General features: G+C 38.3%; 3 protein-coding genes across 8 annotated transcripts in view; all 3 read left to right on the top strand.

The window, feature by feature from the left end:
• TTC39B (tetratricopeptide repeat domain 39B) overlaps positions 1 to 18,161 on the top strand; it is a 73,542-nt gene extending 55,381 nt beyond the window's left edge. For both annotated transcript variants that reach the window (XM_034410468.3, XM_034410469.3), the window contains 13 exons: positions 3,224 to 3,288; positions 4,714 to 4,819; positions 5,313 to 5,378; positions 7,196 to 7,304; positions 9,154 to 9,221; positions 9,304 to 9,363; positions 9,992 to 10,153; positions 10,789 to 10,880; positions 12,514 to 12,634; positions 13,522 to 13,633; positions 14,726 to 14,843; positions 15,763 to 15,879; positions 16,957 to 18,161. In XM_034410468.3, coding sequence (XP_034266359.2) covers positions 3,224 to 3,288; positions 4,714 to 4,819; positions 5,313 to 5,378; positions 7,196 to 7,304; positions 9,154 to 9,221; positions 9,304 to 9,363; positions 9,992 to 10,153; positions 10,789 to 10,880; positions 12,514 to 12,634; positions 13,522 to 13,633; positions 14,726 to 14,843; positions 15,763 to 15,879; positions 16,957 to 17,053 — 1,293 coding nt within the window. In that variant the 3' untranslated portion in view covers positions 17,054 to 18,161. The remainder of the gene's footprint in view (positions 1 to 3,223; positions 3,289 to 4,713; positions 4,820 to 5,312; positions 5,379 to 7,195; positions 7,305 to 9,153; positions 9,222 to 9,303; positions 9,364 to 9,991; positions 10,154 to 10,788; positions 10,881 to 12,513; positions 12,635 to 13,521; positions 13,634 to 14,725; positions 14,844 to 15,762; positions 15,880 to 16,956) is intronic.
• Positions 18,162 to 47,624: 29,463 nt separating this feature from the next.
• On the top strand, positions 47,625 to 136,404 carry FREM1 (FRAS1 related extracellular matrix 1). 4 transcript variants are annotated; one of them, XR_015732271.1, is made up of 38 exons: positions 47,725 to 48,044; positions 55,481 to 55,647; positions 55,845 to 56,306; positions 64,926 to 65,020; positions 65,315 to 65,616; positions 67,520 to 67,671; positions 68,935 to 69,258; positions 70,700 to 70,808; positions 71,967 to 72,098; positions 75,690 to 76,034; positions 77,889 to 78,031; positions 79,516 to 79,712; positions 81,181 to 81,271; positions 82,185 to 82,352; positions 85,513 to 85,721; positions 86,322 to 86,415; positions 88,416 to 88,668; positions 90,893 to 91,090; positions 94,492 to 94,677; positions 95,025 to 95,221; positions 96,054 to 96,279; positions 96,768 to 96,912; positions 101,093 to 101,234; positions 102,899 to 103,094; positions 103,799 to 104,063; positions 109,589 to 110,003; positions 110,393 to 110,594; positions 113,405 to 113,549; positions 117,133 to 117,262; positions 119,449 to 119,521; positions 122,377 to 122,526; positions 125,528 to 125,666; positions 127,048 to 127,095; positions 127,747 to 127,902; positions 128,296 to 128,424; positions 129,813 to 129,928; positions 132,230 to 132,315; positions 134,250 to 136,404. XR_015732271.1 is itself a non-coding variant. In XM_034410462.3 (38 exons), exons 3-38 carry the CDS (start codon positions 56,085 to 56,087, stop codon positions 134,447 to 134,449), a joined length of 6,471 nt encoding a protein of 2,156 aa, XP_034266353.2. In that variant the 5' UTR covers positions 47,725 to 48,044; positions 55,481 to 55,647; positions 55,845 to 56,084; the 3' UTR covers positions 134,450 to 136,404. The 4 variants fall into 4 exon arrangements, 2 of the variants coding, with proteins under 2 accessions (XP_034266354.2, XP_034266353.2); XR_004590029.3 differs by having other exon boundaries at positions 125,437 to 125,666; positions 127,747 to 127,964; XM_034410462.3 differs by having other exon boundaries at positions 125,437 to 125,666.
• A 2,630-nt stretch (positions 136,405 to 139,034) lies between these two features.
• On the top strand, positions 139,035 to 141,026 carry CER1 (cerberus 1, DAN family BMP antagonist). Of its 2 annotated transcripts, XM_034411259.3 has the most exons (3): positions 139,035 to 139,350; positions 139,447 to 139,602; positions 140,317 to 141,026. In XM_034411259.3, exons 1-3 carry the CDS (start codon positions 139,129 to 139,131, stop codon positions 140,599 to 140,601), a joined length of 663 nt encoding a protein of 220 aa, XP_034267150.2. In that variant the 5' UTR covers positions 139,035 to 139,128; the 3' UTR covers positions 140,602 to 141,026. The 2 variants fall into 2 exon arrangements, with proteins under 2 accessions (XP_034267150.2, XP_034267149.2); XM_034411258.3 differs by having other exon boundaries at positions 139,035 to 139,602; positions 140,317 to 140,729.
• Positions 141,027 to 144,179: the final 3,153 nt, after the last annotated feature.

The raw sequence follows: 144,179 nt of genomic DNA, 5'->3' as shown, positions 1-144,179 counted from the left end.
CCTCGTGGAGATGTGCCCATCAGGCTTCCGTGCATTTCATCAGCCGAGAGCTCAGGGCAGGGGCGGGGGGGTGGCGGTCATTTTAAAAGAAGGTCTTGATCCGAGGGAGACCACTGTACCTCAGATAGCCGGATGTGAGTCCCTTTTTGTGAAGTGGGGTCGTGGGGTGCAGATGGGTCTGTTGATCACGTACCTGGCTCCCTGCCACGTGGCAACGACCCTGCCCGAACTCCTCAATGTTATAGCCGAGGTGGCGGCTGATACCCCCAGACTTGTGGTCATGAGGGATTTCAACCTGCCATCCATCGGTGAGACATCTGAGGTAGCTCGGGAGTTCATGGCTTCCATGACGGCCATGGACCTGACCCAAGTAATTCACGGCCCTACTCATATGGGGGGACACACTCTGGACTTAGTTTTTATCTCTGGTCAGTGGTTGAGTGGCCTTGATATAGGGGATGTAGCTATTGAACCCTTGTCATGGTCTGACCACTCGCTCCTTCGACTTGACTTTCTGACCGCTGTACCCCGTCGCAGGGAGGCGGAACCGACCAGGTGGTTCCGCCCCAGGCGCCTGATGGACCCTGATAGGTTCCAGATGGAGCTTGGGCCATTTCCTGAGACTCTAGCTCATGACTCGGCTGACGACCTGGTGGCCGCCTGGGATAGGGCGGCTGCCGGGGCTTTGGACCGGGTCGTGCCTTTGCGGCCTCTGACCCGGCTCCGAACTCACTTAGCTCCTTGGTTTTCCGAGGAGCTGAGGGTGATGAAACGCCGGAAAAGACGCCTAGAGAGCGGTTGGAGGGCCAGTCGTTCCGAGTCTGACTTGACACTGGTAAGGTCTCATATTAAGACCTACCTAGTGGCGATAAAAGCGGCGAAATCTAGCTATTTTGCCGCTCTTATTGCGTCATCAGATAACCGCCCAGCCGCCCTGTTTAGGGTGACCCGCTCCCTCCTCCATCTGGGAGCGCGGGAGGACCCCTTGCAGGGCCGAGCTGAGGATTTTGTACAGTATCTGGATGATAAAATAACTCAGATTCGGGAAGACTTGGCCGCCGACTGGGTTAGTTCAGACGAGATGACTGAGGCAGGCCTTGAGAGTGTTATCTGGGAGGAGTTCGATCCTGTGGCTCCCGAGGACGTGGACAGGATCTTGGGGCGGCTGAACGCAACCACATGTTTATTGGACCCGTGTCCCTCCTGGTTGGTGCTGGCTTCCTGGGAGGTTACACGAGGCTGGCTCCAGGGGATTATTAATGCTTCTTTGAGCGAGGGTGTCCTGCCGGCCGCCTTGAAAGAGGCGGTGGTGAGGCCTCTCCTCAAGAAGCCATCCCTGGACCCGGCTGTTTTGGCTAACTATCGTCCAGTCTCCAACCTTCGCTTTATTGCGAAGGTTGTTGAGAGTGTGGTGGCGCGACAGCTTCCCCAGTACCTGGATGAAGCTGTCTATCTGGATCCGCTCCAGTCCAGCTTCAGACCTGGGTACAGCACGGATACGGCATTGGTCGCGTTGGTGGATGATCTCTGGAGAGCCCGGGATAGGGGTTCTTCCTCTATCCTGGTCCTATTAGACCTCTCAGCGGCTTTTGATACCATCGACCATGGTATCATGTTGCGCCGGCTGGAGGGACTGGGAGTGGGGGGCACCGTTTTGCGGTGGTTCTCCTCCTATCTCTCCGACCGGTCGCAATCCGTGTTGACAGGGGGGCAGCGGTCGACCCCAAGGCGCCTTGTTTGTGGGGTGCCGCAAGGGTCGGTCCTCTCGCCCCTCCTGTTCAACATTTATGTGAAGCCGCTGGGTGAGATCATCCGTGGTTTTGGGGTGGAGTTCCATCAGTACGCTGATGATACTCAGCTGTACATTTCCACCCCAGACCATCCCAATGATGCCTTGGAAGTGATGTCCCAGTGCCTGGAGGCCGTGCGGGTCTGGATGGGGAGAAACAGGCTTCGACTCAACCCTTCCAAGACCGAGTGGCTGTGGCTGCCGGCGTCCCGGTATAGCCAGCTGACGCCATCGCTGGTTATTGGGGGCGAATCATTGGCCCCCACGGAGAGGGCCCGCAACTTGGGTGTCCTCCTGGATGCGCGGCTGTCTTTAGAAGGGCATATGACAGCCGTGGCCAGGGGGGCTTTTTGTCAGGTTCGCCTGATACGCCAGTTGCGCCCCTTTCTGGACCGGGACTCCCTACGCACGGTCACTCAAGCACTCGTCACTTCTCGTCTGGACTATTGTAACGCTCTCTACATGGGGCTCCCCTTGGGGTACACCCGGAGGCTCCAACTGGTGCAGAATGCGGCTGCGCGGGGGATTATGGGAGCGACGGGGCGCTCCCATGTGACTCCTCCTGCGCGAGCTGCATTGGCTTCCGGTGGACTTCCGGGTGCGCTTCAAGGTGTTGGTGATCACCTTTAAAGCGCTCCATGGCTTAGGGCCAGGGTACTTACGGGACCGCCTTCTGCCACCAATAGCCTCCCACCGGCCGGTTCGCTCCCACAGAGAGGGCCTCCTCAGGGTGCCGTCGGCCAGACAATGCCGGCTGACGACCCCCAGGAGGAGAGCCTTCTCTGTGGTGGCACCTACCCTATGGAACAATCTACCCCCAGAGATACGAGTGATCTCCGACCTTTGGATTTTTCGTCGGGCCCTAAAAACTTATTTTTTCCAGTTAGCCGGTCTGTCTTGATTTTAGGGTTAGTTTTAAAATTTTAATATTGATTTTAAATTGACAAGTTTTAAATTATGGGCCAAATTTATAAATTATTTTAACTTTATTTTTTAACTGTGATGTTTTGTATAGATGTTTTTATCTTGGCTGTTCACCGCCCTGAGTCCGAAAGGAGAAGGGCGGTATAGAAATTTGAATAAAGTAAAGTAAAGTAAAGTAATAATGTTGTTACTGTAACTAATATTACAGTTCTTGTTATTTTTATTATCATTTACTTTTAGCACCATCTAGTGTTATCATATGTTACTTCAATTTGTTCCATAATGTTTTGTTTCTCAGTGATTTCTTTAATGAAGTCTCTTGGTTAAGAATAGCTTTCACATTCTTCTATATATATTTAGAAGTGTGTGTGTGTGTGAACATTTAATTTTTAAAGCTATTTTCAAAATATACATTTTATAGTGTTTATTCATTTTAAAAATCCATGAGTATGATGTATACAGCTGTACTATTTTATTCATTATTTAATTTAAAGTGTATTTTTCTTCCAGGATGAAAATATGATCAATTTCATCAAAGGTGGCTTGAAAATCAGAACAAGTTATCAAATATATAAGTACGCTCATATAGTATTTCACTTTGGCTGTGTATTATGTCTGTTCGTGTTTTATGTTTCAGTAAATTAATTCCCCATCGTAGGTTGAAATAGTGGGGGGAAATTTCCTGGATTAAATTTTTTTTTTACAATTCTATCATTTTGGCAGTGATCTCAGTCCTGCCTTTATTTACTCCCCTCTCCTTTAAAAATTATGCCAGATGGAAGATCGAAGACAAGAATAGAATATGACTATGAATTTACAAAGATAAAGCAGAACAAAACATAAATAATAATGATAAATCTATATATATATATTTGGATTGTTTTATATTTTCTGATACCAATGGTAATTGCTTGTGAATTACTTTCTATTGGCAAATCATTTCCATAACATTATTAAGAAAACTGCAGGGTTGCAGACACCAGGAATTAAGCTTGGCTCAGTGCCATCCTTACTGCTAGATATGCAAAAGGTTATGGTTACATCATATGCTAAGCAGGGCCACAAGATATCTAGGGTTACTTCCAATTGTGTGATTCTGCCATTTAAAATACACAGGTGATTATAGAAGACACAAAATATTGTGTTTCTATATAAAGAAATAGGATCTTTATATAAAAAAATAGTATAAAGAAATAGGGATAGACATGGGTGAAATTAAGCAGGCATGGTGTGGATATGAATGAATCTAAAAACGGTATCAGAAATTATAAACTCCTGATTGTAATGTTTTTCCATTTCATCAAATTAGCTAGGGATTGTAGCTAATATGAGATTATAGATCTATAATATGAGATTATAGATCTTTGACAGTATTTATATGTATTTCAGTTTAAAAAAACCCTGGGATCTGATTTTAAATGAGGTTGTCAGGAATTATATAGAAAATAAGTTTATACTTACAAAAAATACCCCTTGTGAGAGCTTGTAATAGTCTTTTCCCCTTTCTTTCCCCCTTATGCCTCCTTTTTCAGATTTGTAAATTTATAAAGATACTAAGTAAGCATTTAATACACTGATATTACAATGTAAGTAGGCAAATACTGGGTGTCATTGGTCAAATTACTCTGAAATCATAGATTTTGGAATTCTAGAATAGAAAATAATGGAAATTGCTTAAATAGATGTGAATTTTTATGATAATGTTGGTGTGGCAAGTATCTGTAAATTTAAATTTAGATAAAGATGTAGGACAGGCATGCATTCCTGGGCGGTTAGTAATGTGGCCCCACAAGATATAATTAATATTTAAAAAGGAAGTTTGTTATTTATATCTATTCATTATATTATATATTTCATATTCCTGTTCACTCATTGCAATCCAACCAAGCGACACCCATGATGTAGGGTATAGCATAGTAAACTAAATCTTTGAAATAATAATAGTTAATATTATCATTGCTATTATCTAAGTTAGCATGATTTGTTTTGTTGATCAAAAGGGAATGCCTTCAGGTTCTGCAGATGGCCCAAAGCAGCAAAGTCAGGAATGAAATATTCCACCAGTTTGAAGGCGGAGTACAACTAGGAATAGGAGCTTTCAATCTGGTATGAGCATTCCTTCCAATGTGTAATCGAACTTTTGATGCATGAACTATTTAAAACAAGTGCATTATATTGTACCTTTCAAAACATTATTGTGCTTTCATTACACCCTGTACAATTTTTAAAATAACTGTACATATGCATCTTATGATTTGTTGTTTTACTGTTTTATTTGAATACAGAACTGACTGAGGGATTTTTTATTTATTTAATTGTTTTAGATTTATATGGTTGTTCCTCTCACCATGGCTCTGGGCAGAAAACAAGTTTAAACAAAGTCTACAGTATAAAACCATTAAATTATACAATTCCCCACATACAATTAAAAAAAGAAATGCTAAGTGTAAAAAAACATAACATCAAGTCATTTGGCCTTTATTAATGTTATTTGAAGATTGTGCTGAACATTTTTAAAGCTATTATGCTATAACTTAAATATTTGTTTTTTCTGCTGTATTAAAAACAGATGGAATCTTTGTTTCTTTCCTTTTTGCAGATGCTGTCCCTTTTACCAGGAAGAATTCTTCGACTTCTTGAATTTATTGGGTTTTCAGGCAATAGGGTATTACATTTGTTATGAATTTTTAAAACAGTTTACGAGCTCTGCTTGTCAGGACAGGAATAAATAATTGATGCATCTGGATCATCTTCAGATTTCATTGACTATCTGATTATAGGGATATGAGATGTAGGTGACACAAAGTATTTAAATCTTTAGTTTTAAAATCTTCAATATTTTTATTACTATTGCTTTTAATAAAGCAGATTTTACAAATAATGGGATATAATTGCTGTCACCAACTGCTAACAAAATTGTTCTATTAACAGAACTTACCCTTTGACTGGTTTCTTTGTTTACTTTCTCTCCTTTCTTCAGTGAACAATGTATATATTTCCTCTCTGTCTCCTGTCTATAGCCTTGTCAGAATGGGACAATTTGCCACAAGCAAACTTGCCATTGGCAACTTGCCATGGCCAACTCACCACAGCCAATTTGCCGCAGAACAACTCACTGCAGGACAATTTAACAATTCAATTTAGTTATTCAATATAAAATAAAAACTTTTTAAATTTTTGTCATTTACATTTCATTCTGTCCCTCCTTTTGCATCCTTAAATGTTTCAATTCCACCATTCCTTTGATACTAGTGACAAGTTGGATGTAGTGAGTTCGCCATGGTGAGTTGGCTATGGCAAGTCGGCCATGGTAAATTGTCATAGACTTAGCCCTGTGCCTGAAAGTGGAGAGAAAACAATGGTGCACCCCACATTGACCCCACCTCTCTCCTGGGAATGAGGTGTGAAGGCTTGAGGGGGGCCTTTACGTGCATTCACTTGAACACAAAAATAGTTGCATTTTGATCCATGACCCTTTTTTATTTATGTTGTGGATCACATAGAGCAGGGCTGTCAAACTCCTGGTCCGTGGGCTGGATGCATCACGCGCTGGTCATGCCCATGCCCGGCTAAGCAAAGGGGAAAAAGGTCCTGATATGTTATGTAATGCCACCGTGACGATGCGAGTTTGACACCCCTGCTCTACATGATCGACAACCTAAATAAAACAGGGTCATGGATCAAATAATATTCAGTACATTGAATAATCCATAAGACATACATCACTTCACTTGCAAATGATACTGACATAGTTGGAATTCTACCTTGCTGTTCTGCCCCAACTACGGATCCCAAAGAACGCAGCACACACAAAGTCTGTACAAACCTTAGTTACTAAATTTGATCAGTCTTTTTCAGATAAAGGCTGTTAATTAACTTTCTTAACAGCCTACAAGAATCCAAAGAATAAATAATCGTAATCTTACTATGGTTGGCATAAAGCTCAGAAGCAATTTGCAGGAAACTGATAAGAGAACTAAGATCAGGACGCGAAGGAGAATGAATGAAGTTGTTCCCTGCAAATTGCCTCAGTCGTCGTCCTTCCTTAAATAGGCTAAGGGAGTGGCCAATTAGCCCCAAGCCGTACTCTTGAGGAGACCTCCTCCTGAGGAACCAGTCCTGCCTTTTGGCAGCTCTGCGCACCTGTGCATCGAGAAGAGGCTCCTCCTCTTCTTCCTCTTCACTTATGGGAGCTTCTGGAGGTTCTGAAGGCCCTGGCTGAATCCCCGCCTCTGGCACCACATCTTCTCCAGCCTCCTCATTGTCTGACTTGAGTGCCAGCTGCATAGGCTGCTGGCACAGCACCACACCAGCCTCCTCGCTGTCGGAATCAGCTACTAGCTGCACAGGCTGCTGACGGGCCACAACACTTGCTGCTGTGTTCATACAAGTTTCTTTTTTGTGTTTTCTTGAAATAACTAGCATTCATAAAAATGATAGACTATTGTGACTTATATTGTACAATTTTGTGGCTGTTGACAGGAACATGGTCTCCATCAGTTACGGGAAGGAGCTTCTGGTCCCAGTTTACGAGCAATACTGTGCACTTTTACCTTATTGCTATATCACACCTTTGTTTCATTAATCCTTGGTAAGAATTAAAAATGAATACATAGGTGAAAAATAATTTAGTATATCACAAATTCTAATATAATTCCTAGTATTTATTTGTTTTGTTTGTATTTTCAGCAACACTAGTGGCTAGGTTTACAGTATAGAATGAAATTAAGTTAATAAATTAGTTAACATTAGTGACGGTTGTGCTAACCCAATTAACTATAATCTTGATAAAAGAAAGAAGGGAACAAATTGTTTTACATAGGATGAAAAGTGCCTGCTCCCGTGTTTTTTGCTATTAACATTTGATAGAAGTCTGTCTGTAGCACATCTTTGGAGGGAAATAAGAATGACAAAGCAAAGAAATCATTTATTTATTTATTTATTTATAATTAAAATGTAGGATTCTTATAAACAATAGCGTGATGGGATTTTGGAATTAGGCATGTCAATTTGAATCATCTTGATGCCTTTCAATTCAAAGCATTTATGTTATTAGGAATTTAAATAACATTCAGAGAATGCAAATTAAATTAGCCCTGAACTACCTATGGTAATATTAAGAAATGAATATCTAATGTATCAAATGAATATCTAATTCTTATTTAACATTTGCTTCAGATGTTTGGAAAAATTAGATATAGTTTTTGGTTTCTGATCTTTTTTATTCACACACTTTTTGAAGATAAAGCAGTTCCATCAGCACACAGAATGGGAGATGAGATTTTTATAGAATTGGATACCTAAATAATGATTAAAACTCCATTACTACTGAAGTTATTTTGATAAAGAATAGGTTAAAAGCTACAACTTAATTTTAAAGGAGTTCAATCATTCTTTCATAAATTATCTAGCTCTCATCAGGGAAGAGACTGTATTTCTGTATTTAAAAGCCATCTTACATTAAAAAAAAACAGGTTCTTTTGAAATTATAGATCTGAATTAAAATTTCTTTGAAACATTGCATATAATTCTTATAAACTGAATATTATTTATTTTAGATTTAGTTAAATCTGGTCATTTATTAACTATATTAACAGTTTTTCTAATTGATCATCTTTCTACATAAATGTTGATTCTGGATAGAAAAACAATACTTTTGCTTTGAGAAAGTGAGAGTCATTTCCTTTTGGCTTTATTCCTACTTCATCTTTCGTTTTAACTATGGTCCTGATACTTCATTTCGTTAAAAAAGCAAGAGGAAAAAAACCCATATTTAAAAATGTTTTCTTTTTTAAAAAAACCACTAATGTTTGATAGTATCTTTTAGTGTTATGTTTCACTGTGAATGTCTTCCTCTACTACAAGTTGTCCTCAACTCACAACCACAATTGAGCCAACATTTTTGTTACTAAGTGAGACATTTGTTAAGTGAGTTTTGCCCCATTTTACGACCTTTTCTGACACCATTATTAAGTGAATCATTGCAGTTGTTATGTTAGTAACAGTTAGTTGGTTATGGTTGTTAAGTGGATCTGGCTTCCCCATTGTCTTTGCTTCTCAGAAAGTCACAAAAGCTGATCGCATGACCTCAGGACACTGTAACTGTCATAAATACATGCTAGTTGCCAAGCATCCAAAGTTTGATCATGTGACCATGGGGATGCTGCAACTGTCATAAGTATGAAAAATGGTCATAAGTCACTTTTTTCAGTGCTGAAGTAACTTTGAATGGTCACTAAAAGGTTATAAGTTGAGGACTACCTGTACTATGACAACTTTTATTACATTTCATTAACATAGATTTTCTTCTAATATTGTTTTCTAATAATACTATATATTAATTGTATTGTTTTCTAATAATACTATATATTAATTAGCTTGTATGAATCAATATATTATATTGTTATCAATACTGAGAGAGGATGTTGATATTTCTACAGGAACAGGGGAAGCCAATCTCCTTGAAGCAGAGGCTCTCCTTCAACCTTATCTTCAGAAGTTCCCAAAGGTTTTATGATTTCACATTGTTAAGTATTTTTAACTGTGGTTAACACTTCTACCTTACTAACAAAGTTGCAATCTTTTTCAAGGGTGCCCTCATTCTGTTTTACGATGCCAGAATCAACATATTGAAAGGAAATTTTGAAAAGGTAACAGCAGATTGCCCCCTTTTAAAATTAAAACTGAGGTTCTGTATTAGTTATAGGAAAATCTTGCTCACAAGCTTAAAAAAAATCAAAGCAGGGAAAAATGGAGGAGAAAAAGAAAACTTGAACACTGTTTGATAAAATGCTCATAATGATCAAGTTCAGTAATGACATTTGAGAATGGAAAGAGCCCTCCAAAAAACCCAAGAACCCCCCAAACAGCTGTTACTCCACCAAGTTAGGGAATATCAATAGCAATTGTAAGGTTTACTTTCATAAAAAGTAAGTCCTCATATTTTCAGTTTTTCATGTGAAATGGCAAACCCTCATAAAACTTTAACCTACGTAAGAATCAAATATATCGATTGTTTCCTTGCTAAATCTGATCATTGTTATGTAGCCGTCTTAAAACATTTAGACAGGCTTATTTAATTGGCAATTAATGTCCATTCCACATTCCACACATAACACCAAATTGCAGTTGTTTGCTTGAATATTCTAAATAATGAACTATAAAATTCATGATATTCTTTATATCTATCTTTTTATATAAAATAAAAATAAAAGGCTATAATTTGAATGAGAAGTTTTCTTTTATATGGTTTGACTTTTCTCTCCCTTTAAATTCCAGGCTGAGGTAACATTCCAGGATTGCGTTGCAGCTCAGCAAGAGTGGAAACAGATCCATCATCTCTGCTACTGGGAACTGATGTGGTGTTACTCCTTCCAGCAGAACTGGCTTCAAGCATATCGGTATGCAGATCTGCTTTGCAAAGAAAGCAGGTGGTCAAAGGTAAATGGGTAACCCAGTACTGTTGTGAAGTGGTGAGAACACTTCATGCTTACACAGTATGCAATCATAAAAGCCTCCCTGGGTTAAATACTCAAATGCCATTCAGCTCAACATTGATTTAAAGGAAATCGTTAATTGTAACTGATTTTTAGAACTGGGAAATTGGCAAAGTGAAAATTATAGTAACAACCACTGTGAAAAAAAATGCTTTGCTAGACCATTCTGTAACACATTCCACATTTATGATTTTTTTTCCAGTAAGATGGCCCCTTGCTTTTCCTATGACCTCATTCACATTGACAAAAAAGGCATCTTAAATATGGGCATTTCTAGTAAGTCACAATTATGTCAAAACAATTTATTACTTATGTCATCAGGCAAGTAACACAATTATGTACATGATGTCTGATGCAAGTAGATAATTAGAGACGCTAGTGGTGTCATGAATCTGTGTCATCTACTTTTGCTCACTACAGACACCTGTGCTTTGTGTAAGGCAAAACTTTGATGGTAATTTTAATGGAACAATAATTTGGCTTAATACCTCTGTGATCATAGTGTGTACAAGGAAACAACTGTGATCAGATATGTTGTAAGAAACTATATATTGAATATTTTTATTCTATTTTGCCTAGGCAATATATGTGTTCCAGAAAGCTGCCATTTTGTGTATGCTTCCTGAAGCTGATGTGAAAACAACAGGAGAAGATATTGTAGCTTTGTTTCGGTAATACTTTTCAAAAGAAAAGAATTTATTTAAAGCTTGATCTTTTAAGCTATATATCTTGAAAATTTCATGGTTTTTTGCCTACTATCATTGCCTTACTCATCTGAGAAAGATTGTTTTCATTTATAACCTTATGGTTTGTGGGGTGGTGGTGAATCCTTTCCTAGGGATTTGCTATAGAGTTTCTTCTGCCACTTGAATTTATATTCTGAAATGGATGATGGCATATAAAATAAATTCTAGACATAAGTATGTCCTACCCTTAGTTAAAAAAAATGTTTCAGCCATTCCTCTTCCAACCAGTACCTTATCTTGATTATCTAGGGATAATAGTTTTCACATCCGAAGTGAGAAATCTGCTGATCTGGCATGAGACATTTTTGGGGAATCCATATTGCACCTAAAACTGCACAAAAACTAAAATAAAGTTTTTGCTCCATTTTGCTAGAAAGTTCCTGACTTAACTTTTAAGATTTGGAAAATTAGCTTCATAGATTAAAATACTTGGACTTTTTTGCATCAATTTTTTGTCATTCCATTAATCAAATTCCATACTTTGGCCCTTACAAAGTACTGTCTGTCGTACTGTTGATACAGTTGCATGTGATTCAATACGATTTGCTGCATTTGAAAACATATAAACATGAGACATCTTAGGAACCTCTGTTCTTTCCTTGTATGTGGTTTATTAGTTGGAATGCTTTCATAACAATCTTGTTATTGTTTTCTTTTCCAAATATATGGAAAAAGGATCCTAAAAAAGGATTTAACATTTTTTACATTGTAACTTTGCAAATACATTTTTAGATTTACTACTGTGGAAGCATTTTGTCAAGCATGCTTGAAAAGCTTTCTGTCTACAAGACAATAAGCCAAATGTTGTTCACAAACCTTTATTACTAGGATCTACATGAATGATTTCAACTTACTGCTGGAAAGCCTTCACCTAACTATCAGATTAGATTGATCATTTTGATCCTTTTTCCTTTCCAGTGATAATTTCTTTTATTCTTGATCTCCTGTCTCTTTCATCGCTTTCTTGCAGATTTTTGAGATGAAGTTCCCTTTAGTATTTAGCACTCATTTTCATTTTCTGTACCTGTACCTGTACCTCACTATAGCTATATGTTCTATAGTGAGGTTTTCCTACCTAGAGATACCATGATTATGAAATTCTGCTAGGGTTGGGACTGATTCTTTAGATCAACTTGGCAAATTGAAGATGTATGGTCTTCAACTCCCAGAATTCTCTCAGAACATGTTGGGTGGGGAATTCTGGGAGTTGTCCACATGTCTTAAGTTACCAAGGATAAGAAACTCTGCTTTACATTTTTCTGTACCTTTTAAAGACTTATCTGTTTATCCAAAGTTTCATTTGATCTATGTTGATGTGTTTAATGTACTTTCATCATTTTAATTTGCTATAATTTTCTATGATACTCTTCCATTTTTATTTCTAAAAATACACAGCAAGTAATAAATATTATAAATTAAAACTAAAATACCTCTCTAGGCTTTATTATACAGTAGAACTTACTGTAGGTTTGGGGATTGCTGAAATAGAATCAGTAAAGCAAAAGTCAACAATATGAGCTTTTCATGTCTAAAGAAAGTACTGTTTTTCCTCTTATAGGCAAGTAGAAGGCCTAAAGCAAAGAATTGCAGGAAAATCTATCCCAACTGAAAAGTTTGCTGTGAGAAAAGCACGACGCTATGGGACCTCTCCTCCTGTGAAACTAATAGTGCCTGCTCTGGTATTTACAGCAGTTACTTCAATCATCTTTTGAGTGACAGAGTAAATATGTGTTTGTGTGTATGTATTCTTGTACATAACCAAGAAAAATTAGATTCCCAGTTGGCTTTATCATGGAAAGCCTAATTTATTTATTAGATAAAGCACAGAAGAAACCTATCTATTGACATTTCCTAAATATTGTAAGATAAACTTACAAATGTGTGATTTTATCCGGAACTTATATATCAATGTATTGTAGCTTGTCATGTGAGTTATAATATTTCCAACTCTTGACAGGCGAGATGCTGAACATAAATTATTAGCAAATTGTGCAGAATATATATTCTAATTAATAATGTAATATGTCTGCCAAGATCATTCTCTAAAACTTTGGAGATACATAGATACAGGATCTATCCAGTTTCAGTCTTTGTTATGAGCCAAGTTACATAATAAATATTAAAGGCATCTATAATTTATAGGCTGCTACAATTATAATCAATGTGATCCTCTTTATAAAATATTTTATTTAATATTTCATAAATATGGATTCATGCTGCAAGTAAGTTATATGAGTATTTGTATACTTACATTTTTTCCAGTTTCCAAACAGGAAGAGGTTCAAGAGGGCAAATACAAAAATTAAAATCTGGCATTTTTACTGAAAAAGTATTGATTTTTAATTTGCAATTTTTCATGAAGTGTATCATCTTAATATCTGCTTCCTTTATTTTAATAATTTTTTTAGCTAGATTCAGAGAATACATTTATTACATTTTATAGTTCTACTATTAAATTACACTGAAAGAAATGTTAATGCTAAATGCTAAACATCTAGCTTTATTCAGAAGTAAATAGATAACATTGTAAATAAGTACTTTTCATTCAATGATTACTTTTTCTTAGGAAATGATGTATGTCTGGAGTGGGTTTTCAGTTCTTGGAAAGAGAGCTGACTTCACTGAAAATATGCTAATAACTATTGAAAAAGAAGAAACACTTTTAAAAAATGAAACCCGTGAGTTTTACTTTGATTTATAAGATACAAATTACAAAACAAATGTAACTGAGTATTTTTAAATATTCAATGAAGAAAAGACACATTTGCAGGCCTCTGAATTTAATAAAAATATATTTTATTTATTGGATGCCATAATAAATACCTGTTCTTTTCATATACTCCCAATTCTGATGAATCCAGAGAAACTCACATTGATAAATCCCATCTTTACACTTTGCTTGTGCTTGATAATGTTAAGCAAGGGTCATATTTTTATACACACATACACTCACATGCACAAAAATTTTATTTAGAAATATTAATAAGCTCAGTTTTCCATATTCTAGGAAAAATCCTCTTGTTAACTATACTTTTCATTCTTTCAAAAGTTATATAGTCTTAAGTTGGTTGGCAGTAAATATGAAACAAGAGCAAGATTTTGTTGTGACAATAGATGTTGGTTGATCCTGGCTGGTGTGGATTTTAAAATTTTAAAATTTTAAAAATGCAGTAACTAAGGGTTAGAGAACTCTTGTTGTAAATAATAATAAAAAAGATCCTCTGAGTATAGCAGAAATATGGTTTTCAAAGCAAGACTGTTGATGCATTTTGCTTTAACCTTCTATTAGAGGTAGCAAATGCAATAAAAATATTATGCAGGGAGATCCTCTATCAACTAAACTATCACATATTTCAAGGCTATATAAATACTAAATAATATTTCAAATATTCATCTTTTTAAACATAGCAATTAATAGACCTATTTTCATGATTTCTCACATGTTTAATACTCTGTCTGTTTCTGGAGCTATCATTTTGACCAATAATTGAATATGAATTAAGGAAGGGAAGTGGGAGAATGGTAGAGGATATGCTTATTTTGGAACATTTCAGTATTAAGATATACTTTATAGATATTCTGCTTTATACTGGAATCGAATATTCCTAAACAAGATTTTTATTAATTTTGTTACTATATATAATACTTATTAAAAATTAGATTTAAAAATAAATATAAAAACTTTTAATTATGGTATTTGACAATTGGTTGTATTCACAACTTTCATTATAATAGCTGTAATTTTAAACTCACTTATGTTTAATTTTCAGATCACACTGAATATTACATGGATGATGTATGTTTGCTACAACTACTAAAAGGATTGTGTTTGAAGCATTTAGGAAGACTCTTGCAAGCAGAACTCTGTTTCAGCCAAGTTATTCAAAGGTAAATATTGGGAACAGAATTTTAAGATGCAATAATATTCAGCAACACAGAGAAAATTCATTTGAATATTTCAATTAAAGCCATTAGAACATAGCATTTAAGAGACATATTTGTGTCTTTCCCTAAGTTAGTGTCTGGCTTTATTCTCCCACATTTCTTTCCTTAGCTGACAAAAGTTTCTTTCTGTGAAAGAAAAGCCAAGGGATCTGTGACATTTTCTCTTGTATTTATAGTTGTATTGGAAAATAGGAAAAAGGGACAGGAACTGTTCAGGCACATATTTGGAATGCTCGCTTACCCTTCTGCCTCTTTTATATATTTAACTATAAATGGAATTTCATCCAGATGGACTTTCGTCCATCATTAGGTGCAAAGCTTCTTGGTGTCTTTAAGATGCTGAGGCTGCCATTGACACGCAGGGAAAAAAAACTTCAGCAGTGAGTCCATGATACTATCCCATATTCATCAGGTCAAGTCATCTAACCACTACCTGCCTGGATAATAATTATCACCTGTACCGGTGATTTATGGATAGTACACATGTGAGTTGCTTAGAGTTTATTTATGTATTTAGTTAGCCGATTAACATTTTTTATGCCACCCAACTACCAGTAACTTGTAGTTCCCCCCCAAAAAAATTTGCTTTCTTTTCTGACAAAATTCCTGTCCAACTGAGCAGTTGAAAGTTTTCCCTGCATAGATAAAACTTCACCAGCCAAATGGATCATGAAACTTCTGCAGGTGCAGATATCCTTCTTTTCAGCTGTCCATGTTGGTTGCCTTCTATTGGAATTTAAAACTATTCTACCAAAGTACATAAACATGGTTTAAGCCATAAGGTAATTTTAACAGGTAATTTTATAGATATATTCAAAGAGGAATTATTGCCCTTAAGAATGATATGTCTATTGCATTTTAGTGAGAAGCAATTAAAGTATGATACCTATTTAGCTCCATATTCAACGTATGAGTTGGGTCTTCTATATAAACAACAGGATGAAAGAGAAAAAGCTGTAAGATTTATAGAAGCTGCAAAGTAAGTAGTAATTATTTTATACAACTATAATCAATAAATATATAAAATATATTGATTTCAGCTTGCTTAAATACTTTAACATAGTTAAGATACATATATTCTGTTACTGCATCCAAAGAACAAGTTTGGTTCAAGATATCTTGCTGAGTGAAAAAAAAAACAGGAAACATTTATATACTTACTTCTTAACACAAGAGATCAAACTATATTTCCAAATGATTAAGCTACTTCCACATTAGAGAGGAAGGTTGCACAAATGCCAAAAGTATAAAAGTTGTTGCAGGAGCCAGATGGGGAAAAAAGCTGAAGAACACACACTCTGAATTGAAAATAGGAGAATTGAAAGGTTTCTTCTAGAAGATGTTGTAAACTAAAATGACCATCTGATTACTAGAAAAATTAAAACTTCTGTATTTGAGAATAAAAATTAAGGTGGGATTTCTGTATTTGAGCAGGAACTAATAGTGAACGTTGGATAATGAGAGTATCTGGATTAGGACAGGGCATAGTCTAGAACAGTGTTCCACAACCTTGCCAACTTTAAGATGGGTGGACTTCAAGTCTCAGCATTCTCCAGCCAGCAGCATGCTTAAAATTTAAAAGATATAGATAGTTCTTGATTTATAACAGTTCGTTTAGCTGTTCAAAGTTACAACAACACTGAAAAAATTGACTTATGACCACTTTTCACATTTATGACCATTGGAGTAACCCTATGGTCATGTGATTTACATTCGGATGCTTGACAACTGGTTCATATTTTGTGACAGTTGCAATGTCCCAGGGTCTTGTGATCCCTTTTGTGACTTTCTGACAAGCAAAGTCAAAAGGAAAGCCATGTTCACTGTTCACTGTGTAATTGAACAACTGCAGTGATTCACTTAACAAATGTAGCAAAAAAAATCATAAAATGGGGCAAAACTCACTTAACAAATTTCTCACTTAAATTTTGAGCTCAATTGTGGTCGTAAATCGAGGACTACCTGGAAAATATTTCTACACAAATGTCTCTCTTTGATTTTATTGGACTGGTTGGGGCATGGCAAATGACCAAGTAAACTGAATGTTCTTTTGTAGAAACAATTACAAGGAATATTCCATGGAATCCAGATTACATTTCAGAATCCATGCAGCACTTAGCAGTATGAAAGTGACTCCTGCTCCAACACCATGATGCCTTCTGAAGTTGATGTCTAACATGTCTGTACAAGTTAATGTTTGAAAGCCTACAAAAATCATGTAAATGATGTAACAAAAAATGTAGTTTATATTTTCTATCATTTGTGATAATTGAATGTCTGCCTCATCATTGTGAATGCTTCTTTTTTCTATGGTTCACTTCCATATTTCTGCTTAACATTTTAGAGGAAACCTATTTTATTTATAGAAAGATTAATGCGTGAAACAATAGGGGAATATTAAAAATTGCTGGTACAATAAAGAGTAATCCAAACAATTTATTTTTTTATGGAAATACTAATATTGTTTATGTATGAAACTGTACGATACATTTGGTAATAGTTTCAGCATTGCATAAAGGCTTGTATTTCTGCAATACCTTTATTATGTGATAGGATTTAAAAAATTGGCTGCTGGTAGCCCTAGATGCTGTATCTGGATTTGAAGCTTAGTTTTACATACCAAAGACCAAATTACCATACTGTAGCCAAAATAATGCTTCAAGTCATTTCATGAATGTTAGCTTGCATTCAGTGCAATATCCTGACCAAATCTCTAAAAATAGTTAGGAAAGGACTTTGAGCTTTCTTTGATAACCTAGGAGTGTTTTTAAAATATAGGAAGAAAATATTTCTCAGTGAAAAGGGTTATAGTAAAGCAAAAACCAAACAATAGAAATGTTTCAGTTTTTTGTTCCATTATATCTATTTAATTCAGCAACCTTACAAGGAATTCACTATAAAAATATGCAGCTAATGTTCTGAAGATTATGCCCCCTTATTAACACTGGAGGTCAGCAGGTTTCATTCTATTTTCTTCCATATATTGTAGCAAAATTCTCAAATTCCAATTTCATATTTCTTACGGAATTGGTATCCGTAATGTTTATTTAGCATATTATCTTGATCAGATTTTTAAAAATGTTTTAACTATGTAATTAAATATTTTTATTCTCCATCTTAATCTCTTATTAATGTATATGTGTTACTTTGCAGTAATTTATGTCAAAGAGCCTGCAGGCAAATGACCATGTTTGAGGGCTTATAAATGTTACCTGTCCAGGTTTAGTATTTTCCCATAGGAATAAAAATGTGACTAATCAAGAATGTCTATGTAATGACCGTAACTGTCTATGAAAGATATTTATTGGTTTCATACATACTACAGTAGTGGCCAAAATTGTGGAAACCTTTTGGGAAAAGTGTATTTTCTAAAACTAGCTAATAACACCACTTTTTTTTTGGAGTAGTACCATAAAATTATATATCAATGGAAAGATAATTTAGAATAGAATAGAATAGAACAGAACAGAACAGAACAGAACAGAACAGAACAGAACAGAATAACAGAGTTGGAAGGGACCTTGGAGGTCTTCTAGTCCAACCCCCTGCCCAGGCAGGAAACCCTACACCACTTTAGACAAATGGTTATCCAACATCTTCTTAAAAATTTCCAGTGTTGGGGCATTCACAGCTTCTGCAGGCAAGTTGTTCCACTTATTAATTGTTCTAACTGTCAGGAAATTTCTCCTTAGTTCTAAATTGCTTCTCTCCTTGATTAGTTTCCACCCATTGCTTCTTGTTCTACCCTCAGGTGCTTTGAAGAATAGTTTGACTCCCTCTTCTTTGTGGCAACCCCTGAGATATTGGAACACTGCTATCATATCTCCCCTAGTCCTTCTCTTCATTAAACTAAACATACCCAGTTCCTGCAACTGTTCTTCATATGTTTTAGCCTTTAATCCCCTAATCATCTTTGTTGCTCTTCTCTGCACTCCTTCTAGAGTCTCAACATCTTTTTTACATCGTAGCGACCAAAACTGAATGCAATATTCCAAGTGTGGCCTTACCAAGGTATTATAAAGTGGTATTAACACTTCACGTGATCTTGATTATATCCTTCTGTTTATGCAGCCCAGAACTGTGTTGGCTTTTTTGGCAGCTGCTGCACACTGCTTGCTCATATCTAAATGGTTGTCCACTAGGACTCCAAGATCCCTCTCACAGTTACCACTATTGAGCAAGGTACCACATATACGGTACCTGTGCATTTTGTTTTTCTTCCCTAAATGTAGAACCTTGCTTTTTTCACTGTTGAATTTCATTTTGTTAGATAGCACCCAATGTTCAAGTCTGTCAAGATCTTTCTGTATCTTGAGCCTATCTTCTGAAGTGTTGGCTAATCCTGTCAGCTTGGTGTCATCTGCAAATTTGATGAGTTCCCCATCTATCCCCTCGTCCAAGTCATTGATGAAGATGTTGAAGAGCACTGGGCCTAAAACAGAGCCCTGGGGTACTCCACTGCATACTTCCTTCCATGTAGATGCAGTTCCATTGAGGACTGTTCAGCCAGTTACGAATCCATTGGTGGTTATGCTGTCTAACCCACATTTTTCTACTTTATCTAGCAGTAGGTTATGGTATACTTTATAAAATGTTTTACTGAAGTCCAAGTAAATTATATCGACAGCATTCCTCTGGTCCACTGATTTTGTCACTTTGTCAAAGAATGCAATAAGATTATTCTGGCATGATCTATTTTTGACAAACCCATGTTGGCTTTTGGTTACTAATTTAATCAATTAATCAAGAATGTAATGCAATAAAAGAAGAAAAGTGAAACACATAGAAAAAATGAGATATACAAAAATTATCACATCAGTTAATACTTAGTTGGGTAATCTTTAGCATGAATTACGGTCTTACAACGTTTTTCCATGGAGTGAACCAAGTCTTTTAGTTCTGCAGCTATTATAATATGAAACCAAGATTGAATAATTGTTTCTATTAACTGGGTTTTATTTCTGGGTCGCTTCTGACTAACAAGTTTCTTTAGTTGGCTCCATAGATTTTCAATTGGGTTAAGATCTGGGCCATTCCCAGACCGTTCCGGCAGTGGAATATGATTATCTTGAAACTCCCAAAAAAGTGGTGTTAGCCATCAAACCTCAAAAATACAGTTTTCCCGAAACGTTTCCACAATTTTGGCCACTACTGTATAGCTGTTTGAGTTTAGTTTTATTTCTTGTCTTGGTCTTTCTGTATTTAAATTATTTTATCAGCTGCTAAACAAATTGAAAAGCTGGGCTTTTAGAGTTTTTTTAATTGTCAAAACTGATGGACATGCACAGAGTCCATGTTCATAAGCAGCTAGTATAGGAACACAAGGATAATTTCTTCTAGATTTTTTAACATGAGTTCTTATATGAATGGGTTTTTCCCCAATTGCAATTCCTCATTGCAATTGACATTTTGCTTTTTTTTTTTTAACTATACTTTATTCTGCAAGATCTTTTCCGCATCTATTCTTTTACTCAGTTTTAAACACCTTCCAGTTTGAAGAAAAGCACACTTTCTATATAATTTTCCTACATGCTTAAACTAGTTAAGAAAAGAACTAATGGTAAAACCAATTTATCTGAGCACATGTGGCTTTTATACTTTTAATCTGTGTGACACAATGCATGGTTAATACATTATTTCAACTGATTACAAATTTAAGTATTTAAAAAGAGATTTAATTATTTCTTGCCTAGGGACCTTTCATACGTAAAAAGTACGTATGAAACGATGAAAAGTATTCTTCATTTATCGTAATAAATTGCCACTCTTGTGTATGTTTCTTTGTCCAGAGTTTCCCATCCAGAACTCTGTGAGTGTCACTAGGTTACTTATTACATTCTGTTAGAAAAGAACATTGTAAAAATGTAATCATTTCTAGATTTTAAGAACTGAATGTTAAACATAGGGATACAGTTAGGCTTAAATCTGTTTTCCTCCAATTTATAGTTTTGCATTAAAATATTACAACTATTCTATGGTTATAATCTCTATATTAACACTAATTCTTTTAGTGTTAATGTTGCTTAGATATCCACATTCTGCATTGCACGTTTAGTAAGAGCTAATTGTTTCCACCTTTTGATAGAACCTTTAGGAAGACATTACATATTTTTATATAAGAAGTTACAAAAAGATTTTGTTTGTGTAAGTTATAGTGGCAGTGGTTCCCATTTGACTTGCACTATTATCGAAGCCAGGAAATAATATATTAAATAGATTTAGAAATTTTGCTAATTGCAGCAAAACAGTCCAGCTTCTATCAAATTAATAATTCATGCTCTGGAACTGATTTTAATATTCAACTACTGTGGATGTAATTGACTGCTATTTTTCTTGTCTTGTTTGCACTGTATTTTGTAAAGCTGTCTCAAATTAGTTTTAAAAATTGAATAAACTAAAATGTAAGCTACGTTTACTTGGAAACAAAGCTATTTTGGTTAAGCAGAGCTTAGTTTTAAGTAAGAACACATAGAATTTAATGTTGATTGCAGTATAGCACAAGAATTGCAGTGGTGTTATTGAGCAGAATTTGAAGAGAAATTATATCTAATCCTTCATGTGAGTTGTTAAAGTTTTGTTATCCTGCCTTTCCGTGATAGGCAACAAAATAAACATGTATTTAAATAATTCTACAGAGATAAGCGTTTCCATGACAAAATAGGTTGCACATTCAATTGCAAGAAAATTGCCAAAGTATTTTTAGGAATGTGATGGTATATTGAAATTATAAATAAATAAAAATTCTCAACAAGAGCTTTCACACATTGCTTTGCTTCTCTCTCCTGAATACCTGCATATGGAGCCCATAGAACATCTGATAACAAACAAGAACTGTTCAAACTGGTGTTTTTTTTCTCACAGTTTATAGCATTTTAACAATATTTAGTAAGCAGTAACATTGCTAAAACCTATGATGCACGTTAAGGCTGTCCTCCTTAATGACAGGATAAAACCTGAACCAAACAGAACTAATAGTCCTAGGCAGCCAAACTACTACAGGCAGATCTCAATTTACAACCACAATTGAGCCCAAAATTTCTGTTGCTGTGAGACAATGTTTAAGTGAATTTTGCCCCATTTTACAATTTTTCTTGCCACAGTTAAGTGAATCACTGTAGTTATTAAATTAATAAGACAGTTAAGTGAACTTGGCTGCCCATTGACTTTACTTGTCAAAAAGTTGCAAAAGGTGATCACATGACCACAGGATATTGCAACTGTCATAAATATGAGTCAGTTGACAAGCATCTGAATTTTGATCACATGTCAGTGTTGTAGCAATTGTAAGTCACTTTTTTCAGTGATGTTATAACTTTGAACAGTCAGTAAAACATTTTGTCTTCATAAAATGCTGCCCAAAGGAAACATTTGCTTAAGGATCATGTATTATACAAGCCATACAGCACTTCAGATTCCAAAGAAATGGTGCTTCAAAGCATTTTGGTATAAATCTTCTGTAGGTCAAAAATATTTCTGAATGATCATGTATTATATGATATACCATAAATGTCAGAAGCTCTCTCAATTGACATTTAGCATATAATTCTTGAGAGTTTTAAAATGCAACTTGCATTTCTAGTCTTTTCATTGTGGAAAAATTCTAAGGTCCCAGGTTTTCTCTGAACCTTAAATCTTAAGGTTGTTAAATGCAAAGCATACATGGAGTCCAGAGTTGGCTGTGCTGACTCCAATCTCTCTGTTTCTCACTGATGGTGAAAGATCTGACTTTGGCACCGATATCCATTGTATTTCATTCCAGCCATTAATACACCACATATAAGAATATACCTAAAGGAACATTTGTGTTGCAAACTAATCCATAAATTAATTTCTGCAGACTGTACTTATAGAGTTGTGATTTGTTCTTCTGTGGACATTTTACCTAATTTTTGATACCCAGACATGTTTTGAGAACACATTTTGTCGTTTTGACACAACCAAACTTGAAGAGCTGTGGCTAAATTTATGATTATGGGACTGTATTGCCATTCCAAATATTTCACTAGGTCTGACTGAATTTTTACCTACTGGAATTTGTGTGCTCCTATTCAGAGGTGTCTTTATTCTTAAGCAAACACTAATTAGGGTTTTGTTAATTTGTACAGACCTTCTATCAAAGAGTTCGGTACTTCTTGGTAAGTCTGATACTGTGTTAAGCTTGCCTCAAGTCTAGTCTGGTGATCTCAGTGGAAACTATAGAACTGAGTCAGATCCCATTTCCATTATCATCTTCATTTTATTGATAATGGACCGGACTTCCAAGGCCAGAGTTTTACAGATGAAATAATCTAGGGAAGGTTACTAAATTAAAAATATTCCTTCTCAGTTTCTTTATGATTAACTTTGAGCAATGCTGTGCTTGATTTTCCTCAGCAGGTGGCAATCTTAACAAAGCCAAATGGATTTTCTTAGCTTTCTGCTAACATTCTCATGTCCCTAATGTGTAATTTCATATGTTCTATTTAACAGCTATGCCACTTTTCTAATTTGTGTAACTTGACCTTATATATCTATATCAGTGTTTTTCAAAGTTGGCAACTTTAACATGTGTGGACACCAATTCCAATTCTGATGGGGGAATGTTGGGAGTGGACACCCCATTCATCTAAAGTTGTCAGATCGAGGACTACCTGTACCAAATTTTATTCTGGAATTGCAGACACGACTATTCAATATAGTGAATGGTTCCAATTCAGGAACAACATAGCCATTCTGAATATGGATTTGTTGCAGTAGGAATGATCAACAGACCCAAGAGCATTTTCTTCCCGTTCTTCTTTCTCTTGCCCACCAAGCAGCACAAGGACTTTGCTATGATTTAACTCGTCCATATAATCTAAAATTGTAAAACACAACATGATTGTCAAATGAAGATAGAAAACCTTGTTTTCAGTCATATGTGAAGATTCTTATGGAGTCCTATCTGTTTTATGTTCGCTGATGTTGACATCAAAAATATTATTTGGGAAAATACTTGTTTTTAATTGCAGGAAAGTTCCAAAACCCATGAACCATTGCATTATATGGTTCAAAATATGGAACCATGCAATAGTCTTAATCTGCAAACTCTTGGAGAGCTGGGTTAAGGCCTATAATTATCTCAGAATTCTTCTTCTGTCTTCTGGCCCACCAGATAAAATGTTTTCTTCTACCACAACAGCTGAGAAATCACAGGAATGTTTTCCTTTCATTAGAGTATGTTGATATTGTGCTGGAGTGAAGCCTTAATCTTTGTTATTTTGGCCATACTAATATTCTGTGACATATATGCTGTCGAAGTATTTCATCCAACTATATATTTAAACCTAGTATGCCTAGGACAATGTCTAGACTAGCAAATATTTTTTCTAACCTTTATTTAAAGGAAAGATTAATTTCATTCACAACTATGGTATACATAGATGAGAGTGATTGTGACAACAAAGGGCATTCAGTATCCAAAATATCAGCACAATAAGCCAACACTTTTATATGTAAATTGCTTTTTTATATTGTATTGTCACTAGTATATATTGTTGTTGTAATACATTTGTCTTATATCTTATCAGTAGGAAAAAAAGCACAACAGTTCAACCAAACTTTAGAACTTAGAAATTAAATTCTATTCATAGCTATTTTGCTCAGTAGTATCTTTTTTTGTTAGCGTTCCAACACAAATGATAGAAGACTGCACTCTTATAATATAAGGGAAAGTGAAGTGCTATGCTGGCATAGGAAAAAAGTGTGAATGGGAGCCTCTTTGGATGAAGACTGTCTGAGTCTGTTTCTGCTTCCAGGTGATTCAATTTCAGAACCTTTCACTGGTAACACAGTTGAGATTTCACCCTGTAATCCCCAGCAGGTCAACTTGACCAGTTGGTCTTTGTCAGGAGAACTGATGATAGGAATAGCAGCCTCCCTATTCCTGCTGGCATAGTTCTTCTCTAGAACTGGCTTTAGGGCAGTGGTGAAATCTAAAATTTGTTACTACTGGTTCTGTGGGCGTGGCTTGGTGGTGGTGGGTAATTGGATGGGCATGGCCAATTTTTTTTTCTTTTAAAACCATTTTTTCTACAACCTCTTTGGTGAAGAGGTTGTAAAAAAATGCTTTCAAAAGGCTCTGATGATCCCAGCTGAGTTGCCTGATTGGCAGAGGCTTTTTTTCTTTTAAAAGCCTCTGCCGATCAGGCAACTCGGCTTGGATCGTCAGAGGCTTTTAAAAGAAAAAAAGCCTCTGCTGATTATGCAACTCAGCTTGGATCGTCAGAGGCTTTTAAAAGAAAAAAAAGCCTCTGCTGATCAGGCAACTTAGCTTGGATCGTCAGAGGCTTTTAAAAGAAAAAAAGCCTCTGCTGATTATGCAACTCAGCTTGGATCGTCAGAGGCTACTGAAGAGGTTGTAGAAAAAATGCTTTTGAAAGCCTTTGACAATCCCAGCTGAGCAGTGCTGACTATTGGGGGTGAGACCTTAACCCCTTCAGAGAGGGCTCGTAACTTGGGTGTCCTCCTGGATGCACGGCTGTCTCTAGAAGATCATGTGACGGCTGTGGCCAGGGGGCTTTTTATCAGGTTCGCCTGATTCACCAGTTGCGTCCCTTTCTGGATCGGGACTCCTTGCGCACGGTCACTCATGCCCTCATCACTTCCCCTCTGAATTACTGTAATGCTCTCTACATGGGGCTCCCCTTGAAGAACACCCGGAGGCTCCAACTGGTCCAGAATGCGGCCGCGCGGGTGATTATGGGAGCGACACGGCACTCCCATGTAACATCACTCCTGCGTGAGCTGCACTGGCTCCCGGTGGTCTTCCGGGCGTGATTCAAGGTGTTGGTTACCATATTTATTTATTTATTTATTTATTTATTTATTTATTTATTTATTTATTTATTTATTTATTATATTTCTATACCGCCTTTCTCCCGTAGGACTCAAGGCGGCGTACATTCAAGAAAAATATAGACACACAAACATCGTAAAATTGCTACTTAAAATTATTACTTAGTTTGGTCAATCTTTAGAGCGCTCCATGGTTTAGGACCTGGGTACTTACGAGATTGCCTTCTGCTACCGATAGCCTCCCACTGGCCAGTGCACTCCCACAGAGAGGGACTCCTCAGGGTACTGTCGGTCAAACAATGTCGACTGGTGACACCCAGGGGGAGAGCCTTCACTGTGGGGGCATTCGTCCTCTGGAATGAATTGCCCCCGGAGATACGGATGATCCCTGACTTGCGCACCTTTCACCATGCCCTCAAGACGTTATTGTTCCAACAAGCTGGGTTGACCTAAACATTAATTTTAATGGGTTGTTTTTGTTTTAATGACGTCGGGGCCAAATTATTTAATGTGTTTTTAAATTGTTTTTAAAATTTTATATAGGTTTTATCTTTGTCTGTGCACCGTCCTGAGTCCTTCGGGAGAAGGGCGGTATAAAAAATAGACTAAATAAATAAATAAATCAGAGGCTTTTTTTTTTTTAACTTTTAAAATCATTTTTTCGGCCAAAGAGGTTGTAGAAAAAATGCTTTTAAAAGAAAAAGCCTCTGATGATTGTGCGGCTCAGCTGGGCATTGTGGGGGGGGGGTGTCAGGGATTGTTGCTACTGGTTCTCCGAGCCACCCGCCTCCATCGCTACCAGATAGAGCGATCCGGTCCGAACTGGGAGCATTTCACCCCTGCTTTAGGGATGATTTAAGGTTTGCTTTTCCTGCCCCATTTGCTTAGTTCATTAAACATCTATTCAAACACCTATTCAATCCGATTAGGACTTTTCTTGCAAAGACTCTATAGGTTGTCATTTATTTATTTATTTATTTATTTATTTATTTATTTAATTTGATTTCTATACCGCCCTACTCCCAAAGGACTCAGGGCGGTGCACATCCAAACAATAAAACACATACATACAAAATTTAAAAGTAGAATTAAAATCAAATTAAATAGTTTTGGCCCAGACAAATTAAAACCCCAAACTATTTAAAACCCAATTTTAAAATTTAAATATATAAGATACTAAAAGATATTTAAAATTAAAAATCTTTTATAAAGAGGGAGAAAAATTAGGCCAGGTCCGCTTGATGAAATAATAAGGTCTTTAGAGCGCGGCAGAAGGTGCGCAGATCTGGGATCCTCCGTATCTCCAGGGGGAGCTTGTTCCAGATAGTAGGTGCCCCCACAGAGAAGGCTCTCCCCCTGGGGGCCGCCAGTTGGCATTGTTTGGCCGACGGCACCCGAAGGAGCCCCTCTCTATGGGAGCGTGCCGGCCGGTGGGAAGCTATTGGTGGTAGTAGGCGGTCCCACAAGTACCCAGGTCCTGAGCCATGGAGCGCTTTAAAGGTGATAACCAAAACCTTGAAGTGCACCCGGAAGACCACCAGGAGCCAGTGCAGCTCGTGCAGGAGGGGTGTTACATGGGAACGCCATGTCGCTCCCATTACCACCCGCGCGGCTGCACTCTGCGCCAGTTAGAACCTCCGGGTGCTCCTCAAGGGGAGCCCCATGTAGAGAGCGTTGCAATAGTCCAGGCGGGAGGTGACAAGGGCATGAGTGACCGTGCGTAATGAGTCCTGATCCAGAAAGGGACGCAACTGGTGGATCAGGCGAACCTGATGAAAAATCCTCCCGGTCATGGCCGTCAAGTGCTCTTCTAAAGACAGCCGTGAATCCAGGAGGACGCCCAAGTTGCGCGCCCTCTCCGTGGGGGCCAATGATTCGCCCCCAATAGTCAGTGATGGCACCAGCTGACTATATCGGGACGTCGGAAACCACAGCCACTCAGTCTTGGGTGGGTTGAGCCTCAGCCTATTCCTCCCCATCCAGATCCGCACAGCCTCCAGGCACCGGGACATCGAGGGCATCGTTGGGGTGGTCTGGGGTGAAGATGTACAGCTGGGTGTCGTCAGCGTACTGGTGGTACTTCACCCCAAAACCACGGATGATCTCGCCCAGCGGCTTCACATAAATGTTGAACAGGAGGGGCGAGAGGACCGACCCTTGCGGCACCCCGCATATAAGGGGCCTCGGGGTTGACCTCTGCCCCCGTCAACACAGACTGCGACCGGTCAGAGAGAAAAGAGGAGAACCACTGCAACACAGTGCCACCCACCCCTAACTCTTCCAACCGGTGCAGCATGATACCATGGTCGATGGTATCAAAAGCCGCTGAGAGGTCTAACAGGACCAGGACAGAGGAGCATCCCCTGTCCCGAGCCCTTCAGAGATCATCTACCAACGTGACCAATGCCATTTCCATGCTGTACCCGGGCCTGAAGCCTGACTGGAACGGATCTAGATACGTCGTTTCATCCAGGTGCTGGGGGAGCTATTACGCAACCACACTCTCAACAACCTTAGCCATGAAGCGAAGGTTGGAGACCGGACGATAGTTTACCAACATTGCTGGGTCCAGGGAAGGCTTCTTGAGGAGAGGCCTCACCACCGTCTCTTTCAAGGCGGCGGGAAAGTCACCCTCACTCAACGAAGCATTATAATGGAGCCAGCCTCGTGTCACTTCCCGGGAAGCCAGTACTAACCAGGAAGGACACGGGTCCAATAAACAAGTGGTCGCGTTCAGTCTGCTCAGAATCCTGTCCACGTCCTCAGGGGTCACAGGATCAAACTCATCCCAGATAACATTATCAAGACCTGCCCCTGTCTCTCCCCCTGAGACTACCCAGTCAGAGTCCAAATCTTCCCGAATCTGAGTGATTTTGTCATAGATACATACAGATACTGAACAAAATCCTCAGCTCTACCCTCCAAGGGGTCCTCCCGCGCTTCCTGATGGAGCAGGGAGCGGGTCACCCTAAAGAGGGCGGCCGGGCGGTTATCTGATGACGCAATAAGAGCAGCAAAATAGCTACATTTCGCTGCTTTTATCGCCACTAGGTAATTCCTAATGTGGGATCTTACTTGTGTCCGGTCAGATTCAGAAAAACTGGCACTCCAACTACTCTCTAGGCATCTTTTCCGGCGCTTCAACTCCCTCAGCTCCTCGGTAAACCAAGGAGCCAATTGAGATCGGCGCCGGGTTAGAGGCCGCAAAGGCACGACCTGATCCAGAGCTCCAGCAGCCGCCCTATCCCAGGCGGCTACCAGGTCTCCAGTCGAGGCGTGTGCCAGAGCCTCAGGAAATGGCCCAAGCTCCATCTGGAATCTGTCAGGTTCCATCAGGCGCCTTTAATTTACCACCATAATTGGGGCTTGAATTTCTGATGGTTGTTAAGTGAGTTGTGTTCAGTTTTACAACCTTTCATGCTGTGGTGGTTAAGCAAATCATGGTTAAGTGAATCATGTGGTCCTTAAGCAAATTTGGCTTCCCCCGTTGACTTTATTTTTCAGAGCCCTCCTGGGAAGATCGCAAATGGCAATCCTGTGACCCTGCGGTGTGGCAACTCTCACAAATGCATGCCAGTTGGCAAGTATCCAAAGTTTGATCATGTGACCGTGCGGATGCTGCAACAGTAATAAGACGTGTGATAAGTCACTTTTTTCAGTATTATCATAACTTCCAACATTTGTTGAACATTCATTCCACAGCTGGCTTGATTACATGACAAATCTGGTCTACCATATGTGACAGCAACTCAGTCCCAGAAACCCTATATATATTAGAATGAGAATCTCTCTTTGTTGTCTTTGCTAATTAAAGGATGGTGTTTGTGATTTAAGCAGTTTGCCTTGCCTATTTAAAGTTTTAAAAGTGCCAATAACTAAAGCAGTGTTTTGGAGGTAGGGGATTTAGCAATGCATAATCTTTTGTTGAGTTTTTAATGCATTGTTTTAATCCAGTGATTACCTTGAAATGCACAATTTCTATACCACTTGCCATTATTGTAAATCTTGAAAAGGATTCAAGTCAGTTAAAATACCCACAAGAACAATTGTGTCCACTGCAGAGCCCATGCTGCTTAAAAAGAAACCAGCAACTCAGAAGTGAAATCCAGCAGGTTCTGACAGGTTCTGGAGAACTGGTAGTTTGGAGAACCAGTAGCGGAAATTTTGAGTAGTTCAGAGAACCGGCAAATACCACCTCTGGCTAGCCCCAGAGTGGGGTGGGAATGGAGATTTTGCAATATCCTTCCCCCTGGAGTGGGGTGGGAATGGAGATTTTGCAGTATCCTTCCCCTGCCATGCCCACAGAACCGTAATAAAAAAATTTGAATTTCACCACTGCAGCAACTGATGTCTGGTTAGGAAAAAGCAGTTCTAATAGATAAGGAATAACCAGTCTATCAATATTGAATCTGCAGATGTGAACAACTATATTCACATGTTTTGACCATCAGAGTAGGCAATCATTCTGTGGGGAGGCTTATTTGGATTGTTGGTCACATTCATAAAAAGGCAGCCAGGAAAGTCTTGCTTATCTACTGATGACCTCAAACAATCTTTGACTCATGACTGGTTGCTTAGCGACTGTTTGAAGTTACAACACTCTCCCCGCAAAGCTACTCATATGACCTACTTTCCAAGTTAATGTTCCAGTATCCCTGTGGTCACATGCAGAAAACTCAAGTGGATTTGTCCTTACAACCGACTGCAGAGATGCTATCTCCCTCCATTCTGCCTTGCTGGGTCCCCATAGGCCTTGGGATTGTTTCCCATACCACCGGCTCCAACCATCTCCTCCATCCCCATCCACCATCACCAATGGCATACTGTGTGTGTGAAACATTGTTCCAGAGTGTTTCTTTGCAATATACCATCTATTTAATTATTTTAATTAAAAAGATCTTTTTAAAAAAACAAGGCAAAGAATCTGACAAGCCCCGATCAGGTTTTGAGGGGCACATTGGCCCTACATTGTTACCCCTAAATGATTCAGTAATATCAGCCAGATGTATAGGCATCTTTATTTAAACATTGTAATCATTTAGTACAGTTTCATCATATGAATCACAATTCATTTGTGCTGAAATTTTATTTAGGCTAAATAACAAGTTATGGCTGTCTCAGCATTGAGTATTATATGTACTACATCTAACGCCTAGGCATGTCGCTTTTTTGTAATTATGAAATGAACATATAATTACTAATTTAAAAACACTGCTTTTTGGTCTTCTTGAAAACCTCATGCTCCACCCCCATCATTGCTATCTGGGGATTAAAGCAGAGTTCTGCACATTAAAAACCAATGAAACTTAGTGATGAAAGATGGCCAGCTGTACATTCTTGGTACTTTTAATTACTTTCATATGTTCCCAGAACAGTCAATTGACATGTACCAAACAATGCTTAAGGCTCAGGACCAAAAGCATAAACACAATGCATGCTTTTATTCATTTTTTAAAGCTCAAAAGAAGCCCAAACAAACGTACGCAAAGTTTATTCTTAAAACTGCCCCCATATCCAATTTTTGCAGCTGTGGCTTTTAACTTGTTTAATCACGTAGGGCAAATCAGCTTTGTGACATGAATTTCTGGATTCCAGTATAAAACTGACTGGTTCAAAGTTCCTTCCTTATAAAAGATGAATGGCTTTCCCATAGGAATTTATCAAATGAAAAATTTATTTATTTATTTATTTTTTATATTGGATTTCTATACCGCCCTTCTCCCTGAGGACTCAGGGCGGTGTACAGCCAGATTAAAAAACATGCAGAACAAATATTAAAAACAATTAAAAGATATATAAATTTGGCCCAATTAAAACTCATTTACCAATTAAAAACGTTTAAAACATTTAAAAACAGTTAAAAATTTCATCTTAAGCCAGCCCGGCTTGTTTAAATAAATGGGTTTTAAGGGCGCGACGGAAGGCACTGAGGTCTTGGATTCTCCTTATCTCTGGGGGGAGCTGATTCCAGAGGGTAGGTGCCCCCACAGAGAAGGCTCTCCCCCTGGGGGTCACCAGCCTACATTGTCTGGCTGATGGCACCCCGAGGAGGCCCTCTCTGTGGGAGCGCACGGGTCGATGGGAGGTCGTTGGTAGCAGCAGGCGGTCTCGAAGATAGCTAGGCCCTATGCCATGGAGCGCTTTGAAGGTGATAACCAACACCTTGAAGCGCACCCGGAAGACAACTGGGAGCCAGTGCAGCTCGCGCAGGAGCGGTGTTACATGGGAGCGCCATGCTGCTCCCGTCACTACCCGCGCTGCTGCGTTCTGGACCAGCTGGAGCCTCCGGGTGCTCCTCAAGGGGAGCCCCATGTAGAGAGCGTTGCAATAGTCAAGGCGAGAGGTGACGAGGGCGTGAGTGACTGTGCACAGGGAATCCCGATCAAGAAAGGGCCGCAACTGGCGAATCAGGCGAACCTGACAAAAGGTCCCCCTGGTTACAGCCGTCAGATGTTCCTCCAAGGACAGCTGCATATCCAGGAGGACTCCCAGATTGCGAGCCCTCTCTGTGGGGGCCAATGACTCACCCCCAATAGTCAGTGATGGAGTCAACTGACTATATCGGGATGCCGGGAGCCACAGCCACTCAGTCTTGGAAGGGTTGAGCTTGAGCCTGTTCCTCCCCATCCAGATCCGTACAGCCTCCAGGCACTGGGACATCACTTCAAGGGCATCGTTGGGGTGGCCTGGGGTGGAGATGTACAGCTGGGTGTCATCAGCGTACTGGTGGTATCTCACCCCAAAGCCACAGATGATCTCACCCAGCGGCTTCACATAAATGTTGAACAGGAGAGGCGAGAGGACCGATCCCTGCGGCACTCCACAAATGAGAGGCCTTGAGGTCGACCTCTGCCCCCCTGCCAACACAAACTGCGACCGGTCGGAGAGAAAGGAGGAGAACCACCGCAACACGGTGCCTCCCACCCCCAACTCTTCCAGCCGGTGCAGCATGATACCATGGTCGATGGTATCAAAAGCCGCTGAGAGGTCTAACAGGACCAGAACAGAGGAACAACCCCTGTCCCGAGCCCTCCAGAGATCATCAACCAACGCGACCAATGCCGTTTCTGTGCTGTGCCCAGACCTGAAACCTGACTGGAACGGATCTAGATAAGATGTTTCCTCCAGGAATTGCGGAAACTATCGTGCGACCACACTCTCAACAACCTTCGCCATAAAGCGAAGGTTGGAGACAGGACGATAGTTGGCCAATATTGCCGGATCCAGGGACGGCTTCTTGAGGAGAGGCCTCACCACTGCCTCTTTCAAGGCGGTGGGGAAGTAACCCTCACTCAACGAAGCGTTGATAACACCCTGGAGCCAGCCTCGTGTAACCTCCCGGGAAGCCAGTACCAACCAGGAGGGACACGGGTCCAGTAAACATGTGGCCGCACTAAGTCTCCCCAAAATCCTGTCCACATCATCAGGAGTCACAGCATCAAACTCCTCCCAGATAACATTCTCAAGACTATTCCTCGTCACCCTGCCCTGATCTACCCAGTCAGAGTCCAAATCCCCCCGGATCTGGGCGATTTTGTCATACAGGTATTGTCCGAAATCCTCCGCCCTGCCTTCTAAGGGATCCTCCCGCACTCCCGGATGGAGCAGGGTGCGGGTCACCCTAAACAGGGCGGCCGGACGATTCCCTGATGACGCAATAGAGGCGGAAAAGTAGTTAGACTTTGCCGTCTCTATCGCCACTAGGTAGGCCTTAATATGCGACCTTACCAGTGTTCGATCAGATTCAGCGAGACTGGCCCTCCAACCGCTCTCCAGGCGTCTTTTCCGGCGCTTCATTTCCCTCAGCTCCTCAGTAAACCAAGGAGCCGCACGGGATCGGCATCGGGTCAGAGGCCGCAAAGGCACAACTCGGTCCAAGGCCCCACCAGCCGCCCGATCCCAGGCGGCTACCAGGTCCTCGGCCGAGTCATGTGCTAGATCCTCAGGAAATGGCCCAAGCTCCGTCTGGAACCTATCAGGATCCATCAGGCGCCTGGGGCGGATCCATCTAATTGGATCCGCCTCCCTGCGGCGAGGGGTCGCGGTTCGAAGATCTAGGCGAAGGAGTGAGTGGTCAGACCATGACAAGGGTTCCATGTCTATATCCCCTATAACAAGACCACTCAACCACTGGCCAGAGACAAAAATCAGATCCAGAGTGTGACCTCCCCTGTGAGTAGGGCCATGAACTAACTGGGTCAGGTCCATGGCTGTCATGGAAGCCATGAACTCCCGAGCCACCTCAGACGTTTCACCGACGGATGGCAAGTTGAAATCACCCATGACTAAAAGCCTGGGTGTATCTACTGCCACCGTGGCTATCACGTCGAGTAGCTCAGGTAGGGCTGTTGCCACGCGGCAGGGAGCCAGGTACGTAAGCAACAAGCCCATCTGAACCCCACGGCCCCACCTCACAAGGAGGGACTCACATCCGGCTATCTGAGGCACAGCGGTCTCCCTCGGACCCAGATCCTCGTTAATAATAACCGCCACCCCCCCGCCCCTCCCCTGAGCCCTCGGCTGATGGAATGCTCTGAAGCCTGGTGGGCACATTTCAACCAGAGGGACGCCACCCTCCGGGCCCAACCAGGTCTCCGTAATACCCGCCAGGTCCGCTCCTCCCTCTTGTATAAGATCGTGGATGAGGGGGGCCTTATTGACCACGGACCTGGCATTGCACAGCATCAGCCGAAGGCCCAGCTCCTGAGTATCTAAGCCACCTAGTATCCGAGCAGAGCCTTGGGGACCGGGGCAAGCAATTGCTCTCAGACAGCAAGTGCGAGCCCCCAACACCTGATGTGGTCCCCTGCTCCCGCCATATCTGCCCCTCCCATTCACCATGCCGATGGTACAGCCCTCATAGATATCGTCCCCCATCCCTTTCCCAATCCCTCGTCCGGTGCCCCCCGGATCGTTACCCTGTGCTGGGCACGGCTCTGACCCTGGTGGATTTCCCCCCCAATCCGCCCTAGTCGTCTTCCCAATATCTTTAAAAGAATAATTACAACCCCCTCCCCCAGAACCCCTTAAAATCTTTAAAAATTTCCCTAAAAAGCCCCATAAATTCTTCCTTGCTCCATGCCATCTCTCCGGACTCCAAAGTCCGTCATCGAGATAGGCCCTCGATAATGTGGGGGGCCAAATCTGCGAGAGGGGAGAATCTCGCAGGGCGAGGAGTTCCAACACCGAGTACATATAGCTATCAGGGGAAACAGTCCAAGGGTGGGGGACCACTGATGTTATAAGCGTAGGGAAAATTCCAGTCCATGGTCAGGCTGCCAAGCTCCACTGTCCTCTCACGACAAAATGACTCCAGAACAACAGCAGCCTGATGCAGAAAGATCTTTTAAAAGTTGTTTTTTGGACTATTGTTTTGGATTTGTTCTAATACAACTATTATCCATTGTTATATTAAATGTTTTAAAAAGGCAATACATTAAAAAAACTTTTTGTGACATGGACGTTATAGGATTGACCTTTCTCAGAATTATCAATGCAACTTTAACGAAAGTAACAAGGTCCCACTAATAGCTGAAACAGATTGCCAAAAGGAAACAGTTGCTAGAAATCTAGAGGAAAATTCAGTCAACTCTCTTGATTCTGTCCCCAGGCTCTACCTGTCTTCCTCCTACAATAGCACTATTATTAACACGGCCATTGCCTGGATCACGTGAAGTTTCCTGGAGCGTCTGAGAAGCTATAAAAAGATCAGCACATCCCTGACCTTGTTTGCTTCTGTAATTCCAGACTATCAAGGATATTATTGAATTTGATTATGAATATAAAACCTGTCATGATCAGTAAATCAACCGGTGTTTTCTATTGGCATCAACAGACAAATATGAAACAATATTAAGATATTATTTTCTCTTTTTCAATTTGAGTTCCATTCTTTGTTTTTCAGTCATCATCTAGGGAAATTGATTTGACTGATAGAGAAATACATGTGAATAAATAGGAAACAATAAATAGGATACATACAAGCAAATATAATAGGCCACAGTCATGGAATGGAACAAAATGGGAGATGGTACAATTTCAAAATTAAAATAGACATTTTTCTCTTGTACGGATAGAACGAACTCCTAGCATATGTACAGGAAGAAGATTTTTTCCTATTTCTACTGAATTCATTTCTATAAATGATGCTCGAGCCCTGAATAAAAGATTGCCTTTTTATTGCAGCCTAATGGAATAGTTTCTAATGCACCAAGGAACTGAATCTCCTATTTATTACTAGTGGAATGGCTGCCAATAGGCAAAAGGAATATTTTAAATTAACATTTCAGAGCCTATAAATATATGCTTATTCTCTTGTCAAAATGGCACAGGCCCACATAAGAGTCTTCACTTTACTGTCTTACTGTAAGAAAGCAGCTTATTTAAGCATAGAAACCCATCATTCATATTATATTCTGCAGGCTGGTCAAATATTTACCTGGATTTCAATTTTAAGCTGGGTTTTGCTATTCCTTTTGCCAATTTCATTAAAGTCAGATTATAAACTCACCCAGTGCCAAATGCTCAACATCCCACTAGAAGTTCAATCTGTGCTTCATTTCAGAAATTATTGGACCTTTGTTTCTGCAATATACAACATAAATATTAATTGATATTTTAAATGGGATGCACTGTGTTTTTCTAAATACATCACTTCTCAAAGATAACCTTTTAAATTAAAATGCAGAGCTCTGGAAATTATTAACATTTCATCAGCCCCGTTGCTCAGCATGGATTATTATTCTAGTTTATATTTTGGGGATTTATATTACTGGGCAGAAAATGAATTCTGTCTTATTTTCCTTTTATTGTATTTACATTACAACATACGTTAAACTTCACAACTGAAGTTCATTATTCTTGCCTGCATTCTTATAGAATAGGATTCCCAATATCACGCAAGTTCAAGTCCTGTCTTAGCCATGAAAGCCAGTTGGGTGAATTTGAACTAGTCTCTCTCTCTCTCTCTCAGTCCAATCCACCTCACAGGGTGCTTGTTGTGGGGAAAATAGCAGGAGAAAGATGTGTTGGATATGTATGCTGCTCTGAGTTATTTGTAAAAATAATAAAGGTGAGCTACAAATAAATAAAATATAATACTCATCACATGAAATAACAGTATAAGGATCAATAGAACCAATCCACCATGCAATAGGGCTATGTGTTATACAGGTAGTCCTTGAGATATAACCGTTAATGGATCCTGTCCATTACAGTTGCATGTCATAGCAGTAATGTTGTCAAGGTTCCAACTGACGAAACCCAATCAAAGCAAGCACGATCGAGACAATCCAATCTCTCTATGTAAAACTTTATTGAATACATTATTTTGGCACATTTGAAGGCAAAACCAGATCTAGATCTTTCCCGTGTTAATCCCTATAGTTAAAATTCAAATTCTACCCCCCCCCATTAGCTCAGATCACATTGTCCAATAAGGTCTCTGGATATTGTTGTGGGAAACTTTTTGGTCTTTGGTAAACACCTGACGAAATGTCCTTGGTTCTCAAGCCGACATCTCGATGTCTGGGCCATGGTCTATCTCCCTTTCCCTCTCCCCCCATACTTCATTGCCAAGCTGAGATGCGATAATAGCTGCAACAGCAAAAAGTCTTTTGAAGCTTGACCAATGTATCACCTAACCACTCCCCCCATCTCAGCTATCCCTAGGCCTTAGGCCTGATTCCCTGTCCCCATGCCAAACAAGCTTCTCCTCCCTTACCTTTTGAAGAGCTCCAAGGCCTTTCAGAGGGCTGGAAGGCCTTGCTTCCTTGCTCAACAGTATGGCACGATTCCAAAAAAGTGGTTGGCATTTTGTCCTACCCACACTCAGGGGTGGGCTTCAGATCCTTTAACATGGGGACCCTGCCCAGTTTGCTGGGTGGGGGTGGCTTAGTCAGCCATCTGCACCACAGTGAAAAGGGGGCATTTTCAGGCTCCAGAGGCTTTCTTTGAGCCTCTGGGAGGGCAAAAACTGCTTCCCCCAGGCTCCAAAGGCCCTCTGGAGGCCAGAAACAGTCCCATTTCTGGACTTCCAGAACTTTTGGTAGGCCCATTTTTGCCCTCCCAGACCCTGTGCGCGGCCCCTGCACTTACCTGGAAAGATGAACGGGCTGCATGGAGACTCCTGGGAGGGGAAGGGAGGGGAGGGGTGGGATGGGAGGGGTGGGGTGGCATGGCGTGGCCACTCAGGGGTGGCATTTGGGGGTTCACTGAACCCTGGCGATCCTTGGCTAGAGGATCGCCCAAACTCTGTCGAACTCCCAGGAGCCCACCCCTGCCCACACTGGGTCACTGCCACACAGCCCGGGGACAAACTGCTTTATTTTGTTGCCTTAACCAGGTCTGCATAGCTGCAGCAGAAGCTTTCTGCAGCATTTGGAAGCATTTTGCAGCACTGCGGAGACCTTTCTCGGGCAGCAGAATCAAGCAACTTGTCGGGAGGCCTCCATTTTGTTTCTACACGTTTGTGGGAAGGGACAAAATGGCGTCCACATTCAGGTTGCTACTACAAGGTCTGGTGACAAACTATATTTGTTCTGCTGCCTTAACAAGGTATGCAGAGTGCTGGAGAAGCGTTCTACAAATTTCAAAAGTTTCTGCCGCACTGGGGTGACCTCTCTAAGACAGCAAAACAAAGCACTTTGTCTGATGGCCCCCATTTTGTCCCGCCCACAAATGAACGGGAACAAAATGGCAGCCATATTTGGATAGCTGACATGTGACCCAGGGACTAATGACTGCCTTCCTTCCACAACCTGAAGTCTGAAGAGCTTCAGAAGATAAGTATGGAGTGTGATGGGCATGTGGGGAGGAGGCCCAAGCTCTGCAGGGTTCCAGTGGGGTGGGATAGAGAGAGAGAGGCGGGAGGGCACTGTAGCAACCCTGTGGTGGGTTGTAAGGGCAAACGACCACAGGTCTACTGCAGCCATCATAACTTTGAAATGGGGTCATAGCTTTTTTGCGGGGGGGGGGGGGAGTTGTCATAATTTTGAACATTTGTTAAATGGCTTCTTGGACTCAAGGATTACCTGTATGTTCTGTCCCTGTCCCACACACGCACCCCCACAGACGGCCCGGCGTTAATAAGCCACACGACAAAGTCTTTGAAGATAAAGCTGCCAGCAACCCAGTGGCTAGCTGTCAATTCAGACTTTACTCACACAAAACAAAGATTAGACTGCAAGCATTCCGATAAAGCAGGCAAAGTTTCAGCAATACAAGGATTAGTCGAAATGCAGTCCGACAAGGCAGGCAGAAGTCCAGTAACGCAGAGATCATGGATTATTTCTAGTTTTTGCTCGTCACAAACTGAACTGGCCACCACACCCACATTTATACCCTGTGGGGTGTGGTCCAGTGACTCAGCTAATCTCTGGCACGCCTTCCCCTCTGCTGCGCACACTTCTCCCTGCACCGCTGTCGAGGATCCAGCCAGCATTTATCTCCTTCGTCGCTGTCCACCTGTGGCTGCGGGGATGTGCTTGGCTCTGGGCCTATCTCTTGGCCTTCGGTGTCCTCCGGAGGCATTGCCAGAGAGGAGGGTCCTGGAGAGGGAGGCCTTTCCAACCCCTCTCCCTCACTCTCAGAGTCTGCATCTGTCGATAGCCCAGGCTCAGGCAACAGAGCCACAACCATTTCCCTAACCCATACTGTAGTTCAAATTCACCACTTTTTCCATTCTTTAGGAAGCAATTTGCTTGCAGTTTCTATTTCTATAAATCCACTGAATTCAAATATGTGCTGATTGTACCAGATTGAAGACTGCACCAGAAAGTTAATAACCTTACTACAAAAGGAAGCACAGGACTTGACTGCTTTGCATTACAGAAACTCCTCCATGGCTGGCTTTATACAGCATGTTAAATTTGGGTTAACAAATACAGTCTCTGTTCATAGGACTTATTCTACAGTGGCAAAGAAGGCATATCAGGGTCTAAAATGGTGGTCTGGTTCACACAACATGTTTTTGACAAAGATTTTTTTTTTTTTACAACACGTTGAACTGTTTCAAAATTACTGTGGGAAATTTCCATATTTATTTGCTTTTGGCATGCTTTTGGTCAATCCATTTATCCAGACCAGAGCAAGCACACAAGTCACTCAGCTCAGCTAGCAGAAAAAATATATATATAAAACATCGGCTAGCAACTGAAAACAGTTAACTGGCAAAAGCAGGACAACAACCAGAAAAGGACTGAACAACAGGCAAGAAATAAAAAGGACTTGGAGCTTAGTAAGAATATCCTGCATTATCTCAATCTTACACCAGAAGTACAGAGCTTTTCAGAGTTGCTGGAAACAGGCTTGTGGATAATTAGCGTGGACAGTCCCAAAGGGAAGAGCCTTTGATTATTCCAGCTTTAACTCTCTTGTGCCATAACAGCAGCAGAATACATACAAAGTAGGACACCAGGTGATCCCACCTCTGTTCCACACCATGAAAGAAACAACATGAAGAATGAGGATGATCTGAGGGGAAAAAATATTTCCAAAGCCTTCATGTTGTGGAGGCTGTACTGAGAACCAAACAGCAACTACGGCCAACAGATTTCAGCAAGAAGATGGTATTTTTTTTCAGTAAGTTGCCCATATTGTAACTCATCTATAGGAACTAGGCAAACACCACTGATATCATCATTGTCTATAATCTGAAGCTGCTCCCATGTTATAGGGCTGTGATGGTGAACCTATGGCACATGTGCCAGCGGTGGCACACAGAGCCCTCTCTGTTGTCACGCTTGCGATTGCCAGCTGTTCTTCTGGTTTCTGGTGTGTGCTGGGGCCCCGGAAACCCGAAGATCAGGTCTTCAGATTCCCAAGGCTCCGGTCTTCAGGTTTCTGGGACTCCAGCACACGTGAAGACCAGCTGGCAGGCACACATGCGCATGGCGGAAACCAGAAGACCAAGTCTTTGAGTTTCCGGTGTTTGTGACGCACGCTCCAGTCTGGGCACTTGGTGCTGAAAAGGTTCGCCATCACTGTTATAGGGCAAGGTTGACTTTCCAGGATATCAAGACAGAAGGAGTAGCTAAGAGCATAAGGTGATGGTTCTAAATGGATCCAGCACATGAAGAACAAGACACCTGTCTCGTTGGATCAACAAAAACAAAAGAAGGAGAAAATGAAAAGAAAAATATTATTTAAATAAAATATTATTTAAAACATCAGATGTGCTATTTCGTTTGTTGCCCTAAATGTTCCTTGTTATCCTAAATATTATTCAAACCAGATTTCTCTTGACAGATTTTTTTAAAAAACCAGTTTCTAAATAAAATTCTGTTATTTCAAGAAAAAAAAAAGATAGACTGTAGGACTGAATCGTCTTAATCTGCCTATGTTTTATCTTCTCTCTCTCTCTTATACCACAGGGAGTTGGAGGAAGCCAACTTGAATTTCTTTTGAACACTTTCCTAGTCCCCTGGTCTTAAAAACTATTTCTTCTACACCTACAGTTGATCTAGTTCTAGTGGCTTCTGATGCCTTCTTGAATATACGACAGTGAGGAGGAAAAAGGATGGCCAAAGAGAAGGCTAATGTGGGAAGCGGTATTTGGGTCAAAAGGTTGGTTAAAATTGTTTTATATAAATTGGGGGGATGGTTTTAATCTCAGTGATTAACTATGTACCACTAAGAGATCTCTCAGTCACTCTTCTGCCAACTCTAAATTATTGCACTAGCCATGTAAGCACTGTCAAATGGCTTCTCAAGTCAATATGATTTAAATCAAGAATGTCCTTTTGAAATATAGACCATTGCATGCATTAATATGGAGGAATTGAGATTATCATAAACCACTTTAAAAATAAATAATGCCGATTTTATTTGCTCAAGTTTCCATGAAACTCTATCCAGAGATTGTGAAGAATGTAAACATCAGTTTCTGCTCAGGCTAATCAAAGTGAAGCTGATGAAAACCATCTGCCCCAGCAATGAGATTAAGAAAGACAAGCTAACTCTTGCCCGCTCCAAATCTAAAGGCACTTGGATATCTTTATTTACAGTGCACATCACCCTGATTTTGAAGGAATTGAGATAAAGTGGAGAATTAAAAATATTATTAAATGGCTAATAAGAACCTTGAAACTTTATCAAAGGAATTACTTGTAAAATTGTAAAAAGGGGTGGAATTTTGGAATGGTAGATATTAGCTCACTATAATATGATTGGCTAAACAAGATTGTCTATAAGACAGAAAGAGAACTGCGGGATGTGGAGTTCAGTCCTACAGTGGAAGGATCAGTGGTGGGTTGCTCCCAGTTCCCACCGGTTTGCAAGAACCGGTAGTAAAAATTTGTAGTAGTTCGGAGAACCGGTAATAACATTGGCTGGCCACGCCCCTGAACCGGTCCCAGGCCCGGTCGCCGTTCGCTTATTCTGCCCACCTCATCAGAGGCTTTTTTTTTTTAACTTTTAAAAGCACTTTTTCTACAACTTCTTCGGCCGAACAAATGGTTTTAAAAGTAAAAAAAAAAAGCCTCTGATGATCGCACGGGTCAGCTGGGATCATCAGAGGCTTCTGAAAGTATTTTTTTCTGCAACCTCTTTGGCCGAAGAGGTTGTAGAAAAAAAAATGCCTTTAAAAGTCTCTGGTGATCCCAGCTGAGTTGCCTGCTCATCAGAGGCTCCTAAAAGCATTTTTTTCTGCAACCTCTTAAATTTGTAGAAAAAATGCTTTTAAAAGTTAAAAAAAAAAAAAAAGTTGGCCACGCCCACCCAGTCACATTACCCCAAGCAATGCCCACAAAATAAGCCATGCCCACAGAATGGATAGTAAAAAAATTTAGAACCCACCCCTGGGAAGGATCATATAATTGTATATGATTGTAAGCCGCCCTGAGACTCCGGAGAAGGGCGGCATATAAATCGAACCAATAAATAAATAAATAAATAAATATAATAACCCAGGGAAATTCAAGAGATGGCATTGCTGTAAAAATATTTACCAACAGATCATTCCAGCTGTTAAAATTAAAGCCTAGAATTGCTTTGGATAGTGAGCTTGGCAACATAGAAATTTAATAAATAAATAAATCCAGGAAAATAACTTGGGTCCTATCTTATAAAAAGAAACTCTTAGGGGAATAATGCTCAGCTTATAAAAAGTTTGCATTGCAAATGAAATAAATATACTGAATGTACGGATCCACTTTACTTTTAGAGAACATTACAGCACCTGAAGCTATTTTAATATTATTACGAATGAGAGTTTTTCTACCAATATCCTCTAGAGTCATCGTTCCATGAGCAACTGGATGTGGTTCTGTGACAGACTAAAAACAAAATAATTGAAATATCCATTATATAATGGCATATGTTATTGTATTATATAACACTGATAAAAATGTATAGCCCCCCTCCCTTGTCCAGTAATTTTAATTACTCCTGTGATTATGAGGTTAATCTGCTTTTCTTTTAGGAAAGCAGATCAGGAACTGGTTTTAGGGGATCAATTGCCAGAAACCTCTAAGAAAGGTTGCAGTAATACAGCCTTTAGCTATCATGTGACACTTCTCTATTAATTGGGGGATGGATTTTTCATGTAATTTTATCCTTTGTATTTATGATACCTGTTGTATTTCCTTTTTTATGAGTGGCTTTGGATTGTAATTAAATATTCATCTACAATCTGCAATCGGAATATTGTAATTCACTAAGTGAAAACATAATTCATATAACCAAAGTACCAAATCTTATAAACGTCACAGCATGGCATCTTCTTTCCCATAAAATACAGATGGGCAATCCAGAGGCAGAATGTTTTCCTTCCCAAGATTTTGGGGAGAATTGCTCAAGCTCTTTCATTTGCCATATACAATGTGGAAGAAAAGAGAATGGTGAAATGTAGATATCATTGGCACCAAAACGCTATTTATTTAACAGAATTAAGATTTTATAAAGAAAATAGAAAAATGAAACATGTTAAGATATATGGTGTTTTGGGTTCAGTTCCAAAAAGGTGCTTAAAAACACATAAATATAACACTTGTCTGCAACTTTTTAAAGCAGCTTTGGCTTTTGCCTTTATCTGCTGTGTGATCCTGGGAACCGATACAGATTTTCTGTTGTGAATCCATGCTACAATCATACTCCTATGCACTCTGGAACCGGTTTTTAGAAATCACATCCAAAGCACTGCAGGGGCTCAAGTGGTTTACTTAGTTCACTTAGATTTAAAAATAATTTTGCAATTCAGCTATCTACCTTTTATGATGTTGTATCATTTTCATTTTGATTAATACATGATTTGATGGTATAATGGTTGAATGAGTTTGTGGTTGTGTTATTATGCATACCATAAACATCTGTGCAGACAGTAACAGAGACAGATGTTTCTAAATAATTTAAGTTAAAAAATATTGGGCAGCAAAAATTTCTATAAATTACAGCTTCTGCATCTTTTATTTCTTGGAAGGAGACATACATACAATGAATAATATATTTATAATATTATATGTTTATTGGGAGACTAAGGAGAATCTAGATTTAGTGAAGCTCAGTACACAATACCAAAAGTTTTGTGTCAAAATCATATCCATTCCCACACATAAGAAGCCTTGGAGTCTGTATAATTTTCTTCAGGATAATTAAGCGAATGATTTCAAAGGATCAAACTAGAGTCTGTAGTTAGACTGTTAATAGAAGCTTTGTTGTTGTCTAGATTAGAGTGCATTAATGTGACTAGCTTGGGGACTGAACAATGGCTACATTATGGAAGTATAAATTTTTGTGCAGAAGCTTTATATGTTAAAAACAAGTTAATTCTGCAGATATAATTCAGAACTGAGCTGCAGAAATCTTGACAACCTTTAGGTGACTACAGCAGGTTAGTTTCTATGTCTCTTTGCTACCATCTAATGGATTCCTGAATCCTTGTAGCCCAAGCATGGAGGAAAGATAAACTACCTTTGAGTAAAATATGCCTGGCATTCATGTAAATATCTTGTATGATGGCATGTACAGACCTTTAGGAGCTAGAATAATTTATGACTGCACTGACTGAAATGTTAGTGTTTGTTGCAGCCGTAGGTCTCCCCTGATATTTCTGTGCTCCCATTACCAGTGCAATACTGGGAAAGGTCTCATGCAGGTTAGGGACTGGTCCTTTAAAGCAGTCTTTGTATCAAAAGAAAACTTTGTTCATTTAGGACAGCCTTTCTCACTGGATGTCCTCCAGATACGTAGAGTTCAATTCCTAGACTTTGTAGTCTATGGAATTCTGGCTGCTGAAGGAAGATAGGCTGAGAAAGCCTCCCGTTTTGTTCATATTTCCCAGAGATTAAAATTCACTAAAATACTTTTCTAATTAAACATGCCTATAATCATCTACATGCTGATTTAGGAGGTAGGCCTCATTGAAATCAATGGTATTTTTTGAAAAGATTACTAGTTGAAAAAGTTGTATCTCTTTCAAAAACAGTTTGAGTTCCATCTAAATCCTCTCTGCTAATCATTAAAATAGCTGCTACTTTGGACAGTATTACTTGGTCTGTTGGGTGGATGTTTGGGTGGTTTAGGGGTGGGGAATTGTGGGTGGGAGTGTGTTTGGGGATTGTTATCTGTGTTGGACCTGGTCTTTGAGTGTTAAGTGAATTTCATTGTATGGGTATACTGTGCATACACGTACAATGACAATAAAGTTGTTGTTGTTGTTGTTGTTGTTGTTATTAATATTATTATTATTATTATTATTTTCATAGGCTTCCATTAAACCAGAAAAAAAAGGTGATGCCGCTTTAAGAATTGCAGTTAATGAATGAATTTCTAAAAGTAGTGGCACTTTTTTCTTAGTTACAAAATAAGGATTTTAAGAGACAGATTTATTATCTTTTATCCATTCCAGGTTTTCAGAGAGAAACAGACTTAAACATCCAAATAAACCAGGTAAATTTTGACTGCATATAATGGTGGTTGCTGTTGTATAGTCCTCGACTTACAACTGTGACCGAGCTTGCAATTTCAGTTCCAGTATAAGTCGTGATAGTAGTTAACCAGGTCACCATGTGACCATACCTGAATTTATGAACTTTTTTGTGGTGGTTGTTAAGCAAATGTGACAGTTGTTAAGTGAACACCATGGTCATTAAGTAAATCATTGTTTGCTCTGGGGTGTTTTTTTACTGGAAACCGGAAGCAAATGCTGGTTTACAGCATAACATCAAAAAGTACAGTCCTGTGTTCATAGGCCCTGCTAATGGCCATAAATGTGGGTCACATGCCGAGTACAAAAATGTGGTCACGTGACAGACGGGGCAGGGGTCCCACTCCCCAGAATTTCATAGCTGTTTTTACTGCTAACAAAATACACCTTTATCATCCTGCAACTCATTATTTTCTCTGTGTGGGGAATAGAAAGCTAAACTTGAACACTGATGCTGGATTTTACAAAATTAAAAAAGTTTTACAAAAATAGCTATGCTTATACTCTGCCAAGGAATACATTTCTTTGCTTCGCTATTGATCCTACTCTTAACATTTTGTAATTTTATAAAGCAATGAACTTTTCTTGTTCTTCCTGGGTTGGCAACACCTTCAGGCAATGGAATTTTATTTCCATGCTATTGTCAATCTCTGGTGCTTAGAAGTTTTGTTAATCTGTTTAAAACCAATCTGGCTGTAAATCTTCCTGGAAAAGGCATTTCCAAATTTAACAGACTTCTAACGGAATCTCTTTGAAAACAAAGGAGTAACTGGATCTGTTCAATGACTTGCTTTTCTTTCATACTCCTTACTGTACAAAGATATAATTTTGGATATAGAACCCACCCTCCCTTTTTCTGAGAAGTATCGAGAACTATACTATTGATTTTTTTTTAAATTAAAGCAAGAAGTTACCAGAAGAGCCTTAAATAAGTTCAGTTTTAATTTGAGCCAGCGTATTGAAACAACTTTGTTCCAATGTTTTATATATTTGTTTATCCTGTTTTATGCTGGAGCATGTTATTAAATAATTCTCAAGGATTTATGTAATGTTTATGCTAACTATTTTTAAAACTTACATTATCAAAGGCATGTCTAAGATATTAGATATTTAAAAAACAGTTAAATCTGATAATTCTTGAATTTATTGCAAATCTTGAGTATGAGGCATTGAGTGTGAGGCATTTGTGAAGATGAAATAATATAGGAAAAATACTTAACCAAACTCATTTGCAGAAAATATGTGCCTGCCACATTTTAATTTTGGCGTTGAACTCATTTCTCATCTTTTAACCTGATTGTAATTTTTAACCTTTTGCCCAGATAAAGGTACATTTGAGAGTAGGAATTCTTTCCCACAGTGGATTGCCAAAAATATTATTTTGAAGAATGGGAAAATACCTCCGCCTGGAATGTTGGAAAAGAAATTTAATAAAAACAAATAATAAACTAACTTAGATTTAATTTCTTTTACATCTGATATTTCTTTACATCTGATATGATATTATCATGTGAAAATTCCAAATATCAAAATAAGGACATTTGTTCTGCTCTTAAACTGTTTTCCATAGAATTGTTGCAATTTTTTTCCAGATGCAAAGCTAGACTTCTGACAATTTGGAGGAAAGTTATCTATTTAGTGCCAGAAGATTAAAAGAAGATGTCCAAGGAGTTTTTCAGCTTTAGAAGTAAATATTTTTTTTAGCCTTCACATCCTTTTGTTACCCAATTCATCTACTCTTTAGGATTTCAGATCTAGAACTAATAACAAAATTTAGGCTATTGAGATCTAAGGACAGCAGTTTGCAAATTACAATTTGGAATAACTATCATGTCTCAGCTAGGATAGAGGACTTGCATTCTCTATAAAAGAGAGAGTTTCTCCTTTGAAATTTGCTGCTAAATCAAGAAATAAAATATCAGGGACAACTACAGGGGAGCAATTGACTGAACTGTTGAATGTCTGGAAGGAAGTGGTGGAGCTGGGGTGGAGAAAGCCTATGCATGGGAAGGATGTATGGCTGGAATAAGGGAGGGAAACTGCAGGAAGGAACAGGAAGGGCCCAAGACTTTTTGCCAAAAAATAATTGCTCAGTATGAATATTTGTAGGCATCTTTAGAACATCCTTATCACGAAGCTTTTGTATTCTGGACATTTTCAAGCCAGCAGCTGTCTGGCAGGCAGCTTTGCCAGCGAGACTTTTAATGTGGATGTTTCTTACAAAGAAAATACAGGCTGACCAGAAAGACTGGAATTTCAGCTTCCCCCTCCTCATTTCCTTGGATTTCTTCTCTCCCCCCCTCCTGCTGCAACTCTTTTAAACAAGACATTATTGGGTCAGTGCCTCATTTTACCCTTCCCAAGCTAGTGGCTTCTTTGGCTAGAGCAAGAAAAGGACACAGTTACCTGTAAGTACTATTTTTTTTTTGTTCTTTCTCTTTCTGATTCAGTTGCTTTGTTTAATAACTGAGTGGTGCAATGTCATATTTCCAGAATAACACAATGTCTTGTAAATGCTCAAGTTTCAGAGAATGGAAGTCTTCTTAAACCATATGCACGAGAACAGTTTTTGGGATGAAAGTAAAAATCTAATGGTGACTGGGGAAAACAATATTGTAACAAAATGCCATTAAAGAAAGTTGTGGCATCAATTCTCTTGCCTTGGTAGTTTATGTTGTATAATGAAACTCTAGACACAACATGTCTTAACTACCTACAATCTCGTCCTGACTGCCTCATTCTGCTTTTATAAAACTTGGAAAAAAGAAGATTGTGTCTTTTCCCACTGTTCTCAGCCTGGGAGAAACTGAGAAACATATTTTACACAATATGTTTAACCTGCTGAGCAGTGCAGTATCTCACGCTTTTTATTAAACAAGATTGCAAATCTTTTAGAGCCTTGCAGTATGTTTACTAGGAACTTGTAGTATATTTACTAGGAACAGTTGAACTTCCTAAGCAATTTAACATACTTCAAATGACAGGACAAATTTTGAATCCCAATCAAAAATATTTTTTGCAATTTTTAAAATATTATAATAAAAGAAAGATTCAGTAACGACTGGCAAAGAAATAGAATACATCTCATTGAATTGATTGGCTTGTACAATTAGCGGAAGGTTATAAAAGAAAAATAAATGGGGATTATAAATTGAATAAATAAATAAATAAAATTATGTTATATTTTTAAGATGCCAGCTAAATCCAAGGTTTTAAGAAATAGCTTCCTGCTCATTATTGAAATGAGCATGGTCTACAATCCAGCACACATGCTGCTTAATATATTAATGATTTTAATGAGATTTAGGTTGCAATCTTAAATTCACTGATTAAAGAATAAATCTCATCAAACTCAGCAGGGGTCTGCCTTTTAACTTGCTTAGAAATGAATTGCCCAATATCCCAATTGCAAAAGATTTTCCCCCTGGATTGTAAAAATTCCTTTGTCTGTCTGAAGACCATTTTCATCTATCATGCTGTTAAGTTTTTATTCTTTATTTTCCAACATATGTTTTCTTTTGTTCTGAAAGGATTTTTTAAAACCTAGAAAGTTATAATATTTCCTTGGTATATTTAGTCAGCAATGAGATACATCTTGTAGAATTCATCTGTAAGACCTGGAGACTTCTGCTTAATCCATTTTTCTCTGTAAAGTATTAAATAGCTTTCAGATTTGTGGTTCTGTTTTTAATGTCCTCCTACACTCATAAAGAACCCAGTAAGTAAAGAAGAAGTTGTAAGATCAAGTTGCTTTTGTCTTTGGGGAAGACATTTGGAAATAATACTCAGTGTTCAGAATTCTTACAGAAGGAAAATAGTGATAAAACATTTTGAGAGTGTGATTTGCATTTTCTTCTGGTGAGTCATTAAATTAGTTTCATCTCTGCAAATTTATCTGCTTTTCCAACAGTCAGTAATTTTAAATCTTGATGTGAGGAGGGTTAGTTTCTTCTACATACCTCTTTGAATGTTAAAAGGAAAAAAATTCTACCTCCAACAGAGAAGTGAAATATGCATAGTTTTGCAGTTGCACTACCATAGTGACAGGGTTAAAAAGAAAGTTGCTACTTGCTGCCCTGATATGAAACACGTTCATTGGAATCAAGCACCACATTTTTGCTTAAGTAAATAAACTTTTAAACAAGAAGGGTAACAAAGTGAATATGTAGCTCCCTGGTGTCTCTGGAAGATTTAAAAAAAAAATAAGAAAAAAGAAAAAGGACAAAGAAAAGGAGCATAAGCCAAAATTTTGGTTCCAGGTCTATTTATGCTATTCCCACCCGCAATTATATCCTTGGTTCTAGGAATTTGTGGGGAGCAGAGGGTAAGTGGCGGAAGTGATGAATTCTGCATTGTGATCTTGTGATACAAAACTGCTCAAAAACTGCAAATGGCTACTAGAAGTTTGCATCATAATGTCATGATCAGTGGTGGGTTGCTCCCGGTTTAGTCCGGTTCTTGCGAAACGGTAGTAACTGCGGTGGGAAGCTCTGCCCACCTGACTGGACATCATCATGAATGATCTGCGCATGTGCAGAAGTGTGCACGCATACTCCCGTTGCGAACCGGTAGTGGAGGTAAGTAGAACGCACCCCTGGTCATGATGCATATTTCATCATTTTGCCACACTTCTAGCTAGGAATGGATACCTCAGGTGGGTGTGCTTGGAGTTCCCTGAGTTTCAAGGATTTGGTTTTCAGCCCGGATATCTAAGTTCAAGTAAAACTATTGACCGGAGAGGTTTTATTTTCTCTATATGTAATGGTCTGTGAGAATAACCTTGGGAGACAGGAGAAGGATCCACAGCTAGACACTGGTCAGACAAAAGATATCTCAGCCCAAGGAATGAAGATAAGGAAGGCATCTCAGAAGGGACCTTCCCTAGTTCTCTAGGAAGTAAAGGCAAGGGAGGGGGCGAAGTGCTTTCAGACTTGCAAGATTCTGTTACTTGTAACCTTACAATAAATTTAGCATTAATACTCATGGTTTTGATTTCCTGACTATCTCAGAAAGCTGACACTAAGGTAAAGAGGCATGGTAAAACAAATCTAACAGCTGGCTGTTAGAAATTCTCTTTTCACTTCCTATTAAATCCAATTTTAAGCTTTTATTCTTGACAATAGGCACGTCTGCAAAGATTTGACAAGGAAGGGAGACTTCCAATGTTGTTTTTTTTTAAACTCCTTAATAAATTGTTTTGCCTAGATTACAATAGTTATAGTCCTGCCTGTGGCAGACTTTCAAAGGCTTCAGAAAAATTGGCTGAGAAGGTGTATTGTCAGCTGTGTTTCTTTTGATTTTTAGATAAACATTCCCTGCTAAATACAGGTAAGATAAGAGGATTGGTGTTTTTTTTAAAGAGCATCTTGTATTTCAAAGAAAGCAAAACAACCTTTACCAAATGCTTTGGAAGGCATCTTGTTACTATTTTTGTTCTTTTACAGTTCATGTTATATTGTTGCGCTAAAGTTGTCTTTCTTAAAGTGGTCTGCCTCAATTACCTATCCCCAAAGAAAAATACCTGCAGGCAAAATTCAACTCTGTACAGGCTCATCCCTACCTCTTCATCATCCACTTCTTCAGCTGGCAGATCTGAGGAGATTTGTGCTTAGATTTCCCTTAATCACAAATCCAATCCTCTGTGCAATCTGGGGTCCCAACTAGACAATTCAGGGTGGGAAGTATATGTGTGTTTGAACCAGAGGTGGGTTTCAGCAGGTTCTGACCAGTTCTGGAGAACCGGTAGCGGAAATTTTGAGTAGTTCGGAGAACCGGTAGTAAAAATTCTGACTGGCCCTGCCTCTATCTATTCTCTGTCTCCCAAGTCCCAGCTGATCGGGAGGAAATGGGAATTTTGCAGTAATCTTCTGGAATGGGGTGGGAATGGAGATTTTACAATATCCTTCCCCTGCCAGGCCCACCAAGCCACGCCACGGAACCAGTAGTAAAAAAATTTGAAACCCACCACTGGTTTGAACCATTGCTCAATCTTTGGTCTTACAAGCAATCTAGCTCTTGCTTGACCTACTTCAATTCCTCATTAAATGAAAACCTGAACAGGCCCAAGAGCTTTCCTTGTAGGCAGGGACTACTGTGACAAACATACAAATCTCTTTTTCTTGAATGCTGAATGCTTAACTTACGGCACTGGGAAAAGAATTGGGGCGTGGAATAGAATGGGAGGCAGAGACTCCAATGCCCCTCCATACCTCTAGCCTGGTAGATGGGCAACTCAACAGGTAGCTCAACTCTTGTTCAAAGCAACTGACTATATATGCCCTGGTGTAGGTTAACCTGATGTGGGTTAAAAAGACAATCCCCACCATAGATTAAAGAGGGTGATTAATGTTTGGAAATGATGCTCTATGGTTGGAGAAACGAAGTCAGGGAAATCATCCAATCACTTTCCTTAATTTGTCCTGCACCAAATCTGAAAAAACATCACCACTTGATGCTCTTCTTCCTGAGGCATAATACAGTTTGGGAATCAAATCAATGCAATTTATGATAGAATACATTTCTGCTGACTCAAAGATTAGATTATGGGTTGGATTAGGGACTTTTAAATTCTATAGATATCAGTAATATCAAAGGAGCATTTTTCATAAATAGCAAAATTTTGTCAATAGTGAATATCCCTTGTGCCCTTCAACCAAGTGAAAAGTATTTCATGAACTGCATCAAATAAAACTCAGATTGTATTTGTGCATTGGACTATACATATCTCTGAGTCTTTGCAGGGAAATGGTGATGAACTGACACGATTGCTTTATTATTTTTATATCTTCACTTTCTGTGGCACTTTGAAATGTAAAACATATAGATCCTTGCTCTGCAACGCTTGTACTGAAATCAGTTGACTGAAAACTGTGAGGGATAGGATAGTGATATTATGTTTATTGGTCAAAAAGCACCTTGTAACTCTTTCATTTTTCTTTTCAATTTTTTTAAAAAGAAAATTTCCAAAAAAGCAATGAGACAAAATGGGATGGTATTACTTCAAAATTCCAGATTGTACGGTAACAATCTTCAAGGCTGGAACTAGTTACACAATTAACAATTATGTTCAGGCAACAGTTAGTCATTAGATATTAGCCTTTTTGATTGACTGGTTTTGTGCCATCAAGTTATTTTCAACTCTGGATGACTACATATGTTTGTGTCCATGATGATCCATTTCTATCCTGGTTTTTTCAGATCTTCCAACAATGTCATCATCATCACTGTAAAGCTAAGTCCATTTAGCCTTCTTCTCTTTCCTTCCATCTTTCCCAGCATTAGTGCCTTCTCTGGAGAGCTAGGTCTTTGTATAATGGTTCAAAGTAGGATAAATCAATCCTAGCCATTTGTGCCTCACATGAAAACTCTGATCTGTTTTCTTGGCTGTTTAGAGTATTCTCTGGACTTCAAATGTGTCAATATTCTTCCTATCTAGATATATTGACTTTGTTATTAGATAGATATTAAAGTGTGTCAAAGTCATTTTATTCTGCTGGAATTTTAAGATGCACACAGCTTGTAGGAGGACCAGCTGCAAACATGCTTTCTTTCTCTCTCTGTGGCACTCACCCTACCAAAAAATTGTTTCAACGGGCAGAACACCTGCACCAAATCATGGCTGAGAAGATAGCTATTTTCTTAAAGAAAAATGAAATATGCATTTTTGTGAGGAAATAATAAAGCATCTTTTAGCTTCACTAGGTATAAAAAGTTAGAATTCTTATTTATTTTCTTATGGTTGCCAACAAAAATATTTTATTTCTTTGACTCTCCCCCCAAAAGCATAAGAAAGCTTATTTCCCTAAAATCATATTTTCTATGCAGAACTGCTCATGTGGCATTATAACAGATGATTATAAATCACCTCATGAAACTGAACACAAAATTTAAGTAATGCCCAGTTGCCAATTCATGGTTTTATAAGATGCTATGTGGAGTTTGTTTTTTTTCTTGCAATGAAAAAGGACTCTGTTTTAACTGAATATAAAACATCTGTGTGCCATCAGAGTATTTTGGCTCCTCATCATTATATAATTAAAAGATATCCCAAGGCTTCTGAAAAGGATCTACCTCAATTATCAAATCTTTTTTAAAAGCCTTGGGCTGTCTTTTAATTATATAATGATGAAATTCATGAAAAATACACTACTTATTTTTGCTACAGACTTAAAGATAAATCCATTTCCCATCCTTGGTTCAATACACAAAATATATTTCTTGAAAATATTAATTCAAAATTGATTTACATATCCAAATTCACTACTTCTGGACAGGAAAGGCCTAAATATGAGAGTCAGTTGCCACAGATAAATATAATAAATCAATATCATGATTGTTTTCTGCATTAGTTTTATACATTTTTAATAATTTGGGATAGACAGTGCCTTACTCCTGTGGTTATCGTGGGGAGACAATTGCTCCATCCACCTGTAAAAGAGTGATGCCTATAAAAGCTATAAAACCCATCACTTGATGACTACCTATTGACATATCTTTTCACCTCTGTAATGGCAAACAACTGGGTGAATGACAGACATCATTAAATGCTTTCATATGTTTTGTAGTGAGACAGGAGTCTGTAGGAAACATCAAGATGGCAACCACACTGCTTTGTGATCAAAGCTCTGCCTGTTTTTTATATACGGTACATTTGGTGTAAGGTACATTAAAAAACAAACAAATGGAGTTTCAATCACACCGTTGTGGCCCCCATCTTGACTCCCCCCCTACTGTAAGGCCTTTCTCATTGGATGGGTTGACATTGGTTAGGCTTAGGAAGCGTTCACTGCAATTCATTCATTCATTCATTCATTCATTCATTCATTCATTCATCTTATATAGCTAGCAGGACATGAGGTACATAAGATACAAAAGTTGGCATAACTTTTGTATCTCATGTACCTTATATAAGTACGACACAGGCATTTTCTATAGAGCTAAGGTTCTATGTTTGGTGGCAAACCTTAAATTAATTAAAACACTGCTCCAGCCCATCATCTAGATTACTATTTCTCAAACTTGGCAACTTGAAGATGTGTGGACTTCAACTCCCAGAATTCTCCAACCAGCCTTCCTGGCTGGGAAATTCTGGGAGTTGAAGTCCACACTTCTTCAGGTTGCCAAGGTTGAGAAACACTGAATATAAAACAAGCAGAGATATGCTAGAAGTATTTGCTGTGCTCCTCTAAAACTCTACTCTAAATCATTATACTAGAAAAAGGTTGTTTCTTAAAATGGTATGAAATGAAAGACAGGGGTCAGAGAGCTTTCATATTTTTATTTGTTTATTTAACAATTAAATTTTATTAAATTTATATGTTGCCCATCTCACCGATAAGGCGATTCTGGGTTGCTTACAAATGATAAAAAAGATAAATTTAGAAACCGTTATAAGAAGTTATATAAGAGCTAAGACTAAGGGAATGGATCACATGAGGGTGATATGTTCTTATCCCATCAACCATCTCCAGCAAGGAGCATGCTATCAGACTCTCAAGTCACCTGGCAAAAACAGGTTTTTGGGCTCCTCTGGAAGGCCAGGAGGATGGGATCAGATCTCATGTTGGATGAGGCTCTTCTCCTCAGCTCTGCCAGTCAGAATTCCATAGCAGATGGAGTTTGAAGTAAGCCCCCTCCACTGGAGGTGATGGGGCAGGCTAGGCCCATTGGGGCGATACAGCTCTTCAGATACCCTGGACCCATGCCATAAAGAGCTTTAAATATTATTATATTCTATATCATATCATAAGTACTTTCCAGGTACTGTATGTCCTTGCATAATTTTTATTTGTATGTTGACTTGTATCTCAGTTGTTTCTATACTGATTATGAAAGCTTTCCACAGATTTCTGAAGATATGTGATCTCACAGACATGACCAAATTTAATCAGCATTCAATGATGAAAAGTTTTACTGATCATCATGCTACTCTTTAAACATATTGAAGTATTCCTGGAGTTTATCATCTGCCTGTCCGTCCGCCCATCCATGCTGAGATTTAATAAATAACAGGTATAACATTAAAATAATCTTGGCATTACATTGAAAAGTTGATTCAAAAGATTAAAGGAGAAAGGAGTATTAGGTAGGTTCACCACATTGAATTATAAAAATAATAAAGGTTCTACTGTATATAAATAAAACAATATTTAACACTTTCAGAAAATACTCATCCCATTATGTGTGCATTTGTTTCTCTTTCCATCTAGATTTTGGAAAAATATGTTCACCATTCTGACGGTTGGAATTGATCCATATATTTATTAACCTGAGGATACTTTCAAAGATCTCCTGGTTTTGTTATGCAGGACATATCCTTAATAAAAAAACATACCAGACGGTGTAACCTGGAACCATTGACTAAGTGTTAAAGTTTTTGTGTTGTTTAGTTTTTGGAAAGGATTAAGAAAACATCTCATTGCACGAGGTGCTTTTTCTTTGGAAACACGATGAAAAACATTTGGGTTCTGTTGCTCTTTGCACTGAATCTGAAAACCACCTGTTCCACCTTTGTCAGCATCAACCAGGGACTAAAAGTGATGAGAGGTCAATCTGTCTTCCTGTCACCAAATGAGTTGCAGTTTTCCATCCCCAGAGAGAAGGATACATGTAAAATAGAAGTGGTAATGAATGAGCCAATCTCCCAGAGAGTTGGGAAGATGACTCCACAGGTACGTGGATTTCAACTGTAATTGTGTAGCAATTATTTGATGAGATGAAGTTATTTAAAGCTGCTGTTATCTGACAAGGTGGAGTGCTGAGCTCTATCTGAGTTTCTGTTTGGGAACAATATTTTATGGCTAATGAAAAGTGCATAAAAACTTGAGAATGATAGCCATCCAGTAAAACAACTATTAATCTAAAAAGACGTTCTACTTACATAATAGAATGTATGGATGATCTTGGGGAACAAGAGGAAGAGATGTTGCCTAGGAAATGATGAGATAAGTTTCAAGCTCTAGAGATGTCCAATATGATCTTTGGGCATTCCAGATATAACACCATCCAATTTCATGTATGGATCCAACATGAGATTGAGACAAAGCAGAAATTCCTTCTCCTGTCACCTAACATGGGAAAAATACAAATGCATGTTACATTTATCCCTATGAGAGGACATTTTCAGGAATGGGAGAATATTATGAAGAGTTATTGCCACTTTAATACAAATCAGTGTGGGGTTTGGGGGAGACAGTCTGATGGTATTTGCAGTCACTCAGGTTTGGGGGCAGATGTATTGATCATTGAATCAAATTTTCATTCTCTCTCCCTCCCTCCCTCCCTCTCCTTCACCCCACCTCCGGCACTTTTTTTTTTAATTTGATTTATATGCCGCCCTTCTCCAGAGACTCAGGGCAGCTTACAATGTGCTCAGCACTTTATAGTAAAAGAAGGTTGGGATTTGGGGAGGAAGGTTGTGGAGATCTCAACACCTCGATTGCATACAAAAGCTCCATGGAATTCAGAACTGAGACTAAATTCAGAGCTATCTGAATTCTATGATGTCACTTCCATCACTTCCAAATTAAACTGTTTTGCAAACTTTAGAAAGAGTCCCACGTTTATTCAAATGCTCTTCTCAGAACACCAATGGAGGGAAGGAAAAGGATTTTCAGGGGACCGCATGCTATTAAAACAAACAAATTGTACAAGGGTTATACAGGAAAGCAAACACACTGGGCCACAGTGCTATAAATTTAAATCACATGTGGCCTTTTGTGATCTTCCAGCATTTATTTCTTCTGTACTTACCACAAACACACAAACTGCTACATGCTCAAGATGCAAGCATAGTAAGTATTGAGTTGTACTCATTGTAATGTGACCCCTGAGCAACAATTCAAAAACTCTAGCATAGATCCAATGCGTTTTCTTAACAACTTACAATGAATTGCTTTGAGGAATTTAATTTGATTTAAACCAGAAGCATATCCCTTATTCACAAACTTCATGTTTAATAAATAATGGCACCTAGCAGGATGACATCCATTCACTTGCTTCCATATCCAATCCTGTCCATACAATCCTGTCCTGCTGTGAGTGGATCTATGTGCATATATGCATTGTTATCTGTTTTTATAGCTGATTGTTCATTATTGCACCTTGCTCATATCTATTGGACAAATTTGATGTGTGTGTGTGTGTGTGTGTGTGTGAAACTTCTTAATCGCCCATCTCCCTCATAGAGTTGCTCCATCTAGCAGCTGTCGCTATATAAAGAGGCATTATTGTAGTTCTCAATGAGTCATCCAGATTATTGTTTGTTGCATGTTTGACATGGTTAAAAAAATACATGGACCATGCGCTGAATTGAAAAGGAAAAATACATATTTGGGGAATCATCATGTGCTCTTATTTACATTTGCCTAGCTATTGCCATTGTTAAGGTCACACTTTCCTTACCGAGAAGTCTGTGTCTGAATACAGGTAGTCCTTGACTTACAATCATGTGTTTAGTGACTGTTTGAAGTTACAATGGCACTGAAAAAAAACAAACAACCATTGCAGCATTCCCATGGTCACATGATCAAAATTCAGATGTTTGGCAAGTGGCTCATATTTATGATGGTTGCAATGTCCCAGGGTTGTGTGATCGCCTTTTGTGACTTTCTGACAAGCAAAGTCAATGGGGCAGCCAGAGTCATTTAACAACTGTGTTATTAACAACAGCAATGATTCATTTAACAACTGTGGCAAGAAAACTCATAAAATGGGGCAAAAGTCACTTAGCAACTATTTCACTTAGCAACAGAAACTTTGGGCTCTATTGTGGTCGTAAGTCAAGGACTGCCGGTATGTATGTTTCAGTTATTTATATTTTGATTTTGAGATTTTAATTTTCCCAGGCCAACTCAAAAACATATCACAATGACAACATTTGTATATAACCATTAAAATCAAGCAATATCATATAATTACATTTATTTATATAAGAAAAAGTCTTACCCTAAAACCAGTTAATTTAAAAAAGAAGCCCTCTGACATGACATAATTTGAAGAAGAAAGGCCCCACTGGATCTCTTTGGGTATAATATTTTATAGCTGCACTGTCTTTCATGCTGTAATGCAAATAAATGTTACATTAAATATGAGTCCAGGATAAAACAGACTTCTCTCTCTCTCCCCCTCCCTCCCTCCCTCGCTCTCTTTTTCTCTGTGTCTGTGTCTGTGTGAGTGTGTGTGTAAGCAGACTTAGATATTAATACCTTTCCCACTAAGTTTTTGGAAGCAGATGTCAACCAGGAAAGTTAATATTTGTTTATCTCTAACATTCTAGTTGTCTTCATGTCACATGGGATTGCATGTAAAGCAAGATTTATAAGTTTGACAGACAAATCTTTTTTAAATAGAAAATCCTATGGCAGTGATGGCTAACCTTTTTGCCGTCGAGTGCCAAAAACGGGGGGAGCGTGGGGGGATCACGTGCACGCGTGCCCACACCCATAATTCAATGCTCCCCCCGTGCATGCGCATGTGACCCCTCCCGCGTGACCCCCATTTTTGACACGTGATGGCACAGTGGGACCGGAAGGCCCATTTTTCGCCCCCCTCAGGCTTCAGAGGCTTTCTTGGAGTCCGGGGAGGGTGAAAATGGCCTTCACCCCCACCCCCGGAGGCTCTCCGGAGGCCGGAAACAGGCTGTTTCCTGACTTCCTGTGGGCCTGAGGGCCTGAAAATCAGCTGGCTGGCGTGCACAGCTGAGCTAGGGCAACGCTCAGGTGCCCATTGATATGGCTCCGCGTGCCACCTATGGCATGCGTGCCATAGGTTCGCCATCACGGTCCTATGGGGTTCTTGTTTTAGAAAGAAGCTCTTAACGATAGTATTCTTGAAGCAAGGCTAGCACCACAGTTTAATGGAGGTCAACTGGTTTCCTACCTTTAATTGGCCTGTTGCCCTCACCAACAAACTCCTCTTCTATGGCACCCAAATTCTGTTCCTGCCCACTGATTCATCATTCACCAATCAGGTCTTGTCCTATGACTTCCTGCCAAGTGGCAATGCTTATCAACACCAACAATGCTGGCTGCTGTTATACATGGTCTTAGATAAAGCCAAAGTAGCACTTGGTTTTTGAATGTACTAAACACTGACTATTTTGGTAAGGTGACCAGATTTTAACATTGGTAAAGAGGGACATTGTGGGTGTGGCTTATTTTGTGGGCGTGGCTAGCTGGTCATGTGACTGGGTGGGCATGGCTAGCTGGTCATGTGACCGGGTGGCCATGGCTATGTGTATAGGGTAAGGTGAACAGATTTTAACATTGGTTAAGAAGGACACCATTGTGGGCGTGGCTTATTGTGTGGGCGTGGCTTGGAGGCCGTGTGACTGGGTGGGTGTGGCTAGCTGGTCATGTGACCGGGTGGCCATGGCTATGTGTATAGGGACTACTCAGAGGGGTGAAAAGTCATTTCTGACAGGTCCTCACACTTTTGACTGGTCCTCACACTTATGACCATCCTCACATTTATGCCCGTGCAGCATTCTTAACAACCATGTCACTCATTTCACAACTGCTTCTCTTCACCATGGTGACAAGATAGGGCAAAAATGAAAAATGTGAGGACAGTCATAAGTTCGAGGACTGGTCAAAAGTGTGAGGACCAGTCAAAAATAACTTTTTCAGCCCTCCGAGTAGTCCATATGCACAAAAGGACTAACCAGAGGGCTGAAAAAAGTCATTTCTGACAGGTCCTCGCACTTTTGACTGGTCCTCACACTTATGACCATCCTCACATTTATGCCCATGCAGCATTCTTAACAACCATGTCACTCATTTCACAACTGCTTCTCTTCACCATGATGACAAGATAGGGCAAAAATGTAAAATGTGAGGACAGTCATAAGTTCGAGGACTGGTCAAAAGTGTGAGGACCAGTCAAAAATAACTTTTTCAGCCCTCTGAGTAGTCCATATGCATTAAAGGATACAGCAATAGAGAGGGATGAAGGAATGGAAATTAGAGTAGGAGTGAGGGTAAGAGAGGGAGGAAGAGAGGAGGAGAAGGAGAAAGGAAGAGGAAGTAGGGAGGAGAAAAAGAGGGTGGGGGGAAGAGAAAGTAAGAAGGAAAGAAAAGAGAGAGGTGGTAGGTTTGAGGAGAAAGATTGCTGTACAATAAAAAAGATGAAAGGGAAGAAAGCCAACCCCAAGCAAATATAAAGATATTAAGATAAAGAATGAATTGTTAAACTTTAAAGAATAAAAGAGAACAAATATGAATAAATAGCAATAATTAGAAACACATATACAAACATACAATGTATTTTCTTTGAACAGAATATTTGGCTGGTTCACAAATTTAAACAGCGTTTAGTCATTTCAATTAAATTTACAATTTCTATATTTCCTTTTTGCCATATTTATTCCTCATCTATTTTTAAAAAAAAACAATATTACCCTTCATCCTCATCTCTAATCTTAATCAAATTCAATTTTTCCCTTCTATTCTATATTATACCCCTTCCCATTGTCATCTATTTTTATATCCATCCTCACATTGGTTAATTATGTAATACAGTTGTTTAATACAAATTCAACATTTTAATATAAATCAATTAGTTATAAAACTATCTTTTTTGTATATTAATCAATATGAACATGAATATTCCAATTATTTCCATGCAATCCAATTTCTTACAAATCAATTAATTATATTTACCAATAATAATAAACCAAATAATTTCCCCCATATATTCCTCTGAACCACAACTTAACCATTTCTGCTTTCAAGACAATATACAATTAATAGTATCTCAATTATTACAATTCCCTAGTTAAATACAGCTTTTTTTTTCTTTTGTGTTTTAAAATCTTGAACTCTCCTCCTAAATTTCCCATTGTTTGCAGTTTTTCACCTACCTTTTTTGGGGAGGAAAAATAAAAATAAAAATAAATCTCTCTCTGCCTCATTTTGTCACGTTGCACCAAAGATCCTGGTTTCGGTTTCGTTTCTGCAGCTTAGCTAGGGGGAAAAAAAACTGCTTCAGGAACTCTTTACACTGATTGCCTGTAGGGCGGCCCTTTGAAGCCCTGGCAAGAGTTTACACAGGTTTTTTTTTCCCTCTAGCCATCAGCTGGGGCTCAAGAGGCAGCGGGACTCAAGAGGCAGAATGAAAAATCGGGACTTTTTTGAAACGCCGCGGGATGCGGGACAAATTGCTAAAAATCGGGACTGTCCCGCCAAAAGCGGGACGTCTGGTCACCTTATATTTTGGATGACCTCCAATAATATTGAATGAATGTGATTCAACGAGAATTGAAACTGAACACATCTGGTGGGCATCAGGCCGGTGAAGGCAATGCTAGAAATTGTTATTTTAACCAGCAAAAGCTTCATTGTAGAAGAGCCTTTCCTATGATCTCGCTTCTGTCATTAAAGTGAGTAATGTGCTAGGGATTTAATTACATATTGTAATTGAAAAGTAGTTGAAGTGGAAATAAAAGCACAGGCAGACATTAATTAAGAAAAGATTTAGCTCTCCTTTGTTTTACTTGTTAAATATATAGACAATTATGGATGCCTGTTTGTATAAAAGGAAAACATATTAGGTAGCATAAAACAGATGTTTCTTTTTAACAAAGCAGATTGCGTCTATTTTATAATTGCTGTCTGTTTTGGGTAACAGTCCTGTTGAGAAGAAAGCTTTCATTATTTATCTCCCTTGTTATCAATTAAGAGGAAGAAGCAATGATGTCTTATGGAAAAGAATATAATTTATGAATATCATGACTATTATTCTCTGATGGATAAGCAAAAGCTGTACAGATGTATCTTTTTGCATTAGAAGAGACTGCATTCTCAAAGCTAGGAGTGGTTTGAAACAGGAGGCTTTAATTGCCTTTAATCTTTTCCCATCTATCTAAAATCATTTTCACACACCAGCTTCTAATATGCTTTTTTAAAAAAACCTAAAACTAATGTATGCTTATACTGAGTGAGGTGCACATCTGGTTTCTTTCAATTATTTCCTGCATTAGCTTGAGGGCACATATCTATTTCTGAGTGTCACACATAGGGGGAAAGGCATTGTTAATGGCTGGTTCTACCATTGAGCAGGATAAAGTTTGTTTTGTTGGAGGAAAAATTTTGGAGCACCTTTAATTGGTAGTAAAGAAGAGTTCAGTTTTAATTTTGATTAGGAACTTCAGGGTTTTTTTTTCTTAGGCACAAAAAGTTTTGAGAGTCATACTTGTATGTGTGTGTGTGTATAATATATTATACAATTGGTCCCAAAATTTTTATTGCTAAGCGAAACATTTGTTAAGTGAACTTTCCCCTATTTTATGCCTTTTGTGCCACAGTTGTTAAGTGAATCCCTGCAGTTGTTAAATATTGTAACATGGTTGTTAAGTGAATCTGGCTTCTGAATTGACTTTGCTTGTAAGAAGGTCAGAAAAGGTGATCACATGACCCTGGGGCACTGCAACCGTCATAAATATGAGTCAGTTTGCTAAGTGTCTGAATTTTGATCACATGACCATGGGGATAATGCAATGGTCGTAAGTGTGAAAAATGGTCATAAGTCACCTTTTTCAGTGCCATTGTAACTTTGAACTGTTACTAAATGAACTGTTGTAAATCGAGGACTACCTGTAGTTTATAACAGGGGTCTCCAACTTGGCAACTTTAAGCCTAGCGAACTTCAACTCCCAGAATTTGCTGGCTGGGGAATTCTGGGAGTTGAAGTCCTCCAGGCTTAAAGTTGCCAAAGTTGGAGACCCCTGGTTTATAAAAGCTTAGAGAAAATATTTTGGGGACTCAAAGGCTTACCCTAGATTTTCTCAACCTTCATTTTGTTTTTTCTCCCTCATCATTGTCAAGATGACTACTTTTATTTTTTCTAGTGTAAGAGAGGAATTCGTTTATCAACCTTCAGTTGTTTTGTGACTTTGCTGGCATTTGGGAGTCCCGAATTTGAATGAGTGAAATTCTTTTTCTCCACCATCCACATAATTAGCAGAGACTTTCAGAGCATTTTTGAAACACAAGATATGATGGCATAAAAAGCAAGTCACCTAAAATCTTTGTAATTAATCAAAATAAATTAAACATTAAAATAAAAACATGGAGGAGGCGGCAAATCTGTTACTACTATAATACCCCCATAAGCAAAAGGAAAAATGTTCAACAAATAAAAAATATCTTTAGCATAAAGACCATGCAGCAGTAAGTGAATTTTATATGTAAAATGTTGGCTTCAGTAATTATGTTATTTCTCAAGTATCCATGTTTTTGGAGGACTCAAAGTTCACCCCTTTAAGATTACTCTTTTGGGAGGAGCTGCCTTCAAGTCAGTTTTGACTGCTGTTGCTACAGTATTCTTAGCAAGATTTTGGAAGGGGTTTGCCATTTACCTGCTTCCTAAGGCCGAGAGAAAGTGACTGGCCAAATGTCAGCCAGCTGGCTCTGTAGCTAAGATGGGACTAGAATTCATAGTCACTGAGTTATGGTTCTCTACTATGACATAAGGAATGATAACTTATGTTCTTCAAGATATTTATAAATTATAAAGGGGACAAACAGTTACTTCAAAAATGTTCACAGATTCAGTGGGAGTCACACTCACTTTTCTTCCTCACAGTTTAAAATATGTGTCTTTCGCCTCTAACATGGAACTTACTAGAGAATTGATGGATTTTCCTAAAACATGAACAAGTGATTTTTAAAATATCTGATTTCAAATTAGATTGGGATAATCTGACCATGAAGGAGAAATAACTGAATTCAGCAGAAAATTTCTTCTGTGACAAAGCAAAAGCAGTAATCTACAGAGTCCTTCCACAATGATCAGTTACTGAAGTTTCAATTTTACAACTTTCTAAATAATACAATAAAATCAGTATTCATTTTTTAAAAAATTTAATTTATATGCCGCCCTTCTCCGGAGACTCAGGGCTGCTTACAATGCGTTAAGCAATAGCCTTCATACTTTTGTATATTTTTATACAAAGTCAGCTTATTGCCCCCACAATCTGGGTCCTCATTTTACCTACCTTAGAAAGGATGGAAGGCTGAGTCAACCTTGAGCCTGGTGAGATTTGAACTTGCAGTAATTGCAGGCAGCTGATGTTAATAACTGTTAATAACAGTGCTTTAGTCTGCCGCGCCACCAGGCTGTTTTTGTACTTCAATTACATTGTTAGGTTCCTATCTTTATCATGCATGATTTAAAGGTGAAAATCTCATCTACATTGTAATACATCCTTCTCAAGATATGAATGCATAATGATAAACGAGAAATGTCTATAATACCATGTTCCTTCTTTAAACATATTCTTTATGTAACAGGTGTTTGACTGCCATTTTCTTCCCAATGAAGCCAAGTACACTCACAACGGATGCCCAATTCTTAATGAAGACTTTGTCATGCTAAGGCTATATAGGTAAGCAACACCTGAGTAGCATATGATTCAAAGGTATATGAAATATATATCTATCCTTTTGTAGAGTTAATAAAAAAAATAATATTGTTCATAAGAAATCTATTTTTCCCTCTACATTCCAAAAAAGACCAAATCTAGGTTTTTCATTTAATTTATTTTCATAATTTGGTCAACATTTTAGTTGGCTGTTGTCACTATTGAGCAATCATTAGTTGTGGTACATGTCACCTTTTCTACAGGTATTTTACTATTGCTTCCTGAATTCTGATTGCATGGTTTCCTTACCCTTTGCAGATTTACAGAAACCGAAACTTTCACAGAAACAATCACTCTTCTTGTAAAGATACTTGAACCAGATTGTAATATTATCAAGATGCGCTCCAGTGCTTTGGAGGTCCCGGAATTTCATGGCCTGTCTAACATAATTAATAAGAACATAATCACTTTGGACTACAACAGGAAGATAAACTTGGAATGCACTATAAGCTTGAACTCTTTAGAGACATTTCTGCCAGCCCACGGGCAACTTGTTATTGGAGAAAACAAAGAAGAATTACCTAGAGGAGATCAGCCACAGAGTTCCTTCCATACAACCAGTATGTCCTGCTTTTAAAATATGTTGATTATTTCAATACTAACTGCATAGTATTGAGACCAACTTGGTTTATGCCTCTGCTTAATGCTTCCCTAGAAGCCACATTAAGTGCCAGATTGGGTCTTTGGAGGTCCTTTCCCTATAACAACCCTGTCACTGTAGTGCTCAAATTACCTTCACTGTTAGGAAAAGTACACCCTGTTTTTCATAGCAGCCTCCTAAAGCCCGTCAGTGGGGATAGAGCCAGCATGCAAATGGCTACATATGTTATATACATATGCATATACTCAGATACATATTTCTCATACACACACACACACACACACTTTATCCACCCTGCCATCCAGTCAAACCAAGTTTGTCTTTCAAACACAGAGCTCTTCACACATACACAGCAGTGGTGGGTTTCAATTTTTTTTACTACCAGTTCTGTGGATGTGGTTTGGTGGGCGTGACATGGCATGGCTTGGTGGGCGTGGCAGGGGAAGGATACTGTAAAATCTCCATTCCCTCCCCAATCCAGGGGAAGGTTACTGCAAAATCCCCATTTCCTCCCGATCACCTGGGACTTGGGATGCAGAGAATAGATGGGGGCGGGGCCAGTCAGAGGTATTTACCGATTCTCTGAACTACTCAAAATTTCCGCTACCGGTTCTCCAGAACTGGTCAGAACCTGCTGAAACCTGCCTCTCATACACAGCTACCAACAGTTTCTTTTCTTTTAGAAGTGAGAAAGGCTTTTTCTTTCTCTTCACCCAGCATTTCAGCACCCAATGAAATCTGGAACCATCATAGGCACTGCAATAGATCACACAACTGGATTTTTAGGGCTGTGAGCTGTTGATATCCACTTTCCGCTGTCCAAGGATAGTCCTTTCTTCAAAGCGGTCCTCCTTTAAAAGGACTATTCAGTTTAAGTCCACTCAGAGTGAAAGAACTGTAAGAGGAAAAAGTAATTTACTCATTGATAACATTTATTTTGATAATAGATTGAGAAGGTACGAAAGAGTTGTTTTTTAATTAAAATATCAAATGCCAGGTAATTTTAAAATATCCTGTCACCTAAATGTTAATGCTGTGAGCTTTAGGCCATCTTTTTTGGAGAGAGAGGTCCATTATTAAAGTTTTTACAAGTGAGCAGGCTATTCTAATATCATTTCTTTAATCAACCATTATATTAATTAGAGAGCATGCAGTTTATTCTCTTTTTAAAAGTAAAATTCCTTAGACCAAGTCTGTTTCTTTGCAGGAAGACTGTGAGAACCAAGGGGAATTAGGAAAAGCTAATATTCCTCTCCTAGCGACATCATTTAGATATATACTGACACACAAAAAAGTAGAATTTTTAGGACATGGGTTGAATAAGAATTTGAAAAACAAAGTGTTTAAGAAAGAATAAGATTACATACCCTCTCAATCTGTGTACTACCCAGATCAGGACTTTACTAGTTTACTTCAAACTCAGTATAAAGGGAGAGTTTATCTGCATATCACATAACATATGGTTTGAGTATGGTTTGGTCCATACTCCATAATTTTCCATAATTTAATAATTATGGAATAATAATATATTCCATAATTTAATAATTATGGAAACTACAAATGCTCAATGTACATGAAATGTGAATAGAAAATGGCTGTTTTTACCTTGTGACCAGCTTTGTTTTGCCAAAGTTTGTAGAAATTGGAAGAGTTCCATGAAAACTGCCCTGGAAGTGTGTCTGATAACAGTTGAGAGATATATCCCATGGATAAATGATAAATGAGAAAAGCTGGTGTTGTGATTTAGACCTGTATCCCTGAGCTCATAATGTAGTAATCCTGGATTCTGTTTCTCAGACCTATTTACACTTATTTTGAACCATAGGCTGGATTAAACTGTCTGATTAAGATTTGTGTTTCAGACCTGAAGACTGTTCAGAATATCAGAGTGAGCTGTGATGAGTTTCTTCTGATGGGACTTAGATACCAACATTTGGACCCTCCTTCACCTAATATTGATTACATTCCCATCAGGCTGGATCTCACTGATACCAGAAGCAAGATTTTGTATAAGGTAAATGTCTTGGATGAAAGGCCAAAATCAGTTCTGGTTTACCTGACTCTTAACATCAAATCCAAATGCAAAGGACTCCTTGTTGGTTCTGACTCTCACATTATAAAGCAGTCTTAGATGTCCTTCCACAAATGGCCTGGATTTTGGCTACTCTAAAAAAAATTGTAAGTGATGATCATAGGATGTGTTTCGATCTTAGCCGATATTATGAGTTAGATAACAGTAATTGTTCTCCCATATCAGAACCCAGCCCAACAAGTTTTACTAAGAAAAGGATATTTCTGTCCAGTCCAACAGCCTCTTCGATTTCTCTACACTCTGCAATTCTCTTTCCTTGTCATATAGTTCTGTAGAGCACAGGCAAGAGACCAGATGAGTGAACATAAGATTATTCAGTACTAATTATAAAGTTTTGTCATGAAACATCTGATTGGAATAATCAGCCAATTTGTGAAGAAAGAAAAAAAACTCAGTTTTAATCAGAGCGAAGATGATGAGTTAGTAGTTTAGATTTAAACCCTTTGTACCTTTCTTGGCTCTGTGGACCCTTATGCAGCTTCTTCCCCTAATGTGGATCATGGAACCATCATCATTAGCCACTCACTTTTTAAATAGCAAAGTAAATATAAATATGGCATCAATTAACTGAGTTTATTAGGACACAGCTTCTCTCTATAGCTGTACATTTTCAGCAATGAAAACATGGAAATGTGTTTTTTAAATCTCCTGGAGATCAGTGTGTGTTGTTCGTTTGTTTATCTTTTACTATTGTCAGTTTTTATTCCACAGATGGAAATAAACCAATTAGGTAAGCTGCTCGTAAGAAATGCAAGAACTGCATATTAATAATATTTTTTTTAAAAAAGTCATAACTAAAGAATAAGCCCTAAATATAGAAACAATGTTTAAACCCTCTTAAGGTTATTTTTAAATAATGGAATACTTGATTATCTCCTTACAGTGGTCCTGTTTCCATCTGTCTCTTTGTTTCTGTAATGGTCAGATCTGTTAATCATATTATTTTTCAATGACTGTGTGAGAATTATCTTTCTTTGTTATATTACTGTGTTAAATGCAATGCTGATATTCAGTGTTTCCCTTCAGTTTGACCTGCTCTAAATAAACATTATATTGATGCACTGGATAAACAATGGTCAGAACTGGAGATGATTTATATTATTTAACATTAAAAGTATTATGAATATGAAGATTTTTTTCCTCTCACAAAGGAGGAATCTAACTTGCTTCTTTTTTATTCCACAGTCTGAGTATGCTTGGATTACTGTTCAGATAAAAAATGCGGTTTCTAACCAGCCCCCACAACCTGCCTTCATGGCCATGCTCATCTTAGAAGCAGACCAATTCATCCTGACTCCCCTATCTACAGCCATATTGGATGCTGAAGACAGTGAAACACCCAAATCTTTGCTAGTCTTTAATATCACCCAACCACCCCAGGAAGGCTTCATTACACACCTGCAAGACCACACTAAATCTGTCTCATCCTTCACCTGGACCAGCCTGGATAACATGCTGATTGCATATCAACCTCCAAACAACAGCCATACAGAGAGAAGAAACTATGAGGTAATTGAAAGGAAGCTGATGCTTCAATGTAGCATCTTCCTTTGTATATGAAATCTTCCCTGCTCCTGAGTAAATAGTATATCATGTACAGTAAAAGGATCCTATAAGGATTTCACTGTCTAGTACTGTTGTTCTAAGGGACGTAGTGGCTCAGTGGCTAAGATGTTGAGCTTGTTGATCAGAAGGTCGGCTGTTCAGCAGTTTGAATCCCTAGTGCCGCATAATGGAGTGAGCTCCCATTACTTGTCCCAGCTTCTGCCAACCTAGCAATTCGAAAGCACGTAAAAAATGCAAGCAGAAAAATAGAGACCACCTTTGGTGGGAAGGTAACAGCGTTCCGTGCGCCTTTGGTGTTTAGTCATGCCGGCCACATGACCATGGAGACATCTTTGAACAGCGCTGACTCTTCGGCTTAGAAATGGAGATGAGTACCACCCCTAGATTCGGAACGACTAGCACACATGTATGGGGGAACCTTTACCTTACCATTGTTCTGGATAGCGAGGAGGCAAAAAAAAGCATTTCATATTATTTTTTGCTCCCGATGACCTTTAAGAGTTGCAAGTTGACAAATGTTAAATAATCATATTATGAAAAATCAGATAAATATCATGCATGTCTTTTGCACCAATTCTGTCAGTGTAAGGTGTTTTTTTTCCTGATTTTAACCAATAAACTAGAAATATTATTTGCCTTCAGCAGTGTCTGCGTCTGCAACAAAATCACTGCTTCCTCCTGTGGAAGTTAAAATTAATAACTTACACATGAAATCTTAAATCTAGGTCTCCAAACTTGGCAATTTTAAGAGTTGTGAACTTCAAGTCCCAGAATTCGCCAGCCAGTTGAAGTCCACAAGTCTTAAAGTTGCCAAGTTTGGAGACCCCTACCTTAAATCATTGTGCTGATTTAGTAGAAAGAAAATAAAAGTACAAGATTCTTTTCCATTCAAAATGAGATGCTGAAAGCTGTTGTCCGAAAGAATTTGGTCCCAAATTATTGGTGTCATAAATGTTATTGATTGTAAATTATCATGTCTTTCTAGAATATTATTTAGTGGTTGTTAGATCTATTCTCATCTTGAAGCAGATTTATGTATACGGTCACTAACAGTTGACACCTAATCAACAATCAGATCTGCTCAGCAATAATGAGCCATGACCAACTTTAGTAATCTTAAAAAAACACTAGAGAAATTGATAGAGGAAATACTCTTACTTGCTACTAAATATAATTGCTGTAGATTGCCTCCATTATCAAAATCATTTGCCTACAGCCATATTTTCTTCAGGAAGGTGAATGGGATGACATTATTTTGCTCTTGTCTTGACTACACAATTCCTATAACATCCCATTAGCTGCTGTGGGGATAAAATTCTGAACTATACTTTGCAGAGTGGGAAATAATGTTTAATAAAACATTTGTGTCTGTTTTATTTCATAGGTGGAATTTGAAGTTTATGATTTGTACTTTGAAAGAAGTGTGCCAATTACTCTTTATATCTCTGTGAGAACAGCAGACACAAATGCACCAAGGGTTTCATGGAACATGGGTGAGATTTTTTTTTAATGTCATAATATCTTTGATTTAAAATGCAAAAGAACACTTACAAGATCAAATTAAATAAACCATGGAGATTTCTAGCAGATCTAATCTCTCTTGGCTTTGGGGTAAAGTAGTAAAATATGCAGTGAAAAAAAATTGTTCCCAAGCAAAGAATTAGCACTGAATACAATGGAGTGAAAATATCTACAGGACAATGTCTTATTGCCGTTTTATGTTAATATGTGTTCCTAAGAAATCATACAGTCACAAAGTTGAAAAATTGTTCAAGGTAACTTCTTACTTAGCATGGGAAATCATCCATAACAGATGGCTGCCTAAGGATTCATTTGCACAGGGTACTTAACGTGGGACAAATGTGCCCCGTTGACCATTTGCTAAGGGCATGTCCTCACAATGGATCCTCCATCTTGTAGGCAACGGCCATTGAAGTGAACTGAAGCTGGTCCAAGATTTTCTGGCCTGAAAATAGCGTTTTTCACACTATCAGCATAAAATCTCCCATTGGGGCAATCCCAAAGGGGGTTGAAAAGCAACCCTTTCTTGCTAGAGGGGCAGCAGGTTGAAGGGAAATAGTTATGAGGGATTGCAGCAAAAAGAAGGAAGTAGTTATGAGGGAGAAACTTTCTATTTACATTTAATGGAGCTGTGTCATATTGGCCTACTTCCTGTTATTGTCTGGCCTAGCGTTTGCCTGATATCCAATAAAAGGGACCTAATAATCTCTCAGAGGAGTTCATTTTATTATCAAGCTATTTGTTAATAGATTTTTCCTGATATGCAATTAGAATCCAAGATCCACTTTGGTATAATGGTTAAGGTTCCAGACTGCAGCAGCCCTGCGTTCTAATTTGCCAAATTCTGGGAATTGAAGTCCAGGGGTCTTAGAGTTGCCAAGGTTGGATACCTCGTTCTGCAATAAAGTACAGTGGAATCAGGTGATGTGGAATGTAAAACAGAGAAATGTTTCTTCAAAGAGTAGTTTATAAATGTTTTTTTTAAGGACCTATAAAAAAATATAACCTACATTTTTGTTACACGCCTATACACATGTACCTATTATTTTCTCATGTGAAATATTTATCACATTGAATGCATATTAGTGTAATAACTCTGGCTGTCTCAATGTTTCTCTTGTCTTTTTTAGGTCTTGATCTCTTGGAAGGTCAGTCTCGCCCCATAACATGGGAGCAGCTTCAGATTGTAGACAATGATGATATCAGCGGAGTTCGCTTGGTCCCTGTGGATGGATTACAACATGGGCAGCTTACTGTAAGAGGTACCATCTCCCTTCTAAAGTCTGACTGCAGTAATTGCAATTTGGTTCTCAGCATAGCCCCTGCAACATGAAAAACATTTTTTTCCCCCTTGGATCATCCTTGTTCACCCAAATGTTTCTTTCATGGTCTGGACCAGAGGAGGGATCACCTTGTGTCCTATTTTCCATCTCTATTCTGTTGTCGTTATGGACACAAAAGGGTTAAAGCTGGAATAACTAAAGGCCCCTTCCTGTGGGGTTGTCCACACTAATTATCCACAAGGCTGCTTCTAGCAATTTTGAAAAGTTCTGTACTTTTGGTGCAAGATTGAAATAATATAGGTTATCCATACTAAACTCCCTTCCTTTTTTTATCTCTTGCCTGTTGTTTATTTCTTTTCCTACTTTTTGTCCTGTTTCCACCAGTTAACTGTTTTCAAATGTTTGCTGATGTTTCATAAATATACAGCCAGCTATATATTCCACCAGTTGAACTGAGTGGTGTCTGTGCCCTCTCTGATCTGAATGTGCTGGGTGAAACAAAATTGGAAAATGTGCACAAAAATGTGCAGCATTTAGTATAGCCTCCTAAATGTGAAGTTTTGAAAATAGACTTTCCTTCTGCCCCATGGTTTTGCACAGAACAGAACAGAACAGAACAGAACAGAACAGAACAGAACAGAACAGAACAGTAGAGTTGGAAAGGACTTTGGAGGTCTTCTAGTCCAGGGGTCTCCAACCTTGGCAACTTTAAGACTTGTGGACTTCAACTCCCAGAATTCCTCGCAGAATTCCTCAGCAAGCTGGCTGAGGAATTCTGGGAATTGAAGTCCACAAGTCTTAAAGTTGTCAAGGTTGGAGACCCCTGTTCTAGTCCAACCCAAGAAATTGTGATTAGTTATATTGGATAAAGAGCAAAAATCAGAAAAGGCTTGCCTTAATTTTATTTGTCCCTTTCTGCACTTATATTTATTTTTTTGTTGAACTTTTTTTCTTGCTCCATAGTGTAAGATTTTAATTCAGTTCAGTTCTCTGTCTCAATTTCCTACTTCCTGTTGAACTTCTGCTAGTGGGTGATAGTTAGAATGTCCACTGAGAATGAGCTGAAATGGAAAGTGTTGCTGTTTGTATATTGGAAGGTGTGGGGGAGTAAATTTTGCCTAAAAGGCTAAGGTGTTGGTGTGTGTTCGGAGGGAAGAAGCAGGGTTCTCTGAATGTATGTATGTTCCTGTGTGTGTATATAGGAGAATACACACACACACACACACACACACACACACAAAACATACATAGTGCAGAGATAAATTGCAAAGTGAATTGTCTAAATTTGATGTTAGTTCAGATTAATTCAAAAGTAATACAATATTGATTTAGTTGAAAAGCATTTGACAACAAATCAAAAAGCTATCCTTAAAATTGACAATATAGGTAGTCGTTGACTTACGACCATATTCTGCTTTTAAATGAGATTTGTTTAAGTAAGTTTTGCCTCATTTTACAACCTTTCTTACCACAATTGTTAAATAAATAAATAAATAAATAAATAAATAAATAATTTTATTTCTATACCGCCCTTCTCCCGAAGGACTCAGGGCGGTGTACAGCTATTAAAAACACAAAACAACATCAGTTAAAATAGTTTAAAATTATTAAATAAATTCGGCTAAATTTTAAAAACCCAGAAATTTAAAACCCAATTTAAAATGTTATTGTGATAGCCCAGCCTGGCGGAACAACAGGGTCTTTAGTGCGCAATGAAATACCTGGAGGTCGGAGATCTTACGTATTTCCGGGGGCAGTTCATTCCACAGGGCTGGGGCACCCACAGAGAAGGCCCTCCCCCTGGGTGTCGCCAGCCGACATAACTTGGCTGGTGGCACCCTGAGGAGGCCCTCTCTGTGGGAGCGAACTGGCCGGTGGGAGGCTATTGGTGGCAGAAGTTGGTCTCAAAGGTACCCGGGTCCTATGCCATGGAGCGCTTTAAAGGTGGTAACCAGCACCTTGAATCGCACCCAGAAGACCACTGGGAGCCAGTGCAGCTCGCGCAGGAGGGGTGTCACGTGGGTGCAACGGGTTGCGCCCATAACCACCCGCGCAGCCGCATTCTGGACCAGCTGGAGCCTCCGAGTGCTCTTCAAGGGGAGCCCCTTGTAGAGAGCATTACAATAGTCCAGCCGGGAGGTGACAAGGGCATGAGTGACCATGCGCAAGGCGTCCCGGTCCAGAAAGGACTGCAACTGGCGAATCAGGCGAATCTGATAAAAGGCCCCCCTGGCCACGGCTGTCATATGCTCTTCTAAAGATAGCCGTGCGTCCGTGCGTCCAGGAGGACACCCAGGAGACAGGATATGAATGACAATTTATGAAAGACACCCAGATTGCGAGCCCTCTCTGTGGGGGGCAGGGATTCACCCCCAATAGTCAGCGATGGCACCTGCTGACTATATCGGGACGCCGGAAGCCACAGCCACTCAGTCTTGGAAGGGTTGAGTCTGAGCCTGTTCCTCCCCATCCAGACCCGCACGGCCTCCAGGCAGCGAGACATCACTTCAAGGGCATCGTTGGGGTGGTCAGGGGTGGAGATGTACAGCTAAGTGAATGACTGGAATTGTTTAGTTAATAACATGGTTGTTAAGTGAAACTGGCTTCCTTATTGACTTTGCTTTGTCAGAAGGTCTCAAAAAGTGATCACACGACTCCGACATACTGCAACTGTCATAAATATGAGTTAGCTGCCAAGCATTTGAATTTTGATCACATGACCATGGGGATGCTGCAACTATCAGTGTGAAAAATGGTCATAAGTTACTTTTTTCAGTGCTGTTATAACTTTGAACAGTCACTAAATGAACTGTTGTAAGTCGAGGACTACCTCTATTATATCTCTGCTTTAATGTAAGGGCTTTACATTTGCATTCTAAAGTTTCTAGGTTCAATCCCCTAGCCTAGTACCTTTTTTGTATTGCTTGAAACATTTTAAACTGATCATCAGCAAAATGTGAAAGCTTCCCTAGTTTCACTTCTGTAGAAATAAGAGACGGGTCCTTCCATATTCCCTGAGTTCTAAGCAATTCAGTTGTCAGCTCTGAAGCTGGCCTGACTGAGGCCATTTTGAGACTTCAGCGCTGACACACTGGAGAAGAGGGATGGGGGAGGAAATAGAGATAGTTGGGGAGTTGTAGTCAAAACAAAATACTTTCTCTTGGGAACCAAGGACATTCCTGCAGGTGCTCGGAAGGGAGGGACTGGAGTCACCTAGCAACTGGACAGTATCCTGATTGGACCATGTGACTGATTGTTTTGAGAAAGTGAAAAGCTTTTACTTTTAATTAGGTGAAAATAGAGTCAGTTTTCACCAGCCTGTGCCAATATGACATATCCAATAAAATTATTCTTTGAGGAATCTACCTGCCTCAGAGTTTTCTTTGCTATGGGTATGTTACTTGGAACCCTGACATCAGTAGGATCACATGAGCAAATTTCTGGAGCACAGATGCTATTGGTGTTTGTCCTGTTTCTTATCTCAGTAGCTCTCGCACCATCTTTATAAAACGGAGTGCATTTCCCAAAGCACAATCTAATATGAATTGTTCACTTTCGATTGTCTAACAGGAGGGAAAGGATTCATGTTCAATGTCTTGGATCTTAAGACTGGAGTTGTTCGTTACCATCATGATGACAGCGATTCCACCAAAGACTCCATTGTCTTTAGGATCTTCGATGGCCACCACAGTAGCCGCCACAGGTTTCCAATCAATATTCTGCCCAAAGATGACAGCCCCCCTTTTCTCATTAGTAATGTTGAAATAGAGGTCCATGAAGGAGAAACGATCCTGATCCAAAGCTCAATGCTTCAAGCATCGGATATGGACTCTAGCGATGACTACATACTCTTCAATATTACCAGATCACCGGAAGCAGGAGAAATAATGAAAAAACCTAAAACAGATTTTATTGGTAATGTGCTCAACACCTGTGTTGGTCTTTATTCCTTTTTTCTTTTCATTATACAGTGTTTGAGTTCTGTTTTCATATATGCCTGGAGATTATTTTCAGCTACACATGAGATTTTACGCTTGTCCACCATATTAGCTTTGGTGCTTATTTTAATTCCTTTTGCTAAGAACTGTACAAATGCATTCTGATTCACCACTTCTATTATCAAAAATACAAAGAGTAAACAACTTCAAACTCTGGGACCACATGCTTCTAAAAGTCTTGGCTATGGGCCTAATTTGTCACAAAATTATAACTTTCACTGAGACAGGATATGAATGACAATTTATGAAAGACAAGAGATGCAATCTTATCAATTGTATCAGTTAATATTTGATTGGATTTATATTTAAATGTACCCATGGTTATAAATTCAATCAAATTTAATTTTCATCTTATTCCATTTTTTTGCCCTAATCCCATATGCTTTTTCACATACAGGTACTGTAGTCCTCAATTTATGACCACAATTGAGCCCAAAATTTCTGTTGCTAAGTGAAGCACTTGTTAAGTGAGTTTTGCCCCACTTTATGACATTTCGTGCCGCAGTTGTTAAGTGAATCACTGCAGCTGATTTTAAAGTTAGAAACACGGTTGTTAAGTGAATCTGACTTCCCCATTGACTTCGCTTGTAAGAAGGGCGCAAAAGGTGATCACATGACCCCAGGACACTGCAGCCATCATGAATATGAGTCAGTTGCCAAGTGTCTGAATTTTGATCACGTCATCATGGGGATGCTGCAACAATTGTAAAAGTGAAAAATAGTCATGTCACTTTTTTTCAGTGCCGTTGTATCTTTGAACGGTCACTAAATAAACTGTTGTATGTTGAGGACTACCTGTATTGCCTTTGGTATGTCATTCAATATTAAAATGAATTCCTCAATAATAAAGGTGGAATATAAAGAAACAAATAAATAAATTCTCCCTAGAAATTCTATACCCATATATCTGTAGGGAGGAATAAAAAAGTTAAGATAGGCGCTGTGACTGTGTGATCAAAGACCTACCCTTTTTTATATGCATACAATTGTCCGCACAATTGAATCATCATCTTTATTGTTTTGACTCCTACCGCTGTGAATTCCCATGTTTGAGAAATAAAGTAATTGTTGTGTAAAGTTTGACACAATAAATTTTTCCTAAAATATGAGCATGGTGTTTATTTACAACACCAGGAAGGATATAACTTAAATAACTTATTTAAGTTATATCCTTCCTAAATAAGTGGGAACAGTAGTAAAATGATGGTTTAGAAGGCATATTAGAATAGAATAGAATAGAATAGAATAGAATAGAATAGAATAGAATAGAATAGAATAGAATAGAATAGAATAACAGAGTTGGAAGGGACCTTGGAGGTCTTCTAGTCCAACCCCGTGCCCAGGCAGGAAACCCTACACCACTTCAGACAAATGGTTATCCAACATCTTAAAAATTTCCAGTGTTGGAGCATTCACAACTTCTGAAGGCAAATTGTTCCACTTATCAATTGTTCTAACTGTCAGGAAATTTCTCCTTAGTTCTAAATTGCTTCTCTCCTTGATTAGTTTCCACCCATTGCTTCTTGTTCTACCCTCAGGTGCTTTGAAGAATAGTATTAAAAGAAAACTTATTTTAAACTTATTTAAATATTAAAAGAAAACACCAAAGAAATGTAAAGTCTTGTGTACCTCAACAGCATTAAAGAAATGATTAATTTCAGTATTACATACAGAATAACTATGTCTAAGATTTCATGCAAAAAATAATAAAATATTAGTGACCTCTGCTAAACTAAGTTACGGATTTCTTCCTGTTACCGGTATTTAACAGGTTATCCAGTTACTAAATTCCTTCAAAAAGACCTGTTTAATGGGATAATTTACTACCATCACTTAGGAGGAGAAATATTTGAAGATTCAGTTGAGTTGGTTCTATGTGATAGTCATGATCCTCCCAATCTTTCAGAAATTCAGGTAAGATTTAGAAATCATTATAGGGATTGAGAGAGAATGCAGTCACATTTCTGTATACTTAAAATATATAGTGTCAAATTCACTTACAAATAAGCTTGTCCCGTTTGTAGAATGCAGATACACCAAAGTGACTTTTTTCTTACCCCGATAGCTCAACTTCATGATTACATGTTAAGATTAATGTTAGATTCCTTCCTTAGCTGTCTTGACAGCCAAAGCTATCTAAATATGTGACGTTGCAAGGATAGGTAGACCTTTATTACAATGAAATAATTTCTTCCTCCCAGCTATTGAATGTTTAATCCACAGTTTGCTTTGCATGTCTCACATTTTTTATTGATGCCAGTTGATTGTTTTACCTAATCAGAATTCCTATCTTGTAAAAAAACTAGTTCCCAACATACTTCCCACAACCATATTAATGATTGGTAGAGAGGAATGATGGAAGCTGTAACTCAGGCTTCAGGGCGGTACAAAATTGGGGAAAACTGTTTTGTACCAAGTAGATAAATGGTATTGCAAACCTATTGAAAATGCAATGAACCTGATTTAAATTAGATGAAATACTAGTAGAATATATAGCTGCCCTTTAAGTTGTTTCTTCTAAGAGACACAAGAACAAAGATCTACAACATTTCAGAAAGTGTCCAGGGACTTCTAAAGTATAACACAGATTAATTTAAACAAAATATAAAGATAAACATTTCACAGCATTACCAGCTCTTACAACCTGCCCATGTCATAATTTGCGAGAGCTCATGTAAAAATACTGAAATCTCATTACATTTTTTTAAAAATAGGGATATTATCAGTGGTGGGATTCAGCCAGTTTGCACCACTTCGGGAGAACCAGTTGTTAACTTTCTGAGCAGTTTGGTGAACTGGTTGGTGGAAGAAATCATTAGGGCAAAGAACCGGTTGTTAAATTATTTGAATCCCACCACTGGATAGTATCTAGGTCAGGGGTCAGCAACTTGTGGCTCTGGAGCTGCATGTGGCTCTTTCACCCCTCTGCTGCAGCTCCCTGTCACTCAAAATATGCTTCACAATCGCCAATGTGTGACACCCGCCGGCACGCGATTTATTGAGCTTTTCAACCCCCGGCAGGCTAACCATGGCTAAATCCAAGAAAAGAAAAATTTCAGAAGAAAACAGAACATGTAATTCAACTACATATGCTAGTTTTGTGGCCGCTCAAGAAATAGTCAGGCACGGGAAGGGTTTTGTGGCTCCCGGTATTTTCTTTTCTGGGGGAAATGGGTCCAAATGGCTCTTTGAGTGTTTAAGGCTGCAGACCCCTGATATAGATAAATGCAGGATCTGAACATGCTTGAAAAATTTGAAACCCTTGTGCTTGAGGTGTGTGGTTCAACAAGTTGCATAGATTCATTTTAAATGCCACAATTATTTAATTGCAGCATTTTGGATGGTCTCTCTTTTAAAAAAACAGGGTATGATAATTGTTTTTATTATTGTTATCCTAGATAATAAGAATACGCATAATTCCTGTGAATGATCAGCTGCCAAAAGAATTTCCAGGAACAAACCGTCATCTGATTCTCAAGGAAACGGAGATTGCTTATTTAACAAAGACACACCTTCATTACATAGATATGGAAACCCAGGACAGTGAGCTAATATATGTCATAACATCTCCCCCATTCTTCTCCTTTGCACATTAGTAAGTCTCAGGGGATGTACACTTCTCTGAAGAGAATACAACTAATCCTCAACTTACAACCATTCATTTAGTGACTATTTAAAGTTATAATGGTGCTGAAAAAGTGACTTATGACCATTTTTCACATTTATGACCATTGCAGCATCCCCATGGTCACGTGATCAAAATTCAGATGCTTGGCAACTGCCATATATTTATGATGGTTGTAGTTTCCTGGGGTCATTTGATCCCCTTTTGAGACTTTTTGACAAGCAAAGTTAATGGGGGAAAGCCTGTCACTCAACAACTGTGTTACAAACTTAACAACTGCAATGATTCACTTAACAACGGTGGGAAGAAAGATCATAAAACAGGGCAAAACTCATTTAACAAGTGTCTTGCTTAGCAACAAAATTTTTGAACTCAATTGTGGTTGTGAGTTGAGGACTTCCTGCATACATGTGTGTTTTCAGGCTCAGCTACCTCTTGATGGTCAATTGGGAGTAATTTTAAGGAGAGATTAGAAGGACTCCTGCTTCTCTGTTTGTTTTATGCTATGTTCAGCTTGACTGATGAGTTTTCCCATTTTTCTAGATTTATTCAGGCCTGTCCCTGCAATCACTTATTCTACCTGCATGGATGTGTGTGGATAGGACTAGATTATATGTACAACACTAGAGGCAGTACATCTATGCAGAAATTTGAAGACATTTTGTATCTTAATATTTTTGACATGTGTATGTCAAAGCATCATAAACAAAAATATGACAAGCTGGTCAATGACAATGAATATGGATCCAACAGAAATAAGTAGGAATAAATAAGCAGACCTACAATGGCCTCAGGAGGCCATTTGAAAACAAAATGGTTATTTGAATTGGGAAGGTTCAGATTGTGCACAAGACATTAAGAACTACTAAGTACATAGGTAGCTTGCCATAATAACATCTCAGTATTATGGACATTATACAGTTGTGATTACATATAGTCCTTGACTTATGCCTGGTCACTTAGTGGACCCTCCAAAAGTACTAATAACTCAATTCTAAAGTTCCAATAGCTGCATACATTGCTGCAATTACATGACTGCATTTTGGATGCTTGGCAATCAACTTACCTTTGTGAGCAGTTGTTGCATTCTGTGGTGAGATGACCACGAATTATGATATTCTTTTGTGAGTTTATGTCTTTTGGGCTGGTTTCTGGCAAAAAAAAAAGCCGATAGGAATACAGCGATTCACTTAACAACCATGGCATTTGCTTAATGGTCATAGCAAAATCTATTATAAAATCAGATCTGTATGTTATCTACATACAAGTACTTACACAGACATTCAGTGATCACAATTATTTCACAATAAATTATAACAAGTAGAGAGACAGTTATAAGGAACTTTCTGTCCTATTTTGGAATGACTGTATTTCTTCTCTTTTCAAAACATCCTGTAATTTACTACACATATATGACAGTACTTTTTTTTTTCTGCAGCCACACAGATGCTGGAAAATTATTCATGGTAGAGAGTATTCCTAAGCTTATCAAGGATCCATCTATTCCATCACTAAGATCGTTCACTCAGGTTTGTCATTAAATTTAAAATTTAATGAAAATTCCCCATCATGCATTACACCCACTTTATCTAAAAAGAGTCAATTGAAAAACAAACTGCTCTGCAAGTGATTAGAAGCAGTTTTCACTACAAGTAAACTATGAAGGAAAAAAAAAAGCTGAAAATTAATGTTAGTTTTAAAGAATTCCTATGTGGTCAATCTGATCTCGGATGGTTTGATGGTTTTTTCCCCCTGCAGTCTGCAATGTAAACATTTTCACTTCCATAATTTAAAGGTCTTTTACCTTCATTTCCTCATTCTTTTAAATTATCAGCTTTCACAGCTGTATAATAATTGAAATATAAAATATAAAATGGGTTATTGTAAAAATGTATGCACAACTAGATTAAAGTTGAGGCGGATAACTATGGCAACTTTATGACCTGTGGATTTCAATTCCCAGAATTCCTGAGCCAGCATGGTTGCCTATCCTTGGATTGTAGCAGGGGTGAAATCCAGTAGGTTCTGACAGGTTCTAGAGAACTAGTAGCAGAAATTTTGAATAGTTCGGAGAACCAGCAAATATCACCTCTGGCTGGCCCCAGAATGGGGTGGGAATGGGGTTTTGCAGTATCCTTCCCCTGGAGTGGGGTGGGAATGGGGTTTTGCAGTATCCTTCCCCTGGAGTGGGGTGGGAATGGAGATTTTGCAGTATCCTTCCACTGCCATGCCCACCAAACTACACTCACCAAGCCATACCACGCCCACCAAGCCACACCCACAGAACCGGTAGCAAAAAAATTTAGATTTCACCACTGGATTATAGCATAGTATGATTGAAAATATTTCCTTATTTTAAAAACCATTAGTGATGCAGATACAGAATGGAAGATTTTTTAAATGATATATAACAGATATTTATTTAACTATTTTGCACTGTAGCACGCCGTAAACCACATGAAAGTTGCCTATGTGCCACCCATGGAAGATATTGGTCCTGAACCTCAATACATACAGTTTGCATTTTCCATCAGCAATCAACATGGGCGAACTTTGTATGGCAACTGTTTTAACATTACTGTTCTTCCAGTGGACAATCAGTCTCCAGAGGTATGTTTTTGATGCTAAAAGAAGTAGAAGAAAATGGAGACTACAGGTAGACCTCAACTTATAATCAACCGCTTAGTGATCATTTGAAGTTAGAATGTACTTCCCAGGGAGTACTTATCCTGTTTCCCCGAAAATAAGACCTCCCCGGATAATAAGCCCAATCGGGCTTTTGAGCGCATGCTCTAAAATAAGCCCCCTCCCCGAAAATAAGCCCTCTCTGAAAATATTTAAACGCATGGCCAGCCGGTCCCCACCATTTCCTCTGGTTAGGGTTAGGGAGACAGAGCTGGAAATCAGGTAAGATGGCAAGAGGAGCCCTGTCTTGCTCCACGCGCCCCAAAATAATAAGACCTCCTCGAAAATTAGTCCAAGCGCTTATTTCAGGGTTCAAAAAAATATAAGACAGGGTCTTATTTTCGGGGAAACACGTTCTGAAGTACTGACAGCCATGGCCCTGCTGGTCACATGACTGCATGCTGGGCGCTTAGCAACTAGCCTGCACTCAGAGCCATTTGCAGCATCCTGCAATCACATGATACCAAAAAGGTTATAAAGAGTCAGTCCAGTGAGCGATTTGATTTGCGACTGTCATGACTTATGACCATGATAAACAGACTCCATTATGGTCATAAGTTGAGGACTACCTGTCTTGTATATCACTTAGGTCTGAGTTTCAATAGGTGTGGAAGCTGGGCATAGATTTCATTCATTTATTTTCAGATGTGGATGTTTTTTAAAAAATCAATTGCTCAATTATATTTTTGGTATGAGTTAAAACAATAACCATAATAGTAATGGTGATATTTGAGAATGGAATCACGTTTTACGGAACATGGCTTTTCCCAGAGAAGGCATGGGTGGGCAAAATAGGTTCAGGAAAGGGAATAATGGATAGAAATAGGAAGCTTTAATCATTTCTGATGCTGTCAATTCTTCTTTGGAACTGTCAATTTTCCAATTTCCAGCTAGGGTGAATGGGAAAATCAGTTTTAAAAACTCTGAGAGGAATCAGTAGGATTATTATCATTATTATTATTAGCCTATGTTATAGGGTAGGCTATTGGAATTATATTATGTTTTTACTTTTCATATGGTCTGAGGGTTTTTTTTTTCCAGTTAGAAACATTCACAATCTGTTAAAACAAGCAATTCTCATTCACTTTCCTAAGTGGAAAGAAAGTTTTATTGGGTTGAGAAGGCATTAGTATGAGAAATAAGCAGGCTGTTAAAGCCTAAATGATGATTTGCCTTTTCTTTACATTTTCAGAATTAGCATTGTCTTTCTCTGATCTTATGATGTCCGTATTTGGAAACTGGAAAAAAATATTGACTATATCTGGAATCAGAACAAAGCAAAACTGGTCTTTCATTTGAATCACAAGGCAGTTGAGTTTGGAAGTGGTTGTTGCCCACTTCTGGGAATTCTTTGCTTTAACTTTCCCCATGTCCTTGCTAAAACCAATCATCATTTTTCCTCTACTCTTTGTTCACATGTAGAGTTAGAATATTAGAATACTGCAAAACATTTCAAATTTTAAGTTTTTGAGGACAACACAGAACATCTGTTTTGATTTCAATGGCTGTTCTTACTTCACTGGAAATGTTCTGATGCTCTTCTTGTGCTATCAGTAGCGTTCTGAGTTTTAAAACAGCCCAGTTTCCAGCTCAGAAAATTTCAAATTTGAAAGTCACCTATACTCAGCATCATTGGGAAAAACCACTGGCTATAAAACTGTTAACATATGCTATATAAGAATTGTTGCTGTAGAATGATTTAAATGGAAAATGATGGTTTGTGGGGGAGGAAGATTAATTGCACAAATTAGTTCATGCAAGAGGACCTGAAAAATGGAGGGTGGGGGGGGAATAGCAATTTATTGTAAATCCTTTTTGTGTGGAATTGAGATGAGAGGATTTTTGTTGCTCCATTAAGCAGTAATTCAAGAGGTGGGACACTCTTACTTTGTAGTTTTGCGCAATGGAGATAAAAGTTTTGTCAACTGAAGATAAATGTAGTGGGTGCTGGCTGGGTCATAATGTTCTCTGCATGTTTTTTGCATTTTGAGGTTGGCAGAAGTGAAGATAATAATGGGGTCAGTTTCAGACTTTGGGAGGACTTGTGAGTGGAACCAGCAGAACCGGAACTACCATATGATTTTGAAATCTCAATAAATCTAGCCAAATATAAGTACTCCTCAAAGCAAGAATGCCCCTTCCACAAGATAGATCCTCTCCACAGGAAAGCTAAAACAACTTTAATTGAGTTATGCTGTAGTAACAGAAAGTTCCTAGCAGCTAGTCTGATTGTGTTGTACCTCCTTCCCTTACTTATTAGGGAGGCCTTTCTCTGAATTAAGAAGGCATCTGTTTGAACCACTTCTAAATGCTAACTGGATGTTCTGGGCTTAGAAATTGTTTTATTCTTTCTCACTATGACAATGGAGCTTGCATATCTCCCTCATGGCCATCTACCTTATCTCCTGCAATAAGAAAATATAATTTCAGAAAATTATAGTTTTTCATTTTGGGCACAAAGGCTGACACTCTTCAAGTCCGACGTTGACCAATTGAGAAAATATTGTGGAGAGTGTCTCCAGAATGCAAAACTTCTTTTTTTAGATGAGAGATTTTGAAGCCTGCAGAACTGTGTTCTATGGAAAAATATGCCCTAGGCCCATGATGGCACGCGTGCCACAGGTGCCATACGGAGCCATATTTGTGGGCACGCGAGCGTTGCCCTAGCTCAACTCCAGCGTGCACGCATGCACCAGCCAGCTGTTTTTCGGGCATTTGGGCCCACTGGAGGGCCTCTGGGGGGGAGGCCGTTTTTGCCCTCCCCAGGCTCCAAGAAAGCCTCTGGAGCCTGGGGAGGGCGAAAAACAGGCCTACTGGGCCCATAGGTAACCTTTTTGCTGTTGCGTGCCAAAAGTGGGGTGGGGTGGGGTGGTGGGGTGCAGAGGGGTCGCACGCGTATGCACGGGGTGGGGCATGAGGGGCATTGAATTATGGGTGTGGGCATGCTCGCGCGCAACCCCCTGTTCTCCCCCTGCTTTTGGCACGCGACGGCAAAAAGGTTAGCCATACTGCCCTAGGCCTAGTACTAAAATATCAGCAAAAATATTATTATACAAGAAACTTTTGTATCTTTTCTTCTGCTTAGGTGCTTACACACAGCTTGAAAGTGGAAGAAGGGGGCCAGAGCACCATTACCAAAGGCCATATTTTGATTTCAGATGTGGACACCAAGCTGGAAAACATACGTATACATCTCGTTAAGCTTCCTCTTCATGGGACTGTTGAATTAAATGAGAATCCTATGAATCAAAGAGATTGGCTGACATGTGAAGATTTACAGATGTCCAAACTCAGGTTAGGGAGCAAAGTTCTTCTTGCTATGAAGCCATAAGCCTGATTTCAAGCCTGATCTAATTTTGATGAAAAGTAGCCTGTGTTATATTCATTGAGGAGCAAATACGTTTCAATTCTTTCCCGTCCTCTCCATATTAACACTTTGCAAATATAAATTAGCAGATCTGAGAAAATTAATTCAAAATTTTCTCTTTCAATTTTATTTCGAACAGATGATTCTGTATTTATAACTGGAAGCCCAACCTTCCTATGGAGAGATATCAAGATATATCGGAGTATAACCTCTATGATCTTCAGGCAGCATGATCAATGCCCAATGAGAAAACATCAGTTAATTAATAATCAGCTCAGATTATGTGTGTGAGAGAGAGAAAGAGAGAGAGAGAGAGAGAGAAATGTCAAGATGGTGGGTTTGACCATGTGATTAAAAAATGGGGAGGCTTTGATTTCACAGCTATATTAGGTCTTTTTTTTTTTTTTTTTAGAAAAGACTGAATTTAGTGACAATGTACAGAATTTAGCGCATTGCTGAAGCAGTTGGAGTGCCAATAGTTGCAATAGCAACCTTGCAAACCTAGGTTTATCCTTTGATTCCCATAGGTACCATCATAATGGTTCAGAGTTTCCACAGGATCATATTCTTTTTGAGGCTACAGATGGCATCAATTCCTTCGAATTCATCCTCCATGTGAAGGTCAGTGTAAGATTCCTCCAAACACACGTCCGGTGGAAAAGTGAAATTGTCAGAAGGATTTGTGCTTGGCTTCAGCAACTGGGAATTCATAAACAGGAAGAGTTTGGTTCTTCAGTTTGGAGGTTTATGTGACAGTACTTGTTAGGCAACAGATTTGATATGTAGGAGCTGATAGACACCTGCACCTGTTCAGCTTATCCCCTATTGTCAGGAATGAATTTCATTTAGAGTTAAATGATGAAGAAAATGCAATGTGTCAGAAAAAGTTATTTCAGCAGCAAAAGCCCCTTAAGAAAACCAAACTTATGTTGCATTTTTATTGGGGTTACCATTCCTAGATTATTACAAATCAGATGGTTCAAAATGTTTGCCTTCTGTTTGTAAAATCAGGAAAATGTCAGGCCAAATATAGAGATTATGCTTTTTAAAGGTATGAGTAAAAGGCTAATTCTGCAAACAGTGGTCCTCGACTTACAACCATTTGATTAGTGACCATTCAAAGTTACACCGTGCTGAAAAAAAGTGACTTACAATCAATCATCAAATTGGAACTGTTACAGCATCCCCATAATCACATGATCAAAATTTGGGCACTTTGACAACAAGCATGTATTTACAATGGTTGCAGCATCCTGAAGTCATGTGATTGCCACTTGCGACCTTCCCAATTCACTTTTGACAACAAAGTCAATGAGGGAATCTGGATTCATTTCATCACTGCATGATTCATTTAACTTCAGTGATTCACTTAACAACTGTGGCAAGAAAAGTCGTAAAATCAGGAGCGACTGACTTAACCATCTTGCCTAGCAATGGGCATTTTGGTCCCAATTGTAAATTGAGAACTATCTGTACTGTGATGCAGTTGTATGTCCTGTAATCTAAATGCTGTTCTTTTCTTAAATTCTTTCAATAAAAACATTTCAGGAGTAGATCAGTTTTCAAGTGGGAAGAAGGTAGACTGCCTCCTGGCCATCTTTTGCTTATGGGGACTTGCATCTCAATAATACATGAACTGCACAGTGCAGAGACCTGAATTAGAAAGACGAAGGAGAAGATGCATTTCATGTGAGGTGCTCTTTACAGGACCTATGTGCATACCCATCCTCACTCCACATCGCTTTTGTCCTTTAAATCTGTTATCACTCATATGTAGTACAGTAGAAAATGCAGTGAGTAGAGTAACAACGAACTGCAAAAAGAGAAAGGATTGCTTTCCTGCCTATCTTCCATTCTTAACATTTCTTTTATAGAAAACAATGATTTTTTAAAAATTGCTAACGTGTGGATGACAAATAGTTATCCCATGGAATGCAATCTGCAAATTGTTTGAAAAACTTCAAATACTTTTACCTGAGAAGCTGACCATTGCTTTCTTCCCTGAGGTTTTGATCCTAGGTTTGTCCACGTGTGAAGCATGTGATTCACTGTTTATAAGCACAACAGTTGTGCTGGGTATATAATCTGAAAATTTCTTCCTCCTCTTTTTGCCCATTTCTTTCCGTATTTTAATAGGAATTATAGGAATAGGAACATTAATAGGAATTTTTCAGATATTTGCCATAGCTGAGGCATGCTAGCTCACTGTGGCTTACACAGAGATTCCCTATAGACTGACTTCTGCTTATCCATTGGACACTTCTTTTTCTTTCTTTTTTATCTCTCAGACCTAGACTGAGTTTCTTCCAAAGGTCTGAAGTAGATTTCTAGACCATACAGGGAGACAGGGATGAACGATAAAGACAGTCAGTTTGCCTTGAGTTTTTATAAAAATAATAAAGGTGGGATATAAAATAAATAAATACACGATAATCCAGCTAACTAGAAATTCCATAGCACCTGATATAACTGGAAGCAATCCTCTGTTTATGCATGAGGTTGGGTAGGAGTTTTAGACTGTAGATTTTTAATGTTGTAATCTTTGTGGAATCATGTGTATGAGTTAGACATCCATATACATTTGTTTAAATAAATGAATAAAATATATATATTTTTTCTAGGTAATTTCTGTAAATGATGAGCCCCCGGTGATGAATGCTGACCTCATTCCCTTCATGCAATGTCCAGAAGGACAGGCGGTGCCCATCACTTCAGAGCATCTCTATGCAACTGATAAAGATAGTGAAGACATGCAGCTGATGTTCATGGTTGCCCGACCTTCTAAGTATGGGGTTGTGAAGAGAGGCGGACTTGTGATAGATCGCTTTCTCCAAGCTGATGTTGTTTCTGGAACAGTGACATATGAACATACAAGTAAGTAAAAACTTGGGACTAATGGTAGAAGGCACAGAGAGTGGCCTTGAATGATAGTGGGAAGATCCATTACCAAGACTGTGATCAGACAGACACAGCTTAAGCACATTCCAAAGGACAGACCTGAGAAAATGCTTCAAATAGTTCCCTAATTCACACAAAGATAAAGTGAAGGAGGAGGGAAGCATATTCAGGCATGCAAGATTCTGTTACTACTTATAACTGTTCTAATAAAAGTAGTTTATTGACATTGGTTTCATAGTTTAGTCTATTGAATATGGTTGATACTATATAAAGATCTGAGTTTTACTGGTATTGTGAAAAATTATTCCCCCTTGCAGTTCCCTTGAGTGGTACAAAAATGCTATGCCTGGAAAGGCCCTTTCTGCTGATTTCTTTTTTGTTTTTATTTAACATTACTACAGCATAACTGAAAATAAATATATTGTGTTTTCCAAGGGGGAAAAAAACCAGAAAAACAAAGAAGAATGACACTGAATGCTAAGCGAGAGTGAATGGTGCTCAAGAACTATTTAATAGATTTATTTACTGTCCAATTTATTACCTGTCAACAGATTTTACCGCTAATTTAATTCTTCAAGAAAGTTTGCTTCTCTTATCAAAAGATAAAGTTTTCCCTTAAAATGTACTCTCTTTTCACCAGAGGAATAGTTAGCAATTTTTTTAAAAAGTCTCTCTTTGGTAATACTTGCCCCTGAGAAGAAATTTAATCCCATAAAACATTAAGCAGAAGTAAATTGAATAGTAACTATTTTTTTGGCAGTTCTGCAGAATTATTCTTGCTTATTCTTCCAGATGAAAGTTGCATGTAATCAATAATAGTTTAAAATATTGGTCAGGATGCAGATGGCTTCTTTGCATTACTATGGCTAGACTTCAGGTGACAGATGCTGTAATTGATACTGAATGATCATTAATTTTATTAACTAGAGTAATAAGTTACTAAATTTTTAGCTTCCAAAGCACGCAGTCCCTTTTCACAAAGAACTGCAGCACACATGGCCATTACATAATCTTCTTATGACTGATAACAGATATTTCTGTTATTGAAAATACAAAATACTTGAAATGAAAACTATCAAACAATAGCAGTCATGTGCAAAATTGATAAACATTTGATTTACATAAATAAATCTTCCATTTTGCCTGTATATCACCTTTTTGAGCTGTCAATATTATAAAACACAGAGTGTTTATGATACCTGTCTCCATGACATAAAAGCAGATGATATTAAATAATCAGACTTGTACTTTCACTGATGACAAATGCTGGTGGGAGATAGTTGACAGAGAAGGTGATTCTTATACTGGGAGAAAACATCCATATTTGCCACCAAATAACTCCCGGGAGTGAAGTTTTTCTCTCAAATTTTAGAATCCTGGTTTGTCTTGGGAATATGCATAAAGGGAAAAACTGAAATCATTTGTGAAAGTGTCGCTTTAATTCAGTTGACGAGTGTCTCGTCTGACATTCTTCCCTCATGGGTCCTGTTGAAGAATTGTTGGGTGAAAATCTCTCAAAATCGCCCATCGGGTATAAAACTGACAGATCTGATTTAGTTTTCTCTAAAACTGCTTTAGCCATTCTGTTTAACAGTTCGAAGGGGTGTAGTTCACCAAGAAGAGTATTTCAGATCAGAAACTGCATAATTGCATGAGGTCTAGGAACTCAAGTACAAACTTTGCTAATGAATTTAGATACAAACTTTCTACAGGTTTGTTAAGGAAAATGTTAACTCGGAAACTGAAGCGCTTTTCAAATCTATTTTTTTCTCTCCAGAAGATTGTTTGGAACACGTCTATAATGATGCAGTGGGACAGCCAAAATTCTTAACTTTGACTATCTTTTGTCACAGTAGTCATTAAGGAAATACTGAAATATTAAATTACTTTAGTCTTTATGCTTCGTATCTCTTATATGAGACAATTGGTTACTCCCCAATTTCCCACCCCCAGAATGTTTATTCTGTTTGCATTAGAAGGAAAAGATGTGTGTAGAATCTTTTGATTAGATTAGATTAGATTCAGCACAAAAACATAAATACTGCACTATAGCTGCATCACAATTTTAGACATTTCTCTTCAACTTCTTTTCATTATTCATGGTTTTCTAATTACTAATGAAAATAATTTTCATACATCCTCTTGATAGGCTAATGCTGCAAAATATCATATACTTCATCTATATATTTTATTTTTCTAGATGGCGAGATTGGCCTAGGTCTTATCTTTGATGTTCTTACCTTTATTGTGTTGGATGATGAAATTGATCCTGATGTAAAGGCCTGTTGCGACGATAAAGCTTCATTTTTTCCTGTACCATATCATAAATCCTTTCCAGTATATGATATTAATATCACAATATTTCCAGTTGACAACCAGCCACCATCCATTGCCACAGGTAAAATTATTATTGCTTTTTATGTCTGTCTAATTGGGTATGGTGATTGTGTAATCACACACAAAATTTAGGAGATAGCAAAATTGATAAAATAGATAAACATTTTCTTCTTTCGACATTCATATTGCCACATTCTGTCATTTAAAACTTAGGCAGAATGGTAGATGATGGAGGACATGTTCATTCTTACCTGTAACGGTGGAGCAATAAAGCTTATGTAGGGTACCATCAATATAGGTAGTCCTTGACAATATAGGTAGACTTACAACAATTCATTTACTGACTGTTCAAAGTTACAATGGCACTGAAAAAAAGTGACTTATGAACATTTTTCACACTTACAACCATTGCAGCATCCCCATGATCATGTGATCAAAATTCAGATGCTTGGCAACTGACTCATATTTATGACAGTTGCAGTATCCCAGGGTCATGTGATCACCTTTTGAGACCTCGTGATAAGCAAAGTCAATGGGGAAGCCAGATTCACTTAACAACCGTGTTACTAACTTAACTACTACAGCGATTCACTTAATAACTATGGCAAGAAATGTTGTAAAATGGAGAAAAATTCACCTGTCTTACTTAGCAACAAAAAATGTGGGCTCAATTGTGGTCATAAGTCAAGGACTACTTGTAAAAGCATTGTGCATCATTAATGGTATGATATCATTATCTATCAAATAGGCCAGTACCAATTTGCCTGGGCTACAAGACCTGGAAGGATGCCAGTAGTCAGTCATTCATACATTCAGTTCAAAACACAATCCATATTTATTTCTTTTTAAAAAAAAAAAAATTATTAAACATTTTTTTAAAAACAAAAAGGTAAGTTTTAACACGTTTTCTGTTTCAACAGTTTCGCATCCGACAACAATTTCCTAGTTATACATTTTTCCCTCCTTTTTTTCTACTATATAATTTATACATATACTTCTAATCTTTGTTTATTTACATATATACATAATAATACCCATGTACCCACTTTCATTTCTACAATTTTTGTTTCCTCATATTAACAATTATACTTCAACGCCTATTTCTACCGTTATTTAATTTTTCCCTTCCTTTTATCTCTCTCCTCCAACCGTTCACACCATTTCTCCCACACTAAGTAATATTCTGTTTCCTCTTTTTCTTGTATCTCCTTTGTTAATTTATCCATCTCCGCACATTCCATAACTTTTCTAATCAGATTTTCTAATCCATATTTCTTATGCCACTTCAAGGTTGACCAAATGCCAGAATTACTGTACCAATGAATGTGGGTTGCGTTACAAAGTTACAAGGAAAAATAATCATGAATCCACTCTAGGATTTGCTGAAATCTTTGGGAATTTGCTTAGCACGCTATCATTAAATTTCAATGTGATTGTATGAATTGCATTCAATGCTGTAGTGTGAGAAATCCAGTTTCTCACAATCAATTTTCACTGAATTTGTCCAAGATGGGCTTACTGTTCTAGCAGATACTATAGTAATGTGCTTCTATTGTAGAAGAGATTTTTAATTCAGTCACCTTGCAATCTAGCCTGCTGTGACAAATATAAATGCAATTCCTAGATGAAAGTGAATCGCCATAGCCCTTCTCATTCAAATGCTGCAGAACTTTTGCAGTGCCCATTTTCGTCTACTTTCAACACTCTCTTATTTAGGTGATTACAGAATTGCATGAAATTACGAGCCTTGGTCTTTTTGGCAGGGAGAAAACTAACTACAAAGAAGAACAAACAGCGGCCCAGAGTTGTTGGAATTAATCCCAGTTACTATTTTTGTTGTTTGAAGCCTGTGTTCAAGTCAGTTTTGAAATGTGAGGAATGGGATTAAAACTGCAGTTGAAAGGGTAACATCATTAAGATCTTCCAGGAATGAAGTTGGCAAGATAAGAAGCAGGAGGTTTGCAGGCACCAGATAACTTTAATGTTTACACATCCCAGCTGCCTCCCCTAGCGTTGAAGAATGGCTTTCTGTTGTATTGGTAAAGTGGCAAGAAGAAATCTAGGATTTAAATGTTGCTTTACAAGGCAGATCTTCCTTCTTTTGCATGCGATTTTCTTCCATCCTGCTGAGTTACAATTCAAAAACCAGTTCCTAAAAAAGGGTTCAATCAATGTCTGGAGAGCTGAGATTTCTAACTATGCGGGACAAAACCCAAATATCAGAAAGAACTTTACTATTTCAATTTGCAGATGAGGTTACATTTAAAAATGCTTTCTGGGTAATGAAACTTCTCTACAATAATTAAGGGGAAACATATTCCAAGAAATTTTTTTTTTTTAATTTCAAGGTGGCTCTCCCCCTCTCTCTCTCTCTCTCTTTCTCTCTCCCTCCCTCTCCCTCTTTCTCTCTCTCTCACACACACACAATATAAAAATCTGAGAAAAGCTTTAAAACTGCATGAATCATTTTTTGCTCTCTGAAATTAAATAGCCCATTATATACATTTAATATAGTAATTAAATGTAAAAAGATTAAGTATTGGTTAAATTTCAACAACAAAATTTTAAATATCAATAGATTAGGATTGTACTTCAGAAACTATAAGGGTAAAGCTGAATTATATATATATATATACATACATACATACATACATACATACATACATACATATATATATATATATATATATATATATATATATATATATATTAATCATTTATTAAGTACCTAAACTTTACTAGGCATTAATTATAAATTATAAATTTCAAGACAATCTCTCCACACAGGTTTCTCTTTAAAAGTTTTTATATTGGGTCATATTAACTGGATTTTGAAGAAAAATTGCATTTAAAAACATGAGTTGTCTTGTGAATGAAATTATATGCGAGTCTTAAACACTATGACTATATTTGCTAGAATGAGCTCTCTAATGTTATGCAGTGGTCCTAATTAATCTTTCTTTATTGCTGTTCCACATCTTGCAAAATAAAGCTGGTTTGCCAGTATTGTATGCAAGTACACCACATTTCAACCGCTCATGTATGGGCAAATTTGTGATTTGCTGTCTATCACCCAGGCAATGTTCTGAAAATGAAGGATTGTCCCAGCAGAGAAATTAAGTACTGATGCATGAAAAATGGTTCATTATGAGCAATTCATAATAGCTTTCAGGCAATTAATGCTGTGACAAACAGGGGTAACAACCCATCTTGAGCAACCCATAAACCATTCTGAATAGCTTATCAGCAAAATTGTTTTGCAAGTGTGTTTTTTCCTCTTTCCTTCTTCTCTTGCTGAGAAAGAAGAGTCATTGGCCTGACTGGAAAACAATGGTACCAAGTGGTTGAAGGAGGATTTTCCACATTAATTACTAGTTGTATTTTTTTTTGCCTAAAATGCCATGGGGATTTAATATGTTTAAATAACAGTAATCATCTCTCTCTTTCTTCTCTTTTTTGCAGGACTTGTGTTTGCTGTGCAGGAAGGTGCCTCAGCAGCTATCACAAGTAAACACTTGTATGCCACTGATCTTGACACCAATGCAGATGACTTACAGTTTGTTTTAACATCCCCTCCCCAGTTTGGGTACATAGAAAATATATTACCATCGCCTGGTTTTGAGAAAAGTAATGCAGGGATAAGTATAGGTAGGTCTGTGCTACAGGGAAGGGGCGCTTGTCTTTAAATACAGGAAAGTTTGTACCTTCTTTGGGGCATCTTATATATTGTATATGCTGATAGTTGTCTGTTGGGCTTGTTATCTATCATGAAATCTACTAACAAGATTTCACTGTATTCTGCAGAGAGACTAGTTGAAGATGACTTCCCATATTTATTTGATGTTAACATTGGCTCTAGTTGTGATTTTTCTCTTATTTCTCTGTAACCTTTTCTTTGCATTATATGTGTTTTGTTAGTTATCTGTTCTGTTATTTTCGCTAAGGTTAGAAATATGCATTTTCATTATTTTTCATTCCCTCCCCAACATGCCTAGCTTCATTTCACGTGGAAAATGTGAGGAAGATGCATATTAACTATGTTCAGACCAGGCACAAGAGAATTGAACCAACTACAGACCAATTTATGCTGTACGTCACTGATGGGAAGCATCGTTCAGTGGAGGCACCATTTTATGTCTTAATTAACCCAACCAATGATGAAGAACCAGAATTCATGGCAAGGAATTTTACAGTAAGGAAGGAAATGGTGTCTTAAGGACCGCTTTTAACAAGGCAATATAGTGGTCTTTGCTTTTCCTATCCTGTCAACATTATTCCATCTCTGATCCTCTGTGCATGCATATACAACCATGTCAAGCAAAATACTATGCTATGTTTATCTTCACAATAATTTATTTATGCCTCTTGCCTTTTTACCATCCTATGGTTTGAGTCGCATCATTCGCCTGCACCCAACACTTGCAGACCTCTTTTATTTCTTGATTCTTTTGGCTACCCCCACCCCATCCCCCTTGGGTACCTAAACTTCCATGAAGTCTTGATTGTGTTGTTTTAGCTTTTGGGAGGAGAGTATGGAGGATCAATGGAAAAAGAAAACTAAATATTGCATCTTTACAACCTGCCTAATTGACTGAGTTACATAGGTTCAGTTATGTCGTGGAAACCCAAAAGTATGACACCAATCCCAGATGAGTGTAGCTACTGCAGATGAGTTGTGAATGAAAATTTACTTTTTCACTCTTTCCTTGCTTTTGTCATTCTTGTGCCAATTTCTGCTTTCTTTTTCCTTTTACCTGTTTCAACTCTATTCTGTTAGTACTTTGTGAAGTAAAGTACAAAAAAAAACTTGGGGGAGGGCATCCCTTCATGAAAAGTGAATTTTGATCTTTGTCTAAATATTGGAGCTCACTCGAATTAATTAAAAAGAAGAAAGCCCTTGTTACACTGAACAGTCTAATGGTAATTTACTGAATGATATTCGATTGATCTGTAGACCTGAGAATTCTACTTCTTATCATTCATTTTGTGAAAGAGTTGACTTTTATCTTCTGTTGACTATTCAGGTGCAAGAGGGACAGATGAAGGAGTTGGATCCATCAATAATCAATGCTGTTGATTTGGATGTACCAGAAGATATCCTCATGTTTACTGTCCTTCAACAGCCCCACCATGGGTTTCTTCTTAAGGGAGTATATGGCAACAATATTTTCCATTACAGGCAGGCAATTATTAGTCAACACTATCATGAAATTCAGGTGGATAGTTTCTCCATGGAGATTTTAAAAAATGGTAAGTACTGTATTCCTTCTGGCCATGTTGGTTCTTTGCAACAATTTTCACCAAATAATGGGCAATAGAATACTAAATTGAAAATTAGTAAATGAAACTGAATTCTATTAATAAAAAAATCCTCAGTTCATTAATTAAAAATAGTCTGTTAATAAAACAGAGATCAAATTAGAATAAACAGTCTGTATGAAGGATTTTTCAAGATTTTATATATTGTGTAAATCTTTAAGCCAATCCAATTTCCTATATTTTCAAAGACAGTTGACTTAAGGAATGTTGGGTTCCTTATTTTTTGCCATTTAGTTGTCATATTGGCAATAATTTGCCATATTGTAATATTAATTACAATAACTAATTGAGCAGCAGCAACAACAAATACGGTAACTTATTATGTGTGCCATTTACAAATTTATAAATCTAAATACATTTCTCCTTTTTCTTTCTCCCCTCCTTTTCCTTGTTACCCACCTATATTCTCTACCTTTCAGGATTGAAGCTTGTGTATCTACATGATGACTCTGACAGTTTAGCTGATGACTTTTCAATCCAGCTGTCGGATGGGAAACATAAAGTGTCAAAAGTCATTTCAGTTAAAGTTATTCCAGTTAATGATGAAAAACCGGTGCTGAGCAGGTAAGCCACAAATATTTCTTACAAACTGCTGAGTTTATACGGACCAAATGATTCAGCACTGACTACATTTGTGATTAAAAGAATTCATCTTTGGCAAATAGCCACCATTAACGCTAGCAATGTTTTTCATGTAGTATTCCTCCTCATTGAAGAACATTGTGTAATGAACAGTGAGATAAAAGTTAGCTAGTTCTGAATAGGACACACACACACACACACACACACACACAAGGAGAGGGAGGGAGAGAGACCTTGGATATGCATATTCTAATGGTATACATGCAAGCAAATGTTACATATGATTCCAATTAAATTATTGTTTGGATGGTTTAGGAAGGTGATAAAAAAGCAATAACAATATTAGCATACCCCCTATTAGTCAATCTATTCTTTGGGCCAAGAATAGATTTTTTTCCCCCCTCTGTTCATCCAAGGAGGCAAAACCTACTTATACTGCTATCTATACCAATCATTCTTCAACCTATTTGAAAAAAGATGCTATTAGTTGTTGGAGAGAATACAAAACAAACTTCTCAACAGACCTTCAAAATCCTGTACTCATGCCTTCAGAAGTAAATGCAGAAGGTTCCCAAAATCACCGTCAGGAGAAGAGAATGGAAAGAAAGGATTGTGCAAATTTTCCCTTGCAAGAGAATGTATTGGGCATTTTGAATAATGCCAGGTTGAGTCAGACAATCAGAGCATTCAGGAGAGATCTTCCACAGAGTTAGCTTCCCCCCCACACCTCTTATATTATTCTCCTGACAAGAAAAAGGCGCCCTTTATAAAACACAAGAGAAAGGATAGCAACGGAACTTTTTGCATTGCTAGGAAGTTCACTAAGAGGGTGCTTTGAAATTTGAGGTAGCAGCATTTTTGTAAAAAAAACTTCAAAGCAACCTCCTTGTGTGCTTCCTAGAGGCACAAAGGATCCCATTGTATCCTTGCTCCAGCTGTCTTCTACTTTTTATAATGTGGCATGGTCACTACAAACAGAAGAGGGAAAGGAGAACAGGTGTCCTTCCACTGCTAACACAGATGGACACAGACTATACTGCATTAAAAAAAAAATCTGTTAGAAAGCTAAGATGACTCTCTGCCGAATTCCAAAGGGAATTCAGATTCTATTCACCAACTGTTCTCTGTGCTTTATGTTTAGCCTTGTTAATTGGGATGAATTCACAGGGCAGCAAAAACCCTTTGCAGCACTAACGTTGACTGTTCCATCAGAACACCTAAAAAGCCCTTAAGGGACTTTCTAACATTAAATCTGTACTTTTAAGCATTCATTATGAATGAGTTCTTTTACTGTCCCTTTCTTGCCAATCTCCCCATCATTTTCTTCGAGCAGCAGAGGAATACAGAGAAAAGAAAAGAGCATTTTCTAGACTGAACCCAACAGATAAAATGATACTAGTCCCCAGATAAGTTGGAAAAGTGGCCCTGACTGGAAAGGTATACTGTTACTAGAAATAGTACCTGATAGAATTTCGAGGCGGCTCAACATAGAAAGCATCTCCCCTTGAATGAGGAAGAATATAATTTTTTTATGACATCAGATTTATCAAATGATGCTCAGAAGATGCACGACAAATGCTACAGTGCAATATTTTTGTGATGTTGAGCGTGAGCAGCAACCTCATAGTTTCTAGAGAGATATGAAGTGATGAACTTTTATTTGACAACAGCAGGCTTCAGTTGCTGGTGTGTGTTTGTGTGTGTATGTGTGTGTAGAGCAGAGATCTTCAAACTTGGCAGCTTTAAGACTTGTGGACTTCAGCTCCCAGAATTCTCCAGCCAGCTATATTGGCTGGAGAATTCTGGGAGCTGAAGTCCACAAGTCTTAAAGCTGCCAAGTTTGGGGACCCCTGGTGTAGAGGAACTGCTAGGTGCGTCTGCCTATGAGCTCAGCTTTGAGCCATCATTCCAATACATTTGATGGAGCTTTTAAAAAACAGTCTTGTCCTTCCCCCAAACAAATAACTGAAGCAGAAATGGGGGGCTTACCCTCTCCTTCATTCATTTCATGGAGATCATCCATGATAAATGTCATAATCCGATTTTATCGGATGAGCTACCTCTTTATGATTGCAGGCCAACAACAATGCTTTGCCAAGCAAGCTTCAGCCTTGGGAAAATCCCATTGGAAAAGCAGTAGCCAGTGCAATCCTGCCTTAATGTAATAGAGTGATAAAGGTGCAGACCTCTAGCAACATGTGGCAAGACATGGGAAATTCTGTGGCTCCTTGAAGACTAATTAGTGTAGGATACATATGTTTTTTTTCTAAGACAACAGATGCAGGAGGCTATTCAAGCTCAGGAGCCATAAAATGTCCCATTCTGTTTGTAATATCTATGGGACTTCCATCTTCATACTGGCTTCTCTCCTGATCTTTTAACAGCAAACTAAAACACAGAAAACAGTAAAAAAAAAGTCTTCCCAGTATTTATCTCCATCTCTGAACAATTTCATCAATTTTGTTTCTGTCTTGGGTACAGAGAAAATCCTTTTGACATGCTAGCAGCTCACTTACTAGGAACATGGTTGCAGTTTTGCACTTGATTAGGTTGACTTGAAGGGGTTGGGAGCACTTTGTGAACCACCAAACCATGGTTTGCACCATCAATCTTTTCGGAAGCTTTTTCAATCTAGAGCTAGAAAATAATCATTACTCCTAGCAGCCAAAATGTATGGATTTGTTCTCAAAATTAAGCCTTTTCACAGAAGTACTTATGACCCATAAGTACACAAAGATGTTTATTTTTTTATACCATGTGGCAGCACTTAATCAAATTACTTGAATGAGAAATACCAGGAAATCTCTGATAGGCTTGTGCAGTAAATTAAATGGGAAAGTAAAAAAAAAAAAAATTCCTGGAAAAGAGCAGTAACACAACACTTCTGTTGCCAATGAAACCTCATCAGAAGGAAGTATTTTGTATATACAAAAAAAAGGGGTGTCGAAAATGACAGCCAGAATTCTCCAATCCCTAGGAATAGCAATAGCCCACAAACCCATAGCCACACTCCATCAGGAATTATCCAGAAGAAGACAAGATGTAGAAGGATGAAAGAAACAATATAATTTACAAAATTAACTGTGACAGTTGCAACCAATTCTACATGGGACAAACATCACATCGATTAAAAACCAGAATACACGAACACCAGCTGGCAGCCAAAACAGCATCGATTTGATTGGAGCATTACAAGAATTATTGGCCTGTAGCACATGTTGAGTTCATTGAGGCCTGGAATTCCACAAGTCATTCCATCAACAGACACATCGACTACAACCAGCCTATGAACCCCTCAGAATTCAAATCAACCGCCCTCAACCAACCCATGCAACCCCTCCAACCAGCATTCATCTCCCAGTGACCCTCACCTAACCTGACCTCCCTATCACAAGACCCAGCACAAGACCCTCACCTGATGTGACCCTCACCTGACGTGACCTCCCCATCACAAGACCTACTGACCACACAAAGCCTGTATAAGCAGAAGAACACAGACACAGACATTCCCTAGACTCCACTGAAGATGTTACCTAGCCTGGTAACAAAACATTTGGAAACCAACTCACAAGCTCAGAGAATGAACCTCCACCCTCATTTTACACCCGAGCTACAGATATTCGCCGCTGTTGCAAAAACAACAACAACAAAACCTCACATCCTATCTGTTTAAAATATTATTTGAGGAATCCACTAGATATGAAATATGGCTTTCTAATTAATTTCATTCTTAAATCATAAGAACTGTGTTTTAGTTTAAATGGACTGAAGTGGTAATTTGTAAAGAACTCACATAGGGAAGAGAAAAGGACACGCTTTAGTATGCCTGCCTCTATTTGTCTTCATAAAACTTTCCAAATCAGTTCATAATTTAAAATCTAGCATATATCATTGAACTACAATACCACAGAGCCTTCTCTGCTTGCAGTGAAATTTTGTGCGAATAGAATAGAATAGAATAGAATAGAATAGAATAGAATAGAATAGAATAGAATAGAATAGTTTATAGGCCAAATGTGATTGGACATACAAGGAATTTGTCTTTGGTGCATATGCTCCATACATAGATATGGTTGTTTTTGAATTTTTTGAGTCTTGAACACTTCAGTGATTATTTTCATTTTAAACACACTTACAAAGAATCTTTGTCTCTCTGTTGTAGAAAGGGTAAGATAGAGGTGAATATGGGGGAAGCACAGATAATATCTAGTGCTGTTTTGTCAGCTGAAGATAAAGATACTCCTCGGGAACAAATTTATTATCTGTTTGAGAGAGTTCCAGAAAATGGACATCTTCAGCTTAAGGTTAGTTTTTACTTTTCAACAAAACCAAACAAAGTGTTGAAAAAAGAGATTCAACTCTTGGCTAAGAATGGGAGAGAGAATGTAATCCTTCTATTTCTTAAATATCCCTCATGGGACTGAAACACACTGCAGTGACTAATATAAGTTACAGTGGATATTTCATATAATTCATTGAAGGGTTCCCTGTTTATATCGGAAACGTGAGTATGAGATAATTTTGAAAATCCATCACAGCTTTATCATCATTTTATTTATGATCAAAATGCTTCTAATGTTGAATCTGAACAATGTCATACACTCAGTAGTGGGCTTCAAATCCTAGCGCTACCGTTCGCTATTGGGGTGCGCTTGCTTGCTTTGTGAGTGTGCGGCACTTCTGCCCATGCAGAAGTTTCTGCCCATGCGCAAAGCGTTTTTGATGATGTGTGGGTGGGTGGGTGAAGCATCCCGCCGCTGCTACCAGTTCAAACCGAATCGGGGCAAACTGGTAGTAACCCACCACTGCATACACTGCCAAAGAATGTGGCCTGTTTTCTCAACCGAAACTATTCTGAGTTTCAGTTCAAACATTCAGGAGAGGCTCTGACTTGGAGCCACTTCAATCTAGGAGGCACAGCAGTTGTAGGGACCAGGACAAGCATGGTAGCTGCTGTATATAGAAGGGAAGTATAAGGCACCCTGTTTTAGTTAGGGGGAAGTGGGAAGTCTTAGAAAAGCAACGAAAATTTGGCAACCAATGATATTACAGTTGCAGCTCAACTTGTACCTTATTTTTATATTATTCCAGTTACCTGACAGGGTTGAATCATCAATACTTTGTATGCCTTTGAAACAAATTGTGTTTTTTAAAAGGAGAAATTTGCCTTTTTCTGCCTTCCAAGACCTTAGCAGAAGTAGAGATTGTAGTTTACCCTTATTTATTTATTTTATTTATTTTTATTAGTCATATTTCTATGCCGCCCACTCTCCGAGGACTCTGGGCGGCTTACACCAAAGACAGTATACTAAATAGCATATTGCCCCCAACAATCTGGGTCCTCATTTTACCCACCTCGGAAGGATGGAAGGCTGAGTCAACCTTGAGCAGGTGAGATTTGATCCGCTGATCTGCTGAACTAGCAGTCAGCTGATGTAGCTGCAGTACTGCACTCTAACTGCTGCGCCACCCTTGGCACTTACCACATTTTTGACTCGGTTGATTGTACATAACCTAGCCTTCGAAATTTCATAGTCCCATAGTCAGTTTCACAATGCTTATTGAACTGTACGGCATGTTTAGCAGGCATTTCTGTAACTTGTGTCCTACAAATGAATTTCTTAATGCTGCCACTTTGATATGAATTGTAGTCACCAATTATAAAAACTAGACCTGTATAAAGCAGTCAGGGAAAAAAGTGGATTTTTGAGAAAATTTAAGTAGCCAGAGGATGAGTGAATGTTTTGTGTGATGACTGACTTGTTGATGGGATGAGTACCAAGTTGAAGAAGATTGGATTTCGTTTTAGAACTTGTGTTCAGTAGTAAAATCTTTTTAACATCAGTAATATAATACCAAAGTTATTAGGAGATGGACAGAATATAAATGTTAATAATAATACTCTGATCATGATAATAATAGTACACAACATACTATCTCAAAGTCATGATACAATTTTCCTTCCTAGGTAGGTCATGATTGGTTGACACTGTACAAAGGAATGAAATGCACCCAGGAGAATATAGACGTGAACGCTGTAAGGTATATACACACTGGAACTCTTGGATCAAACAATGAAGACAGCTTCTCCTTTCATCTTTGGGATGGAAGCAACAGATCTCCAGAAGTGGTTTTTCCTGTTGCTATTAAGGATGTGGAAAAGGGTAATTTTATTTTAGATCTTCACATAGTATATACAAAACTAAGAGAATGACCACCCTGGATATAGAGGATGGGAGTTGAAGTGTAGTATAACTGGATGCTCCCCAGTGGGAAAAGCTAATATATATGTATGTGCAATAAAATTTAGCAGAGTATACACTGTCCTGATTGAAGTGGTGCGGTGGCCTAGAGGTGGAGCTCTCGCCTCTAAGAGGCTGCGAGTTCGATCCTAGGTAGAGGCTGATATTTCTCTCTCTGGGCACCATGAGAGTAGATCTGCTGAACAAAACTCTGCACTGGCAACAGGAAGGGCATTTGGCCATTAAGCACTCTGCTAGCTTCATTCAGTTGCCCATAATGCCCACAAGGGATTATGGGGTCATTAAAAGAAGATGATACACTGTCTTGATTGAGGAGGAGGAGAGAGGATGTACTCCAAGATATCTAGAAAGCATCAAATTGGAGAAGGCTTGTGCATTTGAATGTGTGGCAGAATAATATACAAAAGGATGAAGGCTATTGCTGAGCACATTGTAAGCCGCCCTGAGTCTTCGGAGAAGGGCGGCATATAAATCAAATAAAAAAAAAAATGTAGCAAATTTTATGTTCTGGTAAGGGGGTGATAAAAATTGCAACCTGATTCATGATATTGAGAAAGGCTGATTCAAAATATTTGATGATGGTCCATATTTCAAATGTCTTATAGGAAACATTGCAATGTTTATGAGACCGCTCACTGTGTTGATGGGTGACAAAGGTCTCCTGATGACTGATGTCCTCCTGGCGGTTGATGGTACCAAGAAGCCAGAGGAGCTACACTATGTGATTACTTCTCCACCACAGTATGGACAGATAGAATATGTCAGCTATCCTGGAATCTCCATTACAAGTTTCAGCCAAATGGATATAGCAGGGCAGAAAGTCTGCTATGTCCACAGTAATAAAGCATCTTCCCCTAAAGATACATTCAGGTAAGCAAAGAAGAGTCTTATTTTATGTAAAGTGTATTTAATTAGCAAGTATAATTGGTTAAGCAGCAGAGGATTTCCAGATCTGGGTTGCAAAAATCCCGACAACTGTTATATAGCAGCAGAGTATGAGTTTTCTGTATTGCTTTCCTGTCATCTTTCGATAGCCATAGACAAAGCGATATGTTGGACTAGCAGCTAGTGCCTACCAAACGTTTTAGACTACAACTCACATAATCCTTTGCCATAAACTGAGGTTCATAGGAGCTGGGAGTCCAATATTGGAACAAAATGATGCTTAAGAATATATAAGCTAGCTGCTGAATACTCATTGTCCTATACTTTATAGGCAGTTCTGCAAATATAGAATTCAGCTATTAAAGTCTCACTTTTGCATTGTACCAGTTGCTCTTATTGCTGATGTATTTCTGAGCTCAGTTTAATATATTGCTTTTTTGGCAGACAGCAGCACCAGTCTGGGCTTGAAAGTTAAGCAGGTATTATAGGCTAAACTGCGAAGCTGCAAACATCCTGGAAAATGGCAATGAGAGAAAATACATGGCAATACCTGTTAAATTACCATGAGTTAAGTTTAGCTTGAAGGAAAGTTTGCATTGGGAAAAAAAAGTTTACAGCCTTAATCTTCAAAAACTTAAAAGGTGGCACCAAGCCACCTTAAAAGGTGGAACCACTTTCATCCATATCGCTTTAAATTAATAATCCAAAGCCCTATTTGAATCCCCATTTTTTTAAATTGGCAGTCAAAGGATAACAAGTTAACAACTATAATCCTATACCTACCAGACTGATTATCACCCTATATAATGTGTGTTTGCTGAAATTCATGTTGGGGCTGGTGTCAGTTCATTCACAAAAGAGGAGTATCTTGCATTTTAATGACATAGTCAGATTGTCCTGTCTGAATTCCCTTGTGGCTGGCCTAATCCTTTGAGTCTTTTACAAAAACCTTGAAATCATATTATTGTTGATTACTTTTTCTTAAAAGTTTTCCTCGGCTAATAAATGGAATTGTTTTAACTTGTGACTGAGCTAAACATTTAAAGTTGTTTTAATTTTACTGCTGCCTTTTATTGGTTATTCATTCTGAGGTTAATTTAAATTCGATGTTCTATTATTGTCACTGGTGTAAGCTATATGGAGTAGTTTGCTATCCTTGAAGCCAGCCTATACTCTTAAGTATATTTAAATGAACAAAGATTAGCTCCAATTCATGAAATGAGCTGTTGAGGGCAAATGAAATGCACAAATGTTCAAATGTAAATCAAACATGAGTGTAAATGACTTTTGAATATATACTTTGAATGTTTAAAGCTGGGGAAGCATTTCTTTGGAACATTCATGTTTTTCCTCTATTCTTGCTTCTTATTATTTGCCTTCTTCTAATAAACATTCTCCCTATTCATCAGCCTTCTTGGCTAGGTAGCTTAAGTTTGAGTTTTCCTGAGCCTAGACATTGTATGTTTCCTACAGGTCTCTTCCTGTGACTTTTAAGAGCAGCTTCTACTTTCTTTTCTACTCTGATGATATTTAAGAGGGCAAGACTCTGCTAGCTTCTTATAAGGGCCATTAGGAAAGGAAGGTGACATAAATATAGAAAAGGAATAAAATTGCTCAAATAATAGTAGCCTTTTTTAACTTCAGAATTGACCTTTGTTAAATGCTGTTGCACCTTAATTCAGGTGATACAATTAAGATGACATTTCCAAAATGCTAAAATTGTTTTTACATTGTTGCGAGACATATTTTCATTAATATGCTCTAAGATATTCTAATATATTTGCAATTGTATATCTCATTGCCTAGCTGATTAAAAAGCATGGCAGCTAATGAATAAAACAAATCTGTATCTATTAACAGTTTGGTATAAGTTTGCTCTCCTCATTTGTGATTTTTCTCTTTTTAATTAATTAAAGTAGTAGTAAACCTACTCTGATCCAGATTCAAAATGCCAATTAAATACCCATTTAATTGAAATAGTAGATATTACATTTGTTTGCTCGAATACTGAAATGGGTTCCATACTGACCACAGATAGGGATAGATATATGCTTATAGTTAAATTGTAGTGACATATCATCTAGATTTTATGCCCAGTTTATTAAAATCCAGGCCAGTTTAATTTTGACAAAATAATTTTAAGGAAAAGGAAGATATGTGTTCCATTTTAATCACTGTAAATTATGTTCTTGCCTGCTAGAAGTTGGCAAGGTATTTGGTTATACGGTGAAATATAAATACTACGATGGATTATTAAAAACTAAAACACCAAGAGCTGGTGATATTTAATTAAATGGGGGGGATTAAATGATCAGATTTTTACCGTCCGTTAAGGCACTTTATTCCATCATAAACTTACAGCATTGTCTGTTGCTGCTGGCCTGGAAGAAGGATTTGGCAGTGCTTGTTTGGGACAGATGACTTCAAGTGATTAGCAATCTGACATCAGATGCTGGCAGCAGGATGCTAAAAGAAGATGCTAATGTCCTCCATTTTGACACGGTGGATCAGTTTTGTAATGAGCTGGCACCATAGCTGATTCCATTTTTCTGTCGTAAATACCACGACAGATGGCAAGTTCTGTAGCCAACTCACTTGCCATGAACTCCAAAAGCATGATAATGGTGAAATCAGACCATGCAACTTGCCTTCCCAACTAAGCTGGAGAGTTATTTTTCCTAAATCTCATCAGAATTATGAGAAGGTTGGCTGTTCCCTATTCCAGGGGGACACACGGAGAAGACTTAGCATGAAATAAACAGCATGTGGGAGGATAGGAACTCAGCACTTCCCTTCAAAACGAACAACCTTGTTGTCTCGAACAATCTAACAATGCATGTTGTTTGCATGGTATTTATTAATCTATCAAAATAGCAAAGCTCTTCATCTAGTCTCATATCTAAACTGTTCACTAAATCTTCGGCTTGAACCCAGCAACTTTGTTGACCTTTTCAAAGAATAATTTAATATTAATATTTTTATTCTTCTGGCTGGTTTTAATCCAATAGACATGAAGGCAGCAGAAATTCCAAAGTTTATATAGAGAGAACTTGTGTCAACAGAAATGCATCTCACCAGACGGGATGATCTTGTGGAATAATATACATTCCTGGAGTTATTATAGGGGCATTTCTGTTTTGCCTTCTTATAGTTCTTTAATTTTAAGCAGGAGTTGAAGCAGATCAGAGATAAATTTTTCATGACATCTTTGATATGTCTTTCAAATTTTCTTGGCAGCAATGTGAGGATGGTTTGCTATTTCTCTTTTATGTTTTTGCTTTTTTTTTTTCTTTTACTTCTCTTTCTCTGGAGTTCTCATGAAGTTCCTAACCAGGCCTCATCCTGTTTAGTTTTCTAGGCCAAACAAAGTTAGCCACTTCCTGTTGTCTTCTGAAACAACTAAGGATACCTTCAATCAGAAGGCCATTGTCAGTGAATTAGAACATTTTATCTACTTGGTGTTGATGTCTTAGCTCTGAAACCCCCAAAATATGCTTATAATCTTTGTTATTCTGGATGAAAATCTGGTGTAACTAAACTGATTACAGAGAATCAGTTTTCCTCTTGGCACAAATACTAGGTCAGTGTAGGCAGCTGCTGTTTGATGGCACAGAGCCTACACACAAGTTGGTCAATTCTTAAGCAGCAGTAAAAGTGCCAGTAGCTTTGATATCAGTATTACTCCTCTCATCAATAGATCCCGAATTCTATTAATGGAGGCACTAAACTGCAGGCATATAAACCTAATGTATTGACATATTCATGACGCAGGTGTTCAAGGACAGGCCTTCAGACGAAGAAAGACATTTGAATTATAGTTTTCAAATATTTATCATTTTATGCATAGCTTATGCTTGTGATATGATGATTTCTTGGCACTTTGATTCTGTTGTAGTGAGCTAAATGTACCAGTGCTTGAATTTAGAATCAACAATATATCTACAGTAGATTTAGAATTAACACATCTAATGAGTTTTCTTATTTTTGTTGTTATAAAAATGAAATGTATTTATTTATTTAAATAAATGTCAATTCTGATTTCTCTTTGTCTTACTTTGGGGAATCTGTTGTTTCATCAAATGTTAGTATTTTTAAAAACCTGCATTAAATGTTATATGTACTTGAATATACACTGTTCAAAAAAATAAAGGGAACACAAGCAGAAGACATCCGAGATCTGAATGAATGAAATAGCCTTATTAAATACTTTGTTTGTTACATACAATAGTTTTGTGTTCCCTTTAGTTGTTTGAGCAGTGTATAAACTACTGTATGTAAAGAACAAAATATTTAATAAGGCTATTTCATTCATTCAGATCTCGGATGTCTTCTGCTTGTGTTCCCTTTATTTTTTTGAGCAGTATATATTTCTACAAACCTTTGCATTGTACGTATTGTGTATGCACTGAATGTACAGTATTTGAAACTTTACAAATGTTTTTGTTTTAATCCATTTTTGTAAATTACTTTAATGAATATGTGCAGATTTATTATTTTCCTAAAAATACTTTTTCCTATTTTTTTAAAATTGACAAACTATATTGAAAAATATGCAAAAGTGTGGATTTTGAATAGGAAGGTTGCAATTCAATATTGGTTGGAAAACATGAAGTTAGGTCAATGTTCATTCAAGTGGGAATATAAATACATTTCCTCTGCCCTTAGTTGGAACCAGCTTCATAGACAACTAAAGAACTGTTATTTTATTAATGCTCAGGGAAGACATTTTGATTTTTCAATAGAGTTTTGGGGTGTTAAATTGGTCAAATACATTGTATAACTAAAAACCAAGAATCAAATGTTTATGACATAGTTCCATGAATTTTATTTTGAACAGTCGGAAGGCAACCTAATAATATGAAACATGCTAAATAAAATGTTTAATAAAATGTGATAAATAAAATATTTAGTAATTTACTAAAATTATTGGGCAGTGCTGTGGCTCAGCGGTTAAGACGCTTGGATTTGTTGGCTGGAAAGCTAGCAGCCCAGATTCAAGACTTGAGCACCATGCGATGGAGTGAGTGTTCTTCCTTGCCAACCTAGCAATTCGAAAACATGCAAATGTGGGTAGATAGATCGATACCACTTTGGTAGGAAGATAACAGTGTTCTGTGACATCACGCTGGCCACATGACCATGGAAATGTCTTTGGATACCGCTGGTTCAATGGCCTTAAAATGGAGATGAGCACCACCCCCTGTAGTGGGTAACGTCTAGTAGAGTAAAATCCGCAGGAACTCCTTTACCTTTATTAAAATTATTAGTAAAACTTCTAAACCATTGTAGCCCATTTCCACAATGTGTAGTCAGTTTCTAGAATGGAATTTTGAACGTTGTGCCTTTTCAGAGGCTTGAAACGTGCCACAAGAGCCATTTGATCAGAAGTTGGGACTTAATTTTTCTCATAGGTAGTAAGAGATAAGCTCTTCAGTAAAGGTGTCTGTTTCATTTCAGTAGATGGTGCAACAAGAACACATGCTGAAGGATGCCTTGCCTCTTTTTGCCAGATTCATCATCAGCAATGGGCTAAGAACTAAACATGGAGAATTTGAGATCATCTTGGAGACAGTGGATCGAGCTTTACCCAGCGTGGTCAAGAACAAGGGCCTGAGACTGTTCGAAGGCAGCACGGCAGTTCTTTCTCCAGATGTTCTCCAACTTTCAGACCCAGATACACCACCACAAAATCTTTCTTTTCTCCTAACACAGTTCCCACAATACGGTCAACTATATAACAGGGAAACTGGATTATGGCGGCAAAACTTCAGCCAACAAGATGTGGACAATCTGAATGTAGCCTACAGACATGGAGGAGGTGGTTCTCAGATGGACAGGTTTTCATTTATGGCAACAGATGGAGTAAATCAAGGATTTCTTGTAAACAACAAGCTGCAAGTAGATCCCTTGCCGTTTATTATTCAGGCAAGTTCTACATAAATGCCTACATTCATGTGTGCAAACTTAATTCAATATACATGTGCAAACATAAGATATTTGCATTATTTATTTAATAATATTATAATGCAGCCCGAAGCTGTCAAGGGATACCAAGACTAAGTATGCTTATCTTTAAAATAAAACAAAATTCATTTCAGTATGTTTTCTCTCCAGTGCATGCAGATATTTCAGAACCTTCAAATATAATTTGGATTACGTGTGCCTGGCTCTCTATATGATATTAAGTCCAGTTCACAGCATGGATGTTGATTTTGATTATACAAGTGTGTTCAGTTTCACAAAGTAGAAGTTACACATTACTTTCATTACAATCTAATCTTTGACCAGTAATAGAAATTATTTTTTCTTTACAGGTGGATAGTCCAGTAAACACAGCCCCAGAAATTATTCATCTTCATCCAGTTTCAGATGTGGAACTTTTGCACAATGGCAACTATGGAATTTACATTACAATGCGATCCTTGAAAGCATCAGATTGCGATACTGAAGATGATCAAATTGTTTTTAAAATTTTACGAGGACCTCAGTATGGTTACTTGCAAAATGTAACAACAGGTATTGTGTCCTAATAACCTTGTGTCCTAACCTGTCCTATGTAACAAATCTTATGATTATTACAGCTTACATTTCATTAAGGATGTAAGATTTTAAAAATATTTTTAATTCTTTAAATATAAATAACTCAAGGTGGCGAACATACCCAGTGCTCCTTTTACATCCTACTGTATTGTCCCCACAACAACAATTCTGGAAGGTATGCACTGTGCAGGGCTGCGAGAGAGTGACTGGCCCAAAATCACCCAACCATCTTTCATGCCTAAAGCGGGACCAGAACTCACAGTTTCCTGGTTTCAAGCCTGGTACCTTAACCACTGGACCTAACTGGCTATCTTATTCCTTCCCAGAAGGTTAACATTATTTCCCTTCCCAGAAGGGTAGTCTTACTGTGACTAATTAAAAATCATTTCACCATTCTTCCAGTTCTTTTTACATAACTGATGTATTGTGAGAAGAAGAAAGACAGAGGAAGCCTGGGAAAAGTTAGAATTGGAGGATTGCTTCTAGATGCCAATAACATTCTTCGAACGAGTAGTAATATCACTACAAAAGCCAAGTCTGGGAGTAGTCATTGCAGATTTATTATGGAATATGAAAAAATTAGACAACTTTGTCAGTAAAATATAGTTGAGATTCTACAGAAACATATAGCTCCAAGTTGTGTATCTATTTAGATTTTTAAAAAATACTTGGTGGGCTTTTTTTCCTCTATGACTCTGTCCTATTTTGTAAATTGACGATATGTCTTATAAATTAGAGCCAATTTCCCCTACATGTTTGCCTTTCCCCATTGATTCTCCTGGTCCCTTTGTCTGTTCCATATTTGTTGTTCATGTTTACTGGAAAGAACCTCCTTCGACAGCAGCGGTGGTAGCACTAGCAATGGGATTGGTGGAGATCCAGTAGAAGCAAAGAGGCAAATCTGGGAAGGCAGGACAGATTTGATCATAACAGTTCCTACTTCTGCCAGGCTGAGCAGTCATAGGGTTCCTGCCTTTCTGGGCTCTGTACAGAAGTGGCTTTGGGGAAACTTTGGTCAATTCCTTGGAAACTATTTTGAGAGGTCTTGCAAAAGTCTTTCTATAGGTAGTCCTCAGTTACAGAGCAGCAGCAACAGTTCAAAGTTATGACAATGCCAAATGAGCAGTACTTACAACTGCTCCTCAAATATTTGCCCATCCCAGCACCTCTGCAATTAACATGATTATGATCCAGGTGATTGGCAACCAGATTACATTTACAATGGTTGCAGTGTCTGGTGATCATGTGATTGCCATTTGTGACTTTCTCTGCCAGCCTCTCATAAGCAAAGTTAATGGAGAAGCCGGCAAAGAAGGCTGTGTGACATTCCTGCAAGTTGCTCCCTCCCACCTCCAGTAGCAGCCACCCCAGTCTGGCTATGCTTGTATTGGGCTGTAGCAGCCTTTGATACACTTTACCACCCTTGGCAGCAGCCATTCCTGCTCTGGCAGTGGTCTTGCTAGTCTGAGACAGCTGTTTTCATGCCTTCCTGCCCTTCAGAGCACCTTGTGCTGGGTTATGGCAACAGCTTGCTTGCCCTCTCCTCCTCTGGAGTGCTGATCCTGCATCTGACACACTTGCGGTTCACCATAGCAGCCATGTACCTGCCCGTCAGCCTGGGACTTGCAACTTCCTCCTGGCTTCTCTGGTTTTTTTTGTGTGTGTTTGTTTTGTTTTAATTTTGATTTATATGCCGCCCTTCTCCGAAGACTCAGGGCGGCTTACAATGTGCTCAGCAATAGCCTTCATCCTTTTGTATATTTATACAAAGTCAGCTTGTGAGGACCCCCACAACTGGGTCCTCAATTTACCTACCTTAGAAAGGATGGAAGGCTGAGTCAACCTTGAGCCTTGGCGAGATTCGAACCCTGCAGTAATTGCAGGCAGCTGGTCTTAATAACCAGCTTAATAACAGGGTGCCTTAAACCACTGTACTACCAAGGCTGTTGACTTTGCTTATAGAAAACCATGAGGAGGTCCATGCTTGATGACCCAGCATCCTCACTTAATGACAGCAATAGGGACTGCTGTTACTGAGCAATGTGGTCACATGATGTCATGCTTTATGACTGCATGGCTTAGCAATGGAAACTCCAATTACCATCATTAACTGAGGACTACCTGTATTCCCAAACATCTATATGACTTATATATACATGATCATTCATAAGTTTGTATTACATACCACAAAGTTGCATGATGGCTATACAGGATTAAATGTGCTACCATTGCTCTCTGTGCTGGTGGAAACAAAGCGTGAAGTGAATTGTACAACTGTGCATATATCAGGAGATTTTTTGGTGTTTTGAGACCAAACATCTAGGCTAACTCCTTCCAATTTGAAAGAAGTAATCGAAAAACTGATCAAACCATTTAAACCATTATTTTCTGCCATTGACATTAAATTAACAACAACGTAACCCCATCCTACCTAGTGAACTGTATTTCTTTCTTATACATTGGTAGCCACACCACATTTTTCAGTGATTTTTCATTACCTAACCAAATAAAAATTGTTATCTCTAAAAATTGATTGCACCAGGGTTGTTCAAACTGTGGAAGCCTATGTTCCGTAAGTGACTAGGGTGAGTGGGGGGAAAGCAATTTTCTATCAGTACACTTTAGTCTTTTGATCATGGTTTCTGGGATTTGTTTTGATTTTTGTCTTTTAACTAGCAATTTCCACAGCTTGAAAATGTTTGATAAACATTTGGTCTAGATAAACATGGACGCAACTGTTTTTAAAGAACATTTTGATTTTTCTATAATCTTCTTTATTTTATCAGGAGAAAGTATTCAAGAACAATTCAGCCAGAAAGATTTAAATAGCAAAATAATATTTTATGTCATTGATCCTTACTGGGAGGAGAATTCAGATGATCTGGAATTTCAGGTTGCGGATCCTGAAGGACATTCTGCCCTCCCCCAGATGTAAGTTAAGATTTCCTTCCTCTAAATGCTTACATCATTCCCAATAATTGCTGTTTGCTTCCTTAAGTCAGAGCCTGTATGAACAGCTTTGAAACTAAACTAATGGAATAGTTGGGCCTTACGGGTTGATACTGCAAAATCCACTACCGAAGCAGTGACTTTAAAAAAAAAAAAATGTCGCTGTTTTATTGAAAGAAAGCTTTTTGTCCGGGAAATTGCTGCCATGTTGACTCTTAAATGATAGTAATACTTCAAATCCATTTAGATTTCACACTGCACCGATATGCTTTGCCTGGATTTACCCACTGCATTAAGGCATAATGTTGTTAACTTGGTTTGGCTTAATACAATGTGAACCGAGCAGTTGGGTTTATGGCTTAATAGGATATATGAACTTAATCATTATCCTCAGGCATAAAGTTAGGCAAAGCTAAATTCAAGATATCCTGGCAGAGGTGAAATTCAGGCTGAGAAGTTCCTATTGCACAGATAAGGGTGTATCTGCCTTGCTAGGTGACCCCAAATGATGAGTATGGACCACTAACAGCTTCTGGGTTGGCAGGAATAAATATTGCTTTCTATTCATTTCCTGCCTACTTTCATGGTCTGAACTGAAAGCAGAGCTTTCCAGCCTATGTCACTCAAGTATTGTTCCTCAATTTGTCTCCTGTGTTTTGTTATAGACAATCCTCTTTATTTTGATTGGGTACTGCATAGAGACAGAAATGCACTTGAACCAGGGGTGAAATGCTACCGGTTCGCACCAATTCGGGCAAACCGGTAGCTGCGGCGGCGGGTGGTTCAGAGAACTGGTAGCAGCAGCAGCACAAGGCTCCGCCCACCCAGACGCCATTACTTCCTTTAACCAGGAAGTAACCTGTTTTTTACCCTCTGCGCATGCGCAGAAGGGTTTGAGCATGTGCAGAGGGTCCAAGCGTGCACGTGCACTTCCGAACTGGTAGGGAAGGTAAGTAGATTTCACCCAACTTGAACCTTATTTTCCCAGGTTTTCTTCAGGAAATTCTGCTGCAGCTTCTGTGTTGCGAGTTGTTCTGAGTGGCATAAGGCCTCCTCTTTCCTCAATATGTAGGGTTGAAAGCTTATTGTGGATGAGAAGTGTCTCTTTCTCCCCAATTTTAGGAGCTCTGAGGACAATTCATTGCCTAAACTCAAAGCAATCATCTCTTTCTCTCATAAATATGCATTGAATTGGGGAAAAGTAGACACACTTTTTCAGTCTGTTTTCTTAGTGAAGGATTGACAAGCATTATGGTCATTGTGATGCAGGACAGCACCACATTCATGATGACACTGATAAAAGGCGTTTCTATTTGTGAGGGGAAATTTTGCTGTAAATTACTCACTAAAGTACACTTCCATTTGGAAATGGGGAAAGCTACCTTTTGATGTGCTTTTCTGACAGCTAGAGGTCACTCTAGTTCTGGGATATTAACATGTCGCAAATCTATGCAACAATCCTTAGTAAGATTTTTCAAAATGACAAGAGTGTAATTATATTTTGAAAGCTTCCCCAAAACCTGACCTTTTTTTCAACAGTGTTGCAATAACAGCTGTCAGCACATGCTCTGTCTTTTATCTAGCACTAAAATCTGCATACCGCATAAAATGATGTCTTCGAAGGTAGAAACAGTATATTTTGGAAATGTACCAGTGTCATTTAAAGGTACCCCATTTGCATTCTTCTATTTACAGCAGAAGTGATGGACAAGAGGTAGCCCTGTAATGTTGTTTGAAACTATAGCTCACTTCATCGAATGCACAGAGTGACTAAATAGGTATAGCTCAGTTTTAGCTACTCCAAACATCTGATAAAGCAAGCAGTAGTATTTCACAAAGCCTATACTTTTCAATAAAAAGTAGCAGACTCTTTTTAAAATCCTGCTTAGTGTGACTAGTTTTCTTTTTGGGCTTGTTAAAGTTTAAAATAATATGGGGAAACTTCTGTAGGGTGTTACTTTTAATATAATTGGATCAGATTCCCTGGAGGGACAAAATAGGTGGCTTTAACCGAAACCTCTCTGCTGTGTATTTCTTTGCTATTTTGGTTTTGAGCGCAAAAAGGAACACCATGGAATGAAAACAGTGCTGTTTTACCTCTTTTCCAGCATTAATTATATTTATTTTTAAAAAGAAGGTACTGTGTTACTTTCCCACTGAATTTCTGAAATCGTCCGATTTGCTAGATGTAGAATGGACAAGTGGTTCAGGTTGCAGCCTTAATATGAGGGTAAAAATTACTACTCTCTCTCTCTCTCCTCCTCCCTCCAGGTTTGTATGTAGCATTCTTATACTAGGCATGAAGGCCTGTTGGCTTTTCCTTGTCTTTCTGCAGTCTGCTGAGTACTTCATTAGAGAGAAGGCAATGTCACTTTGAGAAGGGAGGTTGATAACATTGGGTCTTTGCCCAAGGGCTGATTGTTGCTGCCGTAAAGTCTACAGCATGTGGATTTCACTCTCATTATATTTAATGAGGATACTTAAATATAACATGTATCTCCATCATCTGTATTCTGTCCTTAGTCAAAAAAAGCAAAATCCAATAAAAATGAGATATTGGTTTCTTTTTTGCTGTTTTCTTCTTATGGTCACATTGTGTGATAGATTAGACTTAAATCGCAGTGACAGTTGTCCAGTATAAATGCCTATGGAGATTCTCAGTCACCCAGGTCATGGTTGTCCCAAAGGTGCTCTTTTGTTTTTTTTTTGTTTTTTTACAAAATTGTAATTGTTCTTGCAGAATTGTAGATATTATTAAATGAAATTATAGATGGAAACAGAAGGAGAATTATTTTGTAACTTTAAAGAAGAAAAACGAAACTCACTGAGCATGCCCTATTACTCTGCCCTTTGTAATGTATCTCCATCTTATTGGATTTTTACCCCACATTTATTGCGTTATAAGTAACTCAAGGCCATGAACATACCATAAAACTTCTTCTTCCTACTTTTCACCATGACAACAAGCCTGTGTGGTGGGTTGGGCTGAAAGTGAGTGACTGGCCCAAAATCACCTAGCTGGCTTTCATGGCTAAGGTGGGACTAGAACTCACAGTCTCCTAGTTTCTAGACCATCACCTTTACCACTGTACCAAACTGGCTTTTCATTTTGCTCTGTTACTCTCACTGAACCTTTCCCTGTTTGTCTTTTTCAATATCTGTCAAACTAACACCAGATTAGGGAACGCCTTCTAGCTTGTTCCTATGTCCTAGTATATAAACTTGCAAGCCAGAGATAAAATCATTTCTATTTGCATGTGCATTAAATCAATAATTTAAAAAAATCTGAGAAATAGCTGTCATCAGTCCAGGCAAAAGCTCTTTTGCTTTCTACATAGTTGTGATTCAGGTATAAAACTACAAATAAAAACACAAGCGAGGCTTAATTTTGATCAGATCAACTGCTTACCTCTCTTAAAACAACTCTTCTCTTTAAAACAGTGACAAACAGCTAGAAAAAATAAATTTCCATTAACAACAAAGAGACAAACCAGGGATTTTTTGGGGGGAGGGGGGATTTTTATGAGATTTCCTTGTTATGTTTTCTTCCTCTCTTTTCCAATAGGTTAGAACTAAAATGGTCTAAAATTGAACTGCAGCAAGGTGTGTATGAACTGTGTGAAAATGAGGAGATGCTATCTTTAAAAATCACCCGATCAGGATACAAGGGAGATTCTGCTTTTGTGGCAATGAAGGTAATTCATCACAAAGGATCATTGTATTTAGGACACACAAATTAAGGACATGCAAATTAACAATATGTCTGCTGACTGGGGTATTCTGGGAGTTAAAGTCCAAAAATACCAACTTTTACCTTCAAACTATTAACTAATAACTATTAGTTATTAGTGCTGTATCCTTTTTTCCTATTTTGCTTCTATTTTGCTTCTAATAGCTCTTGCATTTACCATATAATTCCTCAATGCCTTTTTTTTGTTGCATTGGAATAGCTCAGTGGTGAGCTATGATGTCACCGAACCAGTTCTGCTCCCCCGCCCCCCCATGTTATTCTTACCTTTTATTTGGCCCCACCCCCGATCTATTGCTGCCTCCTAAGTCCCAGCTGATCTGCTAGAAGGAAAAAAGCTGTTTAAACTCTTGCCGCGGGGCTTCAAAGGGCCGCCCTACAGCTGATCAGTGTTAAAAGGCAGTGTGCTGGTAGACCGGTGCCTCCAAAAATAAATGAGTAGACCAGTGCCTTCAAAAATAAATGGGTAGACTGGTACAGGTCTGCAAGCAGTTAAAAGCCTAGTAGATCAGTACCTCTGCTAAATCCTAAAGAATTGCCACATGACAATCAAGCCACGCCCACAAAATAAACCACGCCCACAGAACCAGTAGTAAAAAATTTTAGAACCCACCCCTGGAATAGCTACATATATTTCTATAACATAGATGTTGATGGAAATCCACTCATTCTAATATATATTATCATAATTGGATTAGAGCCAAGCACATTCATAGCAATGCCCTTTTGCAGTATCCATATTACTATCACATATACAAGGTAAGAGCTGATTTAAAGTGCTCATTCTAGACCTGTGCACTTATTCCTAAAACATCCAATATATTACATTTCAGATGCGTGTTGATGATTTTAATTCTGCTACTATCAGTGACTAGATTTCCTTGTGGCTTTTGTGTGTTCATTTCATCTCCTCCTTTAACCTGAGAATCTCATCTTCAGTCATACCCATATAGTTCATATCTATTTTTGCATATTGCAGACGTGCTTGGCCATTGCCTTCATCTGCATTTAAGTTTCATGTTCTTTGTGTCAGGAAGTTTGGTCCCCTACATTTGCCTTTACCCCATTGTATATTACTCTTAGACTGCCCCCTTCTTTTTTAACATTGGAAAGAGTGACCCTACCACAACCTACTGCTTCCGCTTGCATTTGTGTTAGGATCACTGAAGTAACTCACTGCTCCCACCACATCAAGGAGTTCATTTCTTGGGAGATTAGAGTCTATTAACCAAAATGCAATACAAAACCTACATCTTGTCTATGTGCATCAATATCCTCACATGCATGTCCAGAGGAACGTGGCTTTGATTGCATGGCCACAATTGCCCTTTGGACTTTTTTGAATTCCACCGCACATACAACTGTTTTTCAGTTTTTATATCTATATACGGGAATCCCTGGTGGGTTAACGTAACTTTTAACTCGCAGCAAATATCGCCCTATGCAGATTTCACTCTAGACTAGAGCAAATATTTTCAAGGGCAGAAATTAGGTAGAAGGTTTTTTGATACAAATTTTTATGCCAAAAGATTTAGTTCACGCTATTAAATGGAATAACCTCATTTTTATAGACAGCATAACAATATTTTGTTGTTGGCTTTCTCAATAATTCCTTATGAATCCTCCATCTTGCGCATATTCTCTTCTACAGAACCGTAGCAGCACAATTGCTATGGGAATTGAAAAAGATATTTACCAAAGCTGTCTTTTTTGAAATCATTCCCTTAAAGCAAAGGCTTCATTAAGTAAAATGCATTTTTCTCTCCCTGAAGAAACTTAAATACACTAGGGATAATTCCTTACAAATCAAATTCTCAGTACTTTAAATTCCCTTGTTTTTGTTTGTTTTGGCTGTACTTTATTCCTTTCTTTCATTTGACTACAGTTCATTTGACTCTTTGTAGTGAAAGATAGTTGTTCCTTTTACTTTCACCTGTGTCCCTATTCAAGGATTTAAACTAGAAACATCATGCTCAGACCTGGTGTATTAGCTTGGATGGTTGCTGAGGGCTAGCTATATTTCAGGCACAGAAGCTGATAATTAGTTAAACCCTAATGGCAGATATCTTGGACTGGCTCTCTGTGGTAAAAGACTTAGAGCTTCTACTTTATAGCTGTGTTTTTCTCTCTTAGGTTGATGAAATGACTGCTTTATCGGGAAAGGATTTCATCCTTCCTCCTTCAAAACTTATTCAGTTTGATCCAGGTGAGCTGGTTAAATGGTTAAGGTGATAGCCTAAAACGGGAAGCTGTGAATTCTAGTCCTGTCTCAGGCATAAAAGGGTGACTTTGGGCCAATAACTCTCTCAGCCCAACTTACCTCAAAAGGTTGTTGTTATGGGAAAAATGGGAGGAGGAAGGAGTATTGGGTTATATTATCACCTTGAGTTATGTATAAAAATAAGAAATGATGATATGTGTGAATTTAGTAAAATGAAAAGAAATTGAAAAGAAAGTAAAAATCGGGATTGCTCAAATACCACTTTGGAAAATACTAATTTGAAAATGAATACAACAATAGAGAGGGAATGGAGAGGGATAGAGGAGAGAAGAGAGGAAGGAGAGAGAGGGAAAGAAGAAAGTGAAAAGGAGAGGAAGAAAGGGGAAACAAGAGTAGGAGAGAAGGTTAGAAGGGAGGAAGAAGGGAGGTGTGGGAGAAAGGAAGGGGAAGGAGAGGAGGAGAAGGAGAGGAGGAAAGAAGAAAGTAGAAGAGTAGATGGAAGAAGGGAGGAAAAGGAAAGAGAGGAGAGGGAGAAGGAGGATTGTTGTAAAACAAGGGAGATGAAATGGTAGAATAGCAACCCTGAATATACTTAAATTGTTTAGGATGAAGATTGTATTAGTATGAAAGCTAAAAAAAAGTATGTATGTTAGATAAGAAACTTAAGATATGTTTATGAGGAAAAAAAATACTTAAAGAAAACATTTTTTCATATCATGATGTGCAGGTCCTTTCCTCTCCTCTTATCCCTACTGCAGATACTGTGATGACACTCCTATTCTTGAGCCCTTGGGCAGTTATTCTGTGACTCAAGCTTAGATTGATAGGTCATCTGTGGTATTTGTCAGACAAAGGTAGTCTGTCCATGATGATAACATTCCATGTGGCTAATTACTGTATAATGGACAGAAAATCGCTCAGAGGTTCAGCAGTTACAAAAAGGCTATAGTTGGTTTATCTGATCAGATCCAGATATTTGGACTATGACTGCACAACAATTGAGCCGCCTTCTGTTCCAGAATTCAAAGATCAGGGCATAGCCATTCAAAGACCCGCAGTAATAGGACCAGCATATTTTAAGGAACATTTGCTCTCATATGAACTTATCTAATGTTTTGGACCTTCTTTAGAACTTTATTTGGAGCTCACAAAATACTGATATAATAGTGCTTTTCTTTCTTCATTTTAATATTACCAGATTTTTTTTATGACTGTTGACTTATATACTGCCCCATAGCACTATACACCATAAGTCAGCATGTTGTCCCCAACAATCTGAGTCCTCATTTTATTGATGTCAAAGAGCATGGAAGGCTAAGTCAACCTTGAGCCGGTCAGGATCGAACTCCTAGCAGTGAGCAGAATCAGCCTGCAATACTGCATTCTAACTATTGTGCCACCCCAGCTCTATTATTATTACTTTAACTTTAAAGAAGTATTTATAACTACATATAAATAAGCACATCATTTTCAATTAGGTTTATTAAAAAATATCTCATCCTGACAATAGAACAGAAACCCCAAATAAAAGTAACTGATGTGAAAAGATGTATAGACACATTTCTTTGCTTTCTTTTGCCTGTATGCAAAAATGGTTAGAGTGGCTGAAAATCCCTTCTCTGAGTGCTCTGTTGGAAATAGGTGTTTGGAATACATCAGTCAAAAAATTGTCACTCTAAAACACTCTATCTGAAGGGCTGATGCTGGCATGCAGGATTTCCATAGCAGTATTTTGATTCAATAATACTAGCCTTGGGAAACTCAGGGTCAGTTGCAGCTCCAGTACTTACAACCCAACAGAAGGAGATCTTAAAAGATCTCAAGAAGGAAGCATTGTTCTTGTTCCTTGGGCCAAAAATATAGCCACCATCATAAATCCTAAGAAGCACAGATGTGGAAAGGAGTCATTTAGGCCATCCAGTCCTACCACTTAAGCACTGCAAGAGCTCAGTGCCCTTGACAAATGTTTGAACAAATCAAGTCAGTGAGAGCCCAACCCTTTTCTGATACTTGGGTTCACTATTAAGCTGCTCTTACTCTTAGGAAGTTTTTTTTTTTTAAAGGCATTAATCAGAATTTGCTTTCCATATTCTTATGCTATCCTGTTAACAATTGCACTATTCTTTTTCTAGATGAGAATCTGCAAATATATTTTGAATGTTTGCATTAAGCCAAACTCAGTAGCAATTAAAAGATTGCAATACTTATTTCTTCTTTTCAAGATTTCTTGGACTTTCTGGCTAAATCTCCAAATTTGCTTTGGTAGTAGTAGCAACTATCCATTTTAGTTTTTCTCAGACATTTTTTTGAGGGTGTATGCAATGCATGGGATACTTATTTCTACTTACAGCTGAACAGATTACTTGGACTTTCCAATCAAGATACTGGCTTCTGTTCAAGGTGTTTGACAGATATACCTGGTACTTGGAACAGAGCTCCTGGTGATGGGTGATTGAAAATGACAATATTTCAAAACACGAGTTGGTTCCTTGCAATTAAGATTTCAAAATGAAGAGTTCTCTTAATTTCTTTTTTTAAATTTACATGAAGAGCCAGTCCTCCCCTCCTGAACTGCATGCTATTATCCCCCAGCCATTTACCCTGTAGGAAACCAATCTTTGTTACTATTTGAATGGAATCATCAGTGCTTAGGAACAAATTTGATCTCTAGTTAGTGTTATTTCGGAAAGCCACAGGAGTCCAATCAATGGGCAGAAGCACAATAGAATTATACAAGCCAGTCTGTTATAGCTGTAGACATGTTAATTAATATATTTTTTCGACACCTAGGTTGATTGAAAAAGCAATTAAAGTGTAATTAAAATGTTTACTTCTGGTAGGAATGTCAACCAAGATGTGGAATATAGCAATTACCTATGATGGATTAGAGGAAGAGGATGAGGTCTTTGAAGTGGCTCTGATCTCCCCTGTGAATGCTGTTCTTGGCACTCGGACAAAAGCTATAGTGAGAATTTTGGACTCGGAAGGAGGTATTTTCTTTTAATCTTCCTAATGAAATCTGGAGCAATCTTGGCTGAGTGGTTGCTTATTTTTCAACTCACAAATGTTGCTGCTAGCACCTTTGGATCAAAATGCTTCATTTCTTTCTTAAAAGAAAGACAATAGCTTTGATAGTTGCAGATCCCTTCTCTTCTGCTGAGGGAGCACAGCATGGAGGAATCAACAAACAACCACAAGAGCAGTTACCATTGTCATCTACCGAAAGATCTAGAATCTGATTGATAAAACAGATGAAGTTGTGGCTTATAGCTCCTTTTTGTGGGACTTGCAATACCCCTTCCACCCTTTTCCCTGTTAATCATAGGCAGTTTGGGGTAATTCTGAGGATGCAGTTTTGGAAGGAGATGGCTATCTATCTATCTATCTATCTATCTATCTATCTATCATATTTAAAACCACCCATTATATAGACCACCCAGTATATAAAATTTAAAAGGGGCAAGCAATTTTAAAAAGTAATGAAAAGGCAGGGAAGAGCTTTCAGGGTGTTAACCAGCCCCATGGCTGCTGCATATTCCTCTGGTGCCTCAAGCAGGGCCACAGAACCATTTCTTCATGACTTTCTGGAAGGCTAGGAGAGTGAGGGTCCGCCTCACCTCAGGGGGGAAGAGTGTTTCAGACGAAACAGCAGAGAAAGCTCTCTTCTTTCACCCCACCATTTGTGGGGGGTCCACAATATCCCTTGTTTGCCTGACTGGGTGCGACAGGCTGATGTAATGATGTAATGAAGGATGAAGATCAGTGGTGGGTTCCTCCCGGTTCGGCCGAAATGATATGACATCACTGAACCGGTTCTCCCCCCCGCCCTCCCACACCCCCCACCCTCCCACACCCCCCCACCTTATTCTTACCTTTTATTTGGTCCCACCCCCAATCTATTGCTGCTTCCTGAGTCCCAGCTGATGACTAGAGGGAAAAAAAACTGTTTAAACTCTTGCCGTGGGGCTTCAAAGGGCTGTCCTACAGCTGATCAGTGTTAAAAGCAAACAAATGAATTGGATCGTAAGTGCGAGGACTGGTCGTAAGTGCGAGGACCTTCCAGAAATGACTGACCAGATAGCCACACCCACCTAGTCACATGACCTCCAAGCCACACCCACAAAATAAGCCATGCCCACAGAACCGATAGTAAAAAAATTTAGAACCCACCCCTGATGAAGATGGTTCTGTAGATAACATGGCTGCATGCCATGTAGGGCTTTATAGGTCATAACCAATCACTTGAATTGGACCCAGAAGCAGTCTGGCACTCAATGCAGCTACACAGTAGAGAGGTGCCACATGCACCGTTCTTTGGGCACCCAAAATTGCTCCCGTTTGGACTATTGCAATGTGCTTTACATGGGGCTACCTTTGAAAAGTATCCAGAAACTTCAGCTGGTACAAAATGCTGCATTTTTTTATCAGATAAAGTTTCTGGATACTTTTCAAAGGTAGTCCCATGTAGATCACATTGCAATAGTCCAAACGGGGGATGACCAAGTGACCAACTGGAGAACCTCCCTATCCAGGAAAGGGTGTCACTGGCTCAGAATATAAATTGAACAAAGGTCCTGGCAACCAAGTTTTAAACAAATTTGTGTTCAGATGTACTGCTGCATCACAGTATATATCTTGATATCATACATCCACTGAGATTAACTTTTGAACCACTCTGTATAGCTGAATAGCTACAGAAGCATGTCTATCCTTCCATCTTCAAAAGCATAAATATGCACTATTAAAAAAGAGAGCGAGAACGAGAAAGCAAATGCAGCATTTATAACTAATGCAGATAGGGGCTCCCAATTTGAATAACTATATATTGTCTGTATACTGTATTTTTCGGAGTATAAGACACACTATTTCCTCCCTAAAAGTGGGTGAAAATTTTGGTGTGTCTTATAGACTGAATATGGGCCCTTTTTTGAGCCCTGGACCCTCCGTGTGTCGCGTTTTCACCCTTCCCGGCCCCCAGAAGTACTCTGCAGGCCAAAAATGGGCCTGTTTTTGGCGAATATGGGATGTGTGGAGGGTTTAGGAGGCCAAAAATGGGTCTGTTTTTGGCCTGCAAAGTGCTTCTGGGGGCCAGGGAGGGCGAAAATGGGACGCGCAAAGACCAAAAGCTATTTTTTTCTTGTTTTCTTCCTCTAAATCTAGGTGTGTCTTATAGTCCAGTGCATCTTATAGTCTGAAAAATACGGGTAGATCCACTTTAGAAATGATAAACATTTCAGCACAGTGGGGGAGCCTGTAACATTTAGTTGGCTATCCTAATATGGGAGCCTTTTTATTCCTTTTATCTTCACTTCTCAATACAGTTTAACTAATTTTAATTTTGTACACTGCCTCAGGCTGTTTATAGCTTGAAAGCAATCTAAAATATTTAGATAAATAAAATCAAGACGTAGGCCAACAATGATTTGGCAAGCCAATGTGAACAAGCACGGCTGACATCAAAAGTCAAACCTTCAAAGTTGTGAAGTTCTCTGAATCAAACAGATGGGAAGAGTATAACTGACACTCCAGGAGGAAAGGCAAGATTTAAAAAAAATTAAAAAGAGGTACAGTATTTGTGTGATTATACTGTTGCTAAAGTTTTAATGTGGAGTTTACATCCACAACATTTGGGCACAAGCAGGTTTTTTTAAACGCCTTTTTTAATTTTGAGAAATTATGTTTTCTTCATCTCTCACGTCAAACTTCTAAAATTGTTTTTCAGTTTTCAAATTAAGCAGAGAAATAAGGATTATTTAAAAGAACTAAATGAATATCAGATGAACTATCATCCCATTTTTAATGACAAGCTGTTTCATCATCCATATCAATGTGACCAATTCTCTGCTTTTATTTTTTTGTAAACAAAAGACTGACCATCTGCCATCTTGTTTGCTTTTTAGGTCAGTGCAATTCATTCCGTTCCACAAGCCAAAATATTCAGAACTTATGGATGAAAGAAAGACCGCTTCCAGGTTCTCCTTCATCTTTCAGGCACAGCAGTGTTAATCTGGAAGGAATCCTGCTGCCCCCTTCCAAAGAGATGATAGCACAGAGACGGGACAAGCCACCCAAATTCAGCTCAGTGAATCTTGCGAGGAACCGGCTACGGGTCATCGGAAATGGCAAAATAGTAAGTGTTGCCTCATGAACAGGGGGGAAAAAAAGCATTGCTTCAAAGTTATATGCATGTTTTCATGACACTCTCACCTGACTTATTCAAAATGAGACTGACTGCTGATGAGGCTGAAAAAAGGCATTTGAGATATGATTTGTTATAGGTAGTTCTTGAGTTGCAGCTATAATGGATTCAACTGTCCGAACTTCGAATCTGGTTCATAAGTACTCCTTTTTGGATCAGTTGTAATTTCAAATGGTTGCCAAGTGACCAGTGGTAAGTCAAGGATTATCTGTATTGTCGCTAGTGTGCAGGGCCAGCTATAGACATTTTGATGCCCTAGGCAAGCCGTATTCTGGCACCTCCTATGGTTAGCTCATTGCCTGATTTTGACCTCTTGTTTCTTTTTTTCTTTGAGTTATAAGTCTTACACTTAAGATTTTCCAGTCCCAATTTGTTTCTCAGATATTTTTACCCTATTTACATAGGATTCTCAATTACATCACCAGCTATTTTTGTTATATGGCAACAATTCTGCAAAATTATATTTAACCCTTGAGTGAACACATTACCTTAACATTGTGTGCTGTTTCTGCATTTTGCTTTTTTTATTGTGTTTTTCAGACCACAATTTTGGCACATCCTAAAGTTTTAGCATACTCTTAAATCACTGTCTACTTTACCTTAGCCTAAAGCCAGTTCTGCTATATGTACTTCCTTAAAATACTCTTATTAGTCAAACAGATGTCACTGTTTTCTGAAGCATGACAAAAGCTGAAATAATTTAATCAGAAATGGTAATGCACATTTTAGAGAAGGATTCTCCTGCCATGCCAGTTTAAATTCTCCATCTTCATTTTGTGGAGTTTTTTCTATAGAGTCAAGGGAGAAATATTCTCCCTAGAAGTCAAAAATTCAGAGAATGATCATGCTCAGATAAACTAAAGAAATCTTTTTTAAAAATGTACCATTCTGTTGGGATTGTAAAATATTTTCCCTTTATATATTGAAGTATTGTGACAAAAAAAACCCTATTCAGATTTAGGTTATAAAACTGATTTGTTTGCTTTTCATTGCTTCCTTTGGAATGGGAAATTGCTCCAAGAATTGTAGAATAGAAAGCCAAAATAATACAAAAATAATAAATTAAAATCAGGGAAAGACAGTTAGGTAAAGTTGACTAATGTCAATTTGTTTTTAATAAAAGGCTCTATTTTTCTGGGTGAATTTTGTATTTGTAATTCAAGAGATCTCTCCCTTTCCCCCAGTTATTCAAATGATATAGACTAAAGTTTTGTCTTATGTTCTAATGGCCAATATTACTAACTACCTTTGGAAAATATACAAATTATATTTTGCTTCTGTTATTCAGCTATACTTCTCCTTTTCCTTTCAGATTCATCCCTCTTTTATTATTCAAAATGGCACAGATGAGTTTTTCAAAGTAAGAGCATTATTGAGTAACAAGTTCCTTATTTGTAATATTTATTTATAGCTCCATTACATAGAATACTTGATGAATTCAGGATACATCTCATTTTCTGTGATGTAAAAAGTGTTTAGTGTAGTGTATTTTCAGTTTAGTTGGTTTAGAAATGATGATGGCAACTATTTAAACTGCCTTGGTCAATGTTAGGTGTGAAATAGGGTGAAGTTGAGCATGTAGGCTGAATCTTAAGAGCAAAAGCAAGGAGAACTAAGAAGAACTGTTTTAGTGCAAAATATGTTTGTAAATGATGAGTTGAAGAATGGTTTCCATGCTCATTTTTCCATTTACCCTCATATTCCAAATAAGCTTCCCTATCCTGAATATAGTATTGGAAACAAATCATGTAAAAATAGAGAAAAAGAGGATAGGAGGAATCTTATCAATTTATTTTGCATATCTTGTTCTCAAAAATTACTGCCCACTTTATATATGACTGGAGCAGCTCTATTTTAAATATTATTCCCACAGATATTGGGTAACTTTTTGTCTTTGGTATTTGTATATCAAAACCATCTCTCTCTCTTTCTCTTTTTTTTTTTTAGTTCTATAAATTAAATGTCTTTGGAATTAACTGGTGTGAAATTCTCTTTTCTATCTTTTACAAAGTACCACGGGATGACTGGGCTAAAAGTAGATAAGGACAATTCTTTGCCTAGAAAAACCAAGATGGGACCCGTATCTTTAAGAAGCCAAAAAGAACCAAGAAAAAATGTAGCTTCCTCCAAGAAAATGGAAGTTCTTCAAGCAGACTCCAGCATTCTGGTATGTTCCTGTTGGGGAAGATGTCAACTTCCAGAATTAAAGTTCCCAGCAACTGTCCATTGGTAAGGGATAGTAATAGAGCCAGAGAAAGATAGGGTTCCATCTCTGTGAAAAGAATAAAGAACTTAGAGAACTTGAAGAATTCCTCCAAGCTAAAGAACTTAGCTTGGAGGAATCACCATTCTTGGTTTGGGGCCTGTACACTTAATTCCGAAAGAGGTTTTAAAACGATGGATTTATTCAATGATGTCACTGATTTAACATCTATCAACAAAAATACATAAACATAATCTTAAAAATAAACAATATAGAACATTAATATTTCAAGTGTTCTGTTTCAGAACACTCATTTATAACTGTTGTTCACTTCATAAATGTCTTACTCATTTTCAGGTTGACAGCCTTTCATTTCCAAATAGATGCACACCAAATTTGAAGGGTCTCTTGTATTTTGAAGAAAACATACAGAAGATGTTTCTGTGCAATGGTACTGCCTGGACATTATGGAGCTACTCAGACAAGGTAGGGATCTATTTCTATCTCTCTATCTCTCTCCCCCCCCCTGTTATTTTTTCTTGTAAATTTACCAATAGCCAAAAAAAATGTTTTACAACTGATGAGGAATACAGATGAGGGCAGAAAGGAATCTGGTTACCCCTATGTCTGGAAAGAGAACACTTTGTACTCAAGGTGCTTAACTTTTGAGAAATATAAAGCCAAATGTTATTGTAACAGTTTGATCCAGGGGTGGGCTCTACTTACCTTTACTATCGGTTCACAGCAGGGCTGCGTGCTCTTCTGCGCATGCGCAGAAGCATTTTGATGACGTCGGGGTTGGTGAGCAGAGCCTCCCACCGGTTTTACTATCGGTTCTATAGAACCGGTGTGAACTGGGGGCAACCCACCACTGGTTTGATTCCACATCCAACTTTGAAGGGAGAAAAATGTAAATGCACTCATTATCAGAGAATGCAGGTAGTCCTTGATTTACAACGGTTCATTTTAGTGACTGCTCAAAATTACAACAGCACTGAAAAAAGTGACACGACTGTTTTTCACACTGACAGCCGTTGCAACATCCTCATGGTCATGTGACCAAATTCAGACACTTGGCAACTGGTTCATATTTATGACAGTTGCAATGTCCTGGGGTAATATCATCCCCCTTTTGCGACCTTCTGACAAGCAAAGTCAATGAAGAAGCCAGATTCATTTAACAATGGGGTTACTAACTTATCAACTGCAGTGATTCACTTAACAACTGTGGCAAGAAAGTTTGTAAAATGGGGCAAAACTCACTTAACCAATGTGTGCCACTTAACAACAGAAATTGTTGGGCTCAATTGTAGTCGTAAGTCGAGGATTTTCTGTACTGCAATTTATGGAAACGTAGGTTTGTGAATCGAAGCCCATTTATTGATACAACAAAAATTATAACTCTAGGAAGATATATGTCATGAGGGAACAGTTGTGGCATGCTATAAGGAAGACGGTGTAGCAAGTAAGTTATTATGGTTAGATATATTGAATGTACATTATGAGAACAAGCAAAGGCAGAGATAGTTAGGTATCTTCAGTGACCTAGTTATGAGCATGTAGAAGGCATACTTTATAATAAAAAAATCCTTCCCCACATGATACAGGAGGGGCCAGAATAATTAAGCTTTTGAGTGGTACTGTATTCAGGAATTCTTATTATTGCCAAGCAATAGGCAGTATTTCTGTTTCATTTATAGCCGGATGCCATCAGAAATGCAATAGTAGCCAAATTCATAGTTTAGAACAGAAATGACCCAATTAATCAACATTCTTATCTTTCCCAAGCCTAATTCTGAAAGGAGTCAATCCCTTCTTTCGAGGTGGACAATTTAGCAAGTCATTCTGAACTAAAAAAAATTGCTTTATTCTAGGATATTAAAATGAAAACTTGTCAGTCAGGATGGACCTATCATGATGGAAGATGCTATATCCGAATCACTGAGCCAAAAACCACATGGGCAATTGCTGCCCAAACTTGCAAGACACGGTAGGAACAGCCTTGTTACCTAGCTTTATTTATTTATTTATCCCAACATTTATCCCGCCTTTATTATTTTATTAGTAACTCAAGGTGGTGAACATACATAATACTCCTTCCTTCTCCTGTTTTCCCCACAACAACAAACTGTGAGGTGGACTGGGCTGAGAGAATGACTGGCCCAAGGTGACTAAGCTGGTTATTCATGGCTAAGGCAGGACTAGAATTCACCATTGCCTGGCTTATAGATTTTTCACAATGCCCAAAAGCAATTGTCTGAGACAGCCAACTTTTTAAACTAATCATGGTTTGGCTCATCTCTATTAGAAGACAGGATGAGGTATTTGGCAGGAAGACATTTCAGAAGTATGTCTGAATCATCCAGGTCAGGTTTGAACCGAAGAAGCTTCTTGGATGAGAAGCAAAATGTTTCCAAAGGAAAAACAAGAAAGATCAGTTGCCTCTTGGAAAAAGATCTTTGAGATTTCAGAAGTATGTCACATCTAAATTTTCTAGCTATTGTACCGGTAGAAATGTTCTTGAGAGACTAGCTCAATAAACTCGGTTTTATTAATGTATTTGACAAATAAGAAGAATCATTCCAGTTCAAAGTAAATGGATTTATAATGAGATATTTTAAGGCAATAAAGCTTAATCTGATCTATAAACTTTTCCTATAGAAGAGGAATTTGTATATATATTACACATATAGAGAGAGACACACACTTATACAGGCAAACAAAAATATATTTTCTTTTTATGTAATTACTTACTGCAGCATTGAAAAAACATAACCAAGCAAGAAAAAAAAGTATTTTAATCACCTGACAGTATTCAGCCAACTTGTGCTGAATTTATGAAAATTAAGTTTGAAACAGTTAAAACATCTTTGTACATGATTAAGACACCATACAGGTAATCATCACTTAACAACTGTTCAAAGTTACAATGGACTCCCTGGAAGGTACTTACGACCTGATTTTGAGGTTCCGATGGCCATACCCATCCCTCTCCCATAAACACATAATTGCATTTTGGGTCCTTGGCAACTGGCTCATCTGTACAGCTGTTTTCAGTGACCTATGAGCACATGATTGCGATTTTTTATTTTTTTGCTGATTTCTGACATTTACTTTTATCCATTGGATAAAACAAATTTACTTAATGACCTTATGATCTGTTTAACGACTGCCACAGAAAAGGTAATAAAATTGGGCATGGTACCATGGTGGCCTACTGAATGAGTGCAATGACTTACAGCCATAATTCCAGGCTCAATTATGGCCGTAAGTCGAAGACTATCTATAGAGCATGTTAAAATTTCAGTATGCTTAGATGAAATAAGCTGTTTGCTGCTTATATATACAGTATTTTTCAGAGTATAAGATGCACCTTTTCCCCTCTAAAAGGGGGTGAAAATTTGGGTGTGTCTTATACACCAAATGTAGCCCCACCCACACACTGGCCCCCACCCTTTGGCCTCTGCCTCCCAGCAATTTACCTCTTTGCAGCAAGCAGCAAGAAGAAACAGCCCATTTCAGCTTCAGCACAGCCTAATTAGCAGACGTTAATTGTCCATTGGATCGGCCTCCTGACTCTCAGATGTTTCAGGCTGCAGGGATTGCCATTGCCTATTGCTGCGCGGGCCTCTGCTGCTTGCTGCAAGGAGGTAAATTGCTGGGAGCATTTTTTTTTTTTACTTGTGCTAATCAAGCTATGCTAAAAACAAAAATGAAAGTAAAGTTTACTGTTTGCTGCAAGGAGGCAAACTTGCTGGGAGGCAGAGGCAGATTTCTTTTTCTTGTTTTCCTCACCAAAAAAGGTAGGTGCATCTTATAGTCCGGAGCATCTTATACTCTGAAAAATACGGTAAATTATTTGTAGATAAAAGGGCATGCAGAAAACCTTTTCAAAATGCCCTTTCAAAAAGAATTCCTAAAACTCTTACTAATGACTCCCAGTTTTGGTGTCTATTGTTATACTGCAAGTAATTAGTGCATTTGTTATATCTTGATGAGTGAGTGGTGCGGTGGCCTAATGGTGAAGATGCTCCCCTCCCACTTGGAAGGTTGAGAGTTCAATCCTAGGTAGCAACATATGTTTCTCTCTCATGGTGCAAAGAGAAAATATCTGCTGTGAACTCAACATAGGCATCAGGAAGGGCATCTGGTCAGTAAAAGCTCAGCTCCATTTGGTCACCCCAACTGTATCCTAAACTAAGGGATTATAGGATTGTTTAAAAATCTTTTTTTAATGAGTAGCAAGTACTGTATCTCCTCTGATTTTAAAAAAAAACTATCTTATTTCTAGGTACCATGGCCATTTAGTAAATGTGGCTTCCAAATCACACATGCACTGGCTCTGGAACTTCAGTGGAAAAAGACCTTTTTGGATAGGTAGGTATTCTTACAATTGTCTGAAATTTCCCTACGAAAGATGCAGAATTCTACAATACAAGGAACCCACCAGAGCTAGTCCTTTCCTTACAACCTGTTGTGGCCCCGCCCTCTGAGCCTGTCCCATCGGAGGAAGAAAGCTCCAAGCATGAGGAAGAGGAGTCAGCCAGGCCTCCCTCTCCAGGCCCCTCTCCTCTGGCACTGTCTCAGGAGCTGGCCGAGGGAGAGGAGATTAGCCGGGAGACAGGTGTCTCGGATGAGAGTGAGGGAGAGACGTCATTCCTGGATGCACGCCTCTGAAGGCGTGATAAACGATTGCAGCAGCTCAGGAGGCGTGCTAGGGATTAGAACTGAGTCACTGGACCACACCCCAGAGACTATATAATAGAAGGTGGTGGCCAGTGATCCCTGTGATGAACAAAAGTAAACCTTGGATAGTCACTAAAGCCTCGTCCGAAACGGCTGAGAGGAATATTATTCTGTTGGACTCTTGTACGCTGAGTATATTATCTTTCTGTCTCTGTGGAAATAAAAGCACTTGGCAGACGGTGTGTCGCTGCCAAGTTGGAGATAAAGACCTGGGTGTGTGCCAAGTGCTTCCTTAACCCTCGGCTGGCTGTGTTTGTGTGTGTGTGTGGACGGGGACAGATCACAACCATTCATTTAGTGACCATTACAAAGTTACAAGACCCAAAAAGGGACTTACAACTGGTCCTTGCACTTATGACCATTGCAGCATCCCCATGATCACGTGACCAACTATCTTGCTTAGCAACAGAAATTCTGGTGTCAATTGTGGTCATAAGTCGAGGAATACCTTTAAGCATCCCTGACAGAGGGCCATCTCGTGTCCAGCAAGCCACTGGATTTTTTTCCTGAAGTTCAAGGAAAACCCGCTTCCCAGTGATTTAAATCCTTTATTTCTCTGGATTAGCTTTTTAACAATTTTGCCTGTCTTCTGAATGAGGGCCCTTGAAAATGGCTCTCATCTCTCCCTGCAGCCTTCTTTTTTCCAAGCTAAAATATACCCAGTACGCTAACCATTCTTCCTTTCAGGACTCATCTTGGGTGTTTTGCTTTGAATGTACTCATTTCCCAATATCATTCCAAAAATGCATTGTGCAGAATTTGGCACGGCATTCTAGGTGTGGGCTGACAAATGGACAATAACCGTGATGTTCCTTGATCGTGACTATAATTCTATTGATATAGCAACAAGGATTAAATATTATTCCATAATATTTTAGACTTCAATATTTATGTTGGTAATACTGTACACGCAAGTACACTTACGATAAAACTTTTTCATAAGCAAAACCTCTTAGCCCATCTATGTCTTTCTGAGTGGTTGGGAAATACACATTTCTGCCTGCTCAGTTTTCTGGCATACACTTCTGTCCTTGGGACACTTGGTAATTTGACCACTCTACCAACTACCTCCATTCTCCCACCAACACTGACAGGGCAAACTACTAGTATATAAAATGAGAATAAACTCCCACTTCCTTCTATCACTGATGATGTTATCTATCTTGGTAATGAAACATCTGCTAGAAAACAACCAAGGACTCCATACTTCCATTTTTCTGGAGTTTTTCCTTTGTGTCCTAAAAGCTAATGGAAGAATGGTTCTCAGTAACATGGAAGAAAGACATCACCCGGAAATCAATAGATATGATCAACTGCAGCAGTTCCGTGCTTACAACAATTAAATCTTCAGACATTTTTCTAGTCTAAATACCAGCAGAAACTATTTTCACAACAAAATTTAATATTCCTTGTCCAAGGAACAAATTCATTGTGGAAGAGAAAAAAATCTGAAATTTATTAGAAAATCTGTGACATGGAAGATCAGATAGAACCAATAAAACTTCATTAAAATGCTTGAATCAGTTGTTCTCAGACTGCCTTCTTAAACATGTAATGTTTTATAGGTTTGAATGATCAGCGAAACCCAGGTCAGCTGGAATGGAGCAACAGGGAACGTGTTGTTTTCACAAACTGGAGAAGAGGCCCACCTCGTCTTTCAAAGCAAAGGAGGAACTGCATTTTAGCACAACAGCAAGGAAAATGGCAAAGAAAAGACTGCAGGAAGGGCAAAGCATACAGTTATATATGTTCCACAAAACTGTAAACAAAACTGATAGACACCTACTTGGCTTTCTATATGATAAAACAGTTTTATTTTCAGGCAGTTGGAAGTGTTGATGGAACTTATAAATGGACAGTTGCTTGGCCCATTTGCAAAAATTCCTACATGAGAAAAGGGTTCAAATGTGATGCAGGATTATGTTTTCTGCTTGCCATCCTATCTTCTCTTGCTCTCCTGTGTTTGTGATACAATGGCTATGTGTCAAGAATCAAATGTGTTGGTTCCAGAGTTCATTTCTGTTTCTTTCAAGAGATCATATATATGAAGGTGCTAAAAGGCTAACTGGAAAGAGCTTTGAGTTGAGTATAGACATTATATCATATGCTACTCACCATCTTTCTTGGGTAGGATGTTTCATTCACCACAATTGTTATTTAGAAATTTAGGCAATATCCGGCTCTTCACTTGGTCAAATGAGACTGGTTGTAAATACATTGGGGGGAATGCTCATGCCCATTATAATATACCTAGATCAGTGATGGGTTGCCCCTGGTTCGTACCGGTTCTATAGAACCGGTAGTAAAGGTAAGTAGAACCCACCCCTGACCTAGATGAAAACTTCCAACAAATGTCAAACATTCCCGTAACAAAATTGCATCACATTCGTCTGATAAATTTCTATTATGTCTATATTTGGGACAAATGTAGGAGCCATGATGGCATAGTGGTTAGAATGCAATTGTCAACCCTGTTGACAGTATTTCAGACTAACTCTGCCTATAACCAGGAGTTCAACCTTGACCAGCCCAGCTCCTCAGTAAAATGAGGAGCCAGATTGTTGAGAGCAATATGCTAACATTTGTAAACCACTCAGAGAGTGCTGTAAAGCACTGTGGAATATAAATCTAAGTGCTATTGCTAAATGTCAAGGGAGCTTTCCAATTCTCATGGTAACAAATTCAAATGTGTTCCCTTTAAAATAGATTATGAGTTATGAATATAATTTCTTAAGTATTATCGGATTTCCCTAGCCATCAATGTTAGTTGATTTCCCAACAGAAGCATATTAACTTTTGCTACCATCCCTGATCAGCTCTGAGCTTTGTATGCATGTAAATTTCTCTGGCCTCTCTTTGATAGTTTTCTTTCCTTTCCTCCATTAACGCTGAAGACATTCTGAATGTCCATTCAACTTTTTGCAACTTTGTGATGTGTCGAGACTACAACCAATCTAGACAGGAATACTGGATGATGCAGTCCAACACATTTGAAGGTGCTAGACTGGGCCAGACAAATCTGAGAAGTTATACACATTTCCCAATCCTCTTGGGTGGATGCTTGCTGGGAAGAATTGTACTCCAAATGGGAGGTAGAATTTGAAAACAAAATCCAATTGCACATAAAAAATATATAGGAAGAATATATGTGAAGTTCATATAGACTGAAATGTATTGTAGAATGTGCAAAGTACACTTGGTAATCTACTTTAGTTATTATAAAAGCCTGGAATTGAATAAATATTCTGACAAATTCTGAAAGGAGAAAAAGAGATGTACTAACAAATCAATTTTTAAAAACTCACTGCAATTCACTTTGACATATCAATAATCTTCTAATACACCCTTGTATGTAAATCTGAGACTGCTCATTGGATAAATAATGTGTGTAATTTTTGGAAGTCCAATTTTATCTTCTATTATTCCATATTGATAAGTTGATGAAAATATTTATAAATATAACAATCCATTATGGGCACATAGTTTTTCCCCCTTTTTTAGTGGCACTAAAAATAGATTTTTTTTTCCTGCAATGTGTATTTCAAGGGATAGAATGAATCTAGATAAAATAATACCTTTACTGCTGTCGGTTTGGTTTTATTTGAATTTAAAGGGTGCCAATCTACTTTTGTACCTTAAATGGCATGTGTTGTGTGCTGTTTTCTACTGTAATATCTAAATTGAATGTATTAATAAAAATAGCATTGGAGATTGCTCAAACTTTATAATCAATTTTCCAGAAAAACTTGGTGCTGATGAAAGTATATCGCATCAACAGCTACACTGTTAAAACCTCAAGCTACCCATAGAAGGGGAGGGGGAGACAATTTGCAACACAGGCACTGTTTGTTCCTATCTATGCCTGGTCTCCTCCCCCACACAAACACACCCACACACCCACACACCCACACACCAAGTGGCTTTTTCGGCATGGATTGTCCAGGTGCACGATTGCCATATTCAGTGACCCAAACAATTGCATAAAGTTGTTCTGTTTGCTTTAAAAAAGAAAGAAAAGGAATGGGGAGGCACAGGTGGGGGGGAAATGAAGAGAAAGAAGGCTGAGGACACGTCAAGTCACCATCATTTTTTTCTCTCTGTAAATCAGTCCTAACATATTTACAATAGAGAACCAACAGAGTAGTTCTCTGCCTCAAGTTTACAACAATGCTTTTACTTCCAGAACCCCAAAAATGCCTCCTTTCTGGGGCAGTGAAACTCTCTTTTTGTTTTGCTGCTTGATTGTTTTGGGCTGCAAGGATGAAACTGACTTTCAGGAACTTATTTACGTCTTTAATTCTGAAGACAACAGTCTCTTCAGCCATTATACCACCTCCTTACAATGGGACAGAGGTTCTCCTGAGTGACAGAGCAGTAACCTTATGTACACCAGATGTTTAATTGCAGGGATGAGAATAGCAACATTTGTAAAACTCCTCTTCCTTTGTGTCCTGAGTCTCAATGCAGGTCTGTCTCCTTTCTCTCAGGATGGCTATTCAATGAAGAAAACAACAACTATGCAAATATGTATTATGGTGGTATGTGTCTCCCAAAGATGTTTATTCATTTCAGTCCACATCCAGCAGAGCCAATTGCAGCAACTTACAATATCCAGATTGAAATCTGTAATGAGGACTGAGACAGACTCTTAAACAATGCAACAGCTTTCTTTGAGCTCACTGCTTACCAAGATTGTTATCTCTGTTTCCATCCCTGTATGTTTTATGTGTCCATGAGAATGGAGGCAATCTCTTCCAGCGTCCAGCTGTTGAAAAATATATAATAAAATGAAGCTTTTAAAGTGACTTTTTTCCCCCTAGCTTCTTAGACCCACATGGTATCTCAGATGGAAACTTATGTTCCCACTTTTAGAAAAAGCAGTTATGTTTTTTACTTGCTATTATAGAACATGATGCATGATTCATTTTTTTAAAAAAAGACTTAGGTTATAGGTCAAGCAATTAGAGAGCTGATGGCCGATGCTGTTTTAAATGTTTTAAATCGAGAAGAGTTAGGAAATGATGAAAAATTATACCATAATGTGGAAAGACATAGGATCCAATCCCTTCTGGTGAGGTTATTGTAATTTCAGCTTGAACAGCAATAATGTACATCCAAACAATCTTTGAAAGTTCATATATTAAGACACTATTAAGTCTATAAACATTCTGGATGCTGTTGGTGCAGCATGAGTAAGATACTTATATCAGTGCTGGTTTTGCGTATAAACTGTAATATAAAATCAGCTTTCCCATTGTACCCATCCAGTTGTTCATTGTGGCTTTTAGAAAAATGGAATACATTTTTCATTTTTCATTTTACTGACCCTTTGTGACAAACCCCATTTCTACAGAAATAGATAAAATAAATGTCTACAACTATGATACACATGGAGTACCACAGTAGTAGTACCAAGTAGTAGTAATACCAAGAGTAGACATGGACATTTTCCTTTTACACAGAGTGTAAGATGGTTGATTTAAACCAATGGACACATTTTTGGGGGGAGTCATCCATGATTTACAAACAGTTCATGTGCAAACAAGGTTTAGAATAATACCTACTTATCAGAAGGAAGACTATACTTAAAGTCTGCACTCTGGGGACCTGCATGCACTAATAGTTTCCCCTTGAGGTCTATAAACATTCTGGATGCTGTTGGTACAACATGAGAAAGATATTTTTATCAGTGCTGCTTTTCGCTTATAAACTGGAGATTTTAAAGGCACCCCTGCCATATAATTAACTATTGTAAGACTTAAAAATACCTACATAGCTTATAAAGAGCCTTGCAATAACTACAGAACATTTCCAAAATCCTAAGATTTTTAAAAATCTGAGTAGTGAGAAACTGGCTCATTATTTTATTTAGTATTTGCATTTTTCAAAAAATGCATCCTCCATTAGTCTTTACACTATATAATTTTCTTTTTTTAATTTAATTGGATCCATTCAAAATGGCATATAACTTGACTAGATGTTTGTTATTTTCAAATGATAAACTTTCATCTTACTAAGAAATAAAATTAAACATAGTTTTCTCCATGTTGTTATATTGAATCCATAACGTCTTATGGTGGCTTGGGGCCAAAAGTATCAGGTAAGTTAATATGCATTAAGAACTTTCCCCAGTATCTAGACAACAGCTAAACTTCTAATCCAAATATTCAGAATGATTCCTACTAGAGAAAACAGATGTAACTAGAAATACAAACACAAAACACACACCCAGTAGGACAAACTAACTTTATCTTTGTTAGAGGCTGAGGTTAATGAATGTTAATGGGTATTGCTGATTAGCCTTCCCCTTAATCTTCCCCCTCCCATGCTCAACAGCTGGAAATGAGTACTTTAGGCTTCCTTTATAAATACAACAAACTTCCTACTGCCTTTTTTTCCCCTTAGCAGAAGAGAATTGAAGGAGAAAAACAACAGTCAAGAATAATGCTTTTACTATTGTTTCAGATACTGTTGATTTCATGGCTTGGAAAAGCAGAGCAAAGAGAAGAAATGCAGCAGAAAAATTCCATACGTGATATGCTCACCAAATATTTAGGGGAACTTGAAGGCATTGTGAGGAAACCTGAGAAGCCAGTGGTATCCTTGGCAGAAATGAAAACCAAACAAGACTTGCCACGAGGACCTCGTTTCATGTTCCCAGATACAGTTAAGGAAGAAGTGGCTGATGATTTGGGAGATTGGGCTGCTGCAAACATAACCCCATCCTCTGTGTATCCAAAACATCCACCTTCTCGCCCACAGAACAAGAGAGACGCAGCGGCGGCCTTCAGAAAAGATGCCAAAAAATTCTGGGACCTTTTTAAATTGAAGACCAAGTCCAGATCTGAAGAGGTGGTCCTTCCAATCAAGATAAGTGAGATTTACCAGGAGGTTTGCAACATGCTTCCTTTCTCTCAGGTAAAGTGACTGCCACAAATATAGTACTTTCCTACGTTTTATTTTAATTAGAAATAGGCCCTGCTATTCAACCTTAGAATAGCTCTGGAAGATAAGCTGTATCCCCCCATTTATAGAAGGAAAGCTAAAATAAAGGCTGTAAACATTTACACAGCTCCTAAGGTGAAAACAAAATATGGATTTTTAATATATATATTTGTGGGTATCTGGTAGCAAGTGGATTTATTCAGCTCAAACCTTGTAGTTTAATTGCAAGGAAAGTGGTTTGCTGGTGTTCTTAAATTCAGTCCGATATCTGAAATATTAAAAGCATAAAAAACCCAGAATATTGATAACTTTGGGCTGGAAATTTCTGTTACAGTAGACTTCAAGTTTGTTTTATTGAAATTGCAAAAAGCTGAAAACACAGGTGTTTGACTCGTATTCTGCTGGAGAATATTTTCAGGAAATTCTTAGCCAATAACTTTGAGAAATTTGTAAAAATGTCTGTATATTTCAAAGAGACAGCAAACAGTTTTCCCCTTTAAATCTTTCTGCATTTCTAATCATGGCTAAGACAGTAAAGTTATGATTTAGTATCTAAAACAATTCTCAGCTTTCTATTACTGGCTTTATCCCTAAAGGTTGCAGGAACACTTTAGTTTTTATATTACTGGCTATTTTTATTCTAACATAGTACTATGGCAAGTATTTTAACAATGTGTTTCCTTTCAGAGCATTACGCATGAAAATTGCGACAAAGTGGTGATACAAAACAACCTGTGCTTTGGGAAATGCAGTTCTTTCCACGTTCCTGGCCCTGATGATCGCATTTATAGCTTCTGTTCCCTCTGCTTGCCCACCAAATTCTCCATGAAGCATCTGAAGATGAACTGCACCACGGTTAATCCAGTAAACAAGATGGTTATGATCATTGAAGAATGCAAGTGTGAAGTTCAGAATATGGAAGAAATGGAACCAGGGTTTCTACGCCCAGCTCTGTATTCGAATGAGCCTTAGCACAAATGAACCTTCTGAAATGACTTGATTTTTCAACTGAATCTGTAGTTGCTAAGGGCCAAGAATACTTGATAAATCCTTTTATCATAGTTTGCATCTGCCTTGGTAAAGACTGTTGTTAGGTTACATGAAACAACACACTCCAAACATAATTGCAGCTTGATATGTTCATTAGCAACAATAATTTTAATAGTCTTCATACATCTTTTTAGGGGTATATTTGGGTATGTTTTATGTACATTTTAGAATAAAAGTATGATTCTGATAAATGTGGAACACAGATTAGGACAGTAATATTAAACCTATTGGAGTGAACATTTAGTAGCAAAGCAAAGCTTTCTCTGCCGCCTTTAATAGCGGTAGTATTAAATGCATAATGTGAGTATTGTTTATCCACAATAAAATTATGGAATACTGTCTTTATACTTTGAATAAAAATGTTTTTTTTTAATTTATGGACTGAAATTAATGATCCCTTACAAAGTTTGTAAAACAACTTTAGGTTCAAGGCTTTTTAATGCTTATTTTTCAAAGTCATGTTTTTACTAAATCATGTGCGTTTTTCAATTTTGAAGCTTTTTGGAGATATCATGGCCTGCATTTGGCTACAATAGGGATCCCACCAGCAATACAGAATGTCCTATAAAACTTAAATTGCCTTTACCTCTCCATCTTCGTGTATGTGCCTCATACTTGAATTTCAAAGGGGCAAAAAAATAATAATAAAAATAATAATCCCTGAATTGGAGTTGAAGGAAAATCAGGCTACCAATTCTGGGCTGCAGACTTCCATATTTTGTAGCCCAGCATTGATGGCTCCAAATATGACATCAAGTTGATTAGAGATCTGAACAGCTCACTTTTTAAAAAAAAAAATGCAATGACAATATTCTAATATGTATTATAACCAAAAGAAAGTGATAAATTATTACATTTATATGCTGCCCAACTCTCAATAGTAAATATACTGGAACTCAAGACCTATTAAATAACTTTAACTTCCATCAATTCCTTTCTAATGTGTACAATTATACTTTACATTTTCCCCATATATTCACAGGTAGGTATATCTATACCACTTTAGTTCAGTAGAACTTTAGGCACAAAACTATACAGTATTGTGTACTTGTGTCCATCAATCCCAGTTCTAAGAAGTGTTAAGTTTAAGGTTGCTGCTGATACTTCCTAATGAGTAAAATTGCTAGAATATTCGAACTTCAACAGTTAAAGGGATATATCAAATAAAATGTAAACCTATCTGGTCTTTAGCAAGCACCATTACATGCTCAAGAATATCAAATTATTTCTCAAGTATTCCCTTCTCGGAGTGCTGACCACAATTTCTAACCTCTTTCTGCCATCCACCTCAAAGGGAATTCTTTTAGAGGAAGAATTTGCTGGATTAGGACTGAAGTGTGAATATGCACCATTTAGAAAGCAAGTGTAAAGAGAAAACAGCAGCTGTAGTAATTGTTAATTAGATTAATGCCTTAGCTGGGGGGGGGGTGAGTGTTTAATTAACCCAGCAATGATCAGCTGCATGTAATTAACACTATTCTGTTATATCAAGGATGTGTTAATTGGATCTGATTTTAAGAGTCAACTCCCATATTCAGAGCAAGTTGAGCCCAGGTGCTAACAGATTATTGCTTAAAAAAAAAAAAAGTGGGGGGGGGAGGGAAAGAATTGCCGCCCAGGGAGAGTGGTCAAGGCTTCAGTACAATCACATTTGACTGTACATAGAACATGGGATGTTCTGAAAAGTAGCTGGTGTAGTTTGAGTTTTAAAATTCAATTTAAATATTCTGGGTTTTCAAAGATATTTCCAGCGGGAGAAGAAGTAATTAACAGTTCCCAGTTATTGCTATACTTATCTTACCTAAATATAAGTAATTGTCAGTCTCCAGAGTACATTCCCTCCCCCTTTTAAAAATCAAGGTTAATTAACATAAATAGCTGTTCTGGATCACAAATGTCCCAGTAATGCCTCTAACAATTAATAAAGTATTGCATATTTATTGTTAGCAGATTTTAGGGAGGTAGGGGATGCAAAAAATTTTGAAAAATCTTGTGAGCAATATTTAAACCAGTATCTGAAATGTTAATAAATGCCAAAACACATTCTTATAAGAAAATAGGAATGGGCTACCAATGGTTACAAAATACTCATTAATATGACAGTAGGAAGATCAGTTTCTAGCACCCAGGACAAATATGTAGACTGTTTGTGTAAGGCCAAAAGTTAAAATATTTGCTTAATATTTAAAGTCCACATTGAATTGGATTAATTGGTGAGGGTTTCATGTGTCAACATGCTTTTTTTTTTGGTCAAACTATTTGTTTTATGTTTTAGTCCCTTTGATTAGTTGTAAATTATTCATATATATGTGTACTCAGAAGTAACCTTTACTAGCTCAACAGTGTTTCCTCAAAATTGGGAAATGGATTACAGTTTGACCAGTCCTATGGACAACTTCTTAAAAGTACTTCATCTTTTAAGTATTTCTCATTTCTCATTTTTGAATAGACATGTACTGTTATACAACTTCAATATAACACCCAGTTTAGTGTAGGAGTTAAGATGCTGGACAAGAAACCAGGAAATCATGAGTTGTAATCCTCATTTAGGTGTGAAAACCAGCTGGATGACTTTGGCTTGGTTATTTTCTCACAACTCAGCCTCACAGAGTTGTCATGGGGAAAATAGAAGAGGTGAGTATTAAATTCACTTTCTGTTGCACAAATCACAGGCAGGATAGAAGTAAAATGAGGATGCTAAAATACTTGCTGTCAAACTTCCTGTATGAGAAGCTAGCCAATTCAGAGCTAGTAGTTTTCATTGAATGAATGAGTGAATGAATGAATGCATAGATACATTATCCTTTGTGAAGATTTGTATTTCTCATATATCTTATTACCTAATAACCCAGTCTCATGTTCTGTCTAAACTGGTAAGCCTGTATCAAGCTTGTATTGCTAGAGATTGTACCATGTAGCCAGGGATGGGTTCTACTTACCTTTACTACCGGTTCGCATTGTCTCCGTGTGCGCACTTGCTTCACTCGCTCGTGCGCTCTTCTGCACATGTGCAGAAGCTTCTGCACATGCACAGATCTACTTTGATGATGTCCGGGTCAATGGGCAGGGCCTCCCACCAGTTTAACTACCGGTTCTTTCAAACCGGGGTCAACCCACCACTGCATGTAGCATAAGGGTGTTAAACTGGCAGCCTGCGGGCCGGATGCATGCACAGGCCACGCCCACCCCAGCTCCGCAAAGGGAAAAAGCATCATGAAATGTTATGTGACAGCAACATGATGCCACGAGTTTGACACCTGTGATGTAGCACAATGCTTTTTTTTTTTTCATTAAAAAGGTCCTGAAAGCAATGAAAAGCTGCAGGAAGAAATTTAAGATGCAACTGTTTTCCCTTATGTGTGTGTTTGTTTTAGCTAAAGTACGTGGAATATTCCATTTGTATCAATGAACCCTCCCTCCCTACAAATTGCAATGGTATAATTAAGTCACCATGTTACTATTCTGAGTACAAAACGAGGTCTTTCAAGCAGACATAGTTA

Source organism: Pantherophis guttatus, chromosome 2 (assembly GCF_059756535.1).
Source record: "Pantherophis guttatus breed Tessera chromosome 2, ASM5975653v1, whole genome shotgun sequence".
NCBI classification, from domain to species: domain Eukaryota; kingdom Metazoa; phylum Chordata; class Lepidosauria; order Squamata; family Colubridae; genus Pantherophis; species Pantherophis guttatus.
Note: the sequence above shows the minus strand (reverse complement) of the source record. Positions and strands in the feature narration are given on the sequence as shown.

What these genes read in the sequence shown, in the direction of transcription:
- FREM1 (XM_034410463.3), top strand. Translation starts at nt 56,085, where the DNA reads ATGAAAAACATTTGGGTTCTGTTGCTCTTTGCACTGAATCTGAAAACC. An exon ending in TTGGGAAGATGACTCCACAG is followed by an intron (nt 56,307 to 64,925) that starts GTACGTGGATTT and finishes TTTATGTAACAG; the next exon opens with GTGTTTGACTGCCATTTTCT. An exon ending in TCATGGCAAGGAATTTTACA is followed by an intron (nt 95,222 to 96,053) that starts GTAAGGAAGGAA and finishes TTGACTATTCAG; the next exon opens with GTGCAAGAGGGACAGATGAA.
- CER1 (XM_034411258.3), top strand. Translation starts at nt 139,129, where the DNA reads ATGCTTTTACTATTGTTTCAGATACTGTTGATTTCATGGCTTGGAAAA. An exon ending in ACATGCTTCCTTTCTCTCAG is followed by an intron (nt 139,603 to 140,316) that starts GTAAAGTGACTG and finishes GTTTCCTTTCAG; the next exon opens with AGCATTACGCATGAAAATTG.